The sequence below is a fragment of the Lytechinus variegatus genome, chromosome 9, assembly GCF_018143015.1.
Source record: "Lytechinus variegatus isolate NC3 chromosome 9, Lvar_3.0, whole genome shotgun sequence".
Classification (NCBI taxonomy): domain Eukaryota; kingdom Metazoa; phylum Echinodermata; class Echinoidea; order Temnopleuroida; family Toxopneustidae; genus Lytechinus; species Lytechinus variegatus.
Genome location: NC_054748.1, coordinates 10,401,572 through 10,533,167, shown reverse-complemented (window position 1 = coordinate 10,533,167; position 131,596 = coordinate 10,401,572). Strand labels below are relative to the sequence as shown.

At 35.6% G+C, this 131,596-nt stretch overlaps 1 protein-coding gene and 1 long non-coding RNA gene across 2 annotated transcripts; both read right to left on the bottom strand.

The window, feature by feature from the left end:
* Nucleotides 1-17,416: 17,416 nt before the first annotated feature.
* Nucleotides 17,417-95,666, bottom strand: LOC121421337 (fibropellin-1-like). Its single transcript, XM_041616024.1, has 27 exons — nt 95,369-95,666; nt 90,541-90,822; nt 82,765-82,887; nt 79,061-79,240; nt 75,070-75,249; nt 72,763-72,942; nt 71,463-71,636; nt 69,773-69,946; nt 68,992-69,162; nt 56,660-56,833; nt 55,587-55,760; nt 48,708-48,881; nt 48,279-48,401; nt 42,696-42,847; nt 38,145-38,373; nt 34,097-34,198; nt 32,736-32,849; nt 31,809-31,907; nt 30,763-30,876; nt 30,407-30,532; nt 29,459-29,604; nt 28,446-28,683; nt 26,937-27,038; nt 24,149-24,293; nt 22,474-22,615; nt 21,669-21,722; nt 17,417-17,792 (listed from the first exon to the last, which is right to left on the bottom strand). Exons 4-27 carry the CDS (start codon nt 79,170-79,172, stop codon nt 17,757-17,759), a joined length of 3,435 nt encoding a protein of 1,144 aa, XP_041471958.1. The 5' UTR covers nt 79,173-79,240; nt 82,765-82,887; nt 90,541-90,822; nt 95,369-95,666; the 3' UTR covers nt 17,417-17,756.
* A 29,365-nt stretch (nt 95,667-125,031) lies between these two features.
* On the bottom strand, nt 125,032-127,659 carry LOC121421403. Its single transcript, XR_005970963.1, has 3 exons — nt 127,351-127,659; nt 126,404-126,471; nt 125,032-125,936 (listed from the first exon to the last, which is right to left on the bottom strand). It is a non-coding gene; the product is annotated as an uncharacterized LOC121421403 (long non-coding RNA).
* Between the last annotated feature and the right edge of the window lie 3,937 nt (nt 127,660-131,596).

Genomic DNA, 131,596 nt, shown 5'->3' with positions numbered 1-131,596 from the left:
CACCTTGATACCTTTGCTTTTCTCTATAATTACAAAGCACATAGGGACTGCTTCTGCAGTGATATGCGCTCTAGGAATATGATTTTATATTAGTCATATTTTGATCATTATTATTATTATTTTTATTTGGCAGATAAGATCTTCTCTCTACGGCCTCTATTAATTCTTTCTTTCTCATTTTTTTAAAGGAAAGTCTACGCCAAAAAACCTTTTTTTTCAACGGGACAGGAAAAATCAAATTGACAGAAAAGGCATAAAGGGAAATCGGAAAACTAATACGAATGTTATGAATTTTTAATGAAATGAATATCACTAGGCGATTACCAACTTGCTGACATCATAGGTGCACGACTAACCAGCATAGTTCATTAATCATTACTACAAAATGTAATTTTTTTCCGAAATTTTGATTTCCTCAAAACTTTTTCCAGGATATCTAGATGATGGATATGCTTTTCATGTTTCCATTATTACAGACTTTATAGTTCTATTTAACAACCTTGAAAATATGAATTTATGATTCAATATTTATAATAATTGAGTGATTAAAGGTATAAAAATATAGTCAAGCTCAATATTTTGAGTTCATTATATTTTAAGAAAGCCTACATAACAAGGCTTGATTCGAGTTCTGAAAAAAATCATGTGATTGGTCAAATAATGATAAATACATTTGTAAACAAAATGAATGGTTAGTGGTGCATCCATGACTTCATGAAATCAGCAATTTGTCATGTGATTTCCCCATATTTTTATGTGATTAAAATTTCATAAATATTTAGTTGTCCAATGAACGTTTTCGTTTTGTTCATCTGATTTTTCTGCTTGGGTAGACTATTCCCCCACCCCTCTTGCTTAAGGCCCATTTCTTTTGATTTTTTTTCACAATATAATTTCTTTCCAAATCAATCTCCTTGTATCTCCTAGCTCTCCCCCTTTATCTCTATTCCTTCGCACTCCCCACCCCTATAGCTTCTCCTCTCTTTTCGGGCTCTTTTCATCTTTCTCAGATCACAGCTACAACTGAACTTTATCCAACAGGTGCACTACGTACAAATTGCTGCAAATGTATACTCTGTACGTGATTCTGAAAAGTATTTAAGGTTGGGAAAACCTCAGAACAAGTCAATACTAGAAAGCCTAGCTATATCAGTGGCGTACGTACCTAGGATTTTTCACGGGGGGGGGGGGGGGGGCAGGGATACGTCCCTTGCATGGTTTGTGACTCGTCAGGGGGGGGGGGCAGACTGCCCCCTGCCCCTCCCCCCGTAGGGACGCTGGTGAGGCCTATATATATACTGTAGGAAAAATACCTATAAAGTGCCCTCACCACACTTTCAGCAAATTCAATTCGCCACAAGACTTTAAATAGACAATATCCTTTACATCTTATTCATTTTCAATACAAAATCAGCTCAGTTACAAACTAAAATGGTTTTTAGAACCTTTTCCGTAATATCAACAATAACCTTAAGAAAATAATGTGGTAACGGGATGATTTCAGGTGGTTTTGGATGATTCATTCAACTTAATACACCGGGTTCATAATACACATCTCACGCGGGAATTCCGAGAGCTTTGCTTTCAAGAGCGCATAGATTAGACTTGCCCGAGAGTCGTTTCTTTCGTATTTCTGGGGATTTTGGCGGAGCAGTGGTGTAAAAAAAAAATACGCATTACGGTACATATACCATATACATATACATATACACACGTGTGTGTGCGCCGATCGAGTGCATGCAGTGAGCTTTGTTTCGGGAATTCCCGGTTTACTAGGCCTGTTGTTGTTGTTGTTGTTTAATTGGTTTTCCGTTTCTCTTGACCCCCCCCCAGAAAAAAAGCTTCCTCCGGTCAATAACAAACGAAATTTTTTATCCTACACATCACAAATTTCTCAAAATCTTTTGTAAATATATGAAGAGCTCATTTGCAAAAGGGGTTAGGTCCAGTTTTTCATCAAATTTGATATCTCAATATATAGATTGTTAGTAGCTCTAAATGATGATACCAAATAAAAGTGGAAATTCCTATTAAAAAGTGAAATAAAATGGCAAAGAAAATCACTTTTTTTCAAAAGGGGATAGGTTCATTTCAGTTTATTTGCAAAAGGGGTTGGGTCCACACAGAAATTTGGAAAAGAACATCATAAAAAAATAATATGAAGACAGGTAGATTTCTTGTTTTACCCAACTTAATGTATATCATGGTAAGGTCTCATGAAAATTTAGTTTCGTATAATAATATTGCAATATGGGAGATTAAAAAAAAAAATCCTTTTTTTTGGGAGTGGACCTAACCCCTGTTGCAAACAAAATCTTCTGAAGAGCTCATTTGTCAAAAGGGGTTAGGTCCAATGTTCATAAATTTTATTGTTTTCTGTCTCAAAACCTCTAAATTTTTAGTCGCTCTGATGAAAACAAACAAAATTTAAAATTTTCATGAAAGTGTGAACAAAAGTGGTAAAGAAAAATCACTTTTTTATCAAAATATATTGGATATTCATTTCAGTTTACTTGCAAAAGGGGTTAGGTCCACAATGATGATTTTCAAACGAATATATAGAAAAAATTGAAGGCAGGTTCATTTATACCAAATTTTATGTTCACATGATAGAAGTAGTACATCATGAAAATTTAGTTTCTCATAAGAATATTGCAGTAAGTAAGGAGAATAAAAAACATGGTTTTTCTCGGAATGGTCCAAAGTGGACCTAACCCCTTTTGCAACCAAACTCTTCATGGCTGCATAATAAAAAATACCTATCTATGCATTTTTGATCGAATTGGGCATAGCGTAAAGTTTTATTTTTATTTTTATCTATGCATGTGCGTATCAAAAAAAGTTTACACTTAGAAAAAACCTGTAAACTTATGATTTGTAATATCCTGAAGATTTTTTCACATGTTAACATTGGTACAGATCCACTTAGGTCCAGATTTGAGAAAAGTAGACTGCCTTAGGCAAATCGTGTTAACGCTGAATTTAGAAGTGTTTTAGCATGATTTGAGGGCGCTGAATCCAAATTTGCTGTTTGCCAACCTTGATTTTGATGTTATAATCCTCAAATTGGCAAAAACAATATGGCCGCCATTCTACACCCATTTTTACTCTCATTTTACTCTATTCTGACCCCCAAAACGTGGAAAAAAAATGTTTGTCAACGATTTTGGTATTATTTGATCTCAGGAATAACATACTAAAAATTCACCAAAATCCTGATCCGGGAAAGTGGTTATTTTCAAGATGGCGTCTAAGATGGCCGCCATCAGCTGAAAATTAAAATAACCGGCACTTTCTCTACCCCAGACAAATTTTTCGTTACATACATGCATTGAATTGTGAAGGGGGTAAAAGGAAAGAGTAAACATAACACCACAGGGTACCTAAAAATCAAAGATTGCATAAAAATGACTGCCATATCCTAAAAATTCACAATTCATCTATTACTTATTTTAGGGTCTTTTATTAAGGTTACATTCATTGGTGATATGCAAGGGTCAAGAAGTAAACCGGGACAAGTTACAAGGACAGTTCACGGTCCAATATGTCCAAAAATCCAAGATGGCTTTCAAAATTTGAGTCTGAAATAGCTGTTTTGATTTAAAAAAAAACCCTTAAAATCAGACGGTTTGTTTAATGTCTGCTTTGGGGATATGATGTTGGCAGGGTGACCAGATTTCACAAAATGAAATACGGGACAATTGACAAACGAAGATCAACAAAGAAGCCCACACAAAGTGTTAGACTTGTGAAAAAAATATAAAGAATTGGAAGGGAAGGTGAACGAAAGAATGAAGGAGAGAAAGAAGAGATGATTGAGAAGGAAAGAAAATAAAGGAAAACAGACAAAATAACAGAAAGTTAGAATAAAAGAAGGATGAAAGAAATAAAAGAGATAAAAAAGTTTCCGTCATTCTTTGAAATGAATATAGAAAGAAAGAAAAAAAAGAAAGAAAGAAAGAAAAGAAGGGGAGATGAGTAAATGTCTGAAAGACAAAATAAAGGAGAGAATTAAAGGGGAAAAGGGTAAGAAAAAGGAGGAGGAAAGAGATAATGAAGGAAATAAACATGTTTCCTTCATTCTTTGAAAGAAAGAAAAAAGAAAATGGAAGGAAGGAAGGGAAAGATAGAAACAAAAGAAAGAAAGAAAGAATAAGGGAAAAGAATAAGAAGGGAAAAAATAAAGAAAGGAAGAAAGAGTGGAAGGGAAGAATGAAGGGAGGAGAGAACGAAAAAAAAGAGAAAATAATGGAAGGAGCGAAAGAACGAAAAGAAATAGGAGTCGAAGAGAGAAGGAAGCCAAGGTAATTATATGGAAAGAAAGAATGAAGGAAATAAAAAGGGATATTTGATAAAGAAGGAAAGTAAGAGAAAGAAGGAAAGAAAGAAAAATGAACAGAGAGAGAAAAGAAAATGTCTAGGAAAGAAAGATAGGAAACTAATATATAGATAAATGGTTTATTAATAAAAATCAAGACATCATCACGGCTAAGGCCGAAGTGCGATGTATTCAAATTAATAAAGACACAAAAAATATTCAAACAATAACACAGATAATTACAAAATAAATAATACGGATAAAGTATGGTATTGGAAATAAAGATAGATGGAACAAAAAAGGGCAAGCAGAAAGGATAGGGTATATATTATGAAAAGAAAGAAAAAGGGAAAAGTTCAAAATTCAAGTAAACAAAAAAATCCAGTCATCTAATAAAAATCATAATTTCATTTGGTGTTTTTTAAATGTATTTTTAAAATTTAAAAAATAAAATGTTTTAGAAATGAATAAAATTTCAAAGTGAAACATTATTGTTAAACTTAAAACTACATCGCGGCATCGCGTGCACACCAAGATTCAAAACGAAAGCTGAAACAACTAGATCTATAAAAACTCAATAACTTGTTCCTCCAATTACATCTCCAAATCATTAATCTTAGAATCCATAGCATAATTATAAGAATTTCCCGCCGATTTTGTGATTATTTTGGTGGAAAAACTGTTTATCATGTGAGACTGTTTCACCATTGAGAATTTGCTTCGATCCTACATGTCTAGCTAGTAGCCTGCCACACACAGGCAGGAGACCAGTTCGTTTGCAATGCATTGGGTTAGCAAGAAATCACCGCAGAACTTGCAAAAGTTTACAGTAAATATCGATTTAATTGTTGTCCCTGCTTCGTCAGCTGTTGGTTTTTTAATGAAAGTTCGTCACTTTTAAATGTATTAACTACATTTTGTTCAATATTCTGAAATACGGGACAAATAGGCGTCCCGGGAAGGGTTTGTCGGGACGCCGGGACACAGGAGCAAAATACGGGACAATCCCGGAAAATACGGGACGTCTAATCACCCTGGATGTTGGTGTCTCACCCGTTGTTTAATGGGTCAAGAAATACGTTGGGACAAGTAACAAAGATATTATAGTCCTCCATGTCAAAAAATCCAAGAAGGTGTGCAAAAATGGAGAATAAAATACCGACATTGTTTGTTTGATAACCGCGTGGTGATATTTTTAGTATAACACATGGTTTAAAGTGTCAAGTATTAGATTGGGACAAGTTACAAGGACAGTTACTGCTTCCATTATGTCCAAAAATCCATAATGGCTTCCAAAAATGGAGTCTATATAGGCCAGGCGCGTACGCAAGGGGGGGGGGGGTTCGGGGGTTCAAACCCCCCATTTTCGTTTCCTTTTTTTTTTTTTGCTTGTCTCCCCAGAGGTCGGTCTGGTCAAGGAGTTATCGGGCAAGAGCCTGATAACTCCTTGGTCTGGTTACGGACAGTTCCCCTACCCAATAATGTGACAGCAATAATGAACAGAATCTCATGTTTCCGACGAAAAACACAGAAAAAATTTCCGCTCGCTTCGCTAGCTCCATTTTATTATATCTTTTATTTCCGCATGTCGCCGACATGATCACGGTATCGCCATTAACAAGGCCATACATGATTATCATGATGTATACTTATGAATACAAGTGAACCAAGACAAAGACATACGTTTTCTTACAAAATATGTTTTACCAATATGAAAACCAAAATGACGGAAAACGCTAAAATGTCGGTTAGCTCGCTCCGCTCGCTTGTAATAATTTATGAAATTCCATAAGTATCTAGTCTCCTGTTCAAGGCCGTATTATGAGTGTTACGAATAGAAGGACATGTAGCATCGACTAATACTTGATTTACTAACAAACTATTGACAAGAAATGTATGTTTTGACGGGAAAACGCGAAAATTTCGGCTCACTCACTCCGCTCGCTCGTAATCATTTATGAAATTTCTTAAGTTTCTAGTCTCTTGATCAAGGCCATATCATGAGACTTACGAGCAGAAGGACATGTATCATCAACTAATATGTAATCATTACCAACAAGCTATTGAGAAGAATTGTATGTTTTGACGGAAAAACGCAAACATTTCGGCTCGCTTGCTCCGCTCGCTCGTAATTATTCATGACATTTCTCAAGTTTCTAGTGTTCTGATCAAGGCCATATCCAGGCGCGTAGCCAGGGGGGGCGGTCGCCCCCCCCCCCAAACGTCCCCAAAAAGAAAAAAAAGAAGGGAAAAAAGGAGAGGAGAAAAGGAAAAGGGAAGGAAGGAAAGGGAAGAAAGGTAGCTTTGTGTTTTTTCTATTTATTCTTTATTTTTTTCTCAAAAGAGAAACTCCTTCACTCTTCTTGCTTTAAATTCATATATGAATTTTGCTTCCGCGCTGCGCGCGGTTAAATGACAATATTGAAGTTCTCCATTGTTCCCCCACCTTTTCTCTAACCCTGTTTTTCCACCTCAGCTATGTGCTTCTTGCCAGTTAAAGTTAAAATTGTACACATTAGGGCATGAATTTGAGTAAGGTAGGACGAAGTAAATGTATGAAGTTATCTTCTTTTTTTTCAATTGATCGCGCAACTTCTGGTCTGGTCGGCTCCGAGCGGGTAAAATCTTTATATCAGTTTCTGCCGTCACCTCCATAAAGTAAGCTTCTCCCGCTTTTCAGCTCATTACTATAAACAACCATAATTTGGGGGCAAACAGGTTCCTAATTTAAAAAGAGGAAGGTATGGAATTCGTGTCGTATTAAATAAAAAAGTACAATATTTTTTTATCAAATTGTATTAAACTTCATGTCATTTCCCTGTATACATTCATCTCATGTCCTGTTTTGCGCCCTCAGTTTGAAATTTTGAATGACACTTAAGTTTCTTTATATTCAAAATGAAGCGCTTCAGGATAAGTCAAAAAATTAATCATCCTTTATTATACAGATAGATAATTTCAATAAATCACAGAAGTTACAACTTTATGCGCACTATTTTCCTTGTAATGAAGTTCAATAATCTTAGAAAATCAATTGAATTAGAGACGATTGGGTATTAGAGATATCTACATTTGATGAAACGTCCGCCCTTTGAAATTTCAGAGTTTCATTGCTCATCGCGGGGAGGAATATCTTCCTCTACCAATCTTCTCCTCTGTTTTGCGAGTTAAAAATATGCACTGATGCTAAATTGCTTGTAATCAAATCTGATCTTTCCAAAGAAAGTTTCAGTGTATCTTTGAGATTACCCTTTTCATGGGACCCTTTTTATGGCAAGAAAAATGGATAAATCACTTTAGCTTCCGCGCTTCGCGCGGAGTTATTATCATTTTAATTTCCTCCATTGTATACCTCGTTTGTGCGTTTACAATCACTTTTGAAAATAAGGTTCAAAATCGCAATATAGTCAACCGAATTGGAGGTACTAGAGACAAGAGACACGGCTCCTTTTCATTTTAATTTATGAAACACTAAAAGCTTCGCGCTTCGCAAGGGAGGGGGAAACTCCCCCTCCCTGCACCCACCCCCTAGGGAGCGCGCTTTGTGCGCTCTGTAAGTGTTGGCACGCTTCGCGTGCATTTACCGCCCCCTCCAAAATGAAATCCTGGCTACGCGGTTGGCCATATCATGAGTGCTACGATCCGAAGGACATGTAGCATCGACTATGATGCCAACAAACTATTGACAAAAACATGAAAAAGGTTATGTTTTCAACGCAAAAACGAGAACATTTCTGCTCGCTCGCGGGTCATGACCGCACTGTTACATACCCATCCCCACTTAAATGTTATTGTCTTATTTGCAGCGCTGAAAAAAGAAATCATCACCTCCCCCCCCCGCTCATCACTTTTTAGAGACTGGGCGGGAGATTTAAAAAAAAAATCAGCTCGAAACCCCCCCCCCCTTTCAAAAATCCTGCGTACGCGCCTGATATAGGCCGTCCTTGACCAAAAAACTGATATAGTTTGTTTGATATCAGCCTGGGTATATGATTTTGGCGTTTAAACCATGGTTTAAAGGGTCATGTAATAAATTAGGATAAGTTACATGGACAGTCAGAGGTCCAGCATGTCCAAGAATCAAAAAAGGTTTCCGAAATTGGAGTCTAAAATGGCTATTGTTACCTTAAAAACGGACATAGTTTGTTTAATATCCGCCTGGGGTGTATGATTATGTTGTCTAAACCTTGATTTAAATGGTCAAGTAATACATTAGGATAAGTTACAAGGGCAATCAATGGTCCCGTATGTCTAAAATACAAGATAGCTTCCAATTAAGGAGTCTAAAATGGCTGCTGATACTTAAGAATTGGCATAATCTATTTAGAATCCATCTAGGAGATATGGTTTTGTTGTCTACATTATGGTTTCAAGGTTAAAATATTACTTTTTTATTATTTACAATGGTATGAAGCTGCCCATTTTACCTATTATTTAAAGATGGCTTTCAAAATGAGTCTAAAAAGACTTCCATCACCTAAACATAGTCAAAATTAGGAGAACAAAATCTACACTATGTGGTTTAAAGGCTGAAATAATAAATCGACTAAAAGAAAAACTGACCATCTTTTTTATTTGTAAAAATATAAAAGATGGTCAGTTTTTCGTAAAAAGTCAAAAGCGACTTCTAAAATTGGGTAAAAATGACTGATGTCCCGTAATCTTGAAACCATAGGATAGTCTTAAGCACATCAGTGAATTATGGAACATTTTAGGTGAAAGTGTACGTTAGTTTTTAAAGTTTGTTTTTCGGATATTTACTTATTGTTGCATCACCATCTAATTATGTCACAAATTCTTGAATAACGTATTTTCACGAATCTTGAAAACAAGAAACACCAAAATAGTGGCACTAGATGAGATGTGAAGTATTGTCGTTTTTGTTTCAATGGTGGCCAATTGGAATGGAATTTTTGGAGCGTTTTGCAATTTTCTACAAAATGGACAATGGTATGTCCACGTAATTCGTCTTAAAAAAACGTTTACACTTAGAAAAAATCCTGTAAAATTATATATTTGTAATATCCTGACGATTTTTCCACATTTTAGCATTGGTACAGATCCATTTAAGCAAATGACGATATAACTGTCGAAAAATATTTCCGCTTGAGTGAGCACCACTTACTTTTGAAAAGTTGGTGAAAAATGATTTGCGCAGAACTTTGAAATAGTTATGCGAATAAAAGTAGACCTTAATCATGAAGAACACGTGGAAATTAGTTAGTAAAATTGATTTGAAGATATCTTTTACCTTTTTAAACTTGTTTCCTTGCCCAAACACTTCAAAGAGTGCATTGCGCCCCACCCCACTCCCCCACACACCGAGTCCATCGTGACGATATTTGCTTTACACTGAGCTGTGATTTACATGGAATGGCTTAGGCTTGATTTTCATTTTGTTAATCATTGCCAAGCTTGGGAAAAGTGTGGAGAAACAAGTATTAAATGAAAAATGAAATGTAAACCAACTTTAAATGATAAAAACTAAGTGAAAAATGCTGGAGATGTCTGATATAAACTTTTGTTCAGATTCAGTTATGTCCTCAGATCCAGCTGGCTCAAAAAGGGTAAAGGTTGTGCTTACTAAGTGTTGAAATTTCAAATTTGGGCGGCAAAATTGTTACAAAATGCTTGAATGTATCCGTTTTATGTCAATTGGCTAAAAGTGTTATTGGGAAATTTATGAGAAATGCTTCGCAGGGTAAGTTTGATTTCGCCCTTTCCCCTTGACACAGCGTGAAAACAAGCATTTCTGCGCAAACAGATTTCTGCGAGCTTTACAAAAATGGACAGTGCTCACTCAAGTGTAACATTCTGTCAAAATTTTTACTTTCATTGGATAGATGAGACCCAAACCCATAATTATATGTGAAAAAAATACCCACATTTTGTATATTTGTTAATTCCCATGGCTTTTTCTAAGTGTAAACTTTTTTTTGATACGCACTGTATTTTAAAACCTTGAAATCGTGAGAAAGACACAAAACTGTTTCTAGGTAGATAGTATATGCACTTTGCAGCCAGATTTTTAAGAAATAACTATTTTAGGTCATCATTTTTTTTTCAAAACTGCACAACTGATAAACCTTGAAATTTTTCCAATATTATTTTTTCCCTTTGGAAACATGATTTTTTATATGACTTATTTTGTTCTCGGTAGACCCCAAAGGTATTTGTACCAGGTGTATATATATATATATATATATATATATATATATATATATATATATATATATATATATATATATATAATATATATATATGTAATGAATTTGGACCATTTCAAAGTTACAACGTCCTGACGTCCATTATTGACGTCATTTTGGCAGGTCATCTTGGATTCTCTGACACACTCACTATCCTGTAAACCTGTCCTGATTCATTATTTGCCTTGAAAGCCTTTTGATTAATTTGATTTCGATTTTGAGGATTTACTTTATTTTTGGAGTCGATGGTACAACGGCTGCCGTTGTGGACGCCATGCTAGATTTCCATGTAACCTTGGCGACCTTCTGTAACTATATAACCTGTCTCAATATATTTTGTTTAATCCTAACATGCCTAAGTTTCATGAAAAAGACATCTATACCCTAAAAGTTATGACATTTCAAAAACTTAACCTCGGTTAAGATTTGATGTTGATTTCGCCGCCGTCGGAAAGCGACGTCCATGTCTTGCTTCTGCTATGCAGGCAAGGCAAAATGGCGGACTAAAGATATCACAATGTAAATATGCCAGCATCGCCCCAAAATTATCAAACATTTGGCCAAATTATTTATCAATCAGCAGCTGTGAATCATGGCAGCCATCTTGGAATTAAAGATGGCTGACGAATCAATCGGACACATTATGTTTGCCACCCTGGGTATAAAAAATAACGCATATATCCCAATTTCTGAAATATAATCACCAATAAAAATCGTGTAATATGGGAAACTGCATTAAATATGCCGCCATTTTTGTATTTTGCCGATTTGAGGGTAAAAACGTCGGAATCAAGATTGGCAAACAGCATTTTTGGATTCAGCACCCCTGAATTACCTTAAACAATTGATAAATCAGCATTAACACAAAATGCCTAAAGCACTTTTTCTGAGCACATTTTTTAAAATCTGGACCTGACTATTAAGCAAAATACGATATATCCTAACTGTCTAAAAATATTTCTGCTTGAGTGAGCACCACTTACTGAAAGTTAGTGAAAAAATGATTTGCGCAGAGCTTTGAAATAGTTATATAAAAGTAGACCTTTACATGTGGAATTTAGCTAGTAAAATTGATTTGAAGATATCTTTTACTTTTTTTGAACTTGTTTCCTTGCCCAAAACCCCGGGTCCAGAACACTTCGAAGGGCGCATTGTGCCCCACCCCAATTCCCCACACACCGAGGCCATCATGACGATATTTGCATTAACACTGGGCTGTGATTTACGTTAAATGGCTTAGGCTTGATGTTTAGTTTATCATCGTGAAGCTTGGGAAAAGTGTTGAGAAACAAGTATTAAAGGATAAATGAAATGTAAACTAACTTAAAATGATAAAAACTTAGTAAAATATTCTGGAGAAGTCTGATATAAACTGTCGTTCAGATACAATTATGTCCTCAGATCCAGCTGGCACAAAAAGGGTAATGGCTGTGCTTACTAAGAGTTGAAATTTCAATGTGGGTGGCAAAATTGTTACAAAATGCTTGAATGTATCCGTTTTATTTCAATTGACTAAAATTGCAAGGGAAATGTATCAGAAATGTTTGGCAGGGTAAGTTTGATTTCGCCCTTTCCCCTTGACACAACGTGAAAACAAGCATTTCTCTGCGCAAACAGATTTCTGCGCGCTTTACAAAAATGGACAGTGCTCAGTCAGGTGTAACATTCTGTAAAAACTTTGACTTTCATTGGATAGATGAGACCCAAACCCAAGAATATATGTGAAAAAATTACCCAACATTTTGTACACTTTTTAATGCAGGGCTTTTTAAAAGTGTAAACCTTTTTTTTGATACGCACTGTTTAATAGGGGATCGAGGGGTGCGAAAAAAAATCACCCATATTTTCCCCGACGGGCCACTTCAAGTTGATATTTGTTTGGTTCTTCGAAAGAGTCACTTCTAAGCTATATTCAATGTAAAAGCATAATAATCTCATAAGCCATATTTAGATAGTGCGACGCGAAGCGCGAGCTAATTTATTGGAAATTTCATGCATTTTGTCCTGAAAATCGAACATTCTAGGCAATGTTTATGTACTGAACAAAATGCGCATGTAACTGATCGGAAAGGGACTTGTTAAAGACTGTTTGTAGTTAGCCATGAGCGGTAAATATTAAAAACCAAATAAAGCGAGTGCGAAGCGCGAGTAATTTTTTTTTATATTCCAACCTAAATAGTAAGCATGTTTTGTAATTGTAACATGCAGATGCGTAACAGGGGTCCGTGGCCAGTGGGGGGGGGGGGGGGGGGGGGCAAGAGCCAAAAATTCCCCGGTCATCATGGAACAGGCAATGGCGTCATAAGGCAAACGTTTTGAGGGGGCGATATGGTGTATCGGGCAAATATATATATCGAGCAAAAATTTTGACATTTTTATTGCAAAAATGCAGTTTTGTGATAGATTTTGACATAATGTTAGAAAGATAATAGGCCTATCATATTTCACCCTTCTCTCATTCCTTTTCTTTTTCTTTGTACGCCTAGGTGAACAGGATTTTTGTTATTATTGTGCGCATCAGGGCGAAGCTCTATGCTCGAGGGGGCCCAGTATGGCGCTTGTGGCAAGAAGTAGCAAGAAGTCCCGAGCGAAATAAAAAATAAACCTTTTCCTTTTTTTTTGCTTGGTTGTAGAACCTTTGGGGGCCATGGTTCATACTCCATACAACAGTGCTTTATGGGTGGGGTCCGGGGTGGAGCCCCGGAACCTCTTGATTAAATCCATTTTAAACCTTTACAGATGACCACTAATTTCAATCAAATCGCGTGAATATTTATAGCTTTCACAAAACACATAAATTCAATGTAATTGTGTACCGTAATCATCCAAATATTTTGAGGGGGCACACCATTGCAAATGTGGGAAAATTGTTAAAAAGCCGCCAGCGAGCGAAGCGAGCCAGAAAGAAAAATGGCCTTTTGAAATAGAATTGTAATTATGTGATAGATTTTTACATCATAGCAAATATCATGTCATATATTTATACATATATTTTGTTTCATCTCATTTCGCTGCCTCCTTTATTTTCTTTTATTTCCCCTTGGCCGTGGAACCACCCCCTCTCGTACGCCAGTGCTTCAATGCAAAGCTAAATGCAGGAAGGGTCCATATAGGGGCCGTTATAGAGCCCTTTAAAGGTTACAGATGAAGAGCTCCCACTGCACGGGGTCTTGACTCTTGGACAGAGCCGCCGGAAGCTTTTTGGAGATTTAGCAAGTTTATGATAGACTTTCATACGACATTATGCTATACAGTGCGTATAAAAAACACAAACGGGAGAGATTTGATTTTTTATAAAATCTTTCCAAACTCGATATTTTAAGCTGAATATCAGCATATTCAATCATATGGTTGTTTTTACGTTTTTGTACACGGTTTTAGAAACAAGTGGGGGGGGGGCGCTTCCGCGGACCCTGTGACAATTCTTTTTTCCCCTCAATTATGATCATATAATATAATGCTGTACTGTATAGTTGACCAGCTCAGACATGCGTGTGCCAAGTGTGTGAGTGGGTGTAGGGGTGTGTGTGTATTGCCAAAAAACAATAAGCAATAAAATCATGTTGAAACAAAAGTATTGCGTGGCTTTTTCTTAATATGGTGTCAAACTAAAACAGTAAAATGAGGGAAAGATTCTGCAACAAAGTATTACACATTAAAGTTTTAAGATGGTGAAAAATATTCAATCCAATTCAATTCGCATTTATTTCACCCTCGGTTAAAAATACACATGAAACAAAATATAGGAAATTATAATAAAACAAAAGTAAATATAATAATGAAATGGGGAACTGCACAAGTAAAGCCAAGAGGCCTTGTACAATTGTAGCTCTATAAACATTGGTTATGCAAAATACAATGTAAATAAAAGATAAACATAAACAGGTATATTGACAGAGACAAAAGAACCAGAAATTAACAATCTACTAGAAAGAAAAGTAATATTATATAAACAGATAATATAAATTGAAGATCGTACGTTACCATAGGGACTTATATTAGTGTAACAAAATAATAATGGGAATACATTGATAATCATAATGGCTTTGATGAATAATAGTAAATATAATAAATGAAATGATTTAAAAGCACAACGTCATGAGTCATAAAAATCAACGATTAGTGTATTTTGTAAACTTTAGGTCGAATGGCAATGATAAAAATAATGGTATCGAGCCTTGGCGTGTTCGTATTTGGCGAGCCATTTGACCCATAAAGGTGATAAACTCAGTTTATCGCCGAAAAACCTAGTTTTCAATCGAAAAACTAAGTTTTTCGCCGATAAACTTAGTTTTTCGATTGAAAAACTAGGTTTTTCGGCGATAAACTGAGTTTATCGCCTTTATGGGTCAAATGGCTTGCCATATTCGTACCAAATTCAACTATAGTTATCGAATTCGAAGTAATACAAATTAGCTCAAGAATAATAATATACTATTAGAATTTCAGGTACAGTAAAAAGCAAAGAGATGTTGATAATAATACTATGGCTTTTGAAAGGAAACCATATAGAAGGGAAGAGGAAAGAACAAGACAAATAGAAAATAGACATAGGGGTATTAGATAAACAGATGCATGCGTAATATGACAAGTAGTGGTGTACAGAGGGGGGGGGGGGGGGGGTGCTCCTTTCCCTGTCTGAAAATTATATGTGTTTAAAAGGAGAGTTCACCTTGAAGAAAAGTTTGTTATAACGACTGCAGAAAAAAATAATCAAACAAATATTCGTAAATGTTTGATGAAAATCCAATAAAGTTTGAAAAAGTTATTAGAGTTTTGGGTTTTTGGTTTGTGACGTCATAAACGAGATGCTACTGCATATATGGTAATATAAAATGCACAAATATTAGTTTTAAAATGGTTCGTTATATGACTTATCTTTGTTTACTTTTTAGGGAAGGGTGAAAAATTTGTCTATTGATATACCTAGGGGAAGCAATACTGCCCGAAAAAAAAAGATTTTTCGTTCTAATAATTTTTTTTTATTTGATGGATTTTCTCAAGCCTTTTTTTATTTATGTATCTGCTATATCTACAATAAACGTTTTGTTAGGGTGAACCTCCCCTTTAACTTATGATTGTTCACAGAGAGGAACACGGTGTGAATTCATCTTCAGCTGTTTGAGCTTTAACATTGTAAATCATATCTTCCCAAAATATTCCTTCTCTGTGAACATACTGATCAACTCGTGCTCTTCCTTTAAGCACTTTTACCTTCCAAAGAAGAACTTGATACGCTGGACATTTTTTTTCAATCTGATTTCTATATGGGTTCATTTCACCAGAAAGAATTAGCTATTGGTTCCACAAGTACAGGATCCAACTGGACCAGATCTGGGACCCGTTTCCCCCAAAACATTTGCATTTAAAATCGACTAAAGAAATTAAACACACTACTATAATGTGCCATGATCATATTGGATGATATTAAGTTCAGTTTGGTTTTGGAGTTGCTGTTGATTGCAACTATTTCTTCAACAGGCCATAGAAGGGGTACGTGTTTTCATGAAACAAATCAGTTACATTCAAAGATTCCGCTAGCACATGTCATACCAGTTAATCAGTAAATATCACTATTTGATATATGAAAAAAGATCATCATCTACTGATAGTTTCATAATCTCTACAACGAAAAAAATTGGTGAACATTAAATGATATTATTAAAGACATTTTTTCAACAAATGCATAGAAAAACATTATCTTTCAATGGAATGAAGACAAAAAAAATCCATAAGGCGAAATTGCAAGGAAACAGCATCGTGTAAAACTGTATATTCATCGTTACAATAATTGTTATTCATATTAAACTAAAAAGTGCATTGTGGGTAAAGCACATGCCGCTTAACTTATACAATAGGAGACGAAATAAGATGAAAGTGAAAACCTAAAATTTATTATTATAAATATGTATGTTTGTGACAGTAAAACATGATAAAGTTGAAAAGTCTGTAATTAATTAAGATGCATTTAAACCATTCGTATTTATTAGAGTAAATTTTAAATTCAATAGTTCATAGATATGGCTAATTAGAATAGAAACTAGTATTTGATTTGGTTGATTTATTTCCGTTTCACAATTGTACATAATATGATAAACATAACAAGGTCGAAAGTACAACAATACAAAATATAGTATCTATGACATAATCATAAATTTAAGGAACACAATTCAGTTAATAAAGATTTCGCAAATGACATTTGTATTCAAAAGTAAAACGGAGGGACTTGCCGAAAAAAGCATACTGTAGCTTGTACAAGAGGCAAGCCCCTATCTTAGTTACATTACAAAATTACAACGAATAAAAATTGCGTCTTAATAATAATCTTGTTTAAAAATAAATACAAACAATTTTTCTGCACTTGACAAAAACTTAACTGATGGATCGTGTGAGAAAATATTACGTTTTAAAATAATAGAGAGGGGGAGGTGAGGGGGAGAAGACAGGAGGGACAGAGGAGTGCAGTACACTAAGTAGAAAGAAAGAAAGAAGAAGCCGGGCAGCAGGAGCAGGTACTTTTTACAATTGCAGTTTTAAGAAGAAAAAAATAATAAAACAAATAATATTCATCACTATGTATATAATATGAGCGCATATAATACACATATTCACAAAAGTCGAGTATAATTAAATTAGCTATTCAGCTTGACCTGTTTGCAACGAGTATTGCAGAATTAACATCTTTTTCAGTTTGCGTTTAAAAATATTTCCATTGGGGGATTCTTTGAAATCTTGAGGCAGAGAGTTCCAGTAGGCAGGCCCGGAGACACTGAATTCTTTGCAAAGTTCTTGTTAAAGGAATATGTAAGTCAAGGCGCCATAAAAATGTAATTCCTTAAACTTTATAATAAAGATGTGAAATGAATCCTTCTTCGAACAATTGACTGGAATATATCAAAGACCGAACGAAGTAATGCGAAGATTTTTAATGGCTTGTATTAATGGTCAGTTATAGTGACAGCTTATTGTTTTAATTATATTCTAAAGAGTTTGTTATAATATGATTATCTACAAGGTTCTACATACTATCGATATTCCTCAGGCTTTTCAAAACTGTTTCTTGTGCGTCTAATACCCACTATTGCCCTCGATGATATATATTATTCCTCTTAATGATAATTAAAACCAATTGTTCCCCAAAATAGGTATGCAACATTAATCACTAATCCATGTTCCGTTGTCCTATCCGTGCCTTTTCCGAAGGTATAGGTCATCATAAGTCATCATATCAATCAATAAACGATTGCTTTTCTATCCACACGTCTTTCCTGTAATGAGAGAGTACAAAAGAATATATTTCAACAATGGCCTATTAACAAGTACAGTTTTACTCGTGCGAGAAATGGAGAACGTTGGATTCGTTTTTTCATAAAACAAAGGGTCTTTTTACACGTGAATCTTGCATCATCATTGTATTGATAATTGCAATTCGTCTTTAGAATCATCGGACCTTTCACACGCTCACTCGAAAACTGTGATTTGAATTCAACTTCCCGAGCGAAGGCTTGGTAAAGTGTCAGTCAAAATACTCTATCGATACGATGAGTGCATGACAATTGTATTATCTACGGAGGGGCTTGAAAGAACACGTAAGCTCCGCCCCCAAAGATGTTTTGGAGGTCAAGCCTTTCACACGTAAAATTTGTACCGTAATGTGACTGAACCTTATCTGGAATTCACCTCCGGAGTAGAATTTGAATTTATGATTGCGATTAGCGTTTGTATTTTTAGTTTGGTTTCACACGTGCTAAAATTGGTCATTAGCCTTACATATCATCATTCAATTTGTTTTTCCATGTGAAAGGGAGGTAGGCTTCGCTGCCTTCAAAATATGTACAGCACTTCATGAATGGATAATGAAAAGTATTATTTCCCGTATTTTCATCAGAGAAAAAATCCATCAAATAATCAACCAACGCCCGATCTTGTTTTTTTTTCTCACTTATTAGTTCACTTATAAACTGCCAAAGTCATGATCATTTGCTCCAATACCGACTTTCTTTATAAAACAGAAACCAGAAAAAATAACTTCCGGAAGGTCCTACATGTACTGGGGGTCGGACATATATATATATATATATTTTACTAAATTGCCCATCATTATTCATTTGATTTTTATAATTTTGTTATCAGTATTATCATTATTGTTATTACATGTAAGCCTATTATTTGTTACAATTGTCATCATAATTGTTATTATTTCTAGTAGGAGTAAAATTTGCAGTTGTACTGTAGCCTTTACCTTATGATTTTTATGAATGTATGATTTATATAGATGGACAGGATGGGCCTTCTCAAAAGGACCAAATAGACCTACTCAAATGGATTGACCTCATCAATGATAGATCAAAAGCATTCAATACGACATACCTGCCTCAAACTATAGTTTAGACCTGTGTACATATTAAAATTCAATTTAATAATATTTAAAACGACAATATTATAATAAATTACTGAGCAATTATTGATTTTGTTTAAACATGGTTCCTGTTATGTGTTTGTGAGTCTTTTTTTTTTACCTTGAATTTTGATTGATGGGGATTTTTAACCTGATTGCTAAGAAAGCACGAATGCTTGTAAGCAAGCAACTAGAGGACCGACTGCTTAAGGTCCTCACTGAAGGACCTGGTAATGATGATTAATGCCTTACCAACGGGCAGTAGCGCACCAAATGAGAGTCGAACTCGGGTCATCGAAATGTCAATCCCCGCTCTACCGACTGAGCTATCGCGCCTTTCACGTTAGTTTATTATTATCATTATCTATTATGAATGATTATTCCTATTTCCATTCATTCTTCGGTACTTGCCGCATCCGTACCACACACTGAAAATTATTTGAACAATTAATTTTTCTTGGGTAGGCGCGTTTCGACAAGAATTTTTCGTCCATGCCCCATTTCCATTCATTTGTTTTTAACTATTTGGGCAAAATTACTGCGCCAACTATTATTTTACTTTTACCACTGTTTGTTTCGGTTATGTTCTGTTGATACATTTGTTTTTGTTTCTGTTGTTATTTATGATTCCTTTCTGAATTACATAAACGATTTTGTCCTCATTGTGTTACTTTTAATGAATTTGGAAATAAGTACTTAAATTGGAATTGAAATTGAAATATGTATTATACATGGGATGAAATTTCCCGTGATCTTTAAAAAAACTGGCGATCATTCTTACTTGGTAAAGGAATAAAAAAAAATATAAAAATATAGATAGATATAAACATCTCAGATCTGGTTAACAATCCATATGAGATGAATTGATATCTAGAGTCATTCATGGATGGCAGCTGATTGATGTTTTCACAGTGAAGACAGGATTAGAGAAAAATGTTTCCTCTGACCCTAACTGGCTTTTCTTGTTTTTTTTTTCAATTATATGTTTCATTGGATCTCACTTTTTCTCTTCTTTTTGGCCACTACTCAAAGGAGTAATGGACTGCAATCAAAATAAACGCACCTACCCTTCCCACATGCACACATACATGAACACACCCACCCCCACAACAAGCACAGACACACATAAGCATCCACCCTCCCAACAAACATACACACGTACCCACCTACTCCACAAACACACATACCACACACACCTACCCTCCCAACAAGAAAACACACACACACAAGCACCCATCCTCCCTACAAGAACACATACCACACCCACCTACCCTCACAACAAGCACACACATCACACCCACCTACTCTCCCAACAAGCACACACACCACACCCACCTACCCTCCCAACAAGCACACACACCACACCCACCTACCCTCCCAACAAGCACACATACCACACCCACCTACCTTCTCAACAAGCACACATACCACACCCACCTACCCTCTCAACAAGCACGCATACACACACACACACGCACCCATCCTCCCTACAAGCACAAATACACACACCCACCTATCCTCCCAACAAGCACACATACCACACCCACCTACCCTCCCATCAAGCACACATACCACACACACCTACCCTCCCGACAAGCAAACACACACACGCACCCATCCTCCCTACAAGCACACATACACACACCCACCTACCCTCCCCACAAGCACACATACCACACCCACCTACCCTCCCAACAAGCACACACACCACACCCACCTACCCTCCCAACAAGCACACACACCACACCCACCTACCCTCCCAACAAGCACACATACCACACCCACCTACCTTCTCAACAAGCACACATACCACACCCACCTACCCTCTCAACAAGCACGCATACACACACACACACGCACCCATCCTCCCTACAAGCACAAATACACACACCCACCTATCCTCCCCACAAGCACACATACCACACCCAACTACCCTACATACCACACCCACCTACCCTCCCATCAAGCACACATACCACACACACCTACCCTCCCGACAAGCAAACACACACACGCACCCATCCTCCCTACAAGCACACATACACACACCCACCTACCCTCCCACAAGCACACATACCACACCCACCTACCCTCCCAACAAGCACACACACCACACCCACCTACCCTCCCAACAAGCACACACACCACACCCACCTACCCTCCCAACAAGCACACATACCACACCCACCTACCCTCTCAACAAGCACACATACCACACCCACCTACCCTCTCAACAAGCACGCATACACACACACACGCACCCATCCTCCCTACAAGCACAAATACACACACCCACCTATCCTCCCAACAAACACACATACACATACACACATACCTCCACCACAAGCACAGACATGTACACATATGCACCCACCCTCCCCATAAGCACACATAAACACACACACCCATCATCCCAACAAACAATCATATGCGCCCATGAAAGTGGTTAGTTCCAGTTTATTTAGAAAATGAAAATAAAATTTCCAAATAATTTTTTTTAAGACACAAAGATTTTTCATTCTCATGACGGAGTATCATGTTTCAGATTTCCAGTTAAAAAAACCCCCTACAATATAAGTATATGAAAAATAATACAATGACTAGAAGTGGACCCAACTCTTTTTGGAATAAACTCTTCATATATGATTTGATGTTATTGAAATATCGAGCGTTTATATATGGTTTACGGCGATGTTATTACATTTATTCTTTTGATTACATAAAATGCAACAAAAACTTTACATACCGGGATTCTTCCATCCACTACATAAGGAGTACTGAAATGACGCCTATCTTCTGCCTGAAATGAAATGAGATTATGTTTTTCATTTAAAACCTCATTACCTTAATAATCAATTTGCAATGCTTTGATATGAGATACTACGAGAGTACAATTATTATTATATTACTAGTAATGTATCTAAATCAATTTGGTCTGTACACTAGGTTTAGTGCATAGTCAAATTATTTACCATTGGTACGCATCTCTTTTGAAAAAAAAAACTTAACATGCCTCGTTTTAAGATTCTACAAGATTTATTGAAGAGATACTCCCGGCTGAATATATCTGTATCCCAATAAATAGAGTAAAATTCACAGAACAAAATCTGACAATAAGATCAAATTTTGATAAAAATTGAAAGGTTCTTGAATTTAAAATATTTGCATTATTCCACTAAAACAGTTCTTGGCATGTCTTAATGAAAATTCATTACGTGTGCTGATGATATCATATCCCCACCTATTCTTTTGTATTTTTATTATGTGAAATTATGTTTTTGTCAAAAGTTGGAGGACCAGGACAGCATATCGTCCAGAGATTCAGACTGGATGAAAAACAAATATGTCGTTTTTTCCAGAGTCCAGGACGAAACTGCTGTTTTGACTCACTAATTTTCAACAAAGACCTCTTTGTCATGTAGTGCCTTCGACAATAGCTTCTATATGTTCTCGAAGGCGTCTACGTAGTGGTTACGAAAACTCCCGATTTTTTCAGTCGACAATGTTGAAGAAACTCTCCCTGGGGTATGAAACAAAGACGTTATTATTACCAATCTTGGGTTCCATTGAACGGATGCTCCATTCACTCGCATACGATCGATGGCTTGACGTCTCCCATCATAGGAACCGTTATCTGAATAACTATCCAACGCTCTCTTTCCGTAGAAACCTGGGTAGTCGTTATACCCATCACTTAATAATAGAAATGAAAAAAAAATAAAGAGTGCAATGATTATGATCCCTATAAATCGACTTCCTGTTGTTTGGTTTTGACGTTGGTTCGGACTTTATCAAAAATCCTAATGTTACTATAAAACATCTGAATAAAAGGACGGTGAAAGTGAATAAATAGCAGTATAATGGGATAATGGATGAAGCAGTACACTAGCGCTCAAAACTTTATAGTGAAAGCTGCCATCGATATCAACAGTTGAAATGATATCACTGAACTCAAATAAAGGCCAATAAAAAAAAAATAGACGCCCGTAGATTTGTCGTTTCTTTTTTCATCATAGGCGTATGTAATCTAACTAGTGTAGTAATATATTTTCTTATCTTATAAATATTAGCTGCAAACCATAAACAAGAGAACGTTTGTGTATCTATTTCTGAGGGGGAGGGAGTATAAAAAATGAGTAGGGGGTCAAAGAAAAAGGAAGAAAGAAAGAAAGAAAAGGAGGAAAGAAGGAGAAGAAGAGGGAAATGCGAAGAGAGCATAAAGAACGAAACTGGAAGATTTTGCACATTGTATCACATTCAAAGGTATAGAGACTTAACATGATAGCAAATCTGGGAATACGCAATATTTGAATATAAAAATATATTAAATCTATTACGTCGAGAGACTGATCGATCCTTTCTACTGGGTAATTTACAAACTAATGCGCTACAGACTATTCTTCCTACTGAAGATTGTACAGACACCAGGGGATAAAACTCTGTACCTTTTTTGTTTTAAACATTGGTAAGGGATATTGTTTCTGTTCCTAAAATCATACTAATACTCCTTCTTTAATGGAACGAGGTTATTCAAAATGTGATCTGACTTTTGCAGTTGGAGGAATAACTTTTCTTACATGATTTTCCTGCGGTCGGATAACAATTCTAAGTTTAATTCTTTGAGTGCATCAGTATAAGATAATTATCCCGATGTTATTTCATCTATTATAAAAAAAAATACAGAAGTTATAAAAACAACACATTTTCATGTTATATCATTTGCTCTATCATTTTCTCAAGATATACACATTCATGATAATCTTGATTTAAAGAGTAACATGAATCTTTGGGGATATAGCCAAACAAATTTGGATACATTTTGTGTTCTCTTTCGGGATGTGAGTTATATTAGGGTAGTCCTATTTAGACCCCCCCCCAAAAAAAACACCCCAAAACGAATATATGATTTGATGGGAGGCATTTACGTCTATCCCGGTGTTATTTCATCACAAATCGCAAAAACCTTTTATAGTTAATTTTTATGAATAGTATTTTGTCTGAAATTAATCATTTTTATAAGCAGCCCCTTGCAAAAAGAATCGCGTTTAGACGCTGCTACAATCGAGACCGAATACGAATTTCTGATTGGTTGAATTCAAGTTCAATTTAATCTCAAGAGTTTTATCTCAAGTCTTTCTGCAACGAGTCCTAGATGTTAAAAACAAGAGGAAAAAACCCGGTTCTTTCTCGCAACAATATTACATACAATTGAATTTGGATACTCACGCCATAATAATTTGTTTTGCTTGACTCCGTTGTCTGTAACGAAGAGATATGCAGCAGACACAGCTTATGATGACGAAAACAAAAGCAGTTATCCCAGCCACAATGCCAATAATAGCAGCAAGAGAAAGTCCTTGAGAACTTGAAACTTAAGTAAAGAAAACAAAACAAATTGACCCATGTGCTAAGGTTGTGATCTACAGATATCAAAACAGCTGTGACAAAAATCTATAACAGTATCAATTCAATTTATAACAAGCTTAATGAACATTCAATCATTTGTTACTGTCAGAGAATGATCCGTGAAACAGTTGGCTTCACCATACCTCAGTCACATTTGCTCTAAGGCCGCCGTACGTCGAGTCGAAAACAATCGTTTTATTCAAATGTGACTGTCGTGAGGTATAATTCATGCGGAATGGTCGAGTTCGTGAAACATACAAAACAGGCAATGTTTTTTTTTGGACACTTACCGAATTAGTCTGTGACGTTAAAGGGGAATCCAACCCAAATAAAAACTTGTTTTTATAAGGAAAAGAAAAATCAGACAAGTTGATTGCTGAAAGTTTGAACAATATTGGACAAACAACAAGAAAGTTAAGAATTTGTAAAAGTTGTAAATATTGGTAATCACTATATACCCATGGAGACTTCAAATTGGCCACATATGGGATGTCATAGTGATGTAAGGCAAGGACTACTCTTCCATGTACTCCAATACATATTATGGCTAAATTGTCATTTTTCCCAAAAGTTTTATTTCAAATTATATTTTTCTTTCATGGTGACATAAAACAATATACTATCTGGGTTATATTTAGATTACTGCCCCGGGCGAATGGGTACTTCGGAGAAAACCACAAATCCCTGATAATAAAGTACATGGCCTATGGGAAAGTTAGCCTTGCCCCTTGTCATAATTTACTTACCCAGTTGCCAATTTGAAATCTACATAGTATTAGTGATCTCAATTTCAAAACAGCAATAACTTTCTTATTGCTTGTCCGATTTCTTTCAAACTTTCACCATTTTGTTTAATTTATTTTTCTCCTTCCCAACACACCACTTTATGGCCAAGGCTGGATTCCCCTTTAATTCAACTAGACCTCAGAATCTTGTGTGGTTCAGAGAGCTGTTTGACAAGGCAAGTGTAAAGGCCAGGAATACGGCACGATAGTTGGAATATTCAGGTCCTGAAAACTAACATTCTAGCTTCATGATATATAGTACAAGAACCAGGGATAAAGTGAAAAAAAAACAAATGTATCCAATTCATGAAGGGTATCCAAAGCCCGATTTTGAACAATGAATTGTAATAAAGAAGTGTTTTATTTGGTTTATTTTATTTTTTATTTATTTAACACTTACTCTAATATGAATCTTCCTCTCTTTGTGATATTTTCTCAACCATAAAGGTGAAAAGGATAAAAAATATCTTATTGTGTTTTCAAAAAGTTTACACAGATTTACAAAGAATGCATAGGGGAAGGCGGGGTAAGTTGCGACACTTTTTGCTTTTTGCATGTTAAAATTGATATGATTAATAATCTTGTAGAAATAAGTACCTTGCCTTAAAATTTAATTCTTCTGAAATATTTTTCACCTATATAACACTTTCTACCTCAACATTGAAGGTCATTGTCACCTTTGAAAAAAAGAGGTGTCAAATGGCTGAACTTGCCCCATCTGTGGGGTAAGTTAAGCCACCTTCTGGGGTAAGTTGAGCACAAAAACTATGTTCAAAAGAACCGGCATGTCAGTTTTTTATTCAGTCTTATTACTTGCTAATTCTCTATAAATACTAACACTCTCTAAAAGGAAAAGAAAAGTCATGTAAATTTGTTCCTTTCTGCCTCCATATCGATAACTTTTTAAGGTTTGTTTTTTATATATACATTACCATCAGAATTACCATGGCTGAACTTGCCCCATGTTGGCTGACTCAACTTACTCCAGTCTGAAATAAATGCGATTTCACATCCACACATTTCTTATGCATCCATCATGTAAAAGACTATGACAAGAATGAAGAACCATACCTGGGCTAAAAATATTGTTCTTATGTCTTTATTATATTTAAAGACGTGTGTGTGTAAAAAGCACTTATCTATTTCACACATTTTTTTTTTTTTACTTTTTTGGCTGAAATATGTATTTTCCCTCTAAAAAAGTATGTTTTGTTTCAAAGTTGAAAACAAGGTGGTGGGGTTAGTGGTAATGCAATGGGTCACCAATACATGACATCAACACATCCATTATTGGCCTGGGGTTGGTGGCTCAACTTGCCCCTTTGCTCAACTTACCCCACCCTCCCCTATAGCAGTTTCATTTATGCGAATGTATGATAAAAGAGCGTACTTAATCGCCGTGGCCGGGATCGAACCCCGGACCGTCTAACAGGCGCCTTACACCACTCCGACTGGTTATTTTATTGATGATTTCTTTCAAAAAAGTATTGTCAGTTGACAAGTAATTGTGAATCTGAACAAGCCCTTTTTTATGATAACAAAAGTCTTCTGAAAAGGTGACAGTATTCAGGTAAACGTGTGGTTGCTGGGAACATTGTGAGTTCAACAACCACATTTCAATACATGAAAAATGTAGATTGATCGTTTCATGTTTGAGTTGGAAGGCATAAAACACAAAATATGCAAACCCTAAGGGAACAAATGAGTTGCCATGTAACTTCACAATAGGCCTATGGTTATATTATAATTTATGAAACTCATTTTCAGCCCGATTTCCCAGGCTCCTTTTTGATAGACCTCAATATATTTTATTTCCAACATACCATTTTGACAGAAAGCTCCACTAAAGCCGGATGGGCAATCGCAATGCTGAGCAGCATTAGTACAGGTCCCACCATTCCGACAATTTGACTGATCACACTGAACTGTTGATTAGAAAAATAATATCATGGGGTCATTCGAACATTGACCGATCAATTTTTTTCTTTGCGAGAAATCAAAATTATATTACTGCTGTTATACCGACATATTTTGTTTATAATATGAACGGACTTGATGTAGATTATATTTATTTTAGATGATATTGCCAGACGTTTTCAGATTTAAAGTGTCGATGCAAAATCAATTTATGGCAATATTTACAAATCATGAATTGGAAGAAAACATAGTTGTCATAAGACATCAGAAGAAAATTCATTATAGAATTTGGGCGATGTAATTCCATCTTCAATGACAGACCTTTACGAAAATTTAAAAGATATTTTATGTATCTGTTCATCAACGACATGGATTCAATATCACTTTGATTTAATACTAAAGAAAAACTAAACTTAATGTTTGGATTATCATAAAGGATAAAAGATGCAAAAAAAATATCAACAAAGTCTAATCTGAATGGATCAACTGTTATAATACATCGAACAACCAGATTATTGATAGACTGAAAAATTGTATTTTGTATTTTCTCATCAGTGATTGCAATCATTCTTTCTTGTTTATAAAAGCCCTTCACAAGACTAGCGTTCAATGGGTGAAAATTTCAAGATAAAATCTGTGTCTTTAGCGTTCTTATATCCAATTCCTAAATCCGTAAAGTAAGTATTCAAAATATTATTTCTAAATTGCCAAAAATCGAGTGAGGGACATCATGCCACAATTTGAATTGTAACGGCAGCAAAATATCGATTCTGAATTCTAGCGGCTGAATTTTGTAAAATGACAGGTAGACTTTAGTAATACTATGTTAGTTATTAATCGAGTATAATTTCAGACTCTTTACTAAAGTTTTCGGCGTGCTTTAAAGGGCTATGAACAATGCGTGCATATTAGTATTTATCTCAATGCGCGCAATGGTAAGATATAACGAAGATTATCAATCAAACTTGTATCCCAGGAATTATTGAATCAAATATGTTACCTTGAGATTAAAGCAAAATGCATCATAACGTCGTCTTTGAAGGGAAAAAACTGCATATCGTCACGTGATTTCTTTTCACAAATCGAACACCAATAGTAATATTTGTATGGATTGTATGATAAATATACGATTTTGGTATTTGCTTTAAAAATCTTGTTTATGTTTGATAAGACTTTTAGGTATCAAGGTTTCAAGTACAACATGCATTGTCAAAAATTGCTTCAGGTTTGATTTGATAAAACTGCGAATGTTGTGCTTCAATTTTTTATCCGAATAAAGAAAAGGTGTAATATCAACCAGATATCTGGTAGATTCTTAACCAGTGATTGATACTGATATTTTGTTGGTAGACACATTTTCACCAATAAACAAATATTTCGACCAGTCCCCACTAGGCGCGGGGATCTATCCGTACCATTTGCTGTAAAAATTGCCAACAGAGTTTGTCCATTCGTTGATAAACGTTGAGGGATGTCAGTAGACAGATCAGCTACAGCCAGTGCAAGATCATCAGCTATCCTTTGAGTTGCTGCAGCCACTTGAAAGCTGATGTCAGCAATTATACTGCCCTGACGAAACCCTATCACTTCACAACTGTCACCAAGTAGCTGATACCTTCTGCTTTGCAATGAAGCCCGTACGTACTCACTAAACTAATATATGAAATTTAAAAAAATGAAACCTTACGAGTATTTCCGCTTATGTGATGGTATTGGATAGGTCTATCTTGACACAGAATACATTATAATAGTTAACAATGATCACAGTAACGACAATGATAATGAAATGGCAGCAAAATATAACAATTGACATCGTTCATGTAGTGCATTCTGTCGATAGACAATGAAAAAGTGCTCAAAATTCAACAGTGGGCGAGATTATTTCCTATTGTGCTTCACACTGTGAACACCTTATTTTGATAGTGAAGGATATCATATTTTTTCAAACATAAATATATGAATATTGATAATGATGGTAATAATCTTGAAAATGCTTGTGGTAATGAAAATGAACGGTTCTAAGGATATTAAACATCATTATTCATTCTCTCTTCACTTTGAAGTTTATTAAGATATCTCAAAGCAGGACGGGAGCTGATTCATGGAATTACTAATCTTAGAAATATAGATATATCATGTATATGGGTATCTTAGTTTATTGTTGAAAGTTAATGCGTTATAAGCATATTTATTTGTTGTACTAATTTCTTGCGTCTTCCGTGTGATTTTATTACATTATAATCTACTCAGGAACACGTAGGAAGTCAAAATTTGAGTTCAATTATTGCTTAGATTGAAGATTAAGGAGATGTTCTACAAACAGTTAAGGTTGAATTAAAGTTCTTCTTTAAAATGATGTCTTTGTGATTTTTCTTGGTCAACTTCAATTTGTTCAACTTTCAAGTGAGATAAAGATAATCATACTAACCAAGAAACAGAAAGTGGTATCATATTCCATGAATTCGTCTGATAATCTATTTGCCAAAGAGTTAGTGTAAATTAGTAAAACACCATCGAGAGTTTGCCCAGTAAGCTCAACCCGGAGTGAACTCGTAAAGAGAGTGTCAGAGAGAGCTGGTAACAAAGATAATATGAGCAAACAAATAAAAAAATACAGGTAGTCATGGCATTTTATGTCTTCTCAATGTCTAAGAGAGGAATTTAGTTTTTTCATTTGTTTTACAATTACATCAATACTAAAAAGTGGTTCAACATCATGCTTTACCTATGCAATATACGATATATGGGCAAATATACCTAACACTCGTCGCAATCGCCTTTACCAGTTTACAGGATGCAAAACTGCATAATAACAGTTTTACATTGAACAAAAGGGATGATATGTCTTTTAGAAATAGACATATTTTTCCTATTAGTCATATTGGTTTTACCAGTATTGACACTACATTGATACTATGGCCTGTGTTCTGAACTCGGCTTTGATTTAAACAGTTCTCGTCATGAGTACAACTCGAGGACTCAGCCAAGGAAAATAGGATACATTTAATATAAATGCAATATTGATATTTTTGCTTCCCATAATGTTCAACACAGAGTTCTATCACGGTGTAAATAAAATCGGACTTGACAACACGTACCAAATAGTAATAATTCAATACCTGAGCGTGAGGATCTTATGAGAGAACAGTACCAATGAAATGGCCCCTTTTAATTGAAAGTATTGCATGTTATTAGTGGTATTTACCATCATGGTAACAATGCTCAAACCCAATGAAAATCTGGAATTGCATATGAGACTCACCTGTATGACAAAGTTTCCATAACTACAGTAATTTTTTTTTGCAAACATGGCAATGGGGCACAGAGTATAGATAATGAAAACTGGGTAAGCAAGATCGGACTGTGTTTGACATACCAGTGCACGAATCTGAATTGGTCAATGTATGTCCACTATTGCAGACACAAGTATGTAATCCAACAAGAGTGTTCACGCATCTTCCGTTGGCACATAGACTGGAATCTTGGCCACATTCATCAACATCTAAAAAAATAAGGAAAAGTGAAAAAAAAATGACAAGGGCTGCCCTCCGACTCCCAACCAGTGAGCCCTCATTTATGTCATTACAAAATATAGGCTTTGGTGTAGTATCCAAACGTTATTCACTCAGCAAACACTAACAATTTAAAGTGATTTAGTGATTTCGTTCATTACGTCCAATGTGTGTGTGTGTGATTGTGTGTGCGTGCGTGTGTAAGTCGCGTCCGTCTTACCTAGATCACAAATAGTTCCAGTATATCCTCTACGACAGGAACACGTGTAAGAGTTGATACCATCGATACAAGTTCCTCCATTTCTGCAGGGTTCGGGAGAGCATTCGTTGATATCTAGTGTTTGCAATAGATAAATTACGATTACATTTAAAGTCAGCGAATCTTGTATAATCTTCATTCGTCAACAACCAGTTAATCTACTTACCACTGGTCTAATTGTCATTCAACCCATTTACGAATTTGTCTCATTTACAGTTAGGCTATACACACTCCATCTATTTGGTCTAACACTACTTAGTCTATAATGGTTGCATCATAACTGTTTATGAAACAAAATTTCATTTGACAAAGAATAAAATATTAAGCAGACGATGAGTAAATATAAAAGTTGGGCATTAGACTGAATTAAAATTACATAAATTGAGTGTTAGACCTAGAGTAGTGTCGTTGAAACGGCAATTAAACCGAAACGATAGTGGACTAAATGTGTAAAGCCCATATTTTGGTTAACAGACCAATAACCTGTAGACCAGGTGAATATGCATTATTGAATAAGGGATCGTGATAAATCTTATAAATATTAGAACTTTCAGACGTTACGTGAAATTTCGAAAATACTACCGATGGCTGAAAGCTTAAATACAGTATGATCACAAAACTCCCTTGCGGTATAAAACGCATCGGTATTTAACTTAACAGGGACTTCGTTTGGCAGGAAACATGCAGTTCAATCGGCTTCCGACAAAGGAAGGTTGCAGAATAAAATCAAACCCGGGTCTTCCAAGAGTTGCTTAACGGAAGCAGAATTAAGACAGCTTGTCAATTTCTCAAATTATTCAACACAGTGAAAAACATTGTCAAATGTTTGGATATATTGACTATTTTTAACAGGTGACAGTCACTGTGACTAATTATATAGAGGTCGCACTTTTAAAAGTAAGAGTCACTGTGACTAATTATATATAAGTCGCACATAGTTACATGAATGATTAACACTTTGCAACCTATTTTGTTCTTCTTCGGTGGGGTTTAGTTGGATTACTTACTAGTCTCGCACGTGCTTCCAATGAAACCTGCAGCACAAGTGCATTGATCAGGGCTGGAACAAACTCCACCATTCTCGCATGCTATCGAGCCACATATAGCTAGAGGATGATAGGAAAAAAAAGGTCTAAAATTCATCACTGACTACTAACACCTGTATTTAAGGAGAAAACTTCTGAGTCGCGTAATTGTGAGGCAAGAGATTGAGACCAGAGTTTCCTGCAGGGTTGTAGATCCAGATTCATTATTTGGTTTGGCATACGTGAACATTTAATGAGCATTTCCTAACCTGTCGGTTTATTTGCATACCTGTGCACATTATTGCATAGCATTGTGATGCTGTATTGACGAAATGTATATTGCAAGTCGTTTATGAATTAAGGATTTGACAAAGTTATTACCCTTTTATATTGTCCTCGAATATAGGGCCAGTTGAATTTATCATAAACACGTTTTTTTGTGTTTTATTAGTGGGGATATCTCGAATGGAAAGATGATGATTAACAAAAGGTATCACCAAATGGGCCCAAGTAGAAATCACGCTTGATGACACCAGCCTGAAGGGGTATGGGTTACGAACGGGTTGCAGTACGCAACATCCATATCACATTGCTCAATCTATTTCATTTATCATGTTGAAATTTGAAGCAATGATTCAGAACTCCCCACCTCGTAAGCAGGACCTGAGGAGTATTTTATGAAACAATTTTCTTATACTTATTTTTTTCTGAGCCAATCAGAAACAAGGATTTCATGACATATAACTATTGTCAGTGAAAATGACTACTTAATGTCGCAGTCACAACAAATAATCAACCCCAGACCGATCAAAACTAGTACGTTATTACAAATGGCATTTAATCGACCGGTTAGGAATCGGTTATGGTGCGTTTGACCGTTTCATAAGCGAAATAAAAAATCATACTTACATGCTGTACACGTATCACCAGTGAATCCATGGGAGCATACACAAGTAAAACTATTATCGCCATCAACACAAAATCCATTGTTAGCACAAGAGGTAGGAGTACAATCATCGATGTCTGATTGGGAAGAATGAAGGTTAGTGAGAATACGTTGGATTGTAAAATGGTTATTTGGATCCCAATCAGATGATTGGCTCAATTCAATCACGTGACCGGTCACTCTTTTCAATTACATGTAAGAGAAAAATTATCCTATGACTAGTAGTCTGGTACTAATTACTGTTCCATGGACAGGTCGTGGTTTTCAGGTGAGCATAATTCACCAAAAATATCAAGGATCCACATCACTATCTTATAAAACAAATAATACACAATATTTTACTTGGGCGTTAGAATAATTACACACATTTGTTGCTTTTGAAACAGTGAAAAACGCTCTTGGTTTATACATGGGCCATGTAAAACTGTCTAAAGGTAACTCGTGCGTACTGCTACCCTCGATGATAAGAATGTGTTAGCAAATTTGGAAAGTAAGCATATTGGGAAGACCGTGGTTTAACATTTTATAGTACAAAACAAATGTTTTGTTATTCCCACACTCTCAATGATATACATGTAGTTTCTAAAACAATTCTCAATATATTTGACGTGTGATATTCAAAGCGTACCTGCAATACCCAAACTACCAATAACGAAAACAACAGGACCACCACATTTTTCAGAAACGTCACAGAACCACTGTGAGGTTTTAACTGTCCACATTTCCGGTACTCAGATATTTCAAATAACATATTCCTGCCAGGAGCTTAATTACTACACATTTATACTATGGATGGAATTTGAAACAATGTCCTCCGACCTGAATGGTGAAAGTAAGAGCCATCGAACCACTAAGCCTGCAAAGCAGATACCTGATTTATCGCTGACGTATACCCCCCCAAAAATAATGATAATGAAATGAAATAGATAAAGCCATTAAAATAGAAATAAGTATAACTTATACATGATGACATAAACGAATAAAATGTAATAAGCGATATACAAAATTGTATAACGTAATAAATGATAAAAAACAAACCTTAAACAATTTGTTGTTTCACGTGCGAGCTCAAAATATTGCACGACTTGGGAATCGCGTTCTCAAACGTATTGATAAAGGTAATAATTAAAATGATAATGATAATAACAGTAACAACAATTATAGTAATAATCATCATCTTATCATCATTCTAATAACTATTTTCATTACAATAATGATAATAACGACGGTAACAGGAGTAACATGAAGGAAAGAAGAATTATATTAATGATGTAGATGAATATTAAAAATAGAGAATGAAGATATTATTGATAAAGGTACTTACTATTCTGACAAAGATCTCCATAGAAACCAGTTGGACAATCACAAAGCTGTCCTGTCGTAGTACAAGTTCCTCCATTTTGACAATTAGACTGATCACATTGAACTATTAATTGAAAAATATAACTAAGCATTAATATATATTTTTTTCGTCTCTGATTCGGGGAGCTTTACGAATCAGGAACGAATAGGTCCGGAATCAGAGTTGATTCCAGGAATGTGCAGGGCCATTGTAGAGGCGCAAAAAGATGAGGTCTTCAACATACCTACCAACCCTGAAGCATAGAGCACCCTCGCCCAGCAGTTTGAACAGAGATGGAATATCCCCCATGCAATTAGTGCTTTGGATGGAAAGCACATGGTCATTAAGAAGCAAGCAAACACAGGCAGTATCTACCACAACTGCAAGGGGTTCTTCTCTACACCATTGCTAGCGCTGGTAGATGCAGGGTACAAGTTCATCTCGATTGAGCTGGAAGGTAAAGAACACATGTCTAACTCCCAGATATTTATAGACTCTCAGCTCTTCAAATGCGTAGAAGATGGATCCATAGGGCTGCCCCCCACCATGCCCTCTCCCTGGAGAAATCAGCCTGATATTCCCTACTTCATCCCGGGTGAGGATGCTTTTGCCCTGAAGAGCTACATGATAAAGCCATACAGTAGAAGAGGGATGACAGATGAACAGAGGATCTGCAACTACAGGATATCAAAGGGGAGTAGAGTGGTGGAGAATGCCTTTGGCACACTAGCGTACCTATGGGGGACTGCCCCCCTGACGAGTCACAACCCATGCAAGGGTTGTGACTCGTATCTCTGCCTCCCCTGACGAGGAACCAGTTGCCCCCTACTTTGAAGTTGAAAACCTTTTTTTTTTTGCTTGTCAATTTTTCTTCTGGTTCGAAATCTTTTATTTGTGGTTGAAGTCCTTTTTTGGGGGGCTTGTCAATTTTTTTTTTCTGGTACGAAATCCTTTATTTGTGGTTGAAGTCCTTTTTTTGGCTTGTCAAATTTTTGGGCCGACGATTTTGCCCCCCCCTGTGGAAGATCCTAGGTACGCTACTGCTTTGGCATCATAGCCAATAGGTTCCGGTGCCTGTTGGGAACACTGGAACAGAAGGTAGATAACGTCAGAGATTTGGTGGAGACTGCTGTGGTGCTCCACAACCTGCTGACGAAGAGGGTGGCGCTGGCAGCCAATGCGGTGGACCACGAAGATGAAAAGCACAACTTCGCACCAGGGGCCATGGAGAAATGGACCTCAACGGGAAGATATTCCACAACCACCTGCAAGGGGGAACCTCGCTGCTGTGGATGCCAGACATCAGAGAGATCATATCAGAGAATACTTCGTCTCTCCAGCGGGTGCTGTTGACTGGCAACAAAGAATGGCTGGGGTGGTACTTCCTGATTGAGTTAAGAAAGGAGTGGCTCAGATATCGTCAGTACCAGATGATGAAGACAAAGACTTTTGTGTCTGGAAATAAGAACATTCTCCAATATGCACACGTTGTTTATTTTTAATATAAGTTTTAAATAATTTTTGTGTTATCTGTACTTGTGAAAATGTTATCATTATTATTGATGTTATTGTTATTGTTATTTCATCTGCTTGTAAAAATATGATATAAAATATAATACAATATATTGACTTAATTGATTTTTTACCCTTGAAAAATCAGATGATACTACTATTGTAAATCAGAAGTGAAAATTTTTAGGAATCAAGAAACAGAATTTGAAATTTAGATATGCGCGATAAAAGATCTTTAAAATAAGCAATTTTTCGTTAAATTGATTATTACAAATTATTACAAATTGATTTTCTTACTAATTTAAAAAATTATTAAGAAAATCAATTTTCTATGTGAGATAACTAACCCTTATTGTAACATAGAAAATAAAACAAAGGAAATCAAATACAAAACATTATGAAAAAAAAAATGAAATATAATAAAAATATAAATAGAAAAAAACTTTGTGGATAACTTAAAGTTTTCAACAGAGTTTTTCTATTTATTTTTTAATTCTATTGCCCTTTCTATTTTATTATGTCTTATACAGGGTGTCCCATAAAAATGCCCGGTACACTTCCTGTCGTTTTTTGTTTCATTATTTTTTGATTCATTGAAGAGACCAACTCTTCATTTAGTAACTGATCCAAAAATACCAAAATCACATTCAGTGGTTTTTGTGTTATAATACTTCTTGCAAAGGTTTGTAAGCGGTAAAAATCAGGCTTAACGAATCCTTAACTGTAGGGCCAATGGGTAATTTATCAAATGTGGGGTCACCGCTTTGAACCAAGCTCTCTTAAACTCTGATAAGCTTTCCTACGACTTTGTTAAGCTTTGCAACGCTTTGATAAGCTTTAATACGCTCTCCCCGCTTTACACAATCCGTGACAGTTCGTTTCAAATGTTTAAACAGTTTAAGATTTTTGGCGCTCTTGCCGAATGTCCCGAATTGCTCAAAGCTTTCTCATGCTCTATTACGGTCTTTACCCTTTAATTAAGCTTTGTTACGCTTTGCCGCCGCTTTGCACGCCGCTTTAAAGCGCCATTGGTGTGAACCTAGCAGAATCAAACCGACTACCATCCGAATACATCCTCAATGTGGGCAGATTCCTACCTCTTCGTATCATTCGGGAAGAAACGGTCCGAATCATCTGGCCAAATAGATGCGAATGTGACGAATAGAGCCGTATCTACCAAGAATGCCCCGAATACCTCTCGAATCACCCCCGAATGAAGAGCATAATAATATGCCAGAATACGGACGAACATGCCGAATAATAGCCGAATACGTCGAGTGAGCAGCCAGAATGTCCCGAATAGCCTAACGGATATATGAGAAATTAATAAACACGCGTTTCGGAAATATTCCGATTTGATTTGGGCCCGATTCGGAAGATTCTGGCTCTTTGAGAAATTCGATGGCGTATTCGGCCATATTCGTCCCCATGTGGGTCAACATTCGGGTCTTCATTCGGCTTTATTCTTGATGCTGAAAATGTTGTGTAACCCTAGCTTTACAGAAAAACTCGGAATGGCATTAAGTGACAATCATATGGAATTCATTATTCTCTTCAGGGGCGTAAGCTCGGGGTGCACTGTGTACAACTGCACCCTCCCTCTGAGGTAGAGGAGTTCCGAAATTGGCAAGCAAAACAAAATTTGTACCCCTTCTTCTGCTTTCAACAGCTGATTTTCCAAACTTTAGTTCCACCTGCCCATGCTCAAAAGAGCCTACTCCTTTGCTTTTACAGAGTCACATTCGGCTATGCATATGCCTTGTACAGATGGAGGTTGCAACTAGTAACCCACGTAAGAAAATGGCTGTAAATAAAGCACAGATTTTAAACAATTGTCAAATAAAGAGGAGTTCAAAATACACCGAGCCCTTGGATAACAGAGACCAACATTGAGAGACGGAGTGTTTTCCATTGTAACATAGCCTGCATCTATGAAACATGGGAGAGGCGTTTACACACAACGCACTGGCTTCAGTCATCCGCCCGGGATGGACTCGAACACGCGTTACCGACTGAGCAAAATATCCCTGTCTCTCATTTGGCCTGCCTGTATTTGTAAAGTTGTATACAGAGTAGTTGCCAAATAGAAATTAAATTATGTTAGGCTTTTGGCAGAGAGATTATTCTGTGATAAATAATGAAATAACTATATACATGAATGTATATCACTTTCAGTTCATTATTCTGAGGATAAAGATTATAAAATAAAACAACAAAATAATTATATAGAAAGACAACGGTAAAACATAGGAAACAGACACAAATAGAAAAATGAAAATATCGAGAGGAATAAAATAAACAGAACTTGCAATTAATTGCCTCTCATCTAATGACTTATTAAAATTGTCAAAAAAGCAACCAAATACTTAAACAATTTGATAAATATCTAACTGAATAACAAAATGAATAGATAAATATACAACTGAATAAATAAATGAATGAACAAATACATATATCAATAAAAAATAAAGTGAAGGAATAAGGGAATGAAAAAGCGAAATATGTTGTTTGGTCTTACCAGTTGAGGATAAGAAGGTTCCTTCCAGTGTTAGCCCGTTAGCTGTTAAGACCCGAGTAATATTGCTGGACAATTCCCCAATACTCAAAGCCAGCTGATCTGCAGTGTCTTGATTATCAGCAGGCACTTCAAGTTCCATATCACCAATCACACTACCTGGGGTAAACGCAGTGGTAATGCAACTGGGATCCATAGTAAAACTTAACGTGTCCTTGACAAAATTGATTAGCTGTGAGAGAAATGAGGGGAAATTTCAAATCAAAGAACGAGTTTTAGTGTACCTCTCACAAAAATGCTTTACTTAGATTCAACATTTTTGAATTTGATTTGATAAATCACCTGAAAGTTTGCATGCTGTGTTTCCAAATATTTTCCCTAAACTTGTGTAATTAACTTTTCTTCCTCCTCTTATCTTTCATATACTTCCTCCTCTCCTTGCTTTTTCTTCGTTTTTTGCGCCACTATTACGAAGGGGGAGGGGCAGCTTTGGCCCCCTTTGACCCACCGATGGAATATCTAAACGTTTGACATTAAGTCAAATGTAAAAGAAATAAGGACTTGGGTAGTCAGTCTCTGTTCCCTCTGAATGTTACTTCTGATTTTGCTGTTCTAAGGAACCAAGAAACACTTGCATAGTTTCATTTTAGAGGCCGATATCCGATTGCTATGAATTATTTAGTTTCACGCTAATTTAATTTCAAGCTAATTTAATTTTTCTCTTTTTATTTCTTTCCATCCTACTCCTACTATTTCTCTCTCTCCCTATTCTTTCCTATATACTGACCTCCTGACTCCTATGCTACTGTTATAAAGGGAATGTGTAAACTTTGCTTTAATTCTGGCAGGAGAGAATAGATTGCTCCACTATTTAATTGAACCTATCCCTTTGTCACCTCGTTCACGGCTACATTTATTATACGTTAAATGTTTTTATCATGTGTTTTTGTTTGTCTCGGTATCTGCAGCTCTGAATTCCCTAAAAACGCATACCATATATTTCTGCTACTTACATATGTTCAATATTATTCGGTACGGTACATGTATGTCGTATTTATCATGATGTTTATGTACACTGAGATATATACATCCTTACACATCCATGATGAGTTTGTGTAACATTCTTCCTTTTTTAGCATTGGATGATAATGATTTTTATTCAGCTTTCCAAACTTATGTTCATACACCTACTCATGGATCCTGTGGGAATTTTGCCCAAAATGCATTTGATCAGCTAATGGCAGATGATCTTAATACCAACTCATTAAACTTTGAATTTACCCCACATGATGATGAATTATTAATATATAAACAAGATTCAAAATATTACACTGACAATATGTTTTTTGTCAAGATTGAAAATAAAATGAATAAATTATGCATATTCCACACAAATATCGGAAGTATGAACAAAAATTTTGAAAAGCTGAATATATTTTTACAACGAAGTAAACATGAATGTTTTGCCATAGGTATAACAGAAACATGGATGTGTGATTCTTACCGCCCTCTTTATTCTCTACAAGGGTATAATTTGTTCACAAATAACAGGATGGAAAAGAGAGGAGGTGGATTAGCTTTGTATGTTTTGAACAACGTAGAATGCGAGATAAAACATGAATTGAATTTTATGAATCATAATATTGAAACTTTATTTGTAGAGATTTCTATTCCTGGCAAGAGAAATATCATTATTGGAGTAGTGTACAGACCACCACAGTCTAAAACTACTGATTTCCTTGCCGAAATGCAATCTATTTTGTCTAACTGCATATTACTTTCGAAGTCATGTATATTAATGGGTGACTTTAATGCGGATCTTTTGCAACATGAATCTTGTGCGTTTGTTATGGACTTTTTAAATATTATGAACTCGTTCTCCTTATCTCCACTTATAACAAAACCTACAAGAACTACTGAACATTCTAAAACACTAATCGACAACATCTTTTGTAATCTTACTCCCCCTCCTGAAGCGGGAATTATTCTTACAGACTTTTCTGACCACTTTTCAATATTTGCTCTCTTCTCTTTATTAAATAAAAATAGGCAAAATGAGTACTTTTTTCGTAAAATCACTCCAGAAAATACAAATCGATTCAAGAATAGCTTATCCACTGTTGACTGGTCAGAAGTTTTAACCGAAGAGGATGTAAATGAGTCTTATGAAAAATTTATGAATACACTCATGTTGTCATATGAGAATAATTTTCCATTAATCAAACGCACAAATTCAAATTACAAAAGAACTCCCCGCATGCCTTGGGTCAGCTTGTCATTGTTAAAGTCAATAAATAGAAAAAATAGGTTATTCTATAAATATAAATCTAATCCAACACATAAAAATCGTATAAAATACACGAGGTACAGAAATACGCTTACCAGTTTAATTCGTCATGTAAAGAAAGAGTATTATTGTGCTCAATTTGTTAATTGCAATTCCGATATAAAAGGAACATGGAAAACTATAAAGAAGGTACTTAATCTCAGCTCCTCGAACTCTTGTAATTTATCAAAAATCAAGCATTGTGGAACGATTATTGAAGATAAACAATGTATTGCCGAAACATTCAACGATTTTTTGTCCTCTGTAGGTTCAAATCTAGCACAATCTGTTCCGAATGCACAAAGGTCGTTTCATGATTTTATGCCAGGCTTTAATCCATTTTCAAGGTTATGTTGCCCATCGACAAGAAAGAAATAACTGATATTGTTCATAATTTAAAAAATAAGAAAAGCCCTGGCTTTGATAATCTTACGAATGAACTGATCAAAACCATTATCGGTAAAATCGTTGTACCGTTAAATCATATATTCAACATGTCAATTTTACAAGGTATCATACCAGATAAAAAGAAGATTGCGAAGGTGATACCTATCTTTAAGAAAGGAGATCCACTTGAGTGTCATAATTATAGACCAATTTCTCTCCTAACTGCTTTTTCAAAAATTTTAGAAAGACTGGTATATAAACGTACAATAGATTTTTTCATACGCTATGAAATTTTATCTGATAATCAATTTGGATTTCGAGAAATCTAGTAACCTGTGTGCCCCTGTTCTTTGTAACGTTCTCTGTTTTCGTCCTTGTCCAGTTTCTGTAACTTTCTCCGAGCTCAGCTCTATTTTTTCTATAATTATTTGTAGCTATCAATGATTACACATAAATTATTTGTTAAGGGCCTATCCACAACAAGCTTTTGCTTTACTTTAGGTCCATCCACTTAGAATCTGCTTTTATATTGTAATTATGCATACTATTTTGGAATGAGTTGTATGTTTTTCTTTGTATTTTGATTGATTTGTTGAAAATAAATGAAATGAAATGAAAAAATGAAATAAATAAAATAAACATATTATTTTGTTAGATTTTTGCATAGGAGTTAAGTATGGTCAACACATTTTGGTTATTGTGACCCGCCACCCAAAACCAACAGTAAGTAGCAAAGAAAGGCTATTTGTAATTACATGTAAGTAAAATCATAATCTGCTCTGAAAACGGTAAACTTAGAAAAATGAAACTTTCTGAGATTTTTTTTAAATTCATACTGTCAACATCTGATTATACATCGAGATACCAGAATTTGTTGGCGCAAGATTTTGCAGACTTCTTGGAAGATTCATTGAGATCGCGCAGTAAGAAAATCTCATGCTTATACGCCAACCCCGAACTTCAAAACTTGTTTTTTCCTCATTTCTAATCTCTCGCTGCATTCCTTCTATAGTCAATTAAAGGTTAAGTCCACCTAAAAAAAATGATGATTTGAATCAATAGAGAAAAATCAGACAAGCACAATGCTGAAAATTTCATCAAAATCGGATGTAAAATAAGAAAGTTATGACATTTCAAAGTTTTGATTAATTTCAACAAAATAGTTATGAACGAGCCAGTTACATCCAAATGAGAGAGTCGATGATGTCACTCACTCACTATTTCTTTTGTTTTTTATTGTTTGAATTATACAATATTTCAATTTTTACGAATTTGACGATTAGGACCTCCTTCCCTGAAGCACAAAATGTGAAAATAATGGAATTCCACGTGTTCAGGGAGGAATGAAACTTCATTTCACATGACAATGACGAGAAAATAAAAATATTTCATATTTCATATAATAAAATACAAAAGAAATAGTGAGTGATGTCATCAACTCTCTCATTTGGATGTAACTGGCTCGTTCATATAACTATTTTGTTGAAAATAAGCGAAACTTTAAAATGCCATAACTTTCTTATTTTACATCCGATTTTGATGAAATTTTCAGTGTTATGCTTGTTGAATTTTTCTCTTTTTATTCAAATCAAGTTTTTGTTTGAGTGGACTTGTCCTTTAAGTACTTGTATGGGTTATTGTCGATTCCTTTTGTAAAGTTATATACTATTTCAAAGATTAGAATGTACATTTTCAAGCTACTAAAAACCCCAAAATTCATTTTGATCGACCCATAATTGGTTGGCGGGTCACGATTACAAATTTGTTTCGCAGTTTTAGGCACTGCATGTATATAGGAAAGGGAGCTGAAGGGTTGAAAGAGAATTACGTGGGATACTTACCACAGCACAGTATTGAAGTTCCAATTCAATGAATAAGGCTGATGACCTATTGGTTAGTTGGGCGCTGTATACCAAGGTTTCACCATTCAGCTTTGCCCCTTCTAAAATCACTGACACTGTACTCGTAGCCACATTGCTAACGTTGGGCAGAGCTGGTAAAACATTAAATTCAACACAGGGACTATTTAATAAAGACTTGTCAATTCAGCCCGGGTAGTCCAGGATAGAAGAGGTATAACCTTGTTTTTTCATATATACAATATTTTTTTAATGGTTTCTTGTCAATTCGAGGGTGCTGATTACGAATCTGAATGATGCCACTCGTGTAACCTTGATCATTTTCCGCAAATTGGCAAAATCCAATATGGCCGCCAAAATATGCATATACCTATGAATATCATAAAATTGCCAGCAAATTGGCTATAAAATGTATGTAATTGTGTTGCAGGAGTGAAATACTATCTGAAAAACACATTTTTGACAAAATATTGATTTCTTCATATTCAAAATGACCTCTGTATACCCTATTATGTACAATATAAATAGGGATTTTTTTTCACCAAAAAATTATCACTATAAACTGTCAGTAATTTTGATCTATTGACGAACTTATATATGAAAATCTTCAATGCTAAAATAATATATCATTTATTATGTCATGTATGTAAAAATTGGTGTATTTAACATTCAAATTAGCTGCCACTGGCCCAAATAGTATTTTTTTATGGCAAGGGGCCAACAAAAAATCGCAAGAGTGAGCGTGCACTAAAATGAATATTATTAAGAGAAACGAATGGAATACTGACTAAAAACACAATTACTAAAGAAATATATTATTTATTATGCCATGTATGTGATAAAATAAATGCTGTATTTTGATGTTAAAAATGGCCGCCAAATTCCTTAACAGTATTATGTACAATGATAAAGAGGACCAAAGAAATCACAGGAGTGAGCGCTGAAATGCATTTATTTGTGATGAATAAATGGGATACTGTCTGAAAAAACATTATTTTAACGAAATATATCATTCAGTTTTTAAGTTTGTGTTAAATACTGTATTTTGACTTTCAAAATGGCCGCCATAGACATTGATTGTATTATGTACAATGCGAACTAGGAAATAAATTTTCACACGAGTGAGCACCATAAATACACGTAATTGTGATCAATGTGTAAAATATTGTAGTATGCATTTGAGTACCTACTCTTGGGAATTTCTTTTGTCCCCATTAACATTGCACATAACATAATGGTTAGTTTCGGTCATGTTCGCACATTTGGTTTACGTAGCAGACGATGTAGTATACTTACGCATACCCTATTGCAAATCAAAATCAATTTCGGACTCGATATTTGCTTCCTCAAACTGTAACTATATTATAAATATCAGAGGCAAGCTTTATAGTACAAGAACATTGTTACTTTCAACATTAAATGTGTTAATTAAATTTGTTTGGACTGTATTATTGTTTCAAATGAAAAATGTCTAGGAACGGAAACTATCATACGTTAGTCACGCGACGTTGTACATAGAAATATGCAATGTTCTGCCTGCTCGATCTCAAAGTTTGGGAGAAAAATAAGATATAACAATTATACCAGTCATAACTATTATACACCAAACTGTAGGTAATCTATTTAGCATTGGGATGACAATCAATCTCGACCTTTTTGACCCTTAGGGATACTCCAGTGGGAAAACAAAGGTGCCAGTGTATCGAAAATATGGGTTGTGAACATGGACACTTTCGAATGAATAGCGAGACGTAAATAGTAAATTAATTGTAATAATATTAACATCAAATTAATGGAATTGGATAATATTTTTACACTATTATTAATCTGGTGTGAGATTATTAATTGTTATAAAGATAAACCCGGATTTCTGGAATATTACGTTAATGAAAACCACTGCTCCCTGTGTTGAAGCTGTGTGTGTGTGGACTTTCGGACACTCAAATACACGCGACTAACCATTATGTACTGTTAGGGCATTTTGTGTTTTTTTTAATATTAAAATGCTTCATTTATTACATACATGACATAACAAATTATGCATTTCATTAGCAATCATGTTTCCACCCATTATTTCACAAAAAAAAATTACAATTACTTGCATTTAGTGCTCACTTTTGTGAAATTTAGTTTTCCCCATTCATATTGTACATAATATGGAACACAGAGGTCTATGGCGGCCATTTTGAATACCTAGAAAATATTTTTTGTCAAAAATCGTTTTTTCAGAGAGCATTTTACTCCTGCAACACAAATACATACATTTGTAACCAATGTGCGGGCAATGTTATGAATTTCATGGGTAATTGCATGTTTTTGCGACCATATTGGATTTTGCCAATTTGCGGAAAACGCTCAAGGTTACATATGTGACATCATTCAGATTCGTAATCAGCACCCTCGAATTGACAAGAAACCATCAAAAAATATTGTATATATGAAAACAAGGTTTGGTCAATTTTCTATGGGGCCTATCCTGGACTTCCATTGACGAGTGGATACCATGCGCGACTATGGGGTCTCGAAAAGCACCCTAAACAAGTATTTCCCATATTCTGAAAAAGCAACCAATAACAAGTATTGGCGTGTGAAACCCTACCCTGAGCAAATATTGGAAAGAAACAATAATCTTGGCAAGTATTCCCAAAATTCACAAGTAGAGCGATATTTTAATTGATATGTCACGGATGTCGGTCTTGCGTCGGTCGTCGGTTTTACCTTTACCTACATCATTGGGCTTAGTACGGCTACACCTCGCGCAAATAGTACTCTAAACGAGTCGTTTTGACTGTTGGGGAAAAAAGTACATCCTTTATAAAACATTCAATTTTTTATACCCTCGCAAATTTGACTCTAAACGCGTAGCTTTCCAAGCGAAATAGATACCCCTTTTTTCATTATTTTAGTGTTTTGACTCTTATTACGTTACGTAAGTAACGTGCCCTATCTTGAAAAATACTTCCCTTTTACGTACTTTTTTGGTCGCGCATGCTATCCACTCGTCAATGTAAGTGGCCCCCGGGGCACTTCAGTCTCACTTAAATTCCAGGTTTCGTGTGGTATGTAGCAAGCGGTCGAATTATGGATGTATAAATTGGTAAAAATCAAATCATCAGATAATTATTCCTTTCTGATTTTTTTTTCATGTAATCAAAGTCTAAATTTGTATGGTTGTTTTATTCCACGCGGTAGGATATTCAATTCAATTCACTTTATTCACATCCATTACAAGATATAAAATGTACAACTTATCGAGGCCAATCCCCCTTGGTTCCGCGCATTAGTTAAAAACATTTTATTGCATTTTATCCATATCCTGAGGGTAGATTTACAAAACAAAACGTCCTTTCAGTGCAGATTTAATTTTATCGACTTGCAAACCCTTCAATTGGTCAATATTCAGCATTTCACAGTGGCGGATCCAGAGGGGGGCGCCCCGGGCGCGCGCCCCCCTATTTTCGCCGGATTTTTTTTTTTTTTTTTTTTGATGGTTATATTTACTGGATTGGTACAATGTAGTCAATTTCAAGGGCTAGATCTAGTCAAAACTATATTTTAACTTACGCTCATGGCCTTTGTGTTCGCACAAATGCACCTCTGTCATACTGTATTGCAATATGTAAATTCCGGAATTCCAGGGCGCGCAAGTCGATTGGTTGGAAAGTTGCACCACTTGTAATCGGGAGTTGTAGTGCAGTGACCAGTGTGAAGATGTTGGATTGGATATCATTTTTTCCCGAAATTTTGTGTTTTTTGTAACATGCGTTTGTCCGTCTTTATGGCAAATACATGTAAATTGTAAGTCACAGTGTCAACGATGCGAACGATAATGTCTATCTCCGAGATTATTCTTCACTCAAAGATGAAGCCCTATATCGGGCGCCACGTGCGCAGCATTATCATTCTGCCTTGGTCATGTACGTTTTCACTGAAATGTGTAGGTCAGACATATTTGTATTTAATGTAAACTAACTTTTACACTTTCTGGTAGATTCAGAGGCATATTATCCAGGGCGCCCCAACTAAGTTTCGCCGAAGCAATCATTCCAACGAATTATCAAGGAGCAAAATTGTATATTCTCAATCACCAGTCGACCCCACTCCGCGTTTGCTGTGTATAGGCAGCTATATGTCAGCGTAAGGAGCGAAGATTTTATGTGACGGGGGGGGGGGGGGGGGGGGGGGGAGAATAGGAGAATAAAAATACTTTCGTGCTGGGAAAACGTCTCGAGATCACATTGTGTATTGTTAAAAAGTAGAAATTGTGACATTAACCCCCCCCCCTTACCCCATTTTTAATGTTTGATAATCTATAGGTTTGCTGATTACAATATATCTTTAAAAAAAAATTGCCAGCAAAATCGAAAACGTAAACAATAAAAATGATGAGAATCCCCTTAAGAAGCATTATATTACTTTGAGGTTGTGCAGAATGACTGGATTATTGAAGATGATTTGAAAATAATACGAGGGAAAAGGTTGATTACCAGAAGATGATGTCGTTTTTTTCTGTAGTTTGTAACAATTTACTGTGCATTTTGGGGAAAAAAGAACCAAATTTTATGCATGTTGCCATACGACTAAACAATTCTCGTTTGAAACACACAATGTAAATACACAAATGACAATAAACAGAATGGATTATTCGGAACTTATCGATTACAAGTCTCAGTTTCGTATCATTTAAATTTGACATTTCAATCACACGATGCAAGCAAGTGAAGAGCCTTTGCCAAATGTATGTTTTGAATGACCGCTTATACGGTGTGTGACTGGAAACCAGCTCCTAAATGAGTCAGTATGTGTCTTTTATTCATGAAGTTACAGTGATTTAAGTGTGCATTTTTCTTCTAAAGGTGCTCTCAAAATACGACTTTTGGACATGATTTTTTGAAAAAGTCCTTGCCGTGGGAGGGGGGTATCCCCCTCCCACATCCTCCCCCCGCTCGGTCGCTTCGCTCCCTCGCCGCTGGCGCCCCCCTATTTCAAAATCCTGGATCCGCCCCAGCATTTCAGAGGCATATTCAATGCCCTTTGACATTTCGTCATCACTCTTCGCCAAGAATCCACGGGTCACCATTCAAGATGAGCTCATGAATATTCAATATGACGTCATAGCAGCCCGCGCTCTCATTGGATGATTTTCATCGACCAGCTTTTGGTCGGTATATTGATAAAAACAATAAAATAAGAAAAGAAAGTCGGTGAAATTCGGCCCAGATGTCAAGAGGCCCTGTCTCGCTGCGCTCTGCTTCGCTCTCTCCCTTGCTTCGCCATGTTCGCTCGGAAACAGCGTGAAAATATTTTCACACTGTGGACACCTCGACGGTGGGACTGTTTAAAGCGTGTTCACATGGTCGACAATGTGAATATGTGATTCACACTGTTGAAAAATTAAAATTTAACAGTGTGAAGGTGATTTTACATTGTGTTCCACACTGTGGTACACACAATATGGGACAGTTTTCTTTCAAGTAGCCCCCCTATAATCCTCCTAAGTTTGGTATCATAGCCAAATTATGAATTGGGTTTTATGAAAAAGTAATAACATATCTGTAGTCATACCAGTGCAAGAATGTAGGTCTGTTAACACGAAACCACTGTTGCAAATGCAGGTGTAATTTCCAATGAGATTAAAGCATCGGCCATCGGTACAGAGACTCGAATCAAGAGCACACTCGTCAATATCTAAGAAGTAAACAACGAAACTGATGAACGATTATGAAAATAAATGAATATATGATCACAATTATAATAATAATAATGATCAAAATATCAAAACTTATCAATGTTTGATAAATTATAGCAGAAGTCATTATTATTATCGTAATCATAATACTGATATTGACCATAAAAGTGTTGCCATAGCTTATTCTGTCTTTAAACAACTGATAATTTTTGGTTTTACCTTTAGGGGGCGTATGGGGGAACACAATCGTATTTCCCCTACAAATTGTATTTGGGAACAAGTTCATGCCCCTGATGTGATCTTACCGTTACACGAGGAAAGTGGATCAGGAGACAAGATGCTATTATCACAACTGAGCTCTAGATATGATGCTGAATCAAAGGAATAGCCAGGGTTACAGGTTACGTTGAATGTTTCACCGTGGTCGACTGGAACATTCGCCGAATAATCCGATAAAGGTACTGTTACCATGCAATTCTCTGAAGAGTGATAATAAGCAAGAGGGAGAGAGAAGAAAAAGTAGCACATATAGAAATCGATGGGATGAAAGGTTAGTGATCGACTGATGTACGCTATATACAGTACGTATCAAAAAAAGTTTACACTTTGAAAAAGCCCTGGGAATGAAAAAATATACAACATATGGGTAAATTTTTCACATATAATTTTGGGTTTGGGTCTCATCTATCCAATGAAAGTAAAAGTTTTATCAGAATGTTGCGCTTGAATGAGCGCTGTCCATTTCTGTAAAGATCGCAGAAATCTGTTTGCGCAGAAATGCTCATTTTCACGCTGTGTCAAGGGGGATGGGCGAAATCAAACTTGCTCTGCGAAACATTTCTCATACATTTCCCTTGCACTTTTAGTCAATTGAAATAAAACGGACACATTCAAGCATTCTGTAACAATTTTGCCACCCAAATTGAAATTTCAACACTTAGTAAGCACAAGCTTTACCATTTTTGTGCCAGCTGGATCTGAGGACATAACTGAATCTGAACAAGAGTTTATATCAGACATCTCCAGCATTTTTTCACGAAATTTATATCATTGAAAGTGGGTTAACGATTCATTTTTCATTTAATACTTATTTCTCCACACATTTTCCAAGCTCGAAACTGATTAACAAAATGAAAATAAAGCCTAAGCCATTTCATGTAAATCACAGCTCAGCGTAAAGCAAATATCGTCACGATGGCCTCGGTGTGTGGGGGAGTGGGGTGGGGCGCAACGCACACTTTAAAGTGTTTCTGGGCAAGGAAACAAGTCAAAAAGGTTAAAAGATATCTTTAAATCAATTTTACTTGCTAAATTCCACTTTTTCTTCATGTTTAAGTTCTACTTTTATTCGCATAAGTATTTCAAAATTCTGCGCAAATCATTTTTCACTAACTTTTCAAAAATAAGTGGTGCTCACTCAAGCGGAAATATTTTTCGACAGTTATATCGTCATTTGCTTTAATAGATCTGTACTAATGTTAAAATGTGTAAAAATCTTCAGAATATTACAAATGTATAATTTTACAGGATTTTTTCAAAGTGTAAACTTTTTTGATACGCACTGTATAGTTTACTGACAACCATTTTAGCGGTGAGAAAATGTAATGAGAAAACGTTTTGGAATTTAAAATAACAATTTTACCATGCCAAGAAAATTAATAACATTGAACTGAAAACAATCTTTAAAGCATATCGTTGTTTAAACTAAAACATTTGAATACGTTTATTAAATAAAACTGGGTGCTAAACTGGAATAGGATTTTAATGGATTTATTTAAATCTACAAATGTTCAAGTATATTAAATTCTAAAAATATTGTTATTTAGACCTATTAAAGGTATCAAAGGAGCCTAGGGTTGCAAAGGGCTGGAAATTGTCAGGAAATTTGGAAAACTTCCATGGAAAATGTTGGGAATTTTCAGCTGCCGGAATTTTGAAAATTTCGATTTGATCTATTTATTTTCGTTTCACAATAATTGTACATAATTATGATAAATATAACATAACAAGGTCGAAAATAATGCAAGACATAATAAAATATGTACAACATAATCTAAGATTTAAGGAACACAATTCAACAAATAAAGTTACCTAAGATGACATTTGTATTTAAAAGTAAAACGGAGGCTCTTGCCGAAAAAGCAAAGCTTATACAAAAGGCAAGCCCCTAACTTAGTTTCATTGCAAAATTACAACAAAGAAATAATGGGTCGTAATGATATATATAACCTTTGTTTAAGAATGAATACAAACAATTATTGTGCACTTCACACAAAAAGAGGAACCGATAGATCGAGTGAAAAATATTTTGTTTTAAAAAATAGAAATGCAGTGTACATTACGTAAAAAGAAAGCGGACAGCGGGAGCAGGTACTTTGGCTAATTGCAATTTTAAGAAGAAAAAAGTAATAACAAACAATATACATGTATATGTATATAATATGAGCGCATGTTATACACATATACACAAAAGCCGAGTATAATTAAACCAGTTATTCAGCTTGGCCTGTTTGCAAAATTAACATTTTTTCAGTTTGCGTTTAAATACATGTATATTTACATTAGGGGATTCTTTGAAGTCTTGAGGCAGAGAGTTCCAGTAGGCAGGCCCGGAGAACAACAAATGAATTCTTTGCAAATAAAGTTCTTGTTTAAGGAAGGTGATAATAATGTGGAGCGTTGTGGCCCAGTGGATTAGTCTTCGGACTTTGAAACAGAGGGTCGAGGGTTCGAATCCCAGCCGTGGCGTAATTTCCTTCAGCAAGAAACTGATCCACAATGTGCTGCACTCAACTCAGGTGAGGTAAATGGGTACCGGTAGGAAGTAATTCCTTGAAAAGGTGTGTGCGCTATGAACGCCTAGCTTAGCCGGGTAATATAGGAGCGCCTTGAGCACCTAACAAGGTGGATATGTGCGCAATATAAATACCCTATATTATTATTATTATCAATATTGTCGTTGTCTTGTTGTGTAGCAGTGTACGGATGCATTTTTACAGAACATACATGTATTTGAGAAGTAGCGGGGAGATCATCCTTGCTTAATTTGAACAAAAATTGACTAAGTTCGAAAAAATATATGTCACTTTGAGAATGTTATTTTCAGAAAATAAGATATCAGTGTGAGATCTAAAGAGTGTTTGAAAAATAATTCTTAGAGCTTTTTTTCTGGAGAAGTAATCTTCTATTTAGTTGTGTTTGTATTGCACATCCCCAGGCAATTATTCCGTAATTAATATATGGTAAAATAAGGGTGTAGTATAATGTAAAAAAAGTGCGAGAAGGGAAAAAATGTTTGAGTTTATTAATAATTCCAATGTTTCTCGAAATTTCTTAACATAATACTATCGATATGAGGCTTCCAGGATAATTTGTTGTCAATAAGGACACCCGAGAATGTGGTAGTGGAATCAAAGAATTTTATTTGTATTTATGTATTTTTGTGTATTTTAAAGAGGTGTAAAATAAATGAATCTGAATCTGAAATCTGAATTAAGAACGAAATTATCAAAGAAAATACTGTTTGGTAGAGTATTGATTTTATTACTAAAAAGCATGTACTTTGTCTTCTGGCGATTAAAGGGGAAGTTCACCCTAAAGAAAACTTTGTTGTAAAAATAGCAGAAAAAATAATAAAAAATATTGGTGAAGGTTTGAGGAAAATCCGTTAAAGAGTAAGAAAGTTATTAGAGTTCAAAGGTTTGGATTTGTGACGTCATAAACGAGCAGCTGCCATGTGTTATGTAATATAAAATGCATGAATTTCAAATTTTGTATGGTTCCTGATGACTTAATATTGTTTTCTATTCATGATCGGGTGTGAAATGATTTGTCTATTGATAAACAAAAGGTACAGTGAAAACCATTTTCAATTTTCTGAGAAAATGACATTTCATTGATTTTTTACCATTCGCTATGTGGGAATGCTGCTCGCATATGACGTCACAAATCAAATAATTGAAATTCTAATATCTTCTTAATTACTTGATGAATCTTCCTCAAACCTTTGGCAACATTTTTTATTATTTTTTCTGCTATTTTTACAATAAACTTTTTGTCAGGGTGAACTTCCCCTTTAAGCGAAAGTTTGTTGGCCTTGATCCAGTCTGTCACATTTGTTATTTCAGAATTTTGGATTCTAACGAGTTGGTTAATATCATCATGGGAAAAGAAAATATTGGAGTCGTCAGCAAAAAGTATAAATGAATGTAAATTTGATGTGTTTTTGGTATCACTGATTTAAGTAATAACAAGAGTTTCGGGAATGGAATTCAACATGAAAAAATAAAACATAGCGAACAATATTTCTTCATTTTTCTGTAATTGTCAAGGGTTTTACATTTAAGAACCTGCCTTCCACTTACCATTACATTGGTACCTGTTAAAGGACAAGTCCAACCAACAAAAAGTTTATTTCAATAAAAAGAGAAAAATCCAAAAAACAACACTGAAAATTTCATCAAAATCGGATGTAAAATAAGAAATTATGACATGTTAAAGTTTCGCTTAATTTCACAAAACACTTATATGCACATCCTGGTCGGTATGCAAATGAGGAGACGGATGATATTAACCACTCACTATTTCTTTCGTATTTTATTATATGAAATGTGAAATATTCCTATTTTCTCCTCATTGTCAAGTGAAACAACAACAATTCCTCCCTTAACATTTGGAATTAGCATTGTTTTATACTATATGGTTCAGTCAAGTTGGTCCATATATTGTCAAATTTGTAAAAAATGAAATAATGTATAATGCAAACAAGAAAAAACAAAATAAATAGTGAGGGACATCATCTACTGTCTCATTTGCATGTCACTGAGTTGTGCATATCACTTTTTTTAAAAAAAAAGCGAAACTTCAAAATGTCATAACTTTCTAATTTTACATCCGATTTTGCTGTGGTGGACTTTATCTTTAGTAGAACATTGCCCCCTCCATGGTGAATGCAGGCACAGACCCGTATTGAAACTTTGATCCACGAATGGGTCTTCATACAAGACAAGCACAAATACGTCTTTCTGGCGGAAATATTCACTACTGAATGATACACGCCGTATGGGCTATAACAACAACATTCTGTTAAACATAACAAGAGGTGACTTCTATCCATAAGTCATTGGCAGGGACCTTAGGCTGCATATTCAGACCTTAAGTGAGTAGTTTGCACAACAGACTAATCCCCCAGCTGTTAAGGCATTGGCTGAGTCTTTGAGAGATGGGAAAACTGAGGTCCAGGAACCTACAGGCCCGTATTCTGATAGCAGGTTTAACTTAAACCCAGGTTTAAAGTTGTGGTTTGAGTATGGACAGCCAATTGTTACATAAATCACTTACAGTAGAGATATCATACTTCAGCTTATTTGGTTCTCAAGCCATTCATAAGTGTCTAGGAAGTATAATAGATGATTGTCTTCACCATCTATGAATCAGGAAAGAGCAAAGTAAACATAAGAAACATACAACTTAATACAAATTTTGATACTTTTGGCTTCCCATACTTAAACCACAACTTTAAACCTGAGTTTAAGTTAAACCTGCTATCAGAATACGGGCCACAATGTTTAATTCTCATTTATTTCTGAGATTTCTTCCACCACCCCCCAAAAACAAAAACAAAAGGGGAATAGAAATATAATGGAAGACCTCTGCCAGTCTTGCCTGCATTGTGAAATTTCATAGCAGCAATGCTGACTTTGAAAAACAACTAAGATAAATAATTTTCACAAAGTGAGAACAAGAATGGATTAATTAAGTTTGTTGACATTAAATGACCTTTGACCTTGATTGAGAAACTTATATTGATTTTATATCGTTTGCGATATCAATTGACAATCTCATATCAGTTTCATTAAAATTGTTCCAGTATTTTAAAAATAATGAACAAAATATTTATTCCTAACAGGGTTAATTAAACTAAAATAAACTTTGAGCTTTGACCAGTAATTATACTTTTAAAATTAATACCGCCAAAAGTACCAAGTTTTCACTTATGCTATGCAGGAGTAAATGATAAATAAAGTAATAATAACGCTAATAATTATAATATTGATTCTCATCATCTGCAACAAGATCAGAATATCCTAAAGGCATCATTGAATGAACAATATAAATTTATATAAATTTTATATATATCCCTTGTGCAAAGCATGCGCAGTGTACTGCCATTTACACACACCATACGGCTGCTAATATAATAAATCAACCTTTACATGGAACTCATTATGATTCTGCAATGTCTAACTGTTTTAGCATCATATTTCGCTTTGAACTTCCTGACAAAACACAATAGAGCATCATCTGCCATACAGGGTACTCCTTTCAATTCCTGTATATAAATTACAAAAAACTTTATTTTTTTAAAAATTCCCAAAATTCCCAAACTCCCGTTTAATCCCATGGAAAGATTCTACCGTGAAAATTTCCAGGAATTTCCCAGCCCTAAAGAATCCCTTTCAGGACTCTAAAATTCAATTCAATTTAATTCAATTTTATTTATTTCACTTCCATCAAACAAAAACAAGTTGTATACCATATATAAACATAAGTATTTGTATCCGTTGCAGAGAAACAAAAATAATAATACACATGTTGTGAAAAAACACACAATTTGGGCAACACATTGGAGGTTTTAACTAAGTATACTATTTTTCAATAGAAATTAAATTAAGATGGAAATGGAGGGACCCACTAAAAAGCAATGCTTGTACAATGTGGGCCCCTCAAAAAAAGATAACACAACCAATAACAAAGTACAAATACAGATATATGTAATCAAATGAGAAAAAATAAATAAATGATAAATAATACTCACAAAATAAATACGAAGTTATCAAAAAAAATATAGTTTGTATAGGACAAAACAACCCGTCCTAAAATATCCCCACCCCCCCCCCCTCGAAGAAAAAAAAAGAAAAAGGGGAGAATGCCCTGATAGGATGGATGGGTGCTGCTGAACGTAAATAAAACACATGCAATCGTGGACTCAAGTAATGAGGGAGAAAATAAATTGAATCAGTTATAATGGTAAAATTATCTAACAAATCGGCGCCCATACAAGTTTTTGTGTCATTCCATTTACTGTCTCAGCATAGCCAAATTGACATGGCCATAAACAGAACTGGCGACGATAAAATTGTTACAACAGTGATCATGCTGATGAGAGATTAAGAAGACCTTACCATAACAAGTAGGAGGTGAAGGAGAAAAGGTACCATCATCACAAGTGAGATCTGTAAATCTAGAAACACCAGTGGAGTAGCCTTGGTTGCATGTCACAGTGATAGTCGCACTATGCTGAACATCACCACCCGATGAATAATTAGAATTGGGTATTGAAGGAATCTCGCAATTCTCTGTAGATGGAAAGAAATTATATTGCACAATAATCTTAAAGGGGAAGTTCACCCTGAAAAAATCTTTGTTGTAAAAATAGCAGAAAAAATAATGAAAAATATTGGTGAAGGTTTGAGGAAAATCCGTTAAAGAGTAAGAAAGTTATTAGAGTTCAAAATTTTGGATTTGTGACGTCATAAACGAGCAGCTGCCCCATGTGTTATCTAATATAAAGTGTATGAATTTCAAATTTTGTATGGTTCCTGATGACTTAATTTTGTTTTCTTTTCATGATCGGGTGTGAAACGATTTGTCTATTGATATACAAAAGTTACAGTGAAAACCATTTTCAATTTTCTTAGAAAATGACATTTCATTGATTTTTTACCATTCGCTATGTAGGAATGCTGCTCGCATATGACGTCACAAATCAAATAATTGAAATTCTAATAACTTTTTAATTATTTGATGAATTTTTCTCAAACCTTCGGCAATATTTTTTATTATTTTTTCTGCTATTTTTACAATAAACTTTTTGTCAGGGTGAACTTCCCCTTTAAGTCATTATTGTAATGGAACCGTTTCCGTTTTTTCCACGATATTAGTGACTAATAAAATGACTAATAAATAAACCAAAAGCTGAGCAGATCAAACGAACACAATAGTTTTCTAATTGATTTTGTCAGTAAGGACAACTTTGGTTTTTAAATCTACGGCATGGGTTATCTTATAATCTTTATATAATTTCTTTTCTACTGGTCAGAAAAAAAATCTGACTTAAATGCTGGTGCTGAGGACTGTGTTATGTTATTCCTTCTCTTTTTTTAGAACTAAAATGGTGACAAAGCTATCAATTTAATTACAAAGTTAGCAAGGTAGGCCTGTATTCAATTTTCTTTAAGAGAGTAAAGGAACATACCATAACATGTAGGGGGAGCAGAAGAAAGGGTACCATCATAGCAACTGAGCTCTGTAAACACCGAGACACCTGTTGAGTATCCTTGGTTGCACGTTACAATGAAAGTCGCATTGTGGTCAACATCACCACCCGATGAATAATCCGAAAACTGTATTGAAGGAACGTCGCAGTTTTCTGTAGGAGGGGAAATAAACTGATAACTTAGTCTTGTAGCCACTTTGTAAATTTTGATAAAAAAAACATTGATACCAGTGATTATTCATGTGCTTTAAAAAACCCTGCAAAGAAATGATGGGAACAAGTTTGTTTCACCCCCGGGGGGGGGGCACTTCCATTCACGAGTGGATACCATGCGGGACCATGGGGTCTCGAAAAGCACCCTAAACACGTAATTTCCATATTCTGAAAATGCACCCCTTAACAAGTTTTGGCGTGTGAAACCCTACCCTTAACAAGTATTGGAAACAAAAACGATACTCTTGGCAAATATTCCCTGAAATGAACCCCTAAACAAGTACAGGAATGTGTTATTGTTACAGGTCCTTCGGTCGTCGGCTTTACCTTATTTGGTTTAGTACGACCCCACCTTCTACACCTTGTGCACATCGGACTCTAAACACGAAGTGTTGGGGCAAAAAGGACATCCTTTATAAAACATTTTAATTTGTTTTATCATCCCCGCAAATTCGACCCTAAACACGTAATTTTCCTAGCAAAATAGATACCCTTTTTTCATTATTTTTGTGTTTTTGACACCCTTATCACGTTACGTACGTAACGTGCCCTATCGTGAAAAAAGACATCCTTTTTACGTGTTTTTTTGGTTGCGCATGGTATCCACTCGTCAATGTAAGTGGCCCCCCGGGGTTTCACCGCTCAATTGGTAGAGCCCCACAACCGGGAGGTCGGGAGTTTAAGCCCCGGCAAGCGTCAGACCAAAAGACGTAAAAAGGTTGGAGTTGCTGATACCCTGTTTGGCGTTCAATGATTAAAGAAGAGGTCCACCCTCATAAAAGTTGATTTGAATAAAAAATTGAAAAATCCAACCAGCATACTACTGAAAATTTCAATCAAAATCGGATGTAATATAAGAAATTTATGACATTTTAAAGTTTCGCTGAATTTCATAAAACAGTTATATGTACATCATGCTAGGTATGCAACTGAGGGGACTGATGACGTCATCCACTCTTTCTTTAGTATTCTATTATATATAAAAAAAATGAAATATTCAAATTTTCTCCTCATTGTTTTGTGAAACAAAGTTTTATTCCTCCTGAATATGTGGTATTTCTATTATTTTAACGTTTTATGGTTCAGTCAAGTTGGTCCTTAATATCAAATTTGTATAAATTTAAATTTTGCATTATTCAAACAATAAAAAACAAAACAAAATAAATAGTGACTGATGGACATCATCGACTCTCTCATTGCATATAACGGTTTTGTTAAAAAAAAGCGAAACTTTAAAATGTCATAACTTTCTTATTTTACATGCGATTTTGATGAAATCTTCAGTGTTATGCTTGTTTGAATATACTTTATTTATCCAAATCATCATTTTTCTGGGGTGGACTTGACCTTTAAAGGGGTAGAGCCTCGTCGATCTAGAAATACAAAATTTTATCTGCGTTGACAGTCAATTTAGAAATAACAAAATTCCACAGCCTTTGAATAGGTGAAGACATTCTGGAATATTCTTAATCATTCTATGCGTTGAATATTCTTAAAAAGAAAATAACTAAATAAATGAATGTAATTGCTCTTATAATTCTTACATATAACCCCCCCCCCCCGGGGGAAAGAAGGCTTTACCGTAGTTTTCTTCAAGATTACCTTTCCTTCTTTTAACTGTTCAAAGTCATCTTGATAAATCATTCAAATTATGGTGTACAAAGGTATACTACTAAACAAACATGTTTAAATAAACATCAAATACATTTTCTTCAAATTACATACTTGGCCAAAAGCATGAATAATTTCACTTTTTATACTCTTGATCAGCAATTACATTATTCTTTCCTTTTATGTTTACAATTTTCAATAGGAATGGTTAGAGCATAAGACTCCATCTATACAGTCTTTGGTTCTTTGTTTTGAATTTTCCCAAAAGCACAAGACGATTGTGGTCTATATAGACTGTAATCTCTCCTTGGTTAGATACACCTCAAACTGCTGAAGGGCGAGTTACGAGACTCAGGGCCTCTTTTTCAATAGTTGAGTACTTCCTCTGAAACCGATTAAGTTTCTTAGAGAAGTAGCACACTGTTTTTTCGATGCCTTCTTCATCTTCTTTGAGAAATACTGCTCCTACTCCAACATCACATGCATCAAAAGCTACCTTGAACGGCTTTGTGAAGTTTGGAGCGGCCAAAACAGGCATATTCACCAAAATGGCCTTTTAATTTCTCAAACCAAACATACTTCACTTTGCCTTCGGCAGGTTTGTCAGAGGACTACCCCCTGTACTGCAATTTGGAACAAATTTCCTGTAGAAGCCACTCATACCTAAGAATGTGAGCAATTCTTTCTTAGTTGTGAGGATTCGGAAGTCTAAGATGGCTAGTATCTTTGCTTCTCTTGGTAGCACTTGCCCCTGACCAACCACATGACCAAGATATGTGACCTTTGCCTTGGAAATTAACTCTTCATCAGTTACACTACTAGGTTGGCTTTATCCAGCCTGTCAAACAGTGCTCTCAAATGATCCAGATGATCATTCCAAGTATCACTGTACACTAGGATGTCGTCTATGTATACGACACAATCGTTTCGATTATGTCATTATCTAACTTAAACTGTATTTCCTTATTCACCATTTCCAACTTGCTTGGATTGAGCCTATAATGATTCTGTTTGATAAGTCTTACATCACCTACTTCTACATCATGTACAGTTAAAGGTGTGCGACCTGGTTTGTCTCTACACACATTCTCATATTCTCTTAACAGGCCAGATGTATCATTCCTCTTATCTTCAGGCAGGTGTTTTAATGCCTCGTCCATATTTCCTAACTTCTCAGAGTTAGAAAACTTTACACTACATGGTTCGTTCTTAGATATATATGTGTAAGACAATTCATTATCTATCTTTCCATAGCATTCATATTCATGTAGCATAGTTTAACAATAAAAGTCAACCACAGGAAGCACAGGAAGCTCTTGATTATTCTCCTGTTTATACTCATTTATCTGCATCTTTATGTGAGTTATATCATCATGTAAACACTACTTGGGATACTGTCTTTCACCAAGAGAAATATTGTGATATTTTCAAGCTGTGACTGATTCTGGAAAAGCTATACTCCAACCTGATATTCAGACCATATATCAGAATCAGAGCTCTGGTCCCACAGGATGTCTTTGATGTTAGCTTTTAGAGCACTCTTTTTACTGTAAGGTTTGCTGACATACAGTAACACTGATTGAGTCCCTTAGCTGTCAACAATAGCACACTGGAGGAATTCTTTGAACTTTCAATTGCTTTGCTAATCCTCTGATAATAGACCATCAGTCTTTTTTTGTGGACAGGTCTTTATATTGTGAACACTATATATACTGTGGTGGTCTTTATATTGTGGACAGTCTTTCTTCATCATGACTTCTTTAGTCTCAGGATCATCCTCTGTAAAAACTAGGTCTAAGTCAGTTAGTCAATCAGTGGAACAAAGTGACTCTGTTTTGGTACAACAGGTCATTAAAGACATTCTTCAAAGTAAGAGCTTTTTATCTCTGGTGGAAGGATCAATCGCAAAGCGGGTCAAAGCGATGGAAGAGACAATTGAAAAACAAAGTGCCCTCATCATGGAACTCGAAATAAGCAATAATGACAAATCCAGGGAGCTCACCGAAGTCAAAAGGCAGATTAGTCTCCATAATACCAATCTACAGGCAATTGACAAAAAGCTAGATGCACAAGAACAGTACTCACGAAGAAATTGTGTAAGGATCTTTGGCTGCCCAGAAAGACAAGGGGAAAACACCGACATCATCGTTTTAAAAGTTGCAAATGAACATCTCCAAGTAGATCTCAAGATCGAGGACATTGAACGCTCCCACAGGGTGGGTCAGAGGAAAGAGCATCCCAACAGAGATCATCCAAGAGGCATCATAGTCAAATTTAAATCCTATCGGAAGCGCCAGGAGTTCATCTCAAAGCGACGCAAGCTGAAAGGTCAGAAAATGTCCATCGTTGAGGACCTCACAGCTAGAAATAAAAAACTGCTCAATGAGACGAGACAAAATGACAAAGTGGACAAAACATGGAGTAAAGACGGACGCAGATTTGCCGTGTTGAAAGGAAAAGAGAATCAAACAAAACTAATCCATAACATTGATGTTCTAAAGAAGTTATAGTTCACATCTTGCAAGTAATGGACAAACTGACTAAAACTGAACAGACTTAATCTCGATTTCATTGCATTAATCCTGGTGGAGTTTTTCCCATTCTGGACTTTAATATCTTATTTGAAGATTGTTGTATTTGTGTCTGTATTCCCTGTATGTACATGTATATTCATGTGTATATTGTTAACATGTTTCATTATCTCTACTATATCATCTGATTGACAGAACTCGTAAGTCCCTTTTTTCTTTACCTTTTTACATGTTTGTTCTTTTTTGTATGTAATGTATTTTTGGAGGAGATCAACTTTTTATTCAATTATACCTTTCAATATCAAATCTGGAGAAATGTGTTTCCTTTTAAATATATATACACTTTTATGGAATTTCATTCATAGCTGTTATACTATTTTACACTTAGTCTATGGTTAGTACTCTTCATGATATAGATCCTGATATAAATGTATTAAATCCTTCCTATTCATGCAATTGTTATACCACAAATGAGTTCAATTTGCAATTTAATATACCCTCTGGTTTCAGCATAATACATTTTAATGCTCGAAGTCTACAAAAGAATTTTGACGAAATTACAGACTTTTTATCATTATTAACACACTCTTTTTCTGTTATTGCCATTTCAGAAACTTGGATTTCTAAAACTCCACTTATTCCCTTTAAAATAGAGGGATATACTTTTATTCACTTAGATAGGCATATTGGACGTGGAGGTGGGGTTGGTTTATTTATATGTGATAACATCAAGTTCAAAATTTGTAGTGATATTATTCAAACAGATGAAGAAAAAGACTGTTGCGAAGCATTATTTATTGATTTTAGTGAAAATAATATTAACTTTAGAGTTGGTGTCATGTATAAAAAACCAAGCTGTAATAATGATGTGTTTTTAAACTTTTACAACAGATTACTTTGCGAGATTTCATGTTCGCGTAAGAAACTCTATATTTTAGGAGACCTTAATATTGATTTATGTAAATATCCTTTGGAACATGATGCCTGTACTTTCTTGAACATCAATTCATCTTTTGGTTTATTCCCTGTTATCAATTCTCCTACTCGTATAACTTCAAGCAGTGCAACACTTATTGATAATATTTTTTACAAATGTCATAGATTCTAAACTTGATTCTGGTTCTTTAAGTGTTGATATTACTGACCATTTACCTATTTTTCTCATAACAAATATACAACTATCTAAGAATAAGAAAAAGAATCAAAATATATCTCGTAAGTTGTCAGTCGAAGGAATCAATAAGTTAAATCATGAGCTTTATAACTTAAACTGGTCCCCTGTTTATATATATAAGCTTATAATATATTTCTATCCATGTTCATTGCTATGTTAGATAAGTGTTTACCTATTAAGACAAATAAAGTTCGTAATATAAAGATTCGGAAACCATGGATAACCCCAAAACTTATGAGATATATCAAACGCAAACACAAGTTATACAAACAATTTCTAAAAAATAAAACATCTTCCAGTGAAGTTAAATACAAAAGGCATCGTAACAAAGTTAATAATTTATTGCGCAATGCCAAGAAAATGTATTATTCTAATAAGTTAAGTCAAAGTAAAAACAATGTTAAAGGAACATGGTCAATTATCAACAATATACTAAAAAAATCAGAAAAAAAATACTCCAGACTATTTTATTTGTGATGAGAAAGAAATCAATGATCCACATAATATTGCCAAAGAGTTTAATTCCTATTTTGCTAACTGTTGTTCAATAGCACTGGAATCGACGTCTCCTGTTAATAATGAATGTAACATCACTATTGATAATTATCTTGCTGATAGCTGTCCAAAGTCAATATTTTTTAAGCCTATTACAGAATCTGAAATTGCTGAAATTTGTAAATCATTAAAAACAGTTATTCATATGACTTTAATTATTTAAATGTTAATATTATGAAGCAAATTATATACTCCATTGTGAAGCCTTTAGTATATATTTTTAACATGTCTATTGAAACTGGTGATGTTCCACTCAAATTGAAAATTGCAAAAATAGTGCCCATTTATATAAAGGGAGATTGTCGTGTTTGACACAATTATCGTCCAATCTCTATTCTACCCTGTTTTTATAAGTTGATTGAGAAATGTATTTATAATCGAGTGTACTCTTTTCTTTGTAGCCACAATATTATCACTAACAGCCAATATGGATTCAGAAAAAATCATTCTACTTCCCATGCAATTATAGACATTCAAGATAAAATTATTTCATCTATTAATAATAATAAGTTTGGGTTTGGGATATTTCTGGATTTGTCAAAAGCATTTGACATTGTGGATCACAATATCTTGTTATATAAATTGAATCACTATGGTTTACGGGGAACAGTTTTGAAATGGTTTACTAGCTACTTAGATAATCGCTACCATTATACATATTTTGCAAATTGTTCTTCAGACAATACTTTGATTAAATATGGCGTGCCTCAAGGGTCCATTCTCGGCCCCCTGTTATTTTTATTGTACATTAATGATATCACCAAATCCTCTAAAAAATTTGAATATATACTTTACGCTGATGATACAACTCTGTTTTATACACAACCAAACACAGAAAATTTACAAGAAAATATTGAATCTGAACTCTGCAAAGTTATCACATGGTATGAGACTAATCGATTGATAATCAACTTCAATAAAACATATTTTGTTCCATTCCACAATAAATATAGCAATGTGAGTAATGAAGTAGAAAATATTGTCATATCCATTGACTCAAAACCTTTAAAAAAGTCAGATGATGTTAATTTTCTTGGTATTTATGTTGATAAAAATTTGCAATGGAAGGTACATTTAGACTATATAAACAACAAAATATCAAAGTGCGTCGGTATTTTATTTAAACTCAGACATTATTTACCCCTATCTGCTCTACTTATTTTGTATAATTCCTTAATATTACCTTATTTAATATATTGTATACCACTTTGGGGCAATTGCAATCAATCAAAGCTAAACACACTATTTAAACTACAAAAAAAAAGCAGTCCGGATTTGCACATGAAGTCATTATCTTGCACATTCTGCACCATTATTTAAAAAATTAAACATATTGAATGTTTATGACTTATACATTTATTATACTGCCGTTCTTGGATTCTTTTATTTTCAAAATGTTTTACCATCGAATGTTTTACAGATGCTTGAGATAAATAGCAATGTTCACAATAACAACACTCGAATAAACAATGATTTTCATTTATTTAAAGTTTCCTCAACCTTCACAAAAAAATCATTCCGTTTTAGTTTTCCTACTGTTTGAAATTCCATTCCTCGTAACATACGATCATACACAAATCTAAACTTATTTAAAAGATGTCTTAAAAAATCCCTTTTATCCAAGTATTAATTATTTTGCTCTTCCTGTTTTTTTTACATGTTTTTGATGTCATCCTACATTATTATAATGATCTAGATATGCCTGTGTAATATATATTATAATTTCTTTTGAGAACTTATTCTCACAAGGCCTCTGTGCTTTTCTTCTCAAGTTCTCTTTCATTCAATTATGATATTTAATCAAGGCAATGTTTTGTTTATTTATGAAATGATTTACTCTGTATTATTGTATGCATTTTTAATTTGTTTGCATTGTACATGTACATATGTTTTTTTTTTAACCTATTTGAATTTGAATGAATAAAGAATTGAATTGAATTGAATGTACATCTACATGCTTTTCTTCTTCTTTGACCTGTGTAATACTATGGCTGACTAGCCTCTCGTTCAAAGTATTCTTTCAACATGTTTACAAGACACACTCTTTGAGACTTTCTTCGTTCAGCCGTACTTAACAATAGTTGAAATCATTCAATTTCTTTTTGACTATGTAGGGACCACTAAACCTAGCTTTCAAGGGCTCACCTTGCAAAGGCAACAACACTAACACTTTGTCTCCAGGCTTGAAACTTCGCTCTTTTGCATTTTTGTCAGCTTGTGATCTCATTTTTCCCTGCGACGCTTTCAAGTGTTCCTTTGCCACATCACAAGCTTTTGAGAGCCTTTCTCTAAACTTTCACACATAGTCTAGAAGGTTCAAGTCATCATCCTGAATCATAAACCTCTCTTTGACAAGCTTTAGGGGGCCCCTAACCTTATGACCATAGACCAATCCAAATGGACTGAAACCTGTGGACTCATTAGGGGAATCTTTAGTTGCAAACAGTAGGAATGAGATCCCTTTATCCTAGTCATCGGGATAGTCTTCACAATAAGCCCTAATCATGGTCTTGATGATAGCGTTCTAACGCTCACTGGGATTGCTGGTGATAAGCAGAGGACTTGATCATCTTTATTCCTATTTCTTTCGTAACTTGCTGAAATATTCCTGACATGAAATTTGACCCTTGGTCAGACTGAATTTCCTTAGGCAGACCATACCGAGTGAAAAAACTGCACCAACGCCTGTACCACTGTCTTTGCAGTAATACTCCTCAAGGGTATCGCCTCTGGAAAACGTATAGACAAGTCCATAATCGTCAGGAGAAACCTATGACCCGACCTTGTTCTGGGTTGGGTAAGGGTCCAACACAATCAACAAGAACCCCAGTAAAAGGTTCATCAACTGCAGGAAAGAGTATCAGTGGAACAGGCTTGATAGAACGTTGTGACTTACCAATAATCTGACATGTATGACATGTCTTACAGAAATGCACCACATCCTTGTGCTTCTTAGGCCAATAGAAATGCCTCATAATTCTATCTTCTGTCTTCCGAATACCAATAGACCTGCCATAGGTAACTCATGAGCCATTTTCAAAATCTCTGTGCGGTAACAGGGAGGAATTACAACCTGGTAAATTATACACCAATCTTCATCAGATGGTCTCTGGGGAGGTCTCCACTTCCTCATGAAAATGTCATCTTTGACATAAAAGCACTCAGGAACCTTATCAGCCTCAGAACATGCTTTCTGTGACAAGCTTTTCAATTCTGGGTCTGCCTGTTGTGCCTGTACAAGGGAGGATTTACTAAACAAACTATCATTGTTAGCAACAGAGCCTTAAACACAATCCGGAAAATCTTCCGCAACAATTCGGTTTCAGCTACCTCAAAAGGCTTCGCCCAAACCACTGGAGATGCAACAAATCTATCTCCAGCCAAGTCGTTACCTAACAAGAAAACAACACCTTCCATAGGTAATTCTGGAACGACTCCAACAGTCACAGGACCACTAACTAGGTCACACCTTAAGTCGACCTCATGCAAAGGAACCGACATGAAATTTGTGCCAATACCTTGAATTAAGACTTTGGCATTCTCTGAACTCTCCGGAGGAAGAGCCAAATCCCGCGGCACCATCAGGGACTGTGCAGCCCCTGTATCGCTAAGGATCACCACCAACCTACCAGCAGCACCAGTCGAACAAGGTGATACTTCACCATCATATAAAAAGCTTCTAAAGCTTTCATTAACCTGCTTGACTTTATCAAAAAAATATTAGAGAAACACTCTCAACATCTGGAATAGGCTCCGATGGGACAAACTCCATCGAGGGAACACTTGTTGGCTTAACAAAACCCAAGTCTTTCTTAACTTTGGTTGGCATTCCAACCAATTTTCAACATGATTCTTTCAAATGTCCCGGTTTATTACAATGAGTACAAATTTTGGAACTACGACTCTCAGACCTTTTGCTCGATTCTCTGCCCCACTAGCCTGATTCTTGTTAGTGTCTTTGACCTTGCTAGCATATTTTCCCTGACCAGGTTTATTGTTGGATTCAAATGTCCCTCTACCTTTTCTTTTCCAATAATTCTCGAAAGAATTTATGTGTGACCTCAAATTCATCAGCTACTATGGCTGATTTACTGACGTCAGTAATTGTATGGTCATCTAAGTGAGATTTAATGCCAAAAAGGAAGACTCTTTTTGAATTCTTCTAGGAGGACTTCTTCCCGAAGGTGAACAAAATTTTTGTCAACTTTCAGTTATCTGTACCACTTATCGAACATCATCTCTCGTTTCCTAGCAAATTCAACATATGTCTGGCTTGATTGTCTTTGCATATTCCTAAATTTATGTCTGTATGCTTCTGGTACCAACTCATATGCATTGAGAAATGATTCTTTTACTGTAGCATAGTCACATGATTGTATTTCAGAGAGCGAAGAATAGGCTTTTGCAGCCTTTCCAACACAAACACTATAAAGGAGAAGAGTCCAGTATTCCTCGGGCCAATTTAGTCTCTTGGCCACTTTTTCAAAAGACACAAAATATGTATCAACTTCCTCTTCATCAAGACGAATGTTTTTCGCCACATCAAAGCCTGGGGGAGCCTTAACTTTAGTAGAGTTAGTATTTGCATGAGCTAACTCCATTTCTTTCAATTTTAACTGGTACTATAATCTCATTCCCTCCTTTTTAATGTTTATTTTCTCCATTTCAATGTTTTTTTTTTAATGAAAGAAAGTACAAACTTAATGAGTGGTGACGTCAAAAAACTTTGCCCAGCAGATATATCGCGAAAATTGTCAAGGGGGGGGGGGGGCATTATTTCATATAGCACTAAATAAACGTAAAGTTCAGAATCGACCAGTTTTAAGTTTACCATTAGTCTGCCGCAGGCATTAGACAGGTCCAGGGTTGAGATGACGTTAATGCCCTAGCCTAGGCTAGCCATTGCCTAGCCTGACATTTTGTCGTCATTAATGGTAATTAATTTAATCTAGATAAAGCATAAGGCATAAGGGTACCTGCAATTGGAGGGCGCTGATTCATTCATGGCAACGCGAACGACCACAATTTTGTAATGCATGCGTACTCTTATTCCGAAGACGCAAGTCATGAATATTCATATTGGGATCCGATCAATTTGCCAAAGCAAAGTTTCGGAGTATTTTATGTATATTTCGAAAAAATAAAATATGAATTTTCATTTTCATTTTCCGGATCGTGATTAAAGGAAACCAAAACCCAAGAAGAGAAGCAATCTTATTGGAAAGAGTAAAATGAGAGGAACAATTTGAAAAAAAGTTTCATCAAAATCGGTTATGAAATAAGCAAGTTATGGACGATTATAAAGGCTTGTTGTACTTATTATGTGGATCCTCAAATTGGCAACCTGCTTCAAAATGGCTGATTTTGTGGACAACTCTCCATTTGTATTGTACTCATATTTTCAGATTTTCCTCTTTATTTTACATATTTCACATTATCTCCTCCTGACCTTGACATATATGGTGTGGATTATATTTTCCCATGACATATGTTGTGCTCAGAAGGTGGCAAGATGCAATTTGAAAGATAATGAGGAAAATCTGAAAATTTGTTTACAAAACAAATGGAGAGAGTTTTCCACAAAATCAGCCATTTTGAAGCACGTTTGCCAATTTGAGGATGCCCATAGAAAGTACAACAAGAGTTTTCAGACTCCCATAACTTGCTTATTTCATAACCGATTTTGATGAAACTTTTTTTTAATTGTTCCTCTCATTTTACTCGTTCCAATAAGATTACTTCTCTTCTTGGGTTTTGGTTTCCTTTAAAAGGGCCTTTTCTTATGCCGTATCTAGCCAATCTTAAAAAAGATTTTTACCAAACCAATTACCCTCGATTTTCACTGATTTTTTTAAGCAACGCCATTAATTGTAAATGTTGAGTTATTGATGTTATAGTGCCGCCTTGTGCCGCTTGGGCTTTTAGAAGTTTCTTACGTGTTTTGCATGCGTTCTTATTGCTCTTCGGTAGTGTCGCCTATCCGATGCGGTCGTGCTCAAATAAAGAGTTTATACTACCCTTTTCGCAAACCTAAATCTCTGCATATGATTTGTTGAGGGGAAATTGGTTTGCGATAGTCATTGAGAAAACTTTTCATATAAAGTCATTCGATCATTCTCGGTCAATCTCTTTCTGTATATCTTACTCTCTCTCTCTCCCCCCCTCAATATTGTGATAATAGTACAAGACACAATAATCTTAGTTTAAAAATATATTATAAATCTTACCGTAACATGTTGGAAGTGGATCAAGAGACAGAATACCATCGTTACAACTCATCTCTGTAGATGTGTTCATTCCCATGGAGTAGCCAGAGTTGCATGTTACGATGAAAGTCGTTGCATGGCCTGCTTCCTTAGCCTCATGATCCGAAAAAGGTATGGATACCTCGCAATTTTCTTTAAAGATAAAAATAATATCAAAATAATAGCAATAGCGATAAGATTATAGAGTAAAAAAAAAAACACCTCCAATAGTACTGGAAATTAGACCTAACAACTTTATAGTTTCCTGCCATGAATTCCGGCGAATTGAGTACGTGTATTGTGGAGCGTTGTGGCCCAGTGGATTAGTCTTCGGACTTTGAAACAGAGGGTCGTGGGTTCGAATCTCAGCCATGGCGTAATTTCCTTCAGCAAGAAACTGATCCACAATGTGCTGCACTCAACCCAGGTGAGGTAAATGGGTACCGGTAGGAATTCCTTAAAAAAGCTGTGTGCGCTATGAACGCCTAGCTTAGCCGGGTAATATAGGAGCGCCTTGAGCACCTAACAAGGTGGATATGTGCGCAATATAAATACCCTATATTATTATTATCATTGTCCGAGGAAAATGTGTTTTTTATCCACGAATATAGGCTCGCACAACCACATAAACATTGATAAACCCACACCCACATTATTATGTTCATGCAAATATAGTTCCGCAAATACATATTTATTCATAAGACACTAAACAGGTATGCATATAGGAAAATATGCCATCTCACCGTATACATTTAAATCTTACCATAACAGGTAGGAAGCACAGCGGATGACAGTGTTCCGTTATTACAACTAAGCTCTGTAAACAAGGATACACCCGTAGAGTAACCGCTGCTACATGTTACGTTGAAAACTTCTTCATGGTGTACAGAAACATTCGCTGCATAATCTGAGAAAGGAACTGCAAAGATGCAATTTTCTGAAGAGTGAAAGAAGGAGAGATGTAGAAAAATATGTAGTAATAAAAGTGTGATATATTGAAACTGTACTTCTTTTTTTTTTACACAGTGTCAGTGAAATTTACGCTCTACAAATTCATCACGTCCAGATTTCGCCCTAACGTTTAGTTCTTGGAAAGGGAGGTTCACCCTCACGAAAAGTTCATTCTAACTGTAGCAGAAACAACAATAATTATAATGAATTATGGTGAAGGTCTTAGGAATCTATCAAAGATAAGAAAAAAGTATAAGAATTCAATTTTCTATTAATGATTTCATATTTAGTTCGCTTTAGTTTCAAGTTTGCTTCCTTTCATTTCTCAACTTAACTCAATTATACAACATTGTTATAACATAACAATACAAATCATTACAAATGAATATACATTGTAAAAATAAGAAGGCTTTATGGTCAACACTAAATAGAGCGATAAACCAAATAATCAATAATGCTATATAAAATGAAGATAAAACTAAATGTAGAACATTTATTTATTTATTTATTTATTTTGTTTTATTTATTTTATACTGCAGGGTAGGCCTGTAGTATAAAATAAATAAAATAAAATAAATAAATAAATGTAGAACATTCCCGATAACTCAATTTGTAAGGCCTAGACTTAACTCGATTGTACAACATTGTTATAACATAACCATACAAATCATTACAAATGAACATACATTGTAAATAATATTACTATACAACAGGAAAAAAAGAAACGTGTATGGTAAACACTATCCTATTAATCAATAATGCTATATACAATGAAGATAAAACTAAATGTTAAACATTCCTAAAACTCAATTTGTAAGGCCACTTTTTTTTCAATGAAATAAAGGTTGAAAAAATGGAGGGATCCACTAAAAAACGGGGCTTTTTATATGTGGATCCCTCAAACAATTGGTCAAACTTTAGGTATATGTATAAAAACAAGCATAAGAATAAAAAGAATAAAATTGATGTGACGGCTGTTAAGAGCTGATCAAGAATTTGATCAGATTTCCCATGTATTGCGTACTTTGAAAATAAAAATCTATGAAATAGCATTTCCCTCTAACAATTGAAATATTTTATATTGTTCTACTAGTTTATCAACAGCTAGACAATATCACATCCGCTTACATTCAAAGTTAGGTAAAAACTACATGGATTCCATTTTCGCAATGGAGCGCCCTTAATATAATAAAAGCGATACTTTTCGAATCAAGGGTTTCGGAAAAGGATGAATAAAGTAATACATAAGAATATCAATGAGCTGAAAGTATTTTCACCCCTAAACAAAATAGGCAACAGTGTAAACTTTAGCACATCATTTATTAAAGATATGCTGTGGACACTAGTTCAAACTCTGATTTTCGATTTAAATCTTTGATGATTCAAAATATAAACCTTAGAAGTTTGTATGTACATGTATATGTGTATCTAACTTCAGCATTGTATGGACACATCTCGACTGATTTTAAATCCAAGAAATTTATAATGTAACAGTTTCTTACTGTAACATGTTGGAAGTGTTGGACTGAGGGTACCATTATCACAAATGTGTTCTGTAAAAGTCGATACACCAGTAGAGAAGCCAGGAATGCATGTTATATTGAAAGCGGTCCCATGGTCGATTGCCCGACCCTCGGATAAATCTGTAAAGGGAATGGCCTGAACGTTGCAACTGTCTAGAAAGAGAGATTTAAGAGAAGCAATAGAATGTCAACGAGAGGAAGTCCCATGGATAAAGGAGATTTTCACAAAGCACTGATATTATAGCACATTCCACAAAATATGACTGATTAGTGATTTACGGTATCACATATTTTCCAGAGAGTACAATAATCATATCAAAATATTACACATTCCGTTGTATTCCACTTTGCTGTTTTATTTTCCATAAATAAAATCGTTTTATTTTCCATGAATAAAATCGTTATGCACGTATCCAAGCTTTGAGTAATGCTGGGTCATGTTAAATCACCAAAAAAAATATTTGCCATTTTAGAGACAAGTTTATAGAGGTTGACGATTTTTCAAATTTTGGGGAAGAGAATTAAATAAGGTTCGTTTTTTTGGCGTTGCCGCTGATGGTTCAGAGCCAAATGCTTAGATTTCATTCCCGACGAAAAAAAAAATGGTTTCAACCTTGACAAAACATAAGAAAATAAGGGATACAATATGCTTTTGAATTATTATCCTCCTACTCTCTCATTTGTAGTCTACATTAAACATGTTAAAGTTAGTAAAGAGTATCAGAAACCCTCCGTGAGCCAAATGATTGATAAAAAGAGCAAAAGAACTCAAATGTAGTACCGAATAATTATCTCAATATAGACACATAACACATTGAATCTTAATAAGTTCTTTCTTATTTTTTTTTCAGAGGGGTTTGGAGAGCATGAGATTTTAGAGAAACCAATATACACATGACTTGACCATGTTGACTATTGGTTTGTTAACTAATTATCTCTACATTCGCAATGCTGATAAATTGATAGACGATATTTTAAAGAAATGTGAGATAAATGGTCAATGATGTATATCGTCAAGAGTGCTGACAATTTTCTGACAACTAAAACGAAAGTCTCAGGCCATTTATTTAAGCACTTCTGATACAAAAATAATGAAAAAAATAAAGTTAGAAAAAATAGCCAAAAAATTCAACAAACGAATCTATAAAAAATAAAAAGGGTTTATTTCAAGAAACACGTAACAAAAAACGTGAAAATACTCTCCCAAAACACGAAGGTCCAAAATTAATGGATGGAGATTGGTTGAAAAAACAATAGGCAGTTGGTAATAGTTTCTTACCTTGGCACGAAGGAAGTGCGGAAGATAGGGTACCATTATCACAACTTAGTTCTGTAATGTTGTACGAGGCTAATCCTGTCGAGTACCCATTGTTACATGTTACAGTAAAGTTCATACCATGGTCAACTTCATCGCCATTTTCATAATCTGAAAATGGTACTGGATCTACGTTGCAATTTGCTATATAGAGAGATGAGAGAGAGAAAAAAGAAACCACTAATATTGTGAAAAATCTACATACAAAGTCAGGTTTAAAGTTGTGGTATAAGTATGGACAGCCAATTGTTACATAAATCACTAACAACAGAGATATCATATTTCAGCTCATTTTGCTCTCAAATCATCCATATTCGTCTAGGAGATGATTGTCTTCACCATCGATGAATCAGGAAAGAACACAAGAATCATAAAAAAACATACAACTTATTAAAAATGTTGACACTTATGGCTTCCCATAATTTTAGCACAGAGTTAGACCACGGTCTAAGTTATACAGGCAAATGTGTTCTGAGTGTTGACTATGTGAAGTCCTCGTACGCATTGTAGACCCCTCGATCAACAACATGAGTGCTCACAGTGTTAAAGGTATTGTTTAACTTTGTGAGCAGCCGATTTAAAAAAAATTCAAACCAAGAAGAAACATGTGTACAAGTGTATGTATTAGAACTAATAAACCCTGAAAACAACCATTATTGAGAATGAAAAGCTAAAACTACAAGGCAAACCCCGATTTTGTAAATAGGTGTCTTATAGATGCCTAAATACTACACGTACGTGTATGGGATGAAATTAAGATGGTGTTTCCGGTCACTTTATATTTCAATTTTTGAAGCACTAAATAATTATTTTCGAACACAATTTTTTCTGGGCCTCATTTTTGTAACATATCACAGACACAGGTGACAAGTGTGACCTTCTAGCTCATATTTTTAAAAGTAAAACCAATGTTAAACAATCACTTTAACTATGCACGTATGCCAACCTGTGATCCGCACCATGTAATTGTTTACACTGTGACGATATTTTTTTTTTTCAATGTACCTGATATATTTATTTTTCTAACAAGATTAATTTAGTACGTCTTTCTTCCCCGAGGAATAAACATTGTTTTTTCTTACATCTATACGCATATATCTCGGATCAAGTGATCTGAACCTACTGTGAATCTTCATGTACATTCACTGAACCCTAACTGAAGGGATGATGTTGAACTTTGTTGAACTGAAAATGCAATTGGAAGAATATATTACAAATCAGAAGTCTGAACTCACATCTTGAATGATTTCTAATGTTATTGACTGATTTGAACTCAGTGAAGCAATGCTTTTTATATTGCTTTTCTCATAATACTCGGAAGTAATATCATGTATTTCTTTATGGATTATTCATGTGAAATTTCTTATGACTATGTTTATTACGAACCTACATGTATTTTCTGAACATGCGTGTACCTTTTGATAAATAAGTTTTACTACATGCATGCGCTATCAATACATGTCTGTTTTACTCATTTCATATATACTATGTTTTATATTATGCTTATCTTTTGCCAAAGTATTCAAAATTGCTGCACAAAGAGCGTGGGATTCATAAAAGGGCATTTTGATATGTTTTAATGCGTTAACTGCGTTTGGTTAAGCGCTATTTTCATTGTGATAATGTTCGTTTATATTAACAAGCACAATCTAAGTTGCGAACATACTTATTGCAATTTCTATGAAAAAATTATAAGCATGTTTTTAAGGAAGAGAGTGTGACGAGATAATAATACACGTTTACGTCTTGAGTACAGACTAGTGAAGTTAGTGATCAGACTAGAAAAAGTTAGCAATGGCCACTGGTGAATAACGGACCTGTTACTGTTAGTCGGAATCGGACATCATGTGTACATATGTAAAAAAAAACTGTGTGTTAAACCATTTGATACGGCGTGGTTTGTTTTCTTGGAGTTCACATGAGTTTCTTAATGGAGATCAGGATCCTAGGAGGTTTACGTGGGAGCTTGTCCAGGACATGTAACTGTAGGGGCTTGTCTGGACCAGCAGACGTAACACCAATAAATGAAATTAAATGATATTCAAGTTCTGCGCAAATCATTCTTTTACGAACTTTTCAAAAGTGAGTGGAGCTCTCTCAAACAGAAATATTTTTTTCGACAGGTATATCGTCATTTGCTTAAAGAGATTTGTACCGATGTTTTAATGTGGAATAGGCTTCAGATTATCATAAATGTACAATTTTACAGGATTATTTTCAAGTGAAACTTTTTTCTTTAATACGCAATGTAGACAGGTTTTCGTTTCTTACCATAACATGTAGGAAGTGCAGAAGATATGGTACCATTATCACAACTTAGTTCTGTAATGTTGTACGAGGCTAATCCTGTCGAGTATCCATTGTTACATGTTACAGTAAAGTTCGTAGCATGGTCAACCTCATCGCCATTTTCATAATCTGAAAATGGTACTGGATCTACGTTGCAATTTGCTATATAGAGAGATGAGAGAGAGAGAAAAAATAAACTGAAACACTAACATAGTGAAAAATCTACATACAGGCTTACATGTCTGTCAACCCTGCTGAAAAGACTGGGTGTTCACAGTGTTGACTATGAAGGGAATTCAGTATAAAAATACACATTGCATTGAGACAAGGTCAAACTAAATGTGTAAAAGCATGTGTATACGCTGATTGGATTCATATGGGGAGTAAAAAACGAGAATGCATTGTGGGACTATTCAGTTGAAGTAGATCAGAATCAATTTGTAATTTAACGCATGTTAAGGGAACAAAGGAGGAGTAGACATGGTAGAAGGGAAAGAAAGAAAGACAGAAAAAACAAACAATAATGGCTTTGTGACAAGGTAAGCAGGTCACAGAAGCGTGATGATAATTTAGTTTTGAAACTGATTACAGTCGAAAGTCCAAAGGTAGGGCATTAATTGGCACCTTCATATTTAAAATATTTCTTAATACAGTCCGTGGTGTAGGTAAAAAGTAGTTTTTCGCCATAACGAGAATAGTAATATTGATCAATATTAATATTCTCGTTTAATATGTCGAAAAACTACTTTTTACCTAATATGAGGCGCGATCTTGAATTCATTACGTAAATACAGAGAATTTATTTCGTGCATTACCTTCTACATAAAAGCAAGTTAATGCTGATCTCTAATCTTGTTGAGAAATTTGCCAGCGAGAATTATGCAGCTCAGCGACAGAAATGTGACTCTGGTTCTATTGTTAATATGATAACAGCTCCTGTATTCTGTACCTTTTTGAGTTGTCACATGCTGAGTTGTATATTACGTCACAATAATAAAAAAGGGCGTTTAGCGCCTTATAAATTGAGTTTACAATTGATTCATTTAACGGGCGTCTCAATCGTCCTAGAAAACCAACCATCTTACTTACTTTCTCAAATATTTTTTTGATAAGTTTATTCCAGGTCAAAGTTTCGCAACAAATCCGTCCTAAGTACTTAAATTCACGCACTTGGTTCATAGGGAATGGTTTTAATGTTACATTCAACACATTGCATTTAGCAAGCATTTACTTCCAAGTAGGCTGCATTCTGTTTTATTACAATTGACACTTAGTTTGTTATCATTCATCCATTTATGAACATTCTCCAGGTCGGAGTTATGAGCTGACTCTATACGTTTTGGATAGATGGGTGAGAAAAAATAAAGGACCGTTTCATCGGCGTATAATTTAACATAACACATTTTCACACAGTCTATGAAATCATTTAACATGTTTAATGTAGGGGAAGGCAGGCGTAGTTGTGACACTTTTTGCATTTTGCATGTTAGAATTGATATGACTAGTAATATTGTAGAAATAAGTACCTTGCCTTTAAATTTGATTCTTGGGAATTTTTTTTCACCAATATATAACTTTCTACCCCCACACTGAAAGTCATTGTGACCTTTGAAAAAACGATGTCAAATGGCTCAACTTGCCCCATCTGTGGGGTAAGTTGTGCCACCGTCTGGGGTAAGTTGAGCCACAAAAACTATGTACAAAATGTATGCGGGAAGAACCAGGATGTCAATTTTTCATTTAAAGTTTTTTCACTTGCAAATTCTCTATAAATGGTAACATCTTTGAAGAGTAAAAGAACTGTCATGTGAATTTGCTCATTTCTGCCTGCATATCAATGGCTTTTTACATTTTTTATTTTTTTTTATTATGCATCACCATAAGAATTACCATGGCTCAACTTGCCCCATGTTGACTTGGCTTAAATTACCCCGTCCAAACTTATTGCGATATTTTCACATCCACACATTTCTTATGCATTCATCATGTAAAAGAGTATGACAAGAATGAGAATCCATACCTGGACTAACAATATTTTTGTTATTTCTATAATATATTTAAAGACGTGTGTGGGTAAAAAGCACTTATCTATTTTACACCCTTTTTTACTTTTTTGGCTGTAATTTGTATTTTTCCCTCTAAAAAATTACTTTCTGTTTCAAAGTTGAAAACAAAGTGGTGGGGTTAAGGGTTATGCAATGGGTCATCAATACATGACACCACCACAATGTCTGACTCATTCAGTATTAGCCTGGGGGTGGTGGCTCAACTTGCCCCTATGCTCAGCTTACCCCGCCTTCCCCTAAATGATAAAAAATAGTGGGCCTAGCAGTGAACCTTGTAGGACTCCATATGTAATGTTAGATTCTGCAGAAAGCTCAGAGTCGACAAGCGTCATTAGGAGGTCAAGTTACTTTCCATCCATAGCAACGGAGAACCCGTTATCCCAATATTGGAAAGCTTCTTCAGACGAATTCCAGTCTACGGTGTCGGAGGACTACTTGAGATCGACGATCACCGCACTGGTATACTCCTTTTGCACGGTAACAGTCATCAGTTACCTTGACCAAGGTTGTGATCGTTGAATGTCTAGCCCGAAAACCGCATTGTGCCGGTGAGAGAATATTGTGAATGTTAGTATGAGAGGACCTGCCTCTGAACTATACGTTCTAAAATCTGTGACACACAAGGAAGGAGGGAGATGGCTCTAAAATTTGATGGAATGGATTTATCTTAACTTTTTTGAATTTGGATAATTTTTGCACTCTTCCATTGTTTGGGAAATTTGCCTGTTTTCATGTAGAAGTTTCTCAAATAAGTGATGCTTTGTGTTGTTTCGTAAGCACATAATTTCAAAACGAATACAGAAATGCCATCCGGTAGCACTGACTTCGTGTTTCTTAAATTTCGTATAATATCAAGTACATCGGTTCCTTTCACAGGTGAAAAGCCAAATGAGCAGTACTTATGTTATCATGTCGGTCGCTTACGACACCTGAAAAAAATTGAAATTGTTGGCAGCTTTTGAAGCATTATCAAAACCGACAGTGACTCTTGAATCATCTTTCTCATTCGATATAAATGATTTTAAAGTTTTCCAGGTACTTTTGGAATCGTTGCACTCCGTCAGTTTATTTGAGTATTATGTATTTTGTGCTTCCTTTTTGCAATTTTGAAGGTTACATTTTACGGATTTTTTATGTGTAACTTGCGCGCGGCTAGTGCGCAATTCGCGTCCGCCATTAAGGATTCGGCAGTGAATACGTGAGGGGAACTGGTAACCGGCTTCAAATCACCGATTTTGAGACTTTTACAAGAAAGGGAGTGAGTCTGTGGCAGATAGTAAGTTTAGTCACTGTAAAGTATACTTGATGTCTTATTTTTTTTAATGACGTGTTGCCTTTCTTACCAAAAAGTGACACGTACAGTTTGTCACTGGTTTTCGAGAGCGAATATTTGTCGTCCGAGGGTTCGGGTAGGTGAAGCTGAGGGTAGAGGTAGTGTAGTGTAGTGTAGTGGAGCCTACGCAAACCATCGCCTGAGCACCGGACCTTGAAATCTTAATACACAGCTTTACGATTCACCATTGGGCTAAATGATACGACTGATCCGTTTTCTTTTCTGTTGGTTTCATCACCCCCTTACTTTTGTTTTTTGTATATAGAATTTTGCTTTACATAATTTTATAGTTGGTGTAATCTATTATTCTTTGTATTGTTTGTATATTGACCTGTCTCTCAGAAAACCAGTAGTTGGCTGATCGACGACTGTTCTATATTTGACCGTGTTGAAACAAATCAAATCAAATCAATCACACACGATGATCAATGCAATCAATTGTAGAGAATAGTAAGATTAATATGTAATCGCTACGTTGCAGGACCTGCAGTGATGACGGTATTCAATATGCTATTATTCTCGCGGTGTGGTATCGTCTCAAGAATTAGCGTGGAAAACGATGAAAGTATCTTACCGTAACATGTTGGAAGTGAAGCGGGAGACACTGTACCATTATAACAGTTTAACTCTGTAAACTGGGAAGCACCCGTAGAGTAGCCTAAATCGCATGTTACATTAAATTTCATATCGTGGATGACTTCTCGACCCCCTGATGAATAGTCTGAAAAGGGTATTGAAACAACGAAGCAGTTTTCTGTAGAGAGAGAAAATAAAAATGAATGCAGAATCAATAAGAAATACAGCTCATATTATGAGTTTCCTTTTCTCTTGTATATATCTTTTTCTTCACTATAACGCTATCCCTAAAAAAAAAATGTAAAATGAGGCAGTTGTGCAGACATGGACGTAAGACGACTTTATGTTTCCTAGATTGTAAAGTCGTGAAAATAAATGACAATACTATGATCAAAATAATAAAAAATGCATTTATGGTTGGTTTGTAAATTTTTTTATGAGCGCCTTTCTGTAATAAGGCCAACTCCAATAATGCCATCATAGTATCCCATGTCTATAGGCACAATCCTCATGTGTGCCCGTAGTAGCTCCATATTTATTGGAAAATAGGCACAGAGTCAAACAGCATCTTGGTATGCTGTCTCTTTATATTAAAGAACAGCTACGTACCCAGCTACAATCTAGATTATAAAACATAGAAGTCTCTCGATCGACTTCGCACAGATGTTGGATAGTCCAAATCTGCCATGAAAAAGTGTGAATACATCGATAACAGAATAAACCGTGATTATACAAACTATATCACAAATACCTCTAGCCTAGATGATTAATGTAGCCAAAAACATAACAGGAAGGCTGTGCAATGTGAAAATCAGGCCAAATATCTAATTTCTAGTTTTTATTGTAGATGGTTGACACTGAAAAAATAAAAATATGGTCTTAGAGGTCTTCTGGATAAACACGTTCGCCTTGTCAAAGGAAGTATCTTGCCGGCCAGGTGCACCTTGGTAGTATGATGATCTTCGTAAAGCTAAATAAGACCTTAGACTTCTGGAGCATAGGAAGCGATCTTCTGGTCTTGAGGTTGATAAACAGAACTTCAAGATTTTTTGTAGCCATTACTGTCACCTTGGAAGAGAAGCTAAGAACTTTTATATCAGCCAGTTTACAGATTGTTATTCACGTGATCTATTCAAGAAAATTCAGAAATTATGGCATCCCAATCTAACGAAGGTGTTACCATCTTTTGAATCAGTTGAGCTACTTGCTGAGCGTTTCCCACATTTTTCAAGGAAAAGATAAGTCGCATCATTGATAGTCTGCACATAGCTTCTTCCTGATCCAATTACCTAGCCCAAATCTAATGAAGTGCAACAGTGTGATCGGTCCAATTATTGTACAAATTATCAATTTATCGTTTGACCAAGGATTGTTTCCTGATTCCATGAAGCATGCTCAGGTCAAACCACTTTTGAAGAATAGTAGTAATTTCATGCTGATGACCTGAATAGTTACAGACCAATTGCTTATCTAAAGTTCCTCTCTAAAGTAATTGAACGTGCAGGAGCCTCCCAGATGCAGTCCTATCTGTCATTGAACAATCCGAATCCTATCATGCAATCCGCATATCGCAGTTTTTTTAAAGGCTTGCAATTATCTCCTTTTTGGATTAGACTGTGGCCAAGAGGCAGTTCTTCTTATGTTGGATTACTCGGCAGCTTTTGACACTTTCTCTCATAGTATTCTTCCCCGTCGGCTGCACATCAGATTTTGATTCATTGGTGTTGTTTTCGATTGGATTGAATCATACATTATCGGTCGTGTCCAGTCTTTTGCCATTGGAGACAAAGAATCGTCCAGCCAAGTACTGCTACGAGGAGTGACGTTCAAAGTTGGGCCCCATCCCTTTTTTCTATGTATTCTTCACCCCTCGAAGATATCATCAGGGTACACGGATTTGGTCACGAGATGAATGTTGACGACGACGACACTCAGCTGTATGCAGTGATGACAGGTTAAATGTGTTTCCTGAACTACAGTTGAGCCTACAGGAAATATCGGCATGGTCATCTGAAAATGGACTTTTCATCAATGAAGGAAAAATTGAATTTCTTCACTTGTCTTTCCGTCATCGAGCAGGAAGGTTGCTGCCACCTGTCTCTCTCAATCATCCAGTCTTCAACCCGCAAAGTGTGCTAGGAACCTAGGGTCTTTAATTGACAGTCAATTGACAATATCTATTTATATAAACAAGATACGTCGTTTTGCTTATTGTTTATACAAAATTTGAAAGATTGGTCGTTATACTGATCAGGACACTACCACAAGACTTGTTCATGTATTTGTAATTGATAATTGTAATGGCCTATTGTATGGTTTGTCCGGTAGGGTCCATGGTCCGACACACTGATCTACTGATCAGCAGACTGCAGCGAATTCATAATTCTGCTGCCAGGGTTGTCACCAAAACATGGTATTGAGAATCAGTTTCTCCTATACTTCGCAGCTTACATATGCTACCAGTGAAAGATTGATTTCCAAACTTCTTGTTAATTGCTTTTAACTTTCAGCATAAAGTGGCCCCTTCTTACTTACAACAGCCTCTCAATGATTATCACCCGGTTAGGCAGCTAGGTTCAAGTAAGAGAACGATGTTCATCCCCCTAAATGTAAATACGATTTTATATGGGCAAAGAGCATTTCAATATTCAATCAACTATGGAATAAACTTCCCGATAAAATCAAAGAATATCCTTCTTTTAATCTCTTTAAATCTATGTAACAGTGGTACCTTTTCCAAAGATAAATTTAAATTTCCTAATGGTACATTATCTATTTCCGAATTTTCAAGATTCAGTTTCAAATATGTATAATAATGTTTTAGGGTTATGATAAATGATTTTTTAAATTCAATATGATTTTTTCCCTTTTATTTCTCTCTCTCTTTCTTTATCATACTACCTTTTAGAGCGCTAAGAGACATAACTGTAATTTGTGCTATATACAAATTGAGTATTGTTATTTACTATTATGTTATATCTGAGAGTAGCTACCGTAGGCCGAACATTTACTAGCATGATCCTCAAAACACACAGACTGAAACTGATACAAACTTCTTGCAATCTGTCCTCTTTCAAGCTGTTTAATTTGTTTAATGCTTCACTTACATTCAATTATATTTATATATCACCCTACTTCGCGTGAACCGGTGGCACAAGCCCATCAGATGTGGGTGTCGGGCCACCACTTTTCTTTGAAATATACTGCTAAGGTTCAGCGGCCCTATCCGCCAGCTAAATATTTCCTATAAGCTTTATATTATTACCTCTACTGTAGGGACACTTTCATTGCGAGGTGAACGCCATATTCTATCATACACTTTCAAAATGCATCCTGCATCCTCCGATCTCAGAGCGCTTAAAATACTTATTTCTTGATTTTCCCATCTAAAATAACGACTTAAATATAGTTAAAGGCCCCGTCTTACAAAGAGTTACGATTGATCCAATCAACAATAACTCTATGGAAATCCACCAGTGTCATAATTTTTTCTACAATAAATTAGCAAACTGTCCTTTGTAAACAAAGGAGAACACACCAAATTGTCAAGAAATCAATAAATTCATGGATGTACATTCATTTCTGGAAAATCTTTTGAAAAAGCATGCATTTTATATGTTGACTTTGCTGGCTTTCCATAGTTGCAATTGATTGGATCAATCGCAACTATTTGTAAGACGGGCCCCAGATATCATTGCTTACCATAACAGGTGAATCCATCGCCACTGTAATTAGTATTACAGATACAGATATAAGATCCAATGGTGTTCTCACATGATGCATTCTCGTCACATGTATGCTCATTTGCTGTACATTCGTCGAAGTCTTAATAAGTTTTGATAATAAATGAAATAAATCAAATTAGATACAATAAAGCAGTTTGGCAGTCAAATAGGTGCTCCTCCTTCCATCTCCTTCCCAGTTTTCATATTTTAATGCATCATATATATAAGATCATTTTCTTTTCCAAAACGTGCAACTTTATTTACGCCCTCTTCCAAATTTTTGAGTACTCTTTGTTGGTCTTTATCTTTTGGCTGAATTCATGCATCTTATGAGAGTCATCCTTTTACTCTGGGATCATTGTCGGATATCCCAGGGGGACAGGACATGTCACTCTACCCAAAGTAGTAGGGGGACACAATATCAAATGTCCCCCTACTTTTTGAATATTTTATGATGGTATACATCAATCAAAACCGGAATAAAACAGGTATATTACGACCAGATAACCTTCCCTTTGGGATGATAACCCTTTGTTTTTTGCTAGTCAAATTTATTTTCATCGAAATGACCTTTAATTTGGGATGATAATTTTTTTTCTTTGGCTTGTCAAATTTTCCAGCCCCTTCTCCCTCTTACATTTTGGGAGAGACTTCCGCCCATGTCTTGCGGGTAAGATTTATCATTAGAGCCAGTGGCGTAAACAAAAATGTACTTACGACATTTTAGACATTTTGGCAAATCTTTGACCAAAAAATGACAATTTTGACCTATCTTTGGAAAATGGTCCTTTAACAAAATGCTTTTGTAAACACATCCAATTAAAAGGGTCTATCCTAAGTAAAAATGCACCCAGTTTCCAGATAAAGTGGTGTCATCTGCCAAATCACAATAGAAATTGTCAATTTGGCCATATTTTTACCCAAAACGTTAAAATCGTTTAAAGGGTGTGGTGTGACACCAAGCATTGGTTTATTAATTTTTTTAAATTGAACATCACACGAGTATTTTGACCTCATGTAACTTATTCCATCAATTTAGACCTAGGAGGGCCATTTTGGGCACATTAGATATATAACTAACCAGTTGCGCTGTTTTACATGTAATAAACTGTGCAAATACGTAGGCATGTAAGGTCTTCAGCGTGTTTTATCTTCTTCCATTCTAAAATAGCAACGCATTCAAAGGTTCTTCTTGTTTGGAATTGTATGCTGATTTCAAATGTATCACTATAAATGACCTTATTTAAAAGTCTTATGGTCATTTTGGCCACCTATGGCCCTCAAAATGAAAAATAACATCAGTTCAATCTTTCAATAAATACCTCGAAGGTTACCAGAATCGTTACAAGGGTGTGCTGTGACACCAAATATTGGTTTATTAATTCTTTAAATTGAACGTCTCAAAAGTATTTTGACCTCATGTAATTCATGTCATTAGTTTCGACCTACGAGGGTAATTTTGAGTGCTTTGACCTAAGAAGGTCATTTTGAGTACTGATTTTGATTACCTTACTGACCATTTTGCGCAGTTTTGCAAAGTAATCTGTTCAAATAGAAAGGAACTTTTATTTTGTTCCCTTATGAGATGGGAAAACATTTAAGTTCTATCTAATCTTATTGACCCTCTTTAAAAGCTTTTTGTCATTTTGGCCCCCAAAATGACTGATAACATAATATATTTATAAAAAAAGATCCTTCGAATGTTACCAGAATCACTACAAGGGTGTGCTGTGACACATAACACTGGTGTATGAATCCTTGAAATTGAGCATCCCTAAAGTATTTTGATTACCTTACTCATTATGGCCACCTTGAACCCCGGACTTGACCCCTGCCCAATGTGTATGTTAATTCATCCTATAGCGAACTTGGTGAAAATAGATTCAGGTTTGTGTTCCTATTAGCGAAAATTATTGTTCAATAGGGAAAGTTTGAAAGCTTTGGGGTGAAAATCAATAAAATGATTTCACATAGTCTAGTGTTATTGGCCTAACTATTGATCCCTGTGGCCATTTTGACAACCTTTTCCTCAATGACCAGTGACCACTCATGCTTTGATGATTCAATAAGGGCTCAAATGTTGGTCAGTATCATTATCAGCATGAACTACCAATAATCGACGAAGAGTGTTGATCAATGTGATGAAATCCTTTATATCGAGTATACGTAAGGTCGTTTGACCATGCATTGTGGTCATCTTCATGATTTTAGCCACCTTGACCACATTGTAAATATAAATGGAAACTTCACATATATGGAGCAAGAAATTCAGGAATGAGATGTTTTAGCATGATTTAATGTTAGGGCATATTTCTAAACTTTTTGAAGTAGATTTATTCATTGATTTCAAATATATCAGCCTGAATGAACATTTGTGAGCTACACAGTAAAATAACAATTATACAACGCTGTTTACTACATGTATATGAACAGTAATTGTTTAAACAGTTCAAACAAGTGTTTAAATCTTAAGCAACAAAGTTTAATCACAATATCTAATCTTCAATAGATTGAACATGATTGTTTCAACGTTTAAACCTATTCTGTAAGGTTCATATAGTAAACAGCGTTGTATAAAATCTATAAAATTCTGAGTAGTGGTCATTTTGGTAACTTTTGGTTCCTACAATGAATGTATAAAAAAAGGATTCAAATGTTGTTGTCGCTCTGTATTGTTAATAAGATTATATCATTATACTATTATGTTATATAGTATTATATTATATAGTACTATATCAATCATAATAAGTGACAAATACTTATTGATTTCAATGTAATATTACTAATAGTACAAAATCAAATTGTTGTGACCAATTTGGCCATTTTGACCACTTTGACCATTTATACAAGATAGGATTTTAGCAGTAAATAAACATGACTGAGCAACAGTTAAGGAATTGCATTCAATCCATTTCGATTGGAAATATTACAAGCTCACCTTGAACAAAAATTGTGCCAAATACCTCGCTAAGTCTAATATGGCCCAATTGGTCACTGCACGGTCCTTAAATAGCCCTTACATCATTCCCCTTATGTTCTAGATGAAGGCACCAATCCTCAATTCAAAGGTGCGTCATTTCAAAGCACTTTGTCCGAGTGAATTTTACGTATAGATTTAACCATCATGCATTTTACCACTTTCGCCATTTGTATGTTTCACAAACATCACATTGGCATTATTGGTGAAGTTCAAAGTGGAAAACTTGCCCTAAATTTTAAAAGAGTGTTCAAAAAATCGACACAGAGAATAATTTCATATAAAATGTGTTTTATTACCCAGTACTTCTTCAAAAGAATTAAGGGTAAATTTACTGCTCACCAATCATGCAAACGTGAGGTTTGTGAAGCATTGTACAAAAAAAACCAAGATGGACAAAGCTCTTAGTGAACTCCAATGTGACAAATTTCGCTTTGCAATGATTCTCAGTATAATTTGACTTGAAAGAAGGAAAAAAAATGCTAGGTATTTATGACTATACAGTGCGTATCAAAAAAAAAGTTTACACTTTGAAAAAATCCTATAAAATTATACATTTGTAATATCCTGAAGATTTTTCCACATTGTAACATTGGTACAGATCCATTTAATCAAATGACGATATAAATGTCGAAAAATATTTCCGCTTGAGTGAGCACCACTTACTTTTGAAAAGTTAGTGAAAAATGATTTGCGCAGAACTTTGTAATAGTTATGCGAATAAAAGTAGACCTTAATCATGAAGAACATGTATAATTCAGGTATTAGAATTTATTTGAAGATATCTTTTACCTTTTTTGACTTGTTTCCTTGACAAAACGCTTCGAAGAGAGCATTTCAACCCACCCCTCTCCCCTACATACCGAGGCTATCGTGACGATATTTGCTTCACACTGAACTGTGATTTACATGGAATGGCTAAAGCTTGAGTTTCATTTTATTAATCGTTGCCAAGCTTGGGAAAAGTGTGGAGAAACAAGTATTAAATGAAAAAATGAAATGTAAACCCACTTTCAATGATAAAAATTTAGTGAAATAATGCTGAAGATGTCTGGTATAAACTTTTATTCATATTCAGTTATATCCTCAGATCCAGCTGCCAGCTGGCACGAAAAGGGTAAAGGTTGTTCTTACTGAGTGTTGAAATTTCAATTTGGGTGGCAAAATCGTTACAAAATGCTTGAATGTATCCATCTTATTTCAACTGACTAAAAGTGCAAAGGAAATGTATGAGAAATGTTTTGCAGGGTAAGTTTGATTTCGCTGTTTCCCCTAACACAGCGTGAAAACGAGCATTTCTGCGCAAACTGATTTCTGCGAGCTTTACAAAACTGGACAGTGCTCACTCAAGTGCAACATTCTGACAAAACTTTTACTTTCATTGGATAGATGATACCGAAACCCAAGATTATATGTGAAAAAATTACCCACATGTTGTATATTTTTTAATTCCCAGGGCTTTTTAAAAGTGTAAACTTTTTTTGATACGCACTGTACAGTGACCAAAGGGGCCACGGTAGACAATTCTTACTCAAGTTGAGCCTTTAAAGGAGAAATATATTGATTATGAATATGGCCTTAATATATATCGGTGGAAAGGTATAATGATGGTTCGTTTATGATTTGGTCATTCAAAAATAACGAAAGTAATACATGAGGTGGAAATCGCCAATTAAAAGCGCTGAAATGCCTCTCCGAAATATGCCTCGCTTCGGTCTCTGAATTAACTCGAATTTGATGACGTGCATGAGTGTCCGAGAGACGTGATTGGATCTCCCAAGTCAAGCTCCACTTGCATGCAAAACCTGTTGCGGGGGGTACGTTTTCTCCACACTTTCACTGAATACTTCGATCACGAGCCGAAACCATTTCGCATGCGTTGATATGTACACAGCATATACGTCTGAACTTCAGACGAATTCGCGGTTTTTTTTTACTCCTACACAAACTATATGCCTCTAGCACACAATGTAATGGACACTATGTTTTACTTTCCCAGGGGATTAGATTCTAATTCCCGGGGTGACCACTTCCATTGATGAGTGGATACCAGACACGACCATGGGGTTTCGAAAAACACCCTAATCAAGGGAAGCAAGTCTTTGCCAGATTATGAAAATGCATCTCTTATCAAGTATTTGGCTTGTGAAACCCTACAAGTATTGAAATATATCCCTTTTTTCAATATTCTAAACATCGTTTTTGACACCATTATAACGTTACATAGGCACATACGTAACGGACTTGCCCCCCTTTTACGCGTGGTCGCGCCAGGTATCCACTCCTCAATGGAAGTGGGCTCCCTGGGCGGCCTCTCGAGCTCGTCCTAAATCGTATATATCGCTCTTACCATAGTAGCAACCAGAATTTTGCACACGAAACGCATATTGAATGTTTCCGTTGCAGATGCGAAACGAAAAAAAAAACTCATGTCACACAATTTGCATTGCAGGACAGAGTTTTACGACCATGACGAAGGGCCCAAAAGTCTCTTGAAAAATTAACTACCGTAGTAAATAAGCGTTCGCGTTCTCCAACGAAAGGTAACGTTGCTTTTAGGAAGGTCCACTTCGCTCGGATTTTTTTTACCGTTATTTCCCAGAGCACTTTTTTGGAAGATTGTAGAGTATATGTTTTTTTTTTGTTCAATATTAATTTTTCTTATGGATAATGAAACCTCCAAGAAAATGTGTTAAATAACATTATTTAGGTATTTTTGTATTAAAAAAATGTAAGACACAATATGGTAATTATGATTCTTGTTTACATAGCAATAAAAATACATAGACTGATGACAATTGTGTTACCGTTCTTCTGCTTAATATTGCTGCCCCTTCCAAATCTATACACAAGCTTTACGACAGAGCCAAGACCGTGGTCTCTTGCCGCGCCAAAACTGTTCCGGCACCGGTCACCCCGGTGCGCGTACTGCGCGAATGATACGCCGGCTGCACTGCACTGCACCAGCAGGATAATCTCGCGCGACTTGACTTAGCTAGATACGAACTTGAAGGATATTGACTTGGTCTGTCATCGATGTGACACTAAGGCGGATGATAAATATTCAAGGTTAGAATTTTAATTTTCACTTACAGTGTAAATTGTAGTCTGAAAATCTAAAATAAGTATGCTATATCGCCAAAAAAATCCAACCCACATTTTTACAACCATCAGGCAGGAAAGAATACGACCACTACACTACAGCAAGCCAAGACCAAGTCATACGTTAGACATAATAGTAGACCGAAATTATCTGGTTCAGTATTAAGCTATGTGTATTCCGATTTCTCTTGACTTGAGAACTATCAAGGGGCAAAGGTCTGTGTAACTTTTACTATTTTGACTTATAACTTTATAAATATGCATGCATCCAACCGTACCCTCCCTCAGCGTACAGTTACCAACCGTGGCGCCGGCGCGGTTATGCCTGTCAAACTATTGTCAATAAAGAATCTTATACTAGGTTATATGTTCCAACATCATAATGTTATTTTTATTGGTAACTGGGCATGGTGGCTCAGCGGTAGAGCGTCCGCCTCATGAACGGGAGGTCGTGTGTTCGATCCTCGGCCGAGTCATACCAAAGACTTATAAAAAATGGGACCTTCTGCCTTCTTGCTAGGCGCTCAGCATTTAGATTGGAGAAGGGTAATAGTAACATGTTATGTTATGCAGGGCCCGCTGGTAGAGCAGTTTCCTAACTGAAGTGGCTACCCTGGGTAAATAAAACGTTATTATTATTATTGGTCAGTTTAGTTGCAACACCGGCAACAAGGTAGGCTGGGCCGGGACTGCCATATATCGTAACCCCCAAAACAGCAGCAACGGGTATCCAATGTGACGTCAGTTACATCATCGCGCATCAAATATGCAAATGAGACATATTACTACAATGCCAACCATGGCGCTGCTGCGCTTGTACTCAAGAGGTGGTGCTGGATCGGGCGCATTAATATGGTGCACCGAAATCTAGATGAAGAATTACCAACCTTACGTGTCAGTGTTATCATATTGATATGTAAAGTCATTAAACCGTTGTCACCAACACGTAATATTTTATGAAAAATACAAGGACAAATATTTCATATTATCATGCATGATATTTTTAAACTTTTTTAAGCATAAATAATAAAAAAAGAGGAAATGAAAATAAATGAACTATACAGTCTACTAAAAAAGTGCTCTGAGAGGATTTCGACGGAAACAAAATGAGCTTGGCTAAATCCGGGTGAAATAAGCAGACTGGTTATTTATTGACAGAATTTAATCCTGTTTTACTGAAGATTCACAAAAAAATTATGAAATAATTTAGTAATAGTTTTACTTTCAAAATGCGGTATATATTATTATATTGTTTAAATTTACTTTTGGTATTGCTTTAATCTACTTTATTGTCATAATCTAATAGTTCATCTCTATTTTACTACCACTCCGACAGTGTATTGTATCGGTTCATGGTTTCGTTGTCATGACTACCGAATTGTTCGCGCACTTCAATATTATTGTATGGGCGTAACGAGTGGACCTTCCTCGTAGCAACACTGTCGTGTGTTGCCCTCTACGTTCCTTGGCTATGGGCTAGAGCTACGTTGCGTTAAAGTCATTAGTAACCTCGCCATCCAGTATGTAACGCCCGATTGCGGTTGCCTCCTCAATTTTGGATTGAAATTTTTTTTTTCTCTGATAGATTCTAACCTTATTTTGAAAGTGTTAGTGGGTTTAATCAATCCGAGGGCGCAAATAGAGAATTTTACCCATCAGTAACGATATAGTTACCTTCACACGTGTACGTTATATTCAAATACTTAAAGGTGTTCAAGCAGGGATCACCACCACCAAGGCTCGATGAAGCCGTAACTTCGCACTGAGATTGAGCATCGCACAGTGTACCGATGGCGCCTGATACATCCACCCCACATGCCGTGTTTGATATAGAAGAGTGAGGACACGTTGTACTGTCACTTCGCCCGAATACAGCACTGGTGATATTCACTCGACCGCCATTTCCACAGCTAATATTTCTTGAATCTTGTTCACAGACAATCAAAACGGGTATCTCTATGGAATATGAAGGAAATAAAGAATTTTTTTTAGCTCTGTAACTGTGGACTACTGTGTTTCATAAAAGTCATTGTAAAAAATTACTGGTTCTCGTGAAAGCAATGCCTTAAATCCCGTCTCAAACCTTGGTAAATGGTCAAATTTGATTTACAGTGTCATCATACAGACCTATTTTCAATTCAAAGCAATTAATGGGTTATTAGATGAATCGTTTTAAACGTCTTGAAGTTAAAACAAACCTTTTTTTTTACAAAGTCCCATTATCAATAGTTACAAAGTGCATGAATGTTTGCAATGAAAAAAATGTTTACACAGAAATTGCACAGGCAAATCATTAATGAAAATAATAAAGGATATAAACTTCGTTGATAAAATAAATCTTTATACACACGATAAGTTTTAGATTATTTAAACAAATGACTCATTTGCCATGAGTGCAGATTTCGCATTGCAGAAAAAAAATCATTAAAGTTTAAGTCCACCCAAGAAAATAATGATTAGAATCATTCAAGGAAATCAAAGCCTATAACACTGACAATCTCATCAAATCGGATATAAAATATGATATTTTAATGTTTCGCTCTGTTTTCACAAAACCGTTATAAAAAATATGCACAACTCGATGATATGCAAATTAGAGAGTCAATGGTGTCCTTCAATCGTTTTTTCTTATTGTCTTTATTATCTGAATTATACTTTAATTCCGCTATGTTTTCCAGATTTGTCAACAATCACTAAATAAAAATGAACCGCAAAATGTTTAAACAATGGTAATTCCACATGTTCGATGAGGATTAAAACTTTGTAGGCTATCACATGAAAGTGCGGAAAAAATTGAAGTATTTCATATTTCATACAATGAAATACAGACGGAACAGTCAGCGGGTGATGCGATCCATTCCCGCATTTGTGTAACGATCAGGATATGACTTTTTCTTTCAAATTTAGCGAAACTAAAAAGAAAAAAAATCTTATTTCCCACTAGCCTCATGTCGAGGCCCTGTCGAGCCAGGGCCTCTTTACATCTGAGCTGAATTATATATTCATGAGGAACGTCTGATGAATATACATCAGCTCAATGAAATATTTAACGGTCACCTAGTAAATTGACCAATGAAATGTCAAAGCTGTTTTGTCAGGGGTTCGGAATAATCCACTGTTTTGCAGGGGATTCATTTATTTGCGGGACATTGAAGGCGATATAACCAGCAAAATGCTACAAGTAGTGGTGCAAGCCGTAACAGACATCACCAGCCCGAAAATCCCTGGGAGATCGGCCTAGTCCACTGGTAGCACCAACTGAATAACTCGACTCCAGCATTAATTCCCTCACCGCGGATATAATCGACGAGACGCAAAGACAGAGTGGAATCGCATGAAAGTTCACACTTTTTCCATATTAGTCATAATCACTATGTTAATTTATTAGTTTTCGATGGATTTTTTTTGAGAAATTGAATACTATACATTTTTGGAAAGGTTATAGCATAGGGATTGAGAAAAACAATGTTTCCATTTGACCGTTTCCAATATGGCCGCCAACTTTGATTTTTTTTTAAATGGCCGCCAAAACAGGGTTTTCGACAATATCTCGGCTTCTGAGTGACCTAGAATCATGATTTTGACACCAAAGGCACGCATGAGGTCAAGGAATCTATTGGTATTAAAATCAACAACTTTATTAAAGAAAGAAAACAATTTTTAATGATATTTTCTGTCTTTTTCTAATTATTTTCAGATTATAATTCCCATTAAAGTCCAATTCCAAATTAAGAGACCTGAACATACCTTGCAGTATTAAAGGAAAATAATAAACCAGGGGGTCATACATGCAGTTGTGATGTTCTACATTAAACTAGCGTCAGTTCTTCTCGTCAGTCCATATCTTTAGAATGTGACAAGCCATTCAAAAAACAACAATAAGTCGCCAGAGAAAGTTTTCTGTAAATTACTAAAACAATAACTTGATCTCCAAAATATAAAAACTAGAAAATGAGCTTGTCTGAGAGAGCCACTCTTCTTTATCATACTGTCAAAAAAATAAAAATGCCATAGTAACACAAGCGAAACCGACTCCAGAGTCCAGACCGACCAAAGTCTATTTTATATCCAATGACATATTTTGGTATGTTTGGAGTCGGTTTCATAGGGTGCCTAACAGTGATATGAATCTTACCATAACATACAGGTAGTGTAGCTGGAGACAAGGTACCGTTATCACAAGTCAGCTCTGGCATATCTGAATACGTGAACAAATCCGTGGAGTAGCCGGTGTTACATGTTACATTTACAGTCGTCCCATTACTGACTGACTGGGCCTCTTCATGATCAGAATTAGGTATCGAAATGAAGCAGCTATCTGTGGAGAAGATATAAAAAAAAAACGTGATGTTAATCATACTATTGTGATAATGACTACTCCAATCAAAAATCGGAAGTATAATTAGACATTTCAAAGGTAAGTGTGCATATAATAAGCCCTCGTTAAGAATGTCGATTATTTCAGTCATCTGATTGGTCAAAAGTGGGGTCGTGTATTTGACCATGACATTTAAAGGACATGTTCTCCCCAAAAAATCTGATTTGAATAAAAAGAAAAAAAAATCCAACAAGCATAACACTGAAAATTTGATTAAAATCGGATGTAAAATAAGAAAGTTATGACATTTTAAAGTTTCGCTAAATTTCACAAAACAGTTATATGAAAATGAGGAGACTGATGACGTCATCCACTCACTATTTATTTTGTGTTTTATTATATGAAATATATTTTTTTAAATTTTTTAATTTTCTCCTCATTGTCATTTTATAGGTTATTTTATATAGTGAATTGTGTTCCTTTAAAGTCTAAGATTATGTTATATATATTTTTTATGTTTTGCAGTATTTTCCACCTTGTTATGTTACATTTATCATACTTATGTTGTGAAACGGAAATCAATAAAATGAAATCAAGTCATGTTAAACAAAATTCTGTTCCTCCTTGGTCTAGCATTATTCAATACTACATGGTTCAGTAAAGTTGGTCATTATTGTCAGATCTGAAAAAAAATGAAATATTGTATAATTCAAATAATAATGATAATAAAAAGAGTGAGTGATGGACAGCATCGACTGTCTCATTTGCATGTCACTGAGTTGTGCATATTATTGTATTGTGAAAAATAAGTGAAATATAAAATGCCATTACTTTGTTATTTTACATCCGATTTTGATGAAATGTTCAGCTTTATGTTAGTTTGATTTTTTTTCTTGTTTAATTGAACCAATTTCTTGGGTGGACTTGACCTTTCATGAAAAAAGAACCCGAACTAGAATCATTATCAGGGACAACGGGAAAGAACAAACTAGAATCGTCATCAGGGAAAACGGGCATTTCGAATCGTTATCAGGGATAACAACAAACTGTCAGACATGTCAGAGGCAAACGGGCAGCGACGAACTAGAATCGGGATTAGGAAAAACTGGAAACAGCGAGCTAGAATCGCTATCAAAGACAACGGGCAGCAATATACTACATGTAGAATCATTGTCAGGAACAAAAGTTAGCAACGAAGTAGAATCATTATTAGGAACAACGTGCAACATCGACTTAGAATCTTCATCAGATACAACGGGCAGCAAAGATCTACAATCGTCATCAGAAACCACGGGCAACACCGAACTAGAATTATCATCAGGGACAACGGGCAATAACGAACGAGAATCGTCATCAGTGACAGTGGGCATGCAACGGTCGTCATCAGAGACAACGGGCAACAACGAACTGGAATCATTATCACGAACAATGGACAATAACGAACTATAATCGTCATCAAGAACAACGGGCAATAACGAACCACATATGGAATCATTGTCAGGGACAAAGGGCAACAACGAGCTAGAATCGTCATCACGGCCAATGGGCAGCAACGGACTAGAATCGTTATCATGAACAATGGACAACAACGAACTAGAATCGTCATCTGGGACAATGCGTCACAACGAACTAGAATCGTTATGAGGGACAACAACGAACTAGAATCATCAAGGACAACGGGTAGCAACCAATTAGAATGGTTATCAGGGACAACGAGCAACAACGAACTAGAATCGTCATCGGGGACAACAGGCAACAACAGACAGGACGGACAAGAATCGTTATCATAACAGGGACAACAAAATAGAATCGTTAATATTATGGACAACGGGCAACAATGAACTAGACACGTTTTCATTGTAAAGTTATTTCATAATATTAGTATCCTTCTTACATGTATGCTCTATGCCCGTTCGCCACTGGTAACCACCTTATTTATTTTATTTTGTCAGGCCTACATGATCAGGAAAGGATTATTCGACATTTCTTAGAGGGGCTTATCGGTCATGGGTTAGAGGGGCTCATAATAGTTATTATTTGAGTTTTGTCTGTTTTTCTGCCAAAATTCAATCTTATTTGATAAATGCTATAAGGGTTTCCAATTTTTTTTTTTAATAACGAGATCAATGATCAACCTATATCTTTCGAAAAGAGAATTTTAACCATCAGTAACGATATAGTTACCTTCACACGTGTAGGTTACATTCAAATACTTAAAGGTGTTCAAGCAGGGATCACCATCAAGGCTCGATGAAGCCGTAACTTCGCACTGAGATTGAGCATCGCACAGTGTACCGATGGCGCCTGATACATCCACCCCACATGCCGTGTTTGATATAGAAGAGTGAGGACACGTTGTACTATCACTTCGCCCGAATACAGCACTGGTGATATTCACGCGGCCATTATTTCCGCAGTCAATTAATTCTAGCTCGTTTTCACAGACAATCAGTACAGTCTCTGTGGAATATGAAGGAAAAGAGAAGATTGTTATTTTCTAATAAATTTGGCTCTGACACCTCATAAATCCACATTTTAAGAAAAGAAAAATAACATGAACGCATATTCTCTTTACATGGCTGAAAAGAGTATCTTCTGCCAAATAATTTGATACAATTTGTATGTGGAATGCCTTCATACTTGCATAATCAGTAGGTATTCTTTGCAGTGATGTAAATTTTGAGACTTTTATTCATTTTTTGTCATTATTCGATCATGTAAATCGATAATTAATTGTATTGTGTCTACAACTGTGTCTACAAATGTATTGGGTCTACAGCCATATTGACACTATTTAAATAAAGAATACTGATTAAGGTGGTTAAAAACCTTAATATATCTATTTTCTAATACTTTAGAGAAGCAGGGTAACAAAGATATAGGTCTATAATTGGAAAGGGAACAAGGTCAATTTAATAAAAGCAGAAATGATTTTACTTATTTTAAGATCTGTTGGAACATTACCAGTACTCAGTGATAATGTCTAGATATATGATAAAGGCATGGCAATATAATAAATTCCCTTTTAAATGATTTTACAACTAATTCCTTCAATGCCTACACTGGTACTGTTTCTAAGGCTTTTTACAATATTGATCCAGTCAGTTTCATTTGTTGGGTAAATTAATAGCTATGTTTGCAAAATAACTATAATTTTTTTCTGAAATGCTATTGGGTTGAGTTATTCTCTTTCCATTAAAAAAATTAATAGCCGTCCATTTTTAAGTCTTTCGCAAGAATGTGTGATTTTTTAGAATGAGAAGAATGGTAGTTCCTGCAGAACTCATGTCAAGCTTAGCTTTTAAAAATGTGAAAATTTGTATGTTAACATGGAGAATGCAAATCCTTGAAAATCCATTTTCTGAACTCAATATGACGAGTCACATGTCGTCATCTTGTTATGACATTTTCTTTTTCTGTTTGATGTTTATAGGCCACCTGTCAAAAACATGTGAATAATATGCTTGCTTATTTCAAGTAATGGCCCTTTTAGCTATGCGCAATTTGAAGAAATGCAAATGATATGTGTCCTGTATGTGCGAACTAGGACGGTGTTCGGGAGTTGAAATTGATTTATGACCCTTATTCATCAATTCAAGTGTTCAGTGAATCTCTAGCTTGTCAATAATGATGTTATTTTGTCCTTGATGTTGTACGAACATGATAACGAAATGTCCAGTTTGAGGCTAGACTAGTACTAGGGATATCACTCACTGTGTTTTCGCAGTGTCTTTGCAAATCTCTTAAAGAAACATGTCATGATGAATTGTTGTCGATATTTTCATCATTACAAGTTGAAATATCCAAAAGCAGATAACATGCCCTAGACCTATATGGAATAATTGGTTTCCATGTAGCGCCTTCCCCCCTTTGGCTGCTATTACTCAAGCATTTTTTTTGCTTATATAGTTTGCCACTGCATTTGTTTTTCACTACTTTGTCTTATCCTTAAATTGTATTCATGTCTAAATTCTGTTATGACACTGTTATAAATTTGTCACATTACAATGTACTTTAATGTCATACTACGATTATGTTTATGTATTGTAAATTTATTTTGACTTTACAATAAATGCAGAAACTCCTACCAATGTCATTCAAAACAAATATTCTGGTTTGAAATTTTATTGAAAAACTGGTAAAAGGTTATATTATTTTTTTCAGGAAAGTTTGATGGCATCCAGGTTTTGTTCGAATTTGGTGTATGGTTGGGTATTCCCTTGTGTGTTTTGTCACTTCTTAAGAACTTTAGGTTGTTCATAATTTGAACGTATAATACGAATCTATATTATTAACAAATCAAACATTGAATTTTGGTGAGACTCCAATTCACCCTACACGGAAGTATGGGTACAGGAAAGATTTTGCAAGCGTACAAAATAAGGAACTGTTAATTAGTTACCTCTCTAACTCTTACGTTCACTCTCTCTCTCTCTGTCTCTCTCTATCTATATGGGCTTCATCATTTTGTCATTATATTTTGTCTCTTCCTAAAGACCACAGCATCCCATATTCATTTTTTCCTTCCCTATAATTCATCCTCACGTCAGCGATCTCATCAAATTCGAGTGGTACTTCGAGATTATTTAAAAATACGTCATTAATATTCTTTGCAGCGCCAGATCGACGCGGCTCTATCCCTTTAATCGTTGAACGCCAAATAGGGTAGCAGCTACTCCCATCTTATAACGTCTTTTGGTCTGACACAGCCAGGGTTTGAACCCCCGACCTCCCGGTTGAGCGACGGACGCTTTGCCAACTGAGCCATCACATCGTTCTAATGAACATGTACATAAATTAAGGCTAAAAGAATTGAAGAATCTGTCCATGGAAAAAACTTTGTTAGGGATTTATGGAAGTTCAAATAGGATAGAATGTTCAAATACAATAATTTCAATAGTAAAAACAGAAATTTATTCTGCAAGGCAGGAAGCTGTTTTGCCACCTGTTGGAATCATAATAAATCATTGCTGAAAATAAAGGGAAGAGGAATATAAGATTGCACAAGAGAGGAATATCTGTGCAATACATCTTCAGAAATGGGAACAGGTTGATTTACAGTAACGAATTGATGCGTATATTTCATTTTTTATTATTACTCCTTTTTTTTCTTTTTCCAATTTAATATGTACATGTACATGTACATGTATTAAACAATATTTTGTAATATTCGTCATATGTTATGTAATGTTCAGTAAGTGTGATCGAGTGATACCTTTAATAATTATTTGCAATATTCATTTCGTATGGTAATGTTTTGTGATTGTGTTTTAGTTATTGCAAAGAAATCAATTTTTATCAGTAGATGTAAATCATGTAAACCAACAGTTTCTGATTGTGTTTATTTGTTAACTAGATCGTATAAAATGGGGAAAAAATATAGCTATTCGAATTAACAAAAAGAGTGTCCACGAACGCAGGTGGCGAGACATGGTACAGTGGTTATCCACTTATGTTATGTAACTGTTATGTAATTTGTTATGATATATATTTTGTATTTGTTCAACTGTATTGAATGAATGTACCTTGAAGTGACCAATTAAACATGTAAATACAAAAAGGTACACTAAAGAGCTTATAATTTACTCCAGCCTGTATCAACATATTTTCTACCCCCTAGACTATGCATGGAACGTGAACCGAAATATATGATTCTATGTTGGATAATGAGTCAGTGGTATCACTTTTCAGTGAATGGCGTCCATCGTGGACGCCATCTTGAAAATAACTATTTCCCGGATGCGCGTTTCCGTTTTACACCCTGGCGAAGGCATTTTCCGCAAATATAGCTAAAAAGCGACTAGTGAAGAGTCTTCTCCCGTCGCTGGTTATTGAGAGTCTGGTGAGTTTCCCCACACACAACCGCATGCAATCTCAGTGGCTACACGGCCACATAACTTCATATGTATATACACAGAGCTTTCATATGAATTAAAGCTGAACATGTCTTGCAGTGCCGTTTGTGTACTCAGGGAGGTGAGAAACTTAGAATTCGGGCGATAGCCAAAATTAATTTAGTAAGCAGAATAATGATAAGACAAGAATAGCAACAATAGTACTAAACGAAAGAGAATCTACAGCATGTAGAAAAATGTCCAGTTGTTTCGAACTATAATTGTTTCAAAATGATTCCAAGTTACGATGAATTAAAATATTCTACCACCGATACTACTACTACTACTGAGTACTATACTGTTGCTACTTCTACTGCTGCTGCTGCTACTACTACTACTACTACGTACTACTACTACTACTACTACTACTTCTAATTATGATAATAATAATAATAATACATAATAATAATAAAATAATAATACGTAATAATAGTGATGATGATAAGAAAAAAAGCAGAAGAAAACGAAGAAAACAAGAAGAAGACTGAGAAGAAGAAGAAGCTAGAAGACTGAGAAGAAGAGGAAGAAGAAGAAAAAGGAAAAAAAAGACTGAGAAGAAGGTCGTAGGAGAAGAAGCTAGAACAAGCTCAAGAACGGTAATAATTAATAACAGTATAACTACTAATACTGTTCATAACAATGACGCTAACAATATAATGATAATAATAATAGTGATAATAATGATGATAATATTGACAACAAACTATGCAATTTTATAATAACAGTTTCAAAATAATGCTAATGAAAATAAAGTACGCTATACTTCTACTACTACTAACCATGATAAAAATATGATAACAATAATTAATCACATATAGCAATAATAAATGTATAACTACATTAACTACTAAATGTACCACTATTATTACTACGACGACGACCGATGCGGCGACTACTAATATTACTACTACTACTAATTATAGTTATAATTTGGAAAACAAAGTAAAAAACTTCTTGTAGCAATTTATAATCAACAAAGTATATTTGTCCAGTTAGTTTCCCCTTAAAGGAATCGTCCAGGCCGAAATCTTAATGAATAGAGTAGAATTCACAGAGCAAAATGCTGACAATTTTATCAGAATCGGGCAAGTTTTAAAAGTTTATTAATATTTTGTGAAAACAGTCATATGCACATCATCAAGTTGGGCTGATGATGTCACATCCCCACTTTCCTTTCACTTATGTTATTATACAAGAAATATTTTTTTTTTCATTTTTGCATAAATCTGTAAATGATTTGTCTCCATTATGATGAAATAAGTTGCGGCAATAAATAGATAATGCACTTAGTTGTCAATCCAATTGTTTTAGTTCTTGGTAGAAAAAACAAGTGAATAAACCTAATTTCATGAAGTAAAATACAGAATATGCCATCATCAGCCCATCTAATGAATATTCATGAAGACATGCCTAGAATTGTTTCACAGGGATGATGCAAATCCTTAAAATTCAATAACTTCGTTATTTGTTATCCGATTTTGATCAATTTTCCAGCATTTTGCTCTGCGAATTTTACTCTATTTATTGAGCTTTTATATGTCTTTTATCACTTATACACGGCCCCCAAAACCATCGTCAAATTAAGGTACAAAGAATACAGTACTTTAAATCAAACAAAGTAAAAAAAAACAAATAACATAAAAATTTCTTGCCAACAAGTGAATAGATAATGTATGAATAAATTGTTCTAACATATTGTACTCACCAAGCTTGTATGAATCTTAATAATGCAGTGATCAACAAACATTGTCTTGTTTTTCAAAAAATAAACTTTAAAAGGTCTATTTTACATCCTACTCATAGAATGCAGTGAATATCATCTTCTTCCATGATAGTGAGGGGGCAAATTACCACTGAACTATACCACAACGTTGTAATAGGTCCATCGGGTGCAAATTACCTGCAATTCGGCAAAGGCAAATGATCAAGGCAAACATTTGTGTTGAACCTGAATACAGCTGCATTTGACATAGAGCTCTATGATTTGAACATGTTCTGTTGGTGTCACGCGCGTAAAACATTCCCCATAGACTTGTGTGTTAAAATGGCACTTTTGAAAAATTCATAAAAAATAAATCTGAAATTAGAGGGTGGAATGTTTACTACCATTGGATAGGATATATATCTGGCATTCCATATCTGACCAGGAAAGGGTAGCGTAGCCAGCTCATTTTAAAAATAAATTGCCATTTATGAAGATAACTATGAATGGATCAAATTCATCGACTCAAACAGTAAAATAGCCCTAATTAGTCCGCCAGTCAAAAAAATAGTTCCAAGTCACTTTTTTATCTTCCCAATTTGGGCGAAGGAAGTTCAGTAGTTACCATTTCTAGAATAAGTGTTAGATTTTGAATCATATTCATACAGTTTTGTCAATCAGCAACATCAAATTGAAAAAAATTCGAATGGGTTGGGTCGAACGAATATCTTGAGCCCTCCTGATGTAATTAGGCTCATGGCACCTATATTATATGACCTATGAATTTTATTTTATTGAATAGCTACTTTGCTATTCTTTCATATCTGTACACTCACACTAGCACAAAGAAATGCATTGAAAATGCCTATTTTCTATGAAATTACCCATTTTAATGTATTACTCATACATGTTATATTCACTATATGGATGCATACATATCCTACCTGCATACAGCCCAGCAGTGAATGTAATGACAATAGGTCCCTATTAATTGTGATATAAAGGTGTATGTTAATTTTGTGTAGATATCAGGATATCAGAACTGCCTCAAACAAAATTACCAGATATACATGAGATTGAATGAGGAAACAGTAAAAGTATAAGAACATACCACTTTAGTACATTTGCATTTGACCTATTATATCAAAATCTTCCTAGGGCTATTGCCTCTCAGATGTAAGAAGGAAGAGATACATAAAAATAGATAGAAGAGAGAGAGAGAAAAAAGAGAGATAGAAAGAGAGAAACAAAGATAATTTCATAGATGGCATGGCTTATAAAGAGGGGGGGGTAGACTAAGATTGAAGCACACAGCCACCCCCCCCATCTCTCCTTAGTTGAGCACTATTAGCCCTTAGATACCTTACCTTACTCTGTGCCTTTTTCTAAATACCTTCTTGAAGGTACCACTCTAGTCCTCTTCAGTAAAGTTCTCAAAGCTCCTCTCTACCCCCTTCCTTTTACATGAGCAATTTTTAAAGGTCTTTCTAATATTAAGTATGTGATGTACACTTACACAAACCAATGATGAATCAGAACAAAAAGAGGCATAGACGCTCTATACATTGACCAGTCTACATGTAGGCTTACATATACACAGTCCTACTAACTTTAGCTGATATTGCCTTGCTAGCCATTAAATCAATTCTTTGCACCTCTTGATGACTAAATATATTGATATCAGTGAGAAATTGTCTGCTACTGAAGAGTTTGGCCAGGAATTCCATCCACTACTAGGGATATCCCATAGTACTTATAGGTGTCACGCGCGTAAAACATTCCCCATAGACTTGTGTGTTAAAATGGCACTTTTGAAAAATTCATAAAAAATAAATCTGAAATTAGAGGGTGGAATGTTTACTACCATTGGATAGGATATATATCTGGCATTCCATATCTGACCAGGAAAGGGTAGCGTAGCCAGCTCATTTTAAAAAAAATTGCCATTTATGAAGATAACTATGAATGGATCAAATTCATCGACTCAAACAGTAAAATAGCCCTAATTAGTCCGCCAGTCAAAAAATTAGTTCCAAGTCACTTTTTTATCTTCCCAATTTGGGCGAAGGAAGTTCAGTAGTTACCATTTCTAGAATAAGTGTTAGATTTTGAATCATATTCATACAGTTTTGTCAATCAGCAACATCAAATTGAAAAAAATTCGAATGGGTTGGGTCGAACGAATATCTTGAGCCCTCCTGATGTAATTAGGCTCATGGCACCTATATGTTATCTTCGGTGCGGACTTTTGCATCGCGCGCCCAGCTGATAATGTAAACAAACGTAGACTCTTCACTTGTCGCTTTTTACCTATTTTTGCGGAGAATGCCTTCGCCAGAGTGTAAAACGGAAACGCGCCGGATGCGGTTTTGGTAGATTTTTACTATGTTATTACTGAGGTCAAATAGTGCAAAAACCTATGAAAATCATTTTTTGCAATTTGTTCCGGGTAAGGGTATTTTTGGTCGTGTATTGACCCGTCTAAATATAAAATTGGGTATAAAAGAAATCTACCTGTCTTCAATTTGTTTCTATATATTTTAAAAATATATCATTGTGGACCTAACCCCTTTTGCAAGTAAACTGAAATGAATCCAATCTCTTTTGATTAAAAAAGTGATTTTCTTTGGCACTTTCATTCACGTTTTCATTTGAATTTCATACTTTATTTCGTATCATCAGAGTGACAAAAAAACTTAGAGTTTTAGAGACAGAAAACAATAAAATTGATGAAAAATGGACCTAACCCCTTTTGACAAATGAGTTCTTCAAAAGAGTTTTGTTGCAAAAGGTGTTACGTCCACTCCAAGAAAATCATTTTTTATTCTCACATATTGCAATATTCTTATGCGAACTAGAATTTTCACAATACCCTTCCATGAGAACATGGAATTTGGTATAAAAGAAATTTACCCGTATTCATATGTTTTATGATATTCATTTCTAAAAAAATTTTGTGTCGACCTAACCCCTTTTGCAACTAAACTGAAATGGACTGAAAAGAGAGAAGCGCCAGGAGGAGAGGTGGATGTAAGAGAAAATGAAAGGGAAAGCGGAGAGAAGTGAGTAATAAAATGAGCCCCAAAGTAGAAAATATGAGCAAGAGAGACTGGATAAAAATATGCAAGCATATAAAACGATGAGACATTCCCTTATAAGGCCAGACAAAAAAATACTTACACATATCGTTACCCTGATGCCATGCTCTTATTCAATGTGAGCTTGTACAAAAGATTTTTCATATTTTAATACATTGAATGAAAGTGTGTCCTTTAAGTTGGATGGCGTATAATTCCAAAGCTTTCAACCATTCTCTGTGATCTAGATTGAAGAATACATATGTTTGATTTCAGGAACGGGGTGCGGAGATGTTTGTTATGTGGTGTATAGTAAGAAAAACAGGAGCGCGCTGTAGAAAAACATTTTGTCAAAATAGATGAGGTAGAATGTATCGTATTTATACATGAATAAAGCCGTTTGGTACTTAACACTTGGGACCTTTCGCAATCCTCACGGACGCTAAATCAAGGTCCCCTAACACAAAAGTTAACGCTTAATCATACACTTGATTTTTAAGATTGATTGTGCATTATAGTTAATAGAATCAAACGTAGAAAACTGCTCTACAATTAATGCTAAGCTTTGTGTTACAAGGGGGTTACAGGCCCTACAAATCTGCTTTTCGTGTGCAAAATCCTTTCCCGCGACACCCGCACTATACATACTTGACATACATGTATATTACGACTGATGGCTGGAGATATTCGAAATGCAGGACCTAAAATTGATTATGACATGGATAAGAAAGTGGTTTTTCAAACAAATCAGGTACATATTGAGTGAGGAAAAACTTACTGAATGAATAGAAGGCTTAGATGGAGATCATTACAGTCCATCGAATCGATATTGCATTTAATGGGATTATTGATCGATATTGGCAATTAATTTCATGGGCCAGATAAACCTCTCTAGCCGAAACTATTTCTGTAAACAGGCATATGTAATACGTTTGAACGGGTTTCTTTTGTTCTATTATTTACTCCTTCTACACAAACGATAGAATGGGCATTATGTTTTACTTTCCCCAGAAATGGGGGATTAGATTCAAATTCTGGGGGGGGGGGACCACTTCCATTGATGACTGGATACCAGGCACGACCATGGGGTTTCGAAAAGTACCCTAAACAAGGCAAACAAGGCTTTTCCAGATTATGAAAATGCATCTCTTAACAAGTATTTGGCTTGTGAAACCCTACAAGTATTGGATATATATCCCTTTTTCCAGCATTTTAAACATCGTTTTGACACCGCTATAACGTTACATAGGCCTATAAGTAACGTACTTGCCTTCTCTGTCTCCTTTTACGCGTGGTCGCTCCTGGTATCCACTAATCAATGGAAGTGCCCCCCCGGGCGGCCTCTCGAGCTCTAAGAAGAGTCAAATGTGGCTTTGGAAAGTCGTCCTCAATCGGATATATCGCTGTTACCATAGTAGCAACCAGAATTTTGCACACGAAACGCATATTGAATGTTTCCGTTGCAGATACGAAACGAAAAAAAAAATCTCATGTCACACAAATTGCATTGCAGGACAGAGTTTTTCGACCATGATGAGGGGCCCAAAAAGTTTCTTCCAAAATCAACAACCGTCGTAAATAAGCATGCGCGTCCTCAACGAAAGGTCGGGAATGCCGTCTGGAAGCCGTAAATTATTCCGCTACTTCTTCCCCCTTTACACTAACGCTACGTCCATGCAGTTCCTCTCACGTCAGCGACAAAATGGCCATGACACAGTGGGAACTACTAGAGCGTACTCCCATTGTAAAAAAAAAATGAATATTGTGTTTCAGTAGCAAAATTGGTGGATGCAAACTCTGACTGTAATATTAGTCTTATGTTATGTAATATTCAGTAAGTGTGATCGAGTGATACCTTTAATAATTATTTCCAATATTCATTTCGTATGGTAATGTTTTGTGATTGTGTTTTAGTTATTGCAAAGAAATCAATTTATCTTAGTAGATGTAAATCATGTTAACCCACAGTTTCTGATTGTGTTTGTCCTAGATTCCAAAAGAATTGGTTAAAAACAGAAGAAGTTCTAGCTGCTAGATTTTTACCTAATTTTTGACATAATATAGGCCTACTGTTACCATGGTAACATTTTTTCCAACATAGGCAAAAATGTGTCTTGCACATCTTTACCCCTAGACCAATATATGTACACACATCAACATTTAACACCCTCCACCACCATCCCTTCAGCTTGTTTATTCATCTGCATTCAAATATTTTATGCATTGAGATTTCAGGACAAACAGAACATCTGTTCAAAAAGGGTCTGAATACAAGATCTAAGCGAATGCAAAATAATGCTTTAAAGTGGTCTGATATATAGACTAATGACAGTGCAAAACTGCTATTGGGTTTTGCACTGGCATTAGTCTATATATATCAGACCACTTTACACTCGTAAATTCTGACATCTTGATCCATTTTCTCCCTGTTCCTGCAGCCAGATTTTTAGGAGCATGCCCTATTTTTAATTCTTATATATAAACAAAGGTCTGGAGAGAAAAACAAATCATGATTTTGTCCATCGTGTCCACAAGTAGGGTATTTTGTGACGCTAACGAACCAGGGGCCCGTAACACAAAACTTCGCAATGATCGAATAATTTTTTCTACGCTTGATTTCATTGACTACAATGTACAACAAATCGTGAAAATCAAGTGTGTACGATCAATCGCTAAACTTTGTGTTACGGACTTTGACTATCTTTTATTTTACTCTTATATATTGGGATATTGGGGAACTGGAGGTGATGTATGTATATCATTTTAATTCGATCTAGGTATATTTTAAATCACTTGTTACATCCTGTACAGATGAAATTATGTTTAGTAATTGGTTCAAACAGCATCATGTGACCAAATACGTTTTAATTTATGATGTTGCGTGACGGCGCAGCATCATAAATTAAAACGTTGCGCGTCGGCGCAGGCACTAATTCCACTTGGGGAAAAGTTGGTCATTCAACTCGAGTATCCGGACTCTGCAAGCTTAGCGTATAGATTTTTGTTCTAAATTCTAAAGTAGGATATATAACAAATATATCAGGTGTTTCCTTCGAAAGCATAGTGGGAATTATCAATCATCGGCTGGAGGGGCAAAAGTACTAGGCCTATATTTCCCTCAGGGCTTCGCCCCTCGGGAAAAATAGTAATTGCCAGACCAACCTCGGATAGATAATTCCACTTCACATTCTCAAAGTTTGATACATTTGTTTAATGAAAAAAAAGGAGACAAGATTTACGTACTGTATAAGACACGCAAGAAATATTTACTTACATTGTCACTATATCGACGCTCTGATCCTGGCACTGTAAGGGAGTACATTAGCGGTACTTTTAGCTCTGTGCGGCCACTTCTGGAGTTTGAGCGATGAACTTTACACAAGACTAGCAAACCGTAAATTTCTTTTTTATTCATATTGTGTGAATCGAAAATTTGGAAAAAAAAACAAGACCATGCAACAAATAAAGCTTTAATCTTAAGAAATATATATTAACGGAAAAATCATTACAATACCTCAGAGAAGAATAAAGATAAAGTCCAGAAAAATCACAGGTGGTTGGAATAGGGAGATTGGTGGTTAGTCTTCACCCGATTTATCGACTAACTGATTTTTCTCATCCCTCATGGTCTAATCTTATGTCGTCTACAATTACTTTGCCTAAGATACACTGCTTTATATGAATGTTGTGTATTGATATTCATGTAAGCATGGGTGTTTAATCGGTCGTCATAGTGGGGGGGGGGGGGCATGGTGTAAAGAACATTTTTTTTCATACGGGCGAGCGAAAGAGCAAAAATCTTGTGATAGTTGTTGACATGATATAAACAAATATTCGTTACATTTTCCTTCTTTACTGATCTCTTGGTTGTGACTTTGTTTTTATGTCCATGCCCCCGCCCAAAAGTTCCTTATTTGTACGCCGGGGGGGGGGGGGGGGGGGGGAATAGGTGCTTAAGATTGAAGTTGTAAATATAATTATGTCAGGTTTAGTTCTACAGCAAGACTAGATACTACGTACCAGGGGCGTCGATCCATTTTTCAGATTGGGGGGGCAAAATCATGAATCAATTTTCCAAAGGCGCTCGATCACACAAACACACACATATGCCTATATACACGTGTACATATATATATGTATACATACACACACGCACACACACACATACACACACACACACACATATATATATATATATATATAATATATATACATATCTCACCAGCAGATTAATGCGAGCGCGAAGCGCGAGCTGAAAATTTTGATATTTCGATCTGAAAAAAAATTGAGTTTAATGGACGTTTTTAATTAAGAACAAGATATATATATCCAACAAAAGATTATTGCAAATCGAAGTGGGAGTTCTTTTAAAGTTTAGAACTGAAAATGGGACCATATTCACCTATTTAATCATGGAAAGTATGGGTTTTTGTTACAAAAATGATGCGAGCGCGAAGCGCGAGCTGAAATTTTCTGATATTCCAATCTGAAAAGTGGACATTTTGAGCACGATTTTAGATGAAGAACGAGTTGTGTATCTCAATCTCGCTTGCTGATTTCTGTGTTACATTACAATCTTATTTTATTTTTAGCACATGCGGAATTATTGGGGGGGCAAAATGATATATTTGCCCCCCCAATATTTTCATTGGTGGGGCGATCGCCCCCCTGCCCCCCCATAATCGACGCCTCTGCTACGTACATGTAAGAACATAATGATTCATCACGAATATTATGTTCGACCGTAAACTCTGTGGGGGAGGGGTGGTGATAATTTCCCCACCTGAAATGTTGCTGGAATATATTCCCCACCACCCCGTGATCAACACCACTGACGTAAGCTGTAATTATTATTATTTGAACTATTTTCCAAAATGTCATTGATCTGTTTTGTAATATATTGAATATGTCTTATTACTTTGATTATAATTTGAAAGATTTTGTTGAACGGAAATAAATCTTAAGCTAAGCTTTCAAGTCATGCACATATCCGTGTATGTTATGCTATTGTGATGAAAGTAATAAAGTTGTGTTTGTCATTGAATCAATAGAGGTGTTGGGGCACAGTGGATAAGTCTTCGAAGTTGAACCACAGGGTCTGAGGTTCAAATCCCACCGCAGCACTCGCGTCCTTTGGCAAGGCGTTTGATTGCCACTCACCACCCAGGTATAGTAAATGGGTACTCGGTAGGAAAGAATTCCTTGAATGCTCGTGCGCCCGATCAGTATTGTAGTATGCAGCGCTTATAAACATTTGTATTAAGCGTTATATAAATGTTGCATATTATTATTATCATTATTACTATTATTATTAATAAACATATTAAACTAAGATTTTGAGCGTTCAGGTCCACATACCAGCTACAACACTTTATGTTCCACACCTCATCGGTAAAACAATTTATTATTGTTAGTGGAGAATGCATAAATCAAAACGGTATTATTTCACTTCTAAAGACTTCTCACTCTAAAGAATAGTAACGAGACCTATAAGTTATATGCAATGAGCCCCATAAAATGTGTGGGCTGCTCAGACATTAGGCGGATCTCACACAAACAGGTTAAAATTCAAAAGAGAGGAAATTTTGAAGAATCAGATATTCTTAAATGTTCTACCGAGCAAGCCTTATTGCACCGTACATTGTATGATCTTTTTTACCTCAAGGATTTTCATTATGTGTTTATAGTACTAGTGCAAAACCTATCCATATCGACCAAAACTATTTATCTATTTTTTTATTACATGATTATGGGTTAGCCTCGAGTCGGTTTTGTCAGTGTGAATGTTCCAAAAGACGTTCTGTTTTATGACACGACATGATTTGCTCCTGTTTTAATATGAACCCCTCAAAAAAGTTTGGAAGTCTGAGTTTTGCCATTAATTTCTCCCAACTCCCAAATTTACAAAATGCATATTTGATATTATCCAAAAGATCATTTAATTCTTTTTAATATGATACCATGCTTGTTATGATCATGCCATCATTAAAATGAGCAGGATTCAAAAGTGTTGGATGAGGTCTGAATCGAAAAGCTACAAAACGAGTATAAATAGTCATAAAGGGACAATAAGGAACATGATTCTTTTGTGTGTGTCAATAGAGATGAAAATTCATTCAAATCAAGCCCGTGCTTCTTTGTTCGTTATGTTTTTTGTGGTTTATGCAGTGAATGCTCTGTGAAATAACATGGTTTGAAATAACCATGTATGATTGTTTATTAGTTATGTGTTTGCTTGCGCAGAGGTGTGTTTGATTCTATGTTCATGGTGGTGTTTAGGGCAATGAAAACAAAGGAAACCGCTGAAAAAACTCACTCATCACCGTGGAAAAAAGGACAGTGAATTTCGATATTGTGTCATTTTGGCAACTTTGAATTTTGACCTTGCCCCATATTTCAAGGCACTGCACCCCATGTTAAACATCATCATGTAGGGTATCATTCTAAAATGAATTAAATGATTATATTTTGAACGATTTTGTGGGTCATGCACATATTCGTGTATGTTATGCTATTGTTATGACAGTAATAAGGTTGTGTTTGTCATTGCGTCAATAGAGGTATTGGGGCACAGTGGATAAGTCTTCGAAGTTGAACCACACGGTCTCGGGTTCAAATCCCACCGCAGCAATCACGTCCTTTGACAAGGCGTTTGATGGCCTCTCACCACTCAGGTAGGTAAATTGGTGCCCGGTAGGAAAGAATTCTTTGAATACTCGTGCGCCCGATCAGGGTAGCCGGGTTTTACATGTAGTATGCAGCGCTTATAATTGTTATGATACTGCAAAAAAGAAGATTTTAAATTTAACTTCCCTTTTTTTATTACAGAAAATATAACACTCACAAACTAATAAAGCATAAATAATAAATAGTCTTACGTCTCTTGAAATCAGTTCTGGTGTTATTTCAAATTTATGGTCCAAATGATAAAATCCAAGTTGGCTGGCGAAAATTTCACAATGATGGCGATGATGAAACTGATGTTGAAGTACGATGAATAATAAGAGTCACTGTAACAAGTTGAAATGTCCGTGAAGACGATGTTGATGATGATTAACAGTCAATTTCAGCAATCCATGGGTTGAAGAGTGTTCAATAAACAGGTTGAAGATCTCGATGAGAACTGTGAATTCCTCTCTCAAAATAACTGCAAACAGTTCATTGATGGTGGGCAAATAATTCCACACAATATAGATATTCCAAGTGGAAATAAACTGCTCTGATCTGATCTGGTGAAGTGATCTCATATGATGTGATGTGTGATGATATCCTTAAGCCCCCTTTTACACCTTCACGGATGCAACACGGATCATCACGGATCTCAGTCCGTGATGATCCGGGGTGCCAAATTTGTATTTTCCTAGCATTCCCCGGAGTGAGTACGGAGTTAACTGGTTATTAACACGGATATGTACGGAAAAGTACGGAGTCTACAAGGATAGGCAAGGTAGCAATAGGGATCCTGTTTGATATGCTCCCGGAGCCAACACGGAATACCCGGATGATCACGGATGTTACTGGGTCTTTACACGGACCTTACCACTTCTTGTCGCCGGCATCTTGCTAGAATGAAGTTCCGTCCCTTTTTGCAGCATCTGGAGCATGCTCGTGCTTGGTTATGAATACGGACTATTGTTCATGTACGCAAACAATACAAACATTTGACCCCCGATAAAGCCGGTATCAACAAGGATCATCCGGTTCTTACAAGGAGCCTCCCGGATGAATTCGGTAGCTACACGGATGTACAAGGAGGCTACAAGGATGAACACGGATGATTATCAGTCCGTGTACTCCGGGATGAAAAATTGAACATGTTCAATTTTTCTCCCGGACATGCCGGTGCATCAAGGATGGCGTCGGATGAGTAGCCGGAGTGTACACAGTAGTCCCGGACTGTACACGGATGACCCAGGATTGACAATCCGGGATGATCCGTGTTGCTTCCGTGAAGGTGTAAAAGGGGCTTTAAAGAAACTGCCACCTTATATATCAAAATTTCAACTAATCTAGAGGCTTCTAGTATTTACTATTATGGAAGCCTCTGGTATTGTCTTTTAAAACAACAATCTCCTTCTTTCTGGAGCAGTCAAATTCCAGAAGACTCTTGAATGACCTCATTGAAATTAACATAGCTAATCCTATCGGAATGTAGCAATCTTTTGTTTGGCAGTCTCTATTCACAAATAACAATAAAACTCCTTGGCCTTTAAATAGGCGAGGCCTGCATAATAAAAAGACATTCTGGAATCTTCTTTACAATTTCCAAATATTCTCAAAGGGGGAAATTACCAAATAAATGAATGCAACCGCTTTCACAATTCTTCCTATATGTAACAACATTTGTATTAAGCGTTATAAAAATGTTGCATATTATTATCATTATTACTATTATTATTAATAAAACATATTTAACTAAGATTTTGAGCGTTCAGGTCCACATACCAGCTACAACACTTTATGTTCCACACCTCATCGGTAAAACAATTTATTATTGTTAGTGGAGAATGCATAAATCAAATTGGTATTATTTCACTTCTAAAGACTTCTCACTCTAAAGAATAGTAACGAGACCTATCAATTATATGCAATGAGCCCCATAAAATGTGTGGGCTGCTTAGACAATAGGCGGATCTCACACAAACAGGTTAAAATTCAAAAGAGAGGAAATTTTGAAAAATCAGATATTCTTAAATGCTCTACCGAGCAAGCCTTATTGCACCGTACATTGTATGATCTTTTTTACCTCAAGGATTTTCATTATGTGTTTATAGTACTAGTGCAAAACCTATCCATATCGACCAAAACTATTTATCTATTTTTTTATTACATGATTATGGGTTAGCCTCGAGTCGGTTTTGTCAGTGTGAATGTTCCAAAAGACGTTCTGTTTTATGACACGACATGATTTGCTCCTGTTTTAATATGAACCCCTCAAAAAAGTTTGGAAGTCTGAATTTTGCCATTAATTTCTCCCAACTCCCAAATTTACACAATGCATATTTGATATTATCCAAAAGATCATGTAATTCTTGCTAATATGATACCATGCTTGTTATGATCATGCCATCACTAAAATGAGCAGGATTCAAAAGTGTTGGATGAGGTCTGAATTGGAAAGCTACAAAACGAGTACAAATAGTCATAAAGGGACAATAAGGAACATGATTCTTTTGTGTGTGTCAATAGAGATGAAAATTCATTCAAATCAAGCCCGTGCTTCTTTGTTCGTTATGTTTTTTTTTTGGTTTATGCAGTGAATGCTCTGTACCATAACCGCATACATTCGTAATTCCGAAGGTTCGGTTATTCCGAAGGTTCGTATTTCCGAAGGTTCGTAATTCCGAAAGTTCGCAATTCCGAAGGTTCGTCAATCCGAAAACGAAATAAGGTTCGTAATTCCGAAGGTTCGTCAATCCGAAAACGAAATAAGGTTCGTAATTCCGAAGGTTCGTTAATCCGAAAACGAAATAAGGTTCGTAAATCCGAAAACGAAATAAGGTTCGTTAATCCGAAAACGAAATAAGGTTCGTTAATCCGAAAATTAAATAAGGTTCGTATTTCCGAAAATGAAAAATTCATTTTGGTAACAAAAACGGTGTTGTCATTGCAAGATTACACGATATTATGCAATGACGATCGATGATACATGCATGTGTTGTGGCCAGAAGCATGTATTTCATTAAGAATAGGCGCCCTGATCAAGCATAGGCTAATTTCGACTTTATCTGAAGAATTGCTGCCAAGGCAAATGGTTTAAGGATGCAGGGGATTAAAGTGTGTTGGTTGCGTGCGAGTAACCTCTAGATAATAGGATTTGTATTGGAGGAGATGTCATTTTAATAACAGCTTCTGCTGGTAACAAAAATAAAAATAATACTATAATAATGATCCTTGTGAGATGTTGAAAGCGAGAATCGCAAGCTCATACTAGTAGACATTTCATGTAACAAGACGTGAATTTTGAACATTCTGATCAGTTTTTTAATCATGAGAAAGATGTGTATCTTTCTAAAGAATTAACTCGAGGGCGAGCTGTAATTTGTTTATATACTGACCAAGTAATCTTTTTAAGGACTGCATTTAGTGACTCATGAATAGAATATATATCTCACGAACTAAATAATGAGAGCGCGACCCGCAAGCTTGAAATTTGTGATATTCCACCTGAAAACTGGACATTTTATATTTTTTGTAATCAGGAATAGAATGAATTCCCCAATAAACAATACTTGATGCGAGCTAGAAACGTGAGCCAAAATTTTCCGATTTTCCAACCTGAAAACTGGACATTCTAAGCATTCTTGCAAAAAAAATAATAGCTGGGAGAACAGTTTTCAGAGCTGAAGTGACTTCCCTGGGTAAATAATATCTTTATCATTATCATTCTAGGCCTACATGAAATTTCCAAAAGTTTGAGCACGTGATTCGCTCGCAACATCTCACAAGGATGCCCTTTTAACTGTAATTGACCAAGAAGGCGAATTTTACATCTTCAGATTTGATTTCTTTCCCCCCAAACCGCTTTCTCGCTACGCTCGCAGAAATGAAACGTAAATATATAATTTATCAATTAGTGATCACTTAAATTTTTTTGCTCAATTCAATTACTACAAAACACACAACCTCTTTACACAGATGATAATCTCATGGTGAAAATATAAATTTCAATTTTTACGAATTTGATGATTAGAACCTCCTTGCCTGAAGCACACAATGTTAAAATAATGGAATTCCACTTGTTCAGGGAGGAATGAAACTTCATTTCACATGACAATGACGAGAAATTCAAAATATTTTATATTTCATGTAATAAAATACAAAAGAAATAGTGAGTGAGTGATGTCATCATTTCCCTCATTTACATACCGACCAAGATGTGCATATAACCTGTTTTGTGAAATGAAGCGAAATTTTAAAATGTCATAACTTTCCTATTTTGCATCCGATTTTGATGAAATTTTCAGTGTTATTATTATTTTTCTCTTTTTATTCAAATCAAGATTTTGTTGGGTCGGACTTGTCCTTAAAGTTATTTTTAATCGCATGATTATGGGTCAGCCTGGAGTCGGTTTTGTCTGTGTGAATGTTCCAAATGACTTTCAATTTTATGACACGACATTTGCTCTTGTTTTAATGCAAACCCCTAAAAAAGTAAGGAAATCTGAGTTAGGCCATTATTTTATCTCAACTCCCAATCTTACACAATGCATATTTTATATCATTCAAAAGATCATTTAATTCTTGTTAGTACGATACCATGCTTGTTATGATCATGCCATCACTAAAATGAGCAGGATTCAAAAGTGTTGGATGAGGTCTGAATTGAAAAGCTACAAAACGAGTACAAATAGTGATAAAGGGTCCACAAGGAACATGATTCTTTTGTCTGTGTCAATAGAGATGAAAATTAATTCAAATCAAGCACATGCTTCTTTTGTTCGTTATGTTTTTGTGGTTTATGCAGTGAATGCTCTGTGAAATAACATGGTTTGAAATAACCATGTATGAATGATTATTAGTTATGTGTTTGCTTGCGCAGAGGTGTATTTGATTCTACGTTAATGGTAATGTTTAGGGCCATGAAAACAAAGGAAACCGCTGAGAAACTCACTCATCACCGTGGAAAAAAGGACAGTGACTTTCGATATTGTGTCATTTTGGCAACTTTGAATTTTGACCTTGCCCCATATTTCAAGGCACTGCACCCCATGTTAAACATTTAATATCGTGTAGGGTATCATTCTAAAATGAATTAAATGATTATATTTTGAAAGATTTTGTGGGTCATGCACATATTCGTGTATGTTATGCTATTGTGATAAAAGTAATAAGGTTGTGTTTGTCATTGCGTCAATAGAGGTATTGGGGGAAAGTGGATAAGTCTTCGAAGTTGAACCACACGGTCTGGGGTTCAAATCCTACCGCAGCAATCGCGTCCTTTGGCAAGGCGTTTGATTGCCTCTCACCACCCAGGTATAGTAAATGGGTACCCGGTAGGAAAGAATTCATTGAATGCTCGTGCGCCCGATCAGGGTAGCCGGGTTTTACATGCAGTATGCAACGGTTATAAACATTTGTATTAAACGTTATATAAAAATGTTGCATATTATTATTATCATTACTATTTTTATGAATAAAGCATATTCAACTAAGATTTTGAGCGTTCAGGTCCACATACCAGCTACAACACTTTATGTTCCACACCTCATCGGTGAAACAATTTATTATTGTTAGTGGAGAATGCATAAATCAAAACGATATTATTTCACAACTAAAGGCGTCTCATTATGAAGAAAAAGTAACGAGCCCTGTCAATCGTGTTGAATGAGCCCCATAAAATGTGTGGGCTGCTCAAACAATAGGCGGATTACACACAAACAGGCTAAATTTCAAAAGAGAAAAAGTTTTGAAATGTCTGATACTTCAAAATGCTCTACCGAGCAAACCTTATTTGCACCGTACATTGTACAATCTTTTCACCTCAAGGATTTTCATTATGTGTTCTAGTACCAGTACAAAACCTATCCGTATCGACCAAAACTATTAAGTTATTTTAAATTTCATGATTATGCGTCAGCCTGGAGTCGGTTTATAAAAAACATTTTAATTTTGTCTTATCATCCCCGCAAATTCTACCCTAAACACGTAATTTTCCTATCGAAATAGATACCCTTTTTTCATTATTTTTGTGTTTTTGACACCCTTATCACGTTACGTACGTAACGTGCCCTATCGTGAAAAGGACATCCTTGTTACGTGTTTTTTGGGTCGCGCATGGTATCCACTCGTCAGTGTAAGTGCCCCCCCCCCCGGGTTCCTTTTCCGCAGAATCATGCATTTTTCAAGAAAGAGTGATGCAAGTACTTATTTGAAAATATTTTGAAGACATTTCAACGATTCATTTTGATTGTAGGTAAGTTAAGCTTCTTTAAACTCGGATCATTTATGTCGCCACTGTTCAGATATGCTTCTGCAGCGATGAGCGGATCGTGCCATCGCCCTGCCGTACTGTACTAGGCCGTACGCCTTCACAATTAGCCGCTGAGTGTACTGAACGCGAAGTTTCGGGAAAAGCCCCCCCCCCCCCCCGTTGTGCCATTTGGGGGCGTTGTCGACACTAACGCGCCCTAACGCTCCCAACATACCCTTTCGGCCAAACCGGGGGGGGGGGCTTTAGACGAATCTTCGCGTTAGTGTCAAGACCCCCTAACGCGACAGCACCCCCCTTTCGGCATAAGCCGGACAGATATAGGCCTATAGTTTGATACTTCTTCTTTTGATCCATTTTTATAATTTGGAATGACTTTCGCAATTTCAAGTTTATCTGGAACCGTGCCATTACTCAAAGACAAATAAATTATATCACATAGTGGATAAGATAATATATATGAATTACAGTCTTCACCAATGTACTGCAAATACCATCAAAACCAGGGCTCTTGCCACATGGAGTAGAACCCAAACTTGAATTATTTTTCATGCATTTACATATTGCGTAAAATCACCACTGTGTTTAAACGAGGAAGACAATGTTTAGCCTATATTTACAAAAAATGGATTAAAAGTATTGCATATTGCACCTTTCCCTTTAACTGTGACATCATTGCAAAGAACAGAGTTTGGTAGTACCTTATTTTTTACACCCCTATCCAGCACTGTGTTGATAATTTTCCATGTGTTTTTCATGTCACCAGCAGCATTTTCAAATTTGTTTTTCAAATATTCCTTCTTTGCCTTCCTAGTTTCATTTGATACTTTATTTCTAAAATGCTTGTATTTCCATAGTTCTCTGAAGTATTACATTTTAAACATTTTCTGTATAAATGACTTTTTATTACAGAGTTTGCGTAATGACTTGCTAAACCAAGGCTTGTTTTTTTAATTTTCTTTTTACTATATGTCTAAGAGGAAAGCATGATTTGTATATATCTAAGAACTTCTGCCAAAAATATTCCTAGCTATATTTGGATCTTGACTTCTTACATGCCAGGAGACACTGCTTATTTTCTGCACAAAAAGTTGTTTATTTTCTAAATTAACAATACGTTTATTGGAACTATTCTCATTTTTAAGAAGCAATTCTAAATTTGATATGGAAAACACTGGAAAATGATCACTGATATCACAAAGGATAACACCAGAAAATATTTCTCGCAAGTCATTTGTAAAAATGTTGTCTAATAAGGATGCTGAATGAGTGGTTACCAGAGTTGGAGTATAAATCAATGGATATATATTATGAGACATGCATACATCCAGAAATTCGTTTACTCTTTGGCAAGATGTGACTTCTAAAAAATTAAGATTGAAATCTCCTAATAGATATGATAATTTATTCTCCCTATTAACAAGATCTAAAATTTTCTCAAAAAATTTCATAAAGCATTGCACTGCTTGATTTGGCGGACGGTATATTACTCCAAATACAAAGTTTCTCCTAAAATTTCTAATCTCTACAAAAATAGACTCACAGTATTCATTATTTATATCTAAATCGTTTCTACATTTAAAATATAAATCATTTCTGATGTAAAATGCAACTCCACCACCTCTTTTTTCCTCTCGTCCATTTGCTAAAAAAAATAGTTATCAATATCATAAAAATAATCTACCTCTTTAAGCCAGGTTTCTGTTATACCTAACAATGAGAATTACACATTCCAAAGTAGCTATGAAAGAAACAAAACTATCAAAATTCTTTCAAATGCTCCTGCAATTACAATGTAAGACAGAAAAAATATAATTACTATTTTTATTCAATTTTTTACAGTATTTGTTGAATTCATCAGAGGTAAAAAAGGACTGATCGGGCCAAAAATTACACAAATGTTCATTTTCATTAATTTCAGGTGATAGAAATTCATGAATAGTTTGCAAATCCAAATAATTTAAAGATTGCAAATAACATTGTCTGATACACATTGTTCATAGTACACACACAAACACGCATGCAGTCATAAACACACCTATAACAAACAAGCTATAACAAAAAAATAAAACGTTGATATGGTATTAAAGTAGTGTTTAAAAAAGCAACTAGGAGCCTAAAAGAAGAAAACAAATAATAAATTGCTGCATAAAGGCCATCAAGTCCTGGATCGGTTCAGACCTTATTTAGGAGAACAAAATTACAATTTCATAGCCGACTTAAGTCCTCTTTGTGCCTGACAAGGTGCTTCATTGTTGATCCATCCGAGGCCGCAACACTGACATAAATACGTCCACCTGGTGACAGCAACTTGAAGTTTGATGCAGTTAGGTCTTCGAACACAGATATATGTGGTCCTTTCAGCTTCCTTCTGTTGGTGATCAGTTGTTGACAACACCAGTAAGAGCGGAACTTAACGATAATACCCCTGATCTTCGTTTTCTCGGTTGGGGCTTTCCTACCCGATGACTACCGTACGATCGATGTCACTGATGTCGAAGGTAATTCCCATCTGCCGTGCAACATCAAGGACGATTTCATCAGTATTCTCTGCTGACTTTTCCCTTACTCCGAAAATTCTTATACAATTACGGCGTGAATACTGCTCCAATGAATTCACATTTCTTTTCAGGGTATTCACTTCATCATTTCAGGTGTGTAGCTCCTTCCTTAGAGATCTAAGTCTGCTCCTTCTTTTCACCATCAGTTTGAACATTAAAAAAATCACTCTCCAGCCTCTCAAATCTGGTTTCCAGGCAGTCAAGCTTAGACTCTAGATCGTGTAACCTGGCATCTCGTACTTTAGTTGTTGATTCTAATTCGGTGGAGTGCGCGATTCTGTTCAGAATTGTGCCAAGCTTCTTATCTACCCCTTCAGAAATTGCCTAAAAGAATTCTTCTTTCTCAAAAAGTTCGGCCATTACAGCCTTGACTGTTTTCTTAGACATTGTTAGTTGGCAAGAATAGGCAGGTTAAAGTAAAATAAAAACAGAACAGAGGGCAAGAACAAAGTCGATCACATCTAGCCTGGAGGCGTCTGGGGAGTAAAAACATTTACTTCGTCGGCTTACTCCCCAATATTTTAAGCTTATCGCATGCCCTTACACAGTGGACTTGGGCGGGCAGTTGCCCACAGATGTCATGAAATCTGACCAGTGAAATCATGCGTGAGAGATTCATTACATAAGTTCCCCAAAGGACCTTTCCAAAAGTCACAAGATTGACCTATTTGGAAAATTTCGACACATTCTGACAAATTCTGGTGGTTTATTTTTTTCTGGGTATATTTGGTTGCTAACCTCAAACCCCGATTCTCTCATTCTCTCATATAATTATTTTCCTTCCGTAGTGTCGCACCATCATGAGACTCTCCTTTGTATAGACAATTGTATGCATATCACAAGTAATTCTGAAATATTAATCTCAGTTGATGAGTATCAAATTACATCGCAGAAAAGGACTACTAAGATTATAAAGAAGATTCAATATTTTAGTCCAAAATTTTGCTAATACCGGGAGTGTATAATTACACTCCCGGAATATCCGAATCTTCGAAATAACGAAGCTTCGGAATTACGAAATGTATGCGGTCAGACTTTACCCCTTTTTCAACATTTTCTTTTATGGCGCCGTTGAAGTGCAAAAATATGTGCGCCACTCGACAGTACGCCCCCCCCCCTTCGCCAAAAGCTGGATCCGCCTATGATTACATACTGTACGTGGATAATATACCAACCCTCATGCTTTATCGCTAAGCCTGGCGTATCATATTGTTGATTTATTCTCGGATGCGCCATTTTTGTGTGTGTGTGTGTGTGTGTGTGTGTAAAGGAGGGCTTGTTACACCCACAAATGTAATAATCGCCCACAAATGTAATAACGCCCACAAATGTAATAACACTTTACCCACAAATGTAATAACGCCCACAAATGTAATAACACTTTACCCACAAATGTAATAATTTCGCCCACAAATGTAATAATGCACTTTACCCACAAATGTAATGATTTTTGATCGCCCACAAATGTAATAATGACTTTACCCACAAATGTAATAAATTTGAAAGGACTTTTGACGAATCCGTTCTAAACTAAAATCATATAGGATTGCATTCATATAGCACAAAAGTGCAAAATCTTTCTTGGGGATAAGTCCAAATTTTTTTTTTCCAGACCCGGTTGTTTCAAAAACTAGTATATAAGTCCAAAGTCTTTTTACCAGACCCGGTTGATTGAAATATTATAATATCAGTCCAAAGTCTTTTTTTCCAGACCCAGTTAATTCCAAAATTATAATATCAGTCCAAAGTCTTTTTTCCAGACCCAGTAAATTAAAAATTATTATATAAGTCCAAAGTCTTTTTTCTAGACCCGGTTAATTCAAAAATTGCAATATCAGTCCAAAGCCTTTTTTCCAGACCCAGTTGTTTAAAAAATTATTATATAAGTCCAAAGTCTTTTTTCCAGACCTGTTTATTTCAAAAATTATAATATAGGTCCAAGCTAACATACGATAATGATATTCTAGTGGAATAAAAATGAGAATCGAGCATAGTCTTTTCTCCAGACCCAGTTATTTAAAACTGGTGGAATTAGGCAAAAAGTAACACAACCATCTTCTTTATGTTTAATAACATGGAAATATAGCATAGTCTTTCAGACCCAGATCTTTCAAATAACACATGATGAATAATAATGATAAATTAGTAATAATACAAAAAAGAAAAGCAAACAAAGACCCACGATCCTATTTATGTTGAGTAACATGGAAATATAGCGTGGTCTTTCCTCCAGACCCAGTTATAAAAATCATAAAAAACACAAAAACAACCAACAACAATACAAAGAGCCTGTAATGTTATCAACATTGAATAGCATGGAAATATGGTGTAGTCTTTCTCCAGACCCAATTATTTCAAAATAAAAAATATTTTAAAAAAGAACAACAGAATCTAAAACCCAACTATCCTTCAAACTAATAACCTTCAATATATGTTGTTGTTGTTGTTCGCTTGGGTTTTAAGGCGCGTGTCATTCAGATATGAATATTTACGCCTATATCAATTTGTCGTTTTTGTGGTTATAAAATTTTGACGCATAATGGATTAGCGCTGCTTTCAGTAAATTTGAATGAGATCGTGAAAGGCGGCTCATCACAAATCCTTGATTGTTTGAATAGTATTTTCTGGCCAACCCGGATCAGTAATTTGAACGGGCTTCTCAGCATGCGCGTGGTTGCTATTAAAAACAAGCACTGCCTAGGCCCCCCCAATACCCAATCAAGACAGTGTGATGCCTGTCAACAGACCTCTCCTTCCGAAGTTTGCAAAGAGAACGATAAAAGTGTGTAATATAAAATACATGATGTATGGTATACCATAACCAATATAAGGACACAATTAATTAATGCAGACATTCTGGGCTTGTGCTCGGTGCAATTAATGTCATGTGTTATTATTAAGTGTTACATGTTTAACATGTTATCTGGAATATTCTATCGATTCATAGATGGGTGACACCCGTGGACATAGACTCAAGAGGAACTTCAAAATGCAGTAGCCAAATACAAGTAAATTTATAGAGAGGAAAAGAAAATAACAAAACAAAATAAAACATATTACATACATATGTACACATTATATACATTTATTTACAGGCGCTTTATCTTATAATATGTTATGCATAAAGAACTTAAAAATAAGAGAGTCTACGGCCCGAATTCACAAAGGTGGATTCTGCAAAATCCACGGATTTTAGAATCCGTGGATTTTTGAGTCCATGGATTCTGGAAAATCCACGGATTCTGCAGTTTGTGATTCACAAACAGTGGACTCAAAAATCCACGGATTCTACCAGACCCACGGTTGAGTCCATGGATTCAACCGTGGACTCGACCGAATCCACGGATTCAACCGTGGATTTTCAATCAAATTTAGGGACTTCCCCTTTTTGAGACTGCACTGCGCATGCTCAGTGTCATGAAAACAAACATCTGCAGCATATATACACAATATACAAAAAATTATTATTCTAAAATAAATGTTTGCTGGTACCCCCCCCCCCTCCCCAAGAATTATGTTTGCTGGCATTGATTGTTGTATATCTTTACACACACAAAAAAAAATTAAGCACATCATCAGCTAGCTGCACCTGATCAACCATGGCCCTGAAGTGGCAAAAAGCAGAAATCCATTATTTAATCGAGTTAATCTCAGATAGACAGGATAAGACATGTAACTGAGAAACTAATCACAATCCTTTTTACAGCAACCAATTCCACATCACTAAAGCACCACTGGATCCATCTTTAAGAACAAGGTAATCACTGATTGCCAATTCACTTTGAATCACGCCATGATCATGATGCAATCAAGAAACTAATCATGAATAACGTTTTCAGACATTCCAATCCTTTATACTTAAACATCATCACCTAATCTAAAATATCACAGCATTATATTTGATTTTGACACACACAAAAACATCATCACCATGATCACTCTTATGAATGGGAATAACATCTGGAATAATTCAAAGCACAATCAATTCAATTTGATAACAGACAACAATTTAATATATTATTTTGTCACATTTTCCACACATGAATAACCACACTTTACATGATTATTTAACTATGATTACATATATTATGACTGTTAAAATTAATTTTTCTGCAAGTCAAGTGATATGCATGTAATTTTTTTTTAATTTATATACATCATATTATCATGGAATACCATCAACCCTATACAGGCCTCGGAGACCCCCCCCCCCCTCAATGATTTACGCAATATTTTCGCAGCGCGATATTTTTTTTTAAACGTGCTCGCTGACTTTTACCTTCAAGTCTTGCGCAACTTATGAGACCAGTTTTGGGTCACCCGGGTACGCGGTCCCGAAATTACGTAACATTATGTCACATCAAAAATTGCTCAAAAGCGTGATTTCGTGTACAAAATCAATGCAAATTATGTTTTCAACCAAAAATCATAAATGTATGATTATTTTTAGCTTTGCTGGTTTCTATGTATTTATTTTATGCTGTTTATTATCAGAAGAGTCCCCAACAAATTTCATTGAAAAAACAATGATATCAAAATTTGTAATTTGCATTACGTGAAATTGGGAGTTGGGAGAAATTAATTGCCAAACACAGATTTACAAACTTTTTTTGAGGGGTTTATATTGTATCAGCAGTACTGCAGATTATATTAAATACTCATAGATAAAGAAATAACAGAAGTTCTTGATTTGTTGATGTGGTTGGGAGAATTCATTTGAATATTGATATCATAAAAACTGTATATAGACATATCTATTCATAACTTAGGAATTATGTTGCAATGGATGACATTGTACTATAAAGACCAAGAAAAACAAATATAGTATACAGATAATACAGTACCTGACTCATTATCAACATTCATGAAAACTAGGGCCATACATTTTAAATGTCCAGCTCAGACGTCAGATAGGGGTAATACTATATTATATCTATGTTATTAATGTACTTATATTCATCACTATGTATGATGATTAAGTATTTATTGAATATTGATATATGACTTCGGTATTATCAATTGAAAAATACACGAAGAGCATGACAGTAAGAAAGTGAGTATTTATTTTTAAAGTAAACCTGGTTAGAAGGATCTGGTCTTTGTCTGAATGATTTTCACACTTCTCTAACTTAAAGAAATACAATGGAATTATAAGATTTTGTATATATGTTGATATATCAAACACAATTATCGAAAGACTCACTTAAATTCTTAGTCTGTAGCGTCTAATATCAAGATAAATGAATTTGTAAGGAAAATGCTCAAGAGCATATTTAACCCTATATAGCCCGGGCTATTTTGAAATTGCATAGCCCGGGGGGGGGGGGGGGGGGCTATTAGGCCCCCCCTCAGATCTCGGCCGTTTATTGACCAAATTTGGTGGGTGGGTGTGTGTCTCATTATGTATTTTACAAGAATGCGTTGTCAAATTTGTGATATTTATTATCATTTTTTTATTTATCTAATTAATTATGCAAATATTCAAATTTTTTCAAGGAATTTTCATTTTTTTGTAGTTTTCCCCCCATTTTTTGAGAAAATGCAATGGAATCAAGCATGTTAGTAGCCAGTCATGTAATCTAAAAGACAGCTCACTCAACTGTATTGAAATTGTATAATTATTAGATTAGAATAGTAATTATGCGCATATGCTAATTTTTCTCAATAATATTCTTGTTTCCTTCCGTGTTTCCTAATTCTTATGTATTTCTTTGTTTTTAATTTATTATGTATTTCTTTGTTTTGAAATCTCTACTTTGTATTGTTTTTTTAATCTAGAATAATTGGTGATAGCCCAAAAGAAACTTATGTGAGGAAAAACAGAAAAAAACATTCATCTGACAACACTTATTGTAAAACCCATACATTGTACACACAAAAGTCAATGGAAATTGCCATTTTCGGTGACATTGGTTACGAATATGTGCTATATCTCCGCAAGTGTACCCCCCATTTTCACAAACGGTCTCAAAATGTGCCGGAGATGTGAAAGAAAAAAGTCATGAAATTTCAGCGTATTATTTTTTTGCATTTAGAAATTATCGCGAAATATGTCGAGGGGCCTTTTAGGCCCCCCCCCCCCGGCTATAAAGGGTTAAAGGACAAATAAGTACTGTACAGCACATTACAAAGAGAGGGTGCTAAATAAAGCAATCTAAATTTCAATGCTTAGAAATAGTCAATGATCGCTATTATACTTTAGTGACATTGGATGATGATAGGAGTACAAGTCACATTATCGACCCTTCCCCAAAAGTTCAGACTGGCATAACAGAGTCTACATTTATATTAAAAATGCAATCTGCACACTGACGGAATACCTGTTCTTCCGATTAAGGAAGTACAGGGCTTGTTCCCCACCAGGACTCCTAATGTAGACATGAGTCCCATCGATGACACCTATGACAACAGGTAGAGGTTCACTACATTCTGTATTCCTCAGCTCAGATCACCCTCACACATATTGATGAGATGGAGTGCAGTCTCTTTTGAGAAGCGATACCACATTCGAAAGGCTTCATCCATGTACAACTCAAAAGGATTCATTCATTTCTGTAATCCCATCAGGGTCTGGGCCTGCTGGTTATCTGTGTATACATGGAAAAAGAATTAGAGTAGACAAACATGAAAAAAAAGATAATTCAAGATTCCCTGAACAATAGGTAAGGTTTGCTAACCATTCAGCCCCCCCCCCTAGTCTTCTTAGGTACAGTATGGAAATAGCCCAATCTATTTAGGATTAAGTTTTTCTTTTCCTAATTTTGTTTTTACATTAATATGCATTGCATACATCACGTCAAATGTTTCAAATAATCTGCTGCTTTAATTGCTGTACTCCTTTCATTAATTTTGACTCCATCCATTTTTAAATCTTGAAAATTGTCACTGTTTGTGCAAGTAGGAACAAAAATTTGCCATGTTGGTTTCATCACTAGTGCTTCAACCAGTATCTCCTCCATATAGAAACAAGTCATAATTTTGTCAGTTATAAAAAAGGGAAATATTTTGCAATAAGCACTGCATCGGTTTGTTGTTCAATTGAAACAAAGCTTACCCCTCTGAGGCTGTTGACACGATCAAGATGCATTACATGAGCACGGTGATTTTCTGCCATTTTTTGTTCTGCATAGAAAATGAAATTGACATAGGGTTAAGTTTCAATGGCAAAGAAAATAGTCATAAGAAAAATGAGCATGAGACTAGAATGAGATTCAGTCATCAGTCATTGAGATAACAGTTTGAGAAAATTCTCTAAAATCTGTATTCTGAAAATTGTCTCATCTCTGTAAGGACATCCCCTATTTTATCTCTGAAAATGCCCATTTTTTTTCTTTGCTAAAATTGAAATACATGACTGCTCTCCCAAATTTATTTTCTTTGAAACGATTCATCATCTCAAATGAAATCTTCAAAATTGCTGAAAAGACTAGCCTGGAGGTTCCTGGAGAGTAAAAATTAGTCATAGCTGGCCCGTAGGCTTACTCATGACCATCATGACCCTGGAATCCTGGATAGTACCAACTGAACTTCTGTCAGTTCTGAATCTGATTATGAATCTGACCGAGACTGAGTGCACCATAGACAGTCATAGACCCGGACCGTAGAACTGTTTTTTACTCTCCAGGAGCCTTCAGGCGTGTAGGCTAGAGTAAGATAGACCATCATGACCATGTAGATCTAAGAAAATCCAGCGACAGGGACAGGGGGAATCATAAATTTCGGAAGAACCGAGTGAAAAGGGGAACAAGTCAAGGGTCTAATCGTCTAACGTCAACGACTACGTCTAGCCGTGTCACAGAGCTCGCGAAAGAACAACACAGAAATGCACTTGTGGGGCTACACAAAACCATTTCCGCGAGAATTATTTTCACTATCTCGACTCTCATGACCGTACCTAATATACATGCATTTATGACATAAATTCGGACATTAATTCACAAATCAATACATAAAAAGTGACAAAAAATATTGCTCATCAAACAAATATGTCAAATTACTCACAATTTTCTCGGAGCTCGGTCCAGCATGTATTTTTCCACCACTTTCACGTCCAGTCTTCCACCTTAAATTTTGCTGCAAAATCATCGTCCAGCGGTTGTTGTCTGCACAAAGATATACCCAAATGCTGCGCTGTGATTGGCCAATTACGCCTAGAATCCACGGATTCTGTGGAGTCCACTGTTTCAGACCACCCCAAACAGTTGACTCGAAATCGTGACGTAATGGACTTGGTAGAATCCGTGGATTCGGTCGAGTCCACCTTTGTGAATCACAAAAGCGAATCCGTGGACTGTGGACTCAACAAAATCCGTGGATTATTCCGTGGATTTTGCAGAATCCACCTTTGTGAATTCGGGCCTTGTCCTTCTTACGAAAGACACAAGTGCTCTCTGGTGTGAAGCTTCTGATGAAGATAATGATCCCTCGAGATCTACTGCCTCTTGGGAGTCTGTATCCACTAACAGCATTGTTCTTTCTATGATATATTTTGCGCATTCAGTTAGAAAATGTCTTGTTGTTTCGGGCACTCCACAAACATCGCATAATCCAGTTAGGTGTGTTTTGAAAAGAAATAGGTTTTGGTTTAATCCTATATTATCCATTCTTAGACAGTGCAAAATGGATTCACTATTCTTGTGGTTCAAGGAACATTTAAAAGTTCCTGCTACGTTTTTTGGATTCTTTTTAAGGGGGATACAGTTTCTTCCCATCTATTTTGCCATTTTTGCATATAATAAAATTTGATCAAACTATTCGATTCTCTTTTATTTAGTTTATTATGGATGTCAATTGTGGGGTGTGTTAACGCACCTTTGGCGGCCTTATCAACCACTTCATTACCAGTGATATTACAATGCCCAGGTATCCACTCATAACAAATATGTATTCCTTTTTTATGAAGTTGTGTCTGGAGCATCAACAACTCATAAATAAACTGTTCTTCATTGTTGTTTTTCAAAGCTTCTAGTGCTCCAAGAGAGTCGCAGAAAATAACCGCTCCTGTGAGTAATCCCGGTACCTGTATTTGGTTTAACCAGTATAATGACAGAATAATGGCAGCTAATTCTGCTCCGTAAGAGGATGTATTGTTGTTTAGTCTTTTGGACTCTACATAATTAAAGCGTGGTATAAAAAAAGCAGCAGCTGCCCTGCCCGTCTCTGGAGACTTGGAGCCAGAGGCGTCGATTATGGGGGGGCAGGAGGGGCGATCGCCCCACCAATGAAAATATTGGGGGGGCAAACATATCGTTTTGCCCCCCCAATAATTCCGCATGTGCTAAAAATAAAATAAGATTGTAATGTTACACAGAAATCAGCAAGCGAGATTGAGATACACAACTCGTTCTTCGTCTAAAATCGTGCTCAAAATGTCCACTTTTCAGATTGGAATATCAAAAAATTTCAGCTCGCGCTTCGCGCTCGCATCATTTCTGTAACAAGAACCTATACTCTCCATGATTAAATACGTGAATATGGTCCCGTTTTCAGTTCTAAACCTCAAAAGAACTCCCACTTCGACTTGCAATAATCTTTTGTTGGATATATATATCTTGTTCTTTATTAAAAACGTCCATTAAACTCAATTTTTTTCAGATCGAAATATCAAAATTTTCAGCTCGCGCTTCGCGCTCGCATTAATCTGCTGGTGAGATGTGTGTATATATATATATATATATATATATATATATGTGTGTGTGTGTGTATACATATATATATATATATATATATATATGTACACATATATATAGGCGTGTGTGGGAGTTTGTTTTGTGTGATCGAGCGCTTTTGGAAAATTGATTCATGATTTTGCCCCCCCAATCTGAAAAATGGATCGACGCCCCTGCTTGGAGCCATCCGTAAATATATGTAGGTGGTTTGGCCACTTCTGATTAGTAAGTTCTATACTTCTCTGTTTTTGGAGCAAGGGGTTGTCTGCCTTGGAAATAAGGTCACTGAGTTCATTTGATACTGATGTGGTCTCAAAATGCCACTTTGGAATTGGTGTTGTTATAAACATGTCCTCAATCTTGTATGATAAAATCGGTGGTAATACTAACACTCTTTGACCAAAGGGTTTCCGAGTATTTTGATTCACTTGTATATTAAATTGCCAACAGTCTTTCAAGTCCTCCATCAAAGGGTGGTTTGGGATACTTTCAATACGTTTTTTTCAATTTGACACTTAGCATTTCCCGACGTATGTCTAAAGGCATCTCCCCAAGCTCTACCTGTAATGTTCTAAGAGAAGTTCCTTTTCTTGCTCCAGCACAGATTAGCAGTGACTGATATTGGATCTAGTTCAAAATATTTTTTACATTTGTTGTTGCAGAGTTGTATGCTTCGCATGCGTAATCCATCAGTGACCGTATGATGGCTTTATATACCTGGAGGGTTTCCTGAGCGCTGTTACAAAAAGGGCTGTAAGCAATGCATTTAACCCGTTGCCAACGGGAGCCGGATATATACGGTTCCCTAAAACTTATTCATGTACGGGAGCCGTATATAGTCGGTTCCGCAAAGGCTATTACTCGCATCCATTTGCAGGCTTTAAAAATACAATTTCATACTATGTTTCTGCCTTTTCTGTGTTATAATTACAATGTCCATTAATTAAACTACACATTCCAGAAAGTCATACGTTTTTACCTTTTGTTTCTATAGTTTATAAAGCATTATAAAACGAGTTATGCTTCGAAGAGAGTCCAATATTGGCGTACAGTGGGCATTGCCGCGATGGAAGCTTGATTTCAACGATTTTCAGTTTCGCAGAACCACGTATATACCGTAATCAATAAAAGTGAGGGAAAACAATGGGAGCAGCGAAATGCAACCCAAAACGCACGCAGAGCTGCGTGCGTGCGCTGATATGATCAACGATAGATCGAAAACGATCGATACTTTATAAGATTGCTTGTGAGGTTTCAAAAAGTCCGGGGTTCGATCCCGGCCGCGGCACCTATGCCCGTGAGCAAGGCATTTAATCTACAATGCTCTTTTATCCTGCTTTCAAATAAATGAAAATGCTATATGCATTACTGCTAACTAGGTGTGCACTTCTTTTTTAAAAAAAATGGCGCCGTTGATAAAATATAGGAAGAAGAAAAATCAGGGTTTCAGTTTATAACACATCGATTTTTGTTTTCTTCTTTCATTTAGGTGCATTATTTTGCCTCTTGAAAATGGCTGTCATAATATTCAACTTCATGAACTGATCAAGCTAGATCAAACTAGAAGAGAGTACACGACTTTAAGTTGATATCGATTTCTATAATCCTAAACAAAAAGTGTATACAGCTGGCTATTGAGAATACCTCGGATCGTACGTACACTCTATTTTGTTCTAACGATACGGATGTGGTAATTGATGGAGGCATGGCCCCCTTTCCTTTGAAAATCACAAAAGGGCATCCAGCGAAGGTCGATAAAGTTGCCACTTACTAACAATGTAAAAGAGTGACTTGAAAGGGAAGGATGTACGGATGAATTCACACTTTGTCAGTTTGGTTTAACACCAAAGAGTGATAAACGCCGTGACATAGGCATAATCATGCTAATGAAGACTAATATGTGTTATTTACGATGTACAAAGTATATGAAGCATGTTTTATCCATATCAGTAATCTCATATGAATTTTCGAAAAAAATCTAAGGTTTCCCCAATTGATTTTATTCTGATTGAGTATGTTATCGTGGTTTGGTTTGACCTGCATATAAAAAAAATGTGATGCGATAGGAATCCAGAGCATGGAGTAAATATGCATTCCATGGATATATTATTCGAGAAGATAGAGGGAATGAAAAGCAGAATATATTAAAATAAAATATTTATGTTTATGTCTGCAAACAGGCCTATAATGCTTTTCACGGAACAAATGATGTAAGCCGGGTAATGAATAAGTAGAGCGCCTTGATCACAATGTTTAGTGGATATTATATGAATTATTAATCATTATCATCATGCGGCTCGTTTAATTTTTTTTAATTGCTTGTTAGAAGGGTGCGAGAAAAACGGCATAAAGCATATTGTGATTCCATATACGTCCATTCAGTTATTTGTTTCATTTTTGGCCGTACTCCATAGAATATAACAGACGTTCAACTTTGATAAAGATAAATATGAGATAAAGCAATCAGTACATGAATTGATTAATAAAGACAATTAATTAATTAATTAGAGATAATATATATCACTTAATATGAGCTGGAATATGATATTTAGGCAGGCGAGAATGGCCTTTCTATGTAT

Coding starts and splice junctions, on each gene's coding strand:
- LOC121421337 (XM_041616024.1), bottom strand. CDS start 79,172: ATGAAATTTAATGTAACATGCGATTTAGGCTACTCTACGGGTGCTTCC. Junction 69,163..69,772: donor TGTGCTTCCTACCTGTTATG/GTAAGATTTAAA, acceptor TTATCTTTAAAG/AAAATTGCGAGGTATCCATA. Junction 34,199..38,144: donor AACCTTCTTATCCTCAACTG/GTAAGACCAAAC, acceptor TTCAATTAATAG/TTCAATGTGATCAGTCTAAT.